The following is a 144,179-nucleotide window of genomic DNA, read 5'->3' on the forward strand; positions in this document are numbered from 1 at the left end:
TTGACAAATATTGCTTTGTTCTTTCGTATATATATATTTTTATTATTATTACCAAACAGTAAACATTAATAAGTTTCAATTAAACAGAATTAAATGACAACACGAAGTGACCATTGTGTGCTAAATAATATTATTATTTTAATGAGCATTGTTGTATACATTTACACATGTAAATATTTGTAAATTATACTACGTACTTGCACATGTTTATGACCTGACAATTGTTTTAAAATTAAAACTATATGTATATTCCTATGAAGGTCTTTTATTTGTAATAAATTACAAAATTTGCATTATTTATAATCGCAAACCTTAAAAGTAATTATTCTTCACAAATTAGCTCAAACAATTTTATGGCAAAACATTCTTACACAATTATATATTATTACAAATTAGTCTCAAACATATATTAACTGGTTAAATTTTAACACATATCCAGTCTATATTATGTATTCATCAACAGCTTTGCGTATTAGTGTATTACTCGTTTTAGATTCTGAGCGGAGCGATTAATGTAATGATTTTACAATGATGTGTATTTTTTTTGTGTGTCTATGTACACGATAAGTAGTTGAAATAATGTTTAAATTTTCAACTTCAGTATTTTTTCGAATGAAAAAGTGTATCTAGTTGATGCATTAGGGAGGTTAAAATTTAAAATTCCTAGCAGTTAGTTCCCAAAAAGCTTCGAAAAAAAAATTAAGATAAAACGGGAATGTTTACGCAAAATTTATTTTGGTTTTTGGTGTACCTCTAAAAAAAACATTGTAGATACATGAAATGTTCACTTAATGTTTATATTAGAAATTTCCATGCTCAATACAATTTTTGAGCTATTTATATGCCTTTGAACATTTCGAGTTGTATTAGTTTTTTTAAAATTATTATCGATAAAATATTTTATGCTTGGTCAAAAAACTTGAAAATGTATTACAACATTCCTCATAAGTTTTTGTTAGTGGAAATTATAAATGTATCATTGAATTCAAATTTAACACCATTTATTACAGCGATCCACTCGTAACCTACTGTACAGCAGAGCAACATCCAATTACCCGCTTTTTTTTAACGATGAATTCAATATTTTTAAGTTTATTTTATTTTTAGATAGGTATATTTAGTTATTATATTAATAACGATAGGTATTGTATTAATTATTATGTGTATACTAATATCTATGATTAGAATTGAATATAAATTATGTTATAAATGTTTTAAATTTAGAATAAAGTAAATGGTTATTCTTGAAAAAGTTACTTTTATTTTAGATGTATGTATATTGTATACAATTTTTGATAGTACAATAGGGTACTCGGAAGTCGAAATATCATATAGGTACCATACCAGTTGTGCAATATTTATGTTGAAATTAATATAGAACCTCTATGGCTTAATTTTTTTTTATTCATTGTTTACTGCTTTAAAATAAATACTTTAAATTCCTGACAAGAGTGCTTCTCAGACAATATAATACCTATATATTTCTTCTCTACCAAACGAATCATGATCTTTTTTTTATTAAGTGAAACTAACCACTTTTTTATGTTCTTATTTTTAACAAAACATTTTTGAGTATGTGTGCAGCAATATATAACATGTATTATATTATTGTGTTTGCTCGTGTGTGTATAAGTATTATTAACATTTCAAGTTGCACGAGAGCACGAAATACGAAAACTAGATTCTGGTCAACCCAAACTGTAAATATCGACGTCAAAAATGCTCACGATTTTTTATGTACCACTATAACACTATTATTTTTAATTAATCATTAGTAATGACTCATTATCTAACAAAAAGTAAAACTGATATTAATTTCAGAACCTGCGACGCTATTGAAAAAAATGTTTTTAACGGGTAAAATAAAGGTATAAGATCAAAAAAAAGTTTTAGTTTTAGTAAGTTTTCACTTTAATATAAAAAAACCTATTATAATATTTATACTATATTAATACGTGTTTCATAGTACATATATTATTATTACCTATCTATTTTTTGTACGCAAAGGTTTAATTTGAATCACATACTCTTGAAAAAATAAACGTCACCTTAATATAATATATGGTAGGTACCACCTAAGCATATTTGAAGCTATTACTTTTTATGACTTTATGTTTCAATGGTATATTATCACAAGTTTATTAAAATAAAGCAAACATTTTTCAAATTTGTTGATTTGTAGTTTGAAATTTTGGTTGAAATAAATAAATTGTTCTTCGAAGCATCAATCATTTTACCAAGATTTTAATTGCATAATATTTCAAACCTACATAGCACATTTTACACACTGCGTATATTGATATATTATATTAAAATAAACTAAATTGTAAATAACAATCGTAGGTAAAGGCGTGTGCATAACTCAATAACTGTCTATGTCATAGCATGGAACCTACGAGTAATATATAGGTGACCGATCTACGTACCTTGTCTTATCTTGCAGACATGTCGACGCCCTCGGCTCGTGATCATAAGAAAATAGACGACGCTGTTCTCCGGACCGGAAGTGTGTATTATGAGGCTCGTAATTCACAAATACTCGACGTAAGTGCACCACTTTTATCTCGACTTTTATTGTTACGCCGGAATTTTGTAGTACGCTGCACACCGCAATACACGCGCATACGCACTCGCCATTCGCGGACGGTTCGATTTAGAATTGTTGAGAATCGGACGGTGCAAACGGAACCAGAGAGTAAACAACCGGCGACAATAACGGTTTTCCTGAGACTGACCAACGGGAAATAACGCTTCTACCCACTCGCGATTTAATAACCGTATACCGCAGTCGTTTGCGTACACGGAGGTTCGTCGATTTAGAACTTCACTGGAATTGACCGACAGGCGTAATTGGATGGGTGCGTCCAGAAAGTTGCCGCCAAAACTAGTATCAGCGAATTCAGTGGTACGATTTAAGATTTAATAATATATATATATATATATTATATGTAATTATTATATTTGTAAGTCGCGTATTCTTCATAATTTCACAATAATGAGTTTTTTTTTTTTATTCAGTTTGTTTTGTCCATTAATATTTTTAGTAAAAGGACTGAACCTATCATAGTTTCTCTATATTAAATGCTAACAAATCATTTTTTTTATTCATCATTTTTGTTAATTATTATTACATTTTATTTTATTAGGAATTTTTATTTTTTTTTCTAATGACTTGAGTTCTTCTATATTTTTCTCTTTTTTGTACCTAACTACCTATCCCGTAATTATTTGTATGATAATTGTACATAAGCCCGCTAAAGGCAAGTTTCCTAGTCCTCCAATCCGATTTACTCGTTTTATAGCCCTACAAAATTGTGTAAAACATAATTAATGTAACAGCGATACCTATGTTTGAAAGCGGATTACACTGTATCATTGTGGTACCTTCCTCAATTATATCTTGCGTATATTCCCATAATATTATGATACTCTTACTCAAAGTCTATTAATTAAATGTTGAAGATTTTTTTTTGATTTGTATATAGCATGTTGAAAAGCAATATGTTAAATTGAACAACAGTACTAGCTACGAATCTAAAAAAAAAATAATTTTAATAATACAGTTTTTAGTTTTTAATTTAAACCAACTAAACAAAAAATATTTGATTATCATAACTATCAAAATAATTGAAAATAACTTGTCGATAATTACTAATTATTAGTTTTTACCCATTTAAATATTATATATCTTATGCTTGGGGAAACTCAGGATAAGTTGACGTGTTGGCCGTTGGGTAAGATGAAATAATACTAAAATAACTAGTATAATGCATTGAGTAATGGTAATTACTGAATGTAATTACTCAATGGTATAATGCCGATAATCAATAATTTTATAAAACTAACATAATGAAGCTTGTAACATTTAATTTAAACAAACATAAAGTTTCAAATTATTTTGATAAGACGTGATAACCACGGGGCACGGATCACGATTTAAGATAGTATGGTTGCCCAACGAGCCTGCTATGATAAGATGCCATGGGAAATGAAAATGAATCCAGATTCCTAGACTATTTTTTTTTACGTGTCATATGCTCATCAGTCATTTTATTAAAGTTTGTATGCTAATTATCAAATGTAAATAACTAAATAAACAATAATTATTAATTACTATTTAATTAAACAACATTTTAACAAATTTAACTTTGCCACCGGTAGCGCCAAAAAGTGACCAGATCACGTGACTTTTGACGAAATGTATTTACAAAAATCGAAATTGAGCTAATGTAATATTTATATTTTAAACTGTTGTCATAACGATTAACAGAAAGCAGTAGGTAAAATGATATATTTTAACAGTTGAATTGAATAACGCATATTCTTAGGTGTTAGGTGTCATTTGATATTTTATTTATTTGTTTTTTGGTACTTTTCTGTTATACGAGACTACGGCTATTATCGCGACTACCACCAAAGTTACCTCCGTTATCACGACTACCACGATTGTTTTGTGAAACATATCATATAAATTTCTAATTCCATAAGTATCCACTAAGACAGCGCTAGAAATGCTAAAAGGAAAATATCCCCCCGAACTTAGCCTGTTGTACTACATTTCGTGGTCAACCCCCCACACCCTCCAACCTTGTCATGTCCAGTCCTGTATATCTTAGTCCGTGATCACAATCCTGTTATCTAAGACAACCAACATTTTCACACTTTCCTATTATTACCGACTACTTTATTTTTATTAATCATATTTAATTCTTTGATATTTTTTTTAATATGTAGATATTGTGGCCTATGGGGATTGCCACATTTGAATTTATTATATAAAAAAAAATGAAATGATGAAAAGATTTAAATACCCAGTAATCATTCGTAATATATTTTACATAGGAAACGCCATACTCGGACGGCCACTGAAAACAATAAAATAATAATACCTACAAAGAATAATATTATCGTCGTTGTCGCCAAACATGAACAAAAATGGTAAATCCACAAATAAAATAATTAATAATTATGGAGATGGCCACATTCAAATTTTATAAAAAAAATGATATCGTTCACCTCTTAGATCATAAACTAGTTATTAATCAATACACAACTACACAAGACACGATCAGTATGGGTAAGTTGTCATCAGGTATGAATGATATACCTACTTCGACAATTTTTTTATAAACTATACCAGGTAGAATTTATTATTAAAAGTTATTTAAATGTATTAAAAGTTAATATAAAATTTGCCTTAATTATATGTATTTAAATTTATTATATCTAGGTGTATTGTTATTATGATTTACCCTAATATAAATGTCAACTTACCCAAGTGTTAGGCAAGTTGATGTATTTTAGATTTAATGTTTATTTAAATTTTAAACACTTTAAAACTTAAAATTAAACTTCAGTATTAATTGCATATTATAATTACATCTGTATCAAGATATTTCGAGCATAATTTTGGTTACAGTACTTACTCATAAATGTTATTTAAAAAAATATTGAACCGAAAGTGCGTCAACTTACCCTGAGACCTGAGTTCCCCTATATTATAATCTTACAAATAATAATGTGTGGGAATTTTAAAAAACATTATTTCCTTTTACCATTGTCACCTACCTAACTTAAAAAATACATGTATAGTATTACCTATAGTATACCTATATAGTTTATACAAACGATATTTTTAGCAATATATTAATGACTATACGCCATTTATAGAATAATAGTTCAATAACACGTTAATGCCAAATCCAGATAATAGATAAAATATACAATATATTATTACTCATATTTTTGCATATTGACCAATCAATAATTTAATTTTATTATTATTGAAGGTATTGGACCGTATTTAGTGAAATATTTTTCATATATTATAATAATTTTATAACTTTGATATCTGTGGAGAAATTTGTAATTACATTTGTAAATTATTGGTAGGCAGGAATCGCCACCCACAAAGTTGAAAATTAAAGAATTTTATTTACAAAAAAAGTGTATTCTGCAGACACAAAAATAAAAAACACCCATTGTTCTGCCAGAATCTATAACGTACAAAATTATACCTATAGTTCCATGCATTTTTCGTAGAATTTTGTCTTCTGTATTCGAAGAATTTCGTATTGACATTTTAAAGAATTGTTGTATTCCGTTGCATACTGTTAAGTTTACTATTGAATAATTTTAATAAACATAACAAGTTTTATTTGTTTTATATATCTTTGATCATTATATTATCAAGTTTATGTTTATTTTAAAAATCTATGACCACTTAGTAATTAGTATAATAATAATATTAGCATAGAGATGGATATGACAAATGATCTGATCACTTACTGTCAAGAAGCCATAACTGATAATTTCGAATTTATCATTACGTGTTGTACTGCAAATTGCCAATTAAAAAATGTTAATGGTATTTTTCAAGATTGATGAACGATAAAATAACTTTTTTCACTTGAAGTTTATTATCTAGAATTTGTATAATAATTTTTACCTCGCTTTATAGGTATGACTAATGCATTTTCACATTTAAACAAACATTTAAAATTGCATATTTTATATTAGTCGCATGTTATGTATGGGTTTTCACCTGTATGTCATCTTTTAGATTCTGAGCGGAGCGATGAATGTATTGATTTTACAATGATATGGGTTTTTTATTTTTGTGTTTGTCATCACCTTTTAGCACTGTAAAAATGCTTAGATTTTCTTCGACAGTATCTTTCCTGATAGGAAAGTGAATCTATAGTTGGTGCATTCGGGAGGTCTACATTTCCCAGTAGTTTTTAAAAGCGCCAAGAAAAACAAAAAAAAAAATGAAGGAAACTGTACATTTTTACGCAAAATCGGTTTCCGTCAAAATCGATTTTGGTTTTTCATGTAACTTTAAAACGAATTTTCACTGGTTGTTTATATTCACATTTTCTATAAACGACTGTCGTTAAAATTCTGCAGAAAACTTATTTAATAGATTTAACCTATAATTTTGCTGGTGCGGGTTAGGTAAGTCACCCACGCACGTTCACCGCTGCGCACCTTCCGTGAACTTTCCCGTATCCTCCCCTCCTTTGCGTCACCGTCACCCTGTTCGTCGTCTTCGGCCCAAGTGGGCTGTGCGCCTGTGCCAGTATTAGTTTCGGACGGTTTCACAAACGCAGCAGCACAACGAGCGAAAAATGCGCTTTACGCTTTTCCAAACCGTAGAAAATCTTTTTCTACGGGGAGAAACGCATTTTTCGATCACGTTAATTTTTTTAAGATCAGTATTATTATTGATATAGTAGGTATAGGTAGGTACCTAATATTCTGGTATTACGATTTGTTTGATAAATAAAAAAAATTTTGTGAACACAAAAAACTATTGTTGCTTTTTTTCGTATTGTTAAGTATATAAATCTTTTTTTACATATTTAACGAGTATATAATATTTTATTATTGACCTGAGTTGTAATATCCTAACCGGAACAAATCTTGTAACAGGTATCTATTACTGTATACTTGGAAATAACTTTTCGACGGTAGGTGTGTTTTGACAGTTGTACAATAATATAATTACCATAGGCATAACCGCACAATAAGTGGTAGGTACGACCTTTACCGAGTGGAAAGTGTAATACATTTGAGTAGCACGTATAGGTATATACCATAATAATATGAATAATGCGTCTACGTGATGTGTCAATAATAATTGTGTATAAGACGTATAATCATTAAATCATTCATTGAGTATTGATCGAGTACGGCGTTTTTTCTTAGAACGGCAGTATAGTAGTATGCTTGTATACTCATTGGTTGTTGGTATTATAATATAGTTTTTGAAAAAATTGCGGATATAATATGATTAAATAGACCGGCATTAGGTTTAGGTAGGTACTTGAAAATATATTATTTTCCGTATATTTTCGCATAAGGTCGCCCGCAGAAAAGTGCTCAGCTGCCGGAAAGTAAAAGACGTGCCTATAGTATTATAATATATTATGAATATATGATAATATATGCGCCAAATGTTCGGGAAATCGTTCGTCTTACACGTTTAGTAAATAGGTAGTACAAATTACTTAAAATCAATCGTATTAATATTATATTTTGTTCTACGTGTAGAAAATTTTTTTTTATATCTTTTTTTTTGTTTTCTGCAGCAGGTTGATTTCGTCTTAAAACCTTTTAATAATTTATTCAATACGAAAACTATAGTTTTCTTCAATAATATATGTGGTCAAAATTATTGGAACCACATAAAATGTTATCGATAAGATCACACGTGGCTTAATCCAGATTTCTTATTATTTTGCTCAATTTCGTAGAAAGTATAAATATTAAACATTATACGCAGAGCTTTGAAAAAAGACGTGTTTGACAAACTGACAAGAACCAAAGTGATGCACATATTGTCTTTACATTATACATTATAATGTAATATTAGTATTACATCATATACTGTAATATATAGGTAGGTAGTATTACCTATATAATATTAATATAACATCCGTCGATAGTCCGATACCGTCGATACCCTCGCGTCACAATATTATTCATATACACATATGCATTCCTCTATTATGAATGACAAAAAAAAAATAATCTAACATCACTTATTCGCACCGTTGTAAATTGTAATTTAAAAATATTACTCGTGGATATATGAAACTTTTAAAGTACTATTAAAACTATTTATAATGTGAAATGCAAATCTCTCCACAGGCTAAACTTTGTAACTACTAATCAGATCTTCTTGATTTTTTTTTTTTGAACGAAAGAGTATATTACGGATAAGGTTTTTATGAAAAAAAATTTTAGGAAAATCCACCGGAAAAGTAGAAAATTTGGCTGTCAAAAATACAATAGTGGCGACATTTGTCCAGAAAAAAATTAACTAAATAATAAAATAAAAATTTAGTTTTTTGTTGCAGATTAAAATAATAATAGTGTATTATATATTGATTGCTACTGGTTAATCGGGCATGTTTGTTGATTTTTATTATTTTTTTTTTTTGTCAATATATATAATATATATTATATAAATTAATGTTTGTGTGTAGATTAGACATCTGGGAAGAAGATAGGCTAAATTAAAAAGGGTTAAATTTGTTTTTTTTATTCGTCGGATTTTAGTACGGTTAGGTTAGGTTAGGATTTTGTATTAATTGATTAAATTAATCCACCGCAGGTGGAATTAAGTAAAAACTATAAACTTGGTATAACTTTGATACTTTAAAGTTAAATCATACACTTACGTACAAACAGCACGGAAGGACCGCGATCTACCGCAGGTAGATTGTTTATCTGATAATGTACTGCTGCGAATCAAAATTTTTATTCCGGGCAACGGAAAAGTTATGATCAATTTTGAACACCATACACCGAATATTAAATAACGAATTGAACAAAGTTTGAGTCATATAGAGTTGGTACATTTAACGGGCAACGAAGTGCACGGGATCATCTAGTATTATGATATTTTAAATACACAATGAAATTTTCAAATGTAAATATTGGAAATAATGAATTTAACCTACTGTAGTAAATAATAATGCCCAATACTAAAATTAATTACTTTACTTATAATAATACCATAAAATATGTCTACCTATAGTAATATTAAAGGTTGACATACAGTTTTCGCTCAGAATCGTTTTTCGTACACAATGAAATTATATAATTGAATGAAAATTTAATACCACCCATTACAGAGACCCACTTGTAACCTACTGTACAGTAGAGTGACATCCACTTGCCCACCTTTTTGGAGGTTGATGATCAATTTTAGGAAATTTATTAAATCTATTGAGATCGACTAAAACATATGTATAACACTACGGTGCATCCAAGACATCCGACGCGACGTCTTACAAGTGTACAAGACGTATCAATAAGAAGAATAGCCATGGAAATATGAAATACATATTGGTACCACCGGTAAGTATAGTATAGGTAATATAAGTATTGTAAGTACATATAACGCTAATTATTGCGTAATGAAGTGTATTTGTGAATTCATGGTCGCAACGCGCAGCCGTGCAAGTATTATATTAGTATAATACGTCGAAGTAACTAAAATAATAATAGGAAATCATCTATGGTCTGTGCAATTGTTCATTTTTAGGTACCTACACCTACTGTTTATTTTTTAATATACACATAGGTATATCACTAAATCGCTTATATTATTGTAATAATATATTCAGTTGTGTAACAAATCGAACAAATAAGGATAAAAATTTAGAAACGCAATAATATATTTTGGATATGTCAAAACGATAAAAAAAATGAAGAATATTATTAAAGGATTGGTATCTAATATTTTTCAGATTGTTGTTATATACTGTTAATATAAACAACGATCTCTAATATAAAACTTAATTACAAAATATCATTGTACATTTTTATATACTTTATTTTTGTTTTCTCTCTCCTTAAATTATATTATATTTTATTATGTACAGTACACACTACACACACAACTTGATTTATATATATATATGTATTTTTTTCTCTCTCTCTCTCTCTCTCTCTCTCTCTCTCCTTTCCCCTTAATACTGAAGTAACTATCTTATATTTAAAATGTAATTGGAATTTTTTTTCCGTAATAAACAATATTATTTTATTATTATTTTTATTATTTATAAATGTATTAAATATTTATATTAGCTAATAAGCTGTTGTAACTCCTTATTTTATGGGTAAATATCTGCTTAGCGTATTCAATGAATACTTAGATATACAAGATATATTTATTTGTTTATTCATAATATATCATCGAATAATTCCATACTTTAATTACAATGTAGTGTACTAGTGGCAATGTGCCATTATTGTATATCCCTTGAAAATCCTATACTTATATAGTTTTTCTCCGTATTTCGTATCCTAATACTTAATAGTATCCATAGCTCACTAGCTTAAAATGTAGTTTAGATTTATCCATTCGGGATATTCTATATTATTAAACTATTAGAATAAAAATTATTTATAAAAACCATGTCAATAAAATACGATTAATTAAAATTCGAAATTACCTCGTCGGCGAGTGATTAACATTTAAAGTTAACCTTCTAGATTTCAATAGTAAAATGACTAATAATATTTTACGTGTTGTGTTTATTATGTATAATGTATATATTGTACATAGAATATTACAGCGGCACAATATACGTAACAAAAGAAATTTTAAAAGTAAAACACAAATAATAATTTACAACTACCAGCTAAAACTTCATTAACGGCTGAAATAAAGTCGGGTGAATTTTTTCGACTACATTCGATTTACCAATCAATCATTTTATGATTATAATATTATATATAGGTATATATACAATCAACCACGTCTTGCACAGCCTCGTTGTTACGTAGGTGGTAGTAGTTTTATCGTTTACTGACTGCACGAACTGTATTTAGGTACAGTCAATTTTCAATATAATATCACATAATGTACAGAAATGTGGCATTTTCCTTTCACCCATAGTTTTTTGTTTTAATGGACATTAAACGGGCAAACTTTTAATTATAATATGTAATATATTATAATATTACATTTTATTGTTTATACTGTTTATAATCGATCGTTTATTATACGCGCCCAAATCTAGCAATAATATATTATTGTGGACCACCTCTGTTATTGGATTTTTAATAGAGCAGCGTGTTTTTATCTTTGAACATTTCTTTGCAATTAAAATATCGAATAGCTATCATAACGTATCTGCTATGTAACACGTAGCTGATTATTAAGACTGACCGCAAATCGTTTTATTAGATACACAATACACGACACAGAACCAAACAGAGTGAATTACCACCATTTTTTCTGAAGTAATGCATTTAATACAGTTCTTATTTTTGGAATTGTTATAAGTACATATACATAAGAATCATAATATTTTTAAAGACTTGGATGTCTTAAGAAATTTAAAGAGTAGAGGCTGCAGCAGTACAAACTTGTTTTTTTCAAATTTTAACAACCCTTTTTTGTTGTTAATTGTTAAGATGGTGATTTTTTTTTTTGAAAATGTTGATAAAGATCTATATAAATCGAAATTTAAACAAGTATTTTCTGAGTTATTTAACTTTATATTAGTATTAGACTAAATAGATATTGTGTCCGAATATTTATAGTTTATTTAAAACTATTATAAAGTAATATGTTAGACATACAGTTTTTTAGCTATTCATACGAACTGTGATTTAGATGTATCAACAGTTTCAATACAATCATTTAGTTAACAATTTACAGTAAGAACAATGGTTCCAATTTGAAAATAATAATTTTCTGATCAGCTAGGATACTCCTTAAATTGTATACCTACCTAAATGTCTGAAGTATTTAAAAGTATGTTAATTTAGCTTACTCAAAAATTAAAATTTGAATACCTAAATGAATTATAAAAGGATCAGAAGGGAGTGATAATCATGCCTGCTGAATCAACTTGTATATTATTATTTTGAGGTTTCGCGTGTGTTATGGTTATTTAAATTTTTACATAATTAAAAACCGGTGGATTACAAAAGAGTCGTGTATAACAGCGCTATAGCGGACAGTCACTGACGCAAAACTTTATGTACTTATACCTACTTGTGTAGAACTGTAGATTATTACTATATGCAATATATACGTATAATATACGTATGTATAGTGGGTGGTCTCGGTCGTAAAATCCAAGACATCAAATAACACATATCTGCACCTTTCCGCTGTACGGTTCGACATAATTTGAAAAATACACGGTGACCCTATCATATTATACATGCAGATATAATATTATACATCATAACGTATTTGTTTCTTTATATTTATTTATTTCCAAACGTTCTCTGAAAAGTTATTCGTGTTCGTAAGCGGTGCGGCATTCTGCAATCTATTATGTTATACACATATACCTGATACCATTTGCTAGGAATTAATAATGGATTCTGTCAGTTGTCCAGCTGATAATAATTTACATGTGCATAAATATGCAGAAATGTAATAGGTAGTAGGTACAGTGTACATATTATATTGATTTGTTTTACACGTATAGGTACTTTTGCGTAGGAAAAACATAATCCAGAGAAAGTTTCGTAACGTAAAACTCAACGGTTATCACGTTGGTTTCAATCACAAACATATACGATTATGTGAACAAAAGCTATCAAATATACCTATAAAATGTAATATTATATTACATTTTAATTATAAACCAAAGTTATTTCATTTAATATGTTTATGTATACGTTATATAACTGTATAGTACAAATACAATGCATAACACCGTACAGTAAAACTTATATACACCTACGAAATACAATAATATAATAATTTTATTCCACGTGGAATTATTAAAAACAAAAATTCTCACTTTGAAGATATAATAATAGTATTATGGAGTGAGCGTGTTTGATTTGATTTCGGGTGTTCGGTTTTTATTTTTTAACAAATGTCACCGTCAGGAAAATAAATTAGGCATAGTAGTATAGTACTATAACTAGGGCGCAGATATGTGTATGCATCTAAAATATTTTAGATAAGTATAAAGGCATAATTATAATTTTTGGAATATATTATGAATACCTACTATAACATTTTCTTTTACGTGATTTATGATAGGAAACTCACACATCACAAGTTGGATAATATTTTATCATATTTTATTCTTACCATAATATCGGCTGACATCAAATTATTGACCTACATCCTCAAGTCATCGATTATTTTTTTATGCATTTAGGTTAATTACCTATGTTCTATAATTGAAGCTCAAAAACAACCAAATAAGTCCATTATTTAAAGAGTTATCCAGAACTAAAAGATACTAAATCAATACAATTTACATATTTAAAAAACAAATAGAAACAAGAGAAAATATATTGCATTTAATACTAAAGTTATTTATTTTAAGAAATTTTTCGGTAAAAATGTGTGGACCATCTTGCACCAACCTATTATAATTCTATGCGTTTATATTAAAAAAAAAATATTTATTTAAATAAGATTTTTAATGTTAAGCACATATACTTGAATGGTTATTTGCATCCTGTATTTAATAGCGTATACTGTATAGTGTATAATGTATATTTATAAAACCTAATCCAACGACTCGACAGGGTTGTGCTAAGTATAAAAAGAAAATAGTGCCTTAAAATGCACACATAGGCAATACAACACTTGAAAACTAGCCGGGTGTAATAAATAACAAGAAGCAACCCGATTAAAAAAAAAAATTGGTAGTTAAATAATGAAATTCGAAAGTAAAATCATCTAATTCGAAATCGCGCATAGATATGTGCATGCTGTATTTTTCAAATAATTTTTAACAATATCGACAGAGATATAGCCAATTTAAATAGAAATTATTGTAGTGTATTTTCAACATTTTATTAGATAACATTCCCCACAGCTCGCCCCACCCCCTCCCATTGCGATGCACTTTTCGACACCAATGGCAACTAATATACAAAAATTAAAATTTCTACTATTTCTATTATAATCTGCATCAATGGCAACCATTTTACACTTATAAACATAATATAAACTTATTTTATAAAATAATTTAAAAAAAATCTTTGTAAAACTAATATGTTCCTATAGTAAACTATCAACAAAAAAATGAGTGATATCCTAACAAAAGCCCTACGCCAAACTCCGTGTAAAAAAACGACAAGTATAAAAACAAACTACTCTAAAAGTTGTGATCTAATTTTATAGCTAATTCTTTGAACTATAATCAATATGTTAAAATAGTCTGCTAAATAATTGAACTTAGCTTAGTGACTTAAATTAAAAATTTGAAAATGCTATAGCGTAATGAGTGCATAATAAATAATAATATAGTTTACTATATATCACTGAAATAGACATTATATTACTAATCAAGTCTTTTAAAGTCACAAAGCTAAGTTCAATTATTTAGCAGACTATTTTAACATAAATTAATAAATTATATATATTATAGTTCAGACTTAGCTATAAAATTATAACACAACTTTTAGAGCCGGTTTTTTACACGGAGAGTTTTTGTTGGGATATAATGATATATATTATATAACAACACGAGTTTTTTTCTATTTTAATTGTATAAATATGTTTAGTTTGTAATTAAAATGTGATATAGTTCTGTAGTTTTTAACTATCTGCCTTCACCACAAGCTCCAGCTTTAATAAAGCAGATCAATTATTAAAAAACTGTGCTAAGTTAAATGTGTTAATTTAATTAAATAAATATTTAACTTAATTATAAATGAAACCGAAACTTTCTGTTCCCAACTATAATGTTACATGTTTATAACCAACACGTTCTATCAACATGATAAAATTACAATTGGTGATAACCAAAAACTACTATTTGATATTATTTACTGTGTCAACCGTACAATAATCGTAAGAATGTACAGACAGATAGATTATATATATTATATAGTTCTGCTTGTGATACACATTCCCGAATAATTTTTAAAATGCATGCTGTTTACAAACAGCGGTGTTGATGAAAAACGAGTGGCTTATTAAGTGTTACTTAATAGTTTAGTACTCAACATTTTTTTCTAACATAAAAGTAATAAATATGGCTCAGCGTTATATATTTATATGCACTAATAAAACGTACGAAACATGCGTCTTTATAAACTTATTATCATTAAAATATGCAAAATATGCAGATCAAAAATATTCATGTTTATTAAATTTAAACAAATTTAAAAATGCACTCATAAAAAAATTGAACAGTGCAGAACTTGTGTAACTCATTGGTTCATTGGAGTATTGGACATTGTATTTTCAGTGTTCACTCATCTAAACAAAATGGCATAATAGAAAGCCAATTAAACAAATAAGTACTTATATTTTTATAATATTATAACCTGGAGAGTTACAGTTGACTACTAAAAATTAAAGACTAGGGATACATTTTCAAATAAAAATGCAAACATGTTCTTGAAACGAGAAAAAGTCCGTTCTACTTTTTTACACTTAATTTTCATATTTATTACACTATATTTTTAATAGTTATCGACGTTATCGCTGTGGTACTTCAGCAAGCCTTGTCTTGGTGTAGTAAGCTCTATCGATAAACAAGTATTGATTGAGTATTGGCAACAACTAACCAAAAAGTCAAGCCATCAAGGAGTGGATATATTGATAAAATAATTGAATTGTAAATATATCTTGAGTTTATGTTAACATAAACTTAATACTATTTTTTTTCAATATAATATGCATTATATTTTTAAATAATTCAAAAATACGCAATATGTATTTCAAAATATTCCAATATGCAAAATCAAAATTTTCCAACAAGTAATAGGCTAAGAATCAAGGTATGTATGACTTACCTATGGCTACTTTTTAAACTAATAAAGAAATATATGTGATTGCATATAATTCTGGGTTCTATTCTGGGTACTTATTAGTTATTAAATTATTAAATGTATTCTAGTATTTACTATTTAGCACCACTATATAGTTTAGTATAATATACCTACATGACTAAACTTGAAAAGTTTAAAAAGGTCTTATTTATATACCTATCATATATTATAATATGAGAGAGTTGTGTTATTTTATCCCTCAAATGTTTGCACTATCTAAGCTGGACCGGCTTTCTAAAACTGCCCTATAAATTTAGTTTTGTTCTTATTTAGTATTTAGTTATCTTAGTATTATATTATGTTACCCTATCCTTGTGAAATCGGCTGTACACATTACATAATATATATATAGTATATATTATATTTAATATTTATTGAACTGTTAACGAAATTGCATATTAACATACTATACATTAATACATAATACATGTCATTTCCTTCTTTTCCGTTGGCGTACAGAGTACGATCATAATATGCACGCGACAGTATGTAAATTTTATTTGTGTCGAAACACTCGAAACGTATATTCGAGTATTAATAGCCACCGCCTGTAGTTTACCAGTACGAGAAAATATTTCATAGTGAGTGGTTTTGATACTAAAAACATTTCAATTGTTATAATTTACCTATAGGTAAGGGTATATATTATGACATATCCATATTATATGTTAAATTCCTATACCTACATACCTAATATATACGTTACCTATTTAACATAATATAACTGGGCGATCCTTTTAACGGTACCTAACACTCGCCGTCTCGGAAGGTATTACTTAACGTTTTTTAAAATATATTTTTACGTAATTTGAAGTCATTACTAAACAACATTTTTGAAAAAGAACAAAATACCAAGGGATTTTTTTACTTTTTTGACTGACGCCGTATTTTTAGTTTATTTTAAATCGCAAACTAGAACATTTTTCTGAGAATTTCGAAACATCAACATTGAATTTATAGTTATAATATAAGTTATAATAGGTACACAAGTTATAATATGTATTTGAAATTTAAATGAACGGAATGGTGTGGCATAGAAATATCTCGTAAAAAGTTGATCCCCTATAACTACTCCACTCAGCAAAGCTTTATTTACAAAAAAATAACTTTAGGTAATGGTTAAAATTTTGATTTTTAATTTAAACTCTAAATATAAGATAGGTACAGGATACATTCAACTTTTTTGAAAAGACACTATATAGTATACACCTATATACTAAATACTTATTTTTACCTTTAAATATACGAGATACATAATACATATATTTTATCAACTTGCCACTTTTGGCCCATGTGACATAGGTCCTCCAACCCTACGATATAAGATACAAGATAGGTACAGTATCTGATAAAATGTAAGACATAATTTTTTTGAATAATTATCATTGCAACTAAAAACTAGGTATTCAAAATTATTTACTCCGGAGAAATAAAAGTGGGCCCCATAAATCTAGAACCAAACCCCCTTCCACCTTACTCCGGGCTTGACTATGCGGCTTACACAAACACCGCATTGTCTGCGTTCAATGATAATATATAAATATAATCAGCTATGGAAAAAAAATGAGGCTAAATTAAAAAACTTATTCGAACAAATTAAAAACTGTTGTTTGATCTCTAAAAAAAAAAATACTCTTTCGTTAGTGTCTATTTTTTCACGTAAAAAAAGAGACAGAAGACACGCTCTACGAAAAGAGTATTTAGATTCAAGATACTTGTTACAAATCAACAAACGTCAAAGTTATAGTATACGAGTAGGTTATAGGTACAAGTCATCAATTAATGTAATATACTAATATCTAGGACACTGCTCCTCCCTTTACACATATTTGTATATTATATAATACTAGTATTTATAATCAATGATAATACTTACATGGCCATATACTACACGACTATACAGTGTTCACCGTATCTATACCAATGAGGCCCATAGATGTTATTTCGTATCGCAACAACAGGGGCCACCGTGACCGCCGCGAAGGGGCATGGAGGAAATCGACGTGTAGACTGCTTTCATTAGACTTAAATACATAATTCTACGGCCAAGAAATAATACGGACTCGCGTGAGTATTGTGTTATTCGTTTGTTTCTGTACAGTCTATCATTAGATGCTACTCAATAAATAATAGGTTCGTATTTACAAAAACGCGGGTACAAGAACGACGTGTTTTTTTTTTTGGAAACTAATATGTTTTATATTGTTTATACCTATACAATATTTTATTTATGAAGAACTGTCGTGGCGCGCCGGTGTCTCCGAGGAAAGGAACCGAAAACTGCAGCCGAAGCCTATCAATTTCATGGTTACAACGAACGGACAAAAAAATACGCCAAAACTCGTTTACGGGATTCTGGGATCTGATTTCCAAACAACCATCCGCGGTGTGGCAGGTTTAACCTATTATTTTCGCATTTACGCACATCTTCGTATGATGTGCACTGATGATATTATACAAAAATTATATGAATTATAGCAGGTGTAATATAATATCATTATTGTCCAAAAATCTGCTCGGTGTTCGTTTTCGCTTTCAATCGGTGAAGCGGTAAGTAAACACAGAACCGCCGTACGGCCACTCCAGTAACTATTGTCAGTAAATAACAATAATAATACATTAATGCGTGTCCAAAAACTAAAATAATTGTTCAATAGTTATGCGATGCGCCTGCGTGTGAATAAACGTCACCGTATTGTCTTTTCTTATTTTATTTTTGACGTACCGTAAAAAACTCACCAAAATACGCCGCGTACTTACATAACATAATACACAAGATATTTCGCCAAGCAGGCACACCTACATTTTTTCTTTTAATAATGAATTTATTAAGATTCTGACTTTTGGAATTTTTTCAAGTAGAAACGACTTCTTTTTCATAAATTGTTATGCAGATGATTTTTTTGGAAATTCCAATGTATCTAAATCAAAAGTTGAAGCGAGTAGTATCTGATTTATTAAAATGTCTAATATACAATTATATATAAACGATAATTGTACCTTATAGTCCTAAAGATGGTTTTACAAATATATAAAATAGATTTCATATTAAAAAATTATATTAATAATTTTTATTATACTCAGACAATGTTCACCAACTATAAAGTATTTACAGATAAATAAGAATAACTATAATTTTCAAATCATCATACCCCCCAATATATCTTCCAAAACATATTATCGATTAGTAGCTACACAAAATGAAGCACGTAACTCAAAATCTACTATAGTTAGATTTTCGATTTATATAAACCAACATTATCGTTTTTATGCTCAACAATTTACAAGAAAACGATGATTCTCATTTGGAAAAAATAAGTTGGTATCGCCATACATAACACTCCTCAAATGGTAGGCATACCTACAAAAAGTACAAAAAATGGAATATACGTGTCCTTAAGTAGGTATAATTAAAAGTTCTGAAAATCATAATTGGAAAAAATGCATAGTTAAAATAAAAAATGGGGATGAGCTATGATAATGCTTGTGGTGAATCACTCTGTACATGCCATGGGAAAAAAAACACGTTTCAAACTGGTCAACCGGCTTGCTACTATATATTAATATTATTATATACATGTAACATTGTAACTGCAATACTGCATATTATAGGCATTATTATTATTATAAGCGTATAATAGATGTTGTGCGTGCATCGAAGATAACTTCACACGGTGTAAATTAATTATTATTAATAACTTTTGGTAAATTATGCGGTCTCAGATCCGTCATAATAACAAACCTCCGAACGTTTTGCGGGTAATTAAAACACGTTTTCGGCGGCGGTTTAATAGGTCAATCGGTCGATTGTATTTTTCCGATGATATTACACAGATATTATTGTATTATGTATACGACTGTGCTTCAGAACAAGAGAAAACGAAAACCACAACTAAAAAATGTGGTAATAAACACGGTTTTTTTTATTGATATTATCACTAGTATATTCAGAGTATTTCAGACATGACCTCTTGACGTCATTTCAATTAAGTTTATACTTTCGTTGACACTGCAGTCGTTACACTCGTATGTACAGTTAGTCTACACGAAAAGTCCGGAAACGCGTGTCTGCCTATATAATAACAACATCGAGTGGATTAAAAAACTCGTGCACAAACGAAATGCCCATACGCGAATATTGTATAATTATTCACCTCAGGACGATTATATTAGTTGTAATAACGTAGGTGTAATAAATAATTATACCTCGTTAATTGTGGTGGTACAATAGGGTCACGTGGCTGGACTGGGATGGGCTCGACGACAGTAAAACGAGGTTAGTAAAACACACATCGGCAGAGATGTAGGTACCTGGTACAACATAATTATTTTAAAAGTGTGTACAAACTCTTTTTATTCAAGAGAATCTCATTTGTAGGTACATTCGATAAACTTACAACGCTAAATTAAATACGTTTTTTTCATTGTGTATATTATAAATAAGCCTTAACATAAATTAAAGTAAGGATACGAATAGTAAAAAAAAAATAAATAAATAAATAAATAATAATAAATACAAAAAAAATAGAATTAAATTAATTAAAATGTACACGAAAAAAATCATACATAGTCCGGCGTTTATGAACAAAAAAACATTTTGGAAGACAAACTTTTTTTTTCATGAAAATCCAGGTTAAACGATATAAAAACAAAACATACAATTTTCAATGTCGCATTAAAATTAAGATACATATTTTTTGTACTCGTCGTTAAAAAAAGCTCAGTGCTTATCAATAATTTCACATAATGGTTAAACTAATAAATATATGAATACGAATGTCTTTTTTATTATTTCTTAAAATAATTATCATTTAAACTTACAATATTATGGAACACACAATCATCAATAATTAAATATAAATATTATTGTTTTTTATTTCATTTAGAATACAAAAATCGCAACATCTTAAAATATTTATTTGAAATTCAACGCGTTATTAAATTTTCTTATATTTTTATCCTAAAAAAAGTCTTCCAAAAATATATTATATACTTTATAATATTATATGTTTATATATTTATGATTTTTTTCCATTTGAAATACTGTCTTTTTACACAAATTTATACACTTGATTTATTCTAAAAAAAATAAATAAATTTTCAAAAATTTATGAGCGGTTTTCGTTTTGCATTATTACTTATGAATAATGATTAAAAAATATTCCTATAACTAAGTAGGTCACACACTACCCCTATGATAGCTACCTAACTAATCAGTCGAATTTGATATATTTTTTTTATATATTATTATTACTATTACAATTTAATTCTGATTTCGCAAGTGATCTGTACATGCTAAACACTAATAAGTGTGATGGACTTTCTACTTACGATCGTAGAGAGATCTATTTAATGAACACAAAATAAATTATTTAATAATCTTATTTTAAAGGGTAATTGGGGAAAGGGGTATACCTAAAATCGATCATTTTCAAACTCGTGGGTGAGAATAGTAGGTGAGTTCATCGACAGAGTTACTTTTAGAATGATAATTTAAAAAAAAAATTTATACTGAAGCCGTGTTAACTTTGTTTCATCTAAAATTGTTTATACAACGGCAGTATAAATATTTAATACACATATAAATAGGCGATTAGTTAAGAGTACAAAAATAAAACACTAAATATTTTGGAATCGTACAGGAAAAAAAGTTGTCTATTAAAAAATAATACACACATATTCCTTATTTTGGGGTATAAGAGATGTTTTTCACTATAATATGTACAGAAAAAAGTAAAACAAAAAGAAAACAAATTATAACAAAAATCGTGATTAAAAATTGATACTTATACCTAGATTTTTCTTATTGACGTAAAATGATTACTTAAGACCTATCCAAATAAAAAATAAAACGATAATCGTATATTATATAAATAGCTTCTTTGGCATTCGTGTGGAATTCGAGAAGTGTAAAAATGCATTGTACGGAGGAGAAAGAATGAGTTTTTGGTGGGTTGGGTTAGATAGGGTTGGGTAAAAGTCTAAATCACATGGCGTGAGGAGTGGCCGTATAAAAATTAACACAAAATTAAAGGAAGTAAAAAAAACTTAACCCTTTTGCTCCGGCGGCATACGTATACTAGCTGCTACTACTGACATTGGTTCTCCTGGTACGGTCCGGTTACCATACACGGGAACATCGGGAACAGCGTCGTCCACGTGGTGGTGGTCACAGTGGTCGATTTTCGTCCACCAGTGGCCGACAACAGCGCGTTGGCCGTGGTTGTCGTGGTCGTGGCCGCTGTGCCGGTGCCGCAATTATTACAGTTGGTAGATGCATTACCCATCTTTCGCACCCTCATTTTCTCCTCCCATTCCTCACAGCCGTGTTTGGGTCTGTTCAAATTCCGGTGCTGGTAGAACACTAAGCTGATGCGGGTTGGGTGCAGTCTGTCAGGTTTCTTGAGCGCCGTGGTTGCGTGTAGTTCCTGTTTGGCCACCTCAAACAGCACTGAACCGTGACTTAGCGCTATAGCCACGCCACCCATCTGCGAGTCCTGAAACATTGCACACAAAAACTGTTTTACAACGACTCAGGTGTACATGATTCAACTGATGATGAGAAACTAAGCTTGCGATTGATTTGTGACGCACATCGGCGATCACCATTCTGAGTTTTCAATTGATACGTGTTCAAATGAATAATAAATAATATTTGCTAGGTATGCGATTACTCATAAAGTCATAATATACCATAATGACGTGACGAATTTAATAAATCGGTAATTGAATAAAAAGTCAAATTCATTGTATAGATTTCAAAAATATTCGAGGAACTACATCTAATAATAGTGATACAAAGTAATATTATAGGGTAATAGTGTTAATAGTTAATTTTTTCATAATTAAAAAGAAACAACAAATAATTTAGAGATGGCGGTTTTCAACTGTAATATCTTGTTGAATACTGAAATTTAAGAACTTTTTCTCGGCCAACCACTGCTTTTATCAGACAAACAACAATGTTCTCATCACATTTAAATACATAACGCAGACGAGAACATACCTTGAAGCATTCTTCATTCTCTATGTAATCGGTCACTTCGCCGATCGGATGTACTTTGGGTGCCGCTGCAGGTTCGGGCACAACAACTGAGGGGAAGTACGGTGTTGGTCCGTATAAATCCCATCTTGGAAGCTGGTACTGGGTCATCCCCTGTGAGAAACAAAAACATTATTAGAACAAATACACGACACATATTTATAAGCAAAACAATCATTAGATGTGATTTACCTGATTGAACATAGTTGTCGGGTCCTGATGGTTAAATCGGGACGCGTGCGTTTGGAACGACTGCGGTGGTGGTGGCGGCGCATACAAATACGACTGCGGTGGTGGTGGGCACCAGCGGTTAACGGCGGCCTCGGGGTGCAGTGGAAAATACTTTGGTTGCTGGCTGTAAGAATGACTGTACTCTATTGTTGGGGGGGGTGACGACGTTTGTCGGATTGGACAGGGCTTGACTAGATTTATAATAATAATTATAGTTGTTGGCATTTGCTATCTCGGTCGGTCTCGGACCGGGTCTGTTCTGGGGGTAGCTGGTTGACTGACTGTAGTAATCAGCTGGTGGTTTTTGCAGCAACTGAGCCGAACTCCCGGCAATTGCAGGCTCAACCGGCTTGCCACCAGGTAATCCACCACCGACGGGTGGCCATAGGTTGCGTACGTGATGCCTAGGCGACGATTGATAATTCGTCACGTTTGCTTTCGAGTTCATATCCATCGCCATGCTTGGTGACATAAGGTTATCTATTTAGAAATGGTAAACGTATAATATTATAATTATTAATTTAGTGATTAAAAAAAATGACTTGACTATTATACTAAATTATTAAAATGTTAACTTACCAATATTATTCCATGGACTGTATTCTTGGACGTTATAGAAATTAGATGGGCTCTGTCCCAGTAAACCTTGATTGTTCCATCGTTCATACATGTTTATTGTTGGGCTATCTAATACTGTTGAAGATATCTAAACACGACAATGTATACAATTAGTTTTTACTTTCTTTACCAATTACAAAGATAATAATACAATATTATATGTTATTTCATACCTGTGAACTTTGGACTTGTGTGTCATTATTTTGTTCGGATTTTTGTGGTACTATAGTTGTAGGTGCTCTTCTAGGGGACTCGGGTTCTTCGGCTTGACGTTTTTTACGTCTACATGGAGTAAGGGGTACGGATCTAACTCTTACCTCACACGGAAATCTAAAACCATAAAAAATGATTTGTCATAAATACAATTGATAAACAATTTATAATTAGTAAATTATAAATCGTTTATAAATTAAAGTACATACTTAGAAAGCATTTCGACCGAACCATTCTTAAATTTATCTCTTTGAGCCTGCTTGTCTCCAAACTCATCCGACTCGTCTACTACATATAAAGGTAGTACGTGCAATTGTTCGTCATCAGGTTTTTGAAACCCTCGATGTTTGTTCAATGTTACCACCTAAACGTTATCAATTATTTATCAAAAATACTTTTAAAATAATAAATTATTATAGTTATTGAACTTACGACTGTACAGCCATTATGCATGTTGTGAAAGTCTCGGTGAGCGTGAGCACAAAAATCTATACAAGCAGTAACGCTCGCAAATGGACGACCAGGTTTTAAACCCAATCGACAATCCGACCCTTCACGTTCACATTGTATTTGATTGTTGTATGAACGTGGAGCCAATGACTTGTATAGAGGCGATAAATTAGTCGCTAGCATGTGCAATCGTTCTTCTAACTCTTGTTCCTAATTGGATTTTAATAAAAATCAGATATTATTAGCATACTATATTAGCTTAAAATGTATTAGTGTACTTATTACATAAACTAATTATAACAACGAAATTTACCTCTGTCCGCACGGAAAGTCTGAATTTTCGCACGTCTTTACTCCTTGCGTATTTACAGCCATTGTAGTACATCGACCAAGAACAACCGAACGAAAACGAAGCTCCGCACGTATCCGGGTCAAGCCCCTGACAGGCACATGTTCGCGGATCGTTTGTACCACATCGTCTGGTAGTCGGTACTCCGTAACTATATCGAATAATAAATGATTAATAACGTAAACAACGTGAGTTAATTTAAATGTTATATCAACACGCACTTGTTAAGCTTATGTGACAACATTGTGTACAGAAAATCAGCCTCGTCGGACAATATGCCTTCCCACGACACAATACAAATGACAATCCAGGAATGTTGACATTTGTGACCTCGTCGGTTTTTAACAACTACTAAAAGTTTTTCGTCGGTTGACGAACGCCGTATTACCCATTTGGCTAAAGGACAGCCTTGAGTGGTTTTGCCTTCTTTGCCAGTGTACAATACCTATATACATGAACATAAATGATAATATTAACAACCATCAATAATTATTGAAATTAAGTAAACTTCAATCATGACGTGTAATTGTGAAATTATCTTACCTTTTCCATCCGTATTCCATTTCCCCGTATACCTGACATATTTTCCATATTTTTTCTTAGTTCAATTAAACTGTACGCCGAACCTAAGTGAGTGTAAAACGGCCCGGGTTCTGGCGGCGCTTGATCAGTAGGGAAACAATTGCAATCGGGAACCGTAGCTTTGATATTAGTTTTTTGTCTGAAATAAAATATGCATTTATAAAAAACAATTCTGATAAATTATGAAAAATTACCACTTACTTATCATCTAGATTATCAGAGCATTGACTATTATTTAGACCGTTCTCTTGTTTCATTTCCACCGGATCAATCCCTTCATCCAACGTCTTTAATCCATGACAACACCCGTCAGACAAATGTTTCGTTGTTGGCGTATCTGTACCACCCATTCTACAGCACCATGGGCCTGCCACAACGTCAATAGGATTAGGGCCACCATTGCCACAGAAAACATAGCCATTATTTTGGGTTACTCTAGGATCGATTCCAAACGGTAATCGGTGTAATCTCACTTCATACGGTATTTCAATAAACTCTTCTTTAACACTTGTGTATTTTTGGATTTCTAGACTTTTTTTGTAATCATAAACAGGTTTTTGTTGCTGCTGCTGCTTTTTCTGTATCTGTTGTTGCTGTTTGTGTTGTTGTTGTGGTGGTGGAGGTAATTGTTGTTTTCCTTTTGATTTATTTTGTTCATTATGGTGGTGGTTGTGATGGTATTTCGGATGTCGTTCGACTTCCGATAAAAAGCCACCACCCTCAGTAGCTAAGCTCTGAGGATGGTGGCCTTGGACTAAAAAATTATTGCTAATCAAGTTTTGTTTGGAGTCCGCCAGATACTGTTGGTGATCAGATTGATTCAGTGGACTCTTGGCATCGCCACTATCGTCATTTCTTTGTTGACGCTGAAGCGCTTGATGCTGTTGCATTATTTGTTGTCGGTGCAAATGTTGTTGGTGTATCTGCAGTTGGCTATGCGTTTGCTGTATACTTTGATGATGCTGTTGTTGTTGATGCTGTGGCTGCTGCTGTTGTTGCTGCTGCTGCTGCTGTTGCTGCTGCTGCTGCTGCTGCTGTTGTTGTTGTTGCTGCTGCTGTTGTTGCTGCTGCTGCTGTTGTTGTTGTTGCTGCTGTTGTATTTGTTGCTGATGATGCATTTGTTGATGGTTGTTTTGCTCTTGTGGACTGTGCCTCTGTTCCGTTTGATATTGATCGTTAAGATACTGCTGATGCTGTGCCGCACTCTGTTGTGCTTGTTGTTGGGCTTGTTGTTTAGCTTGTTGTTGGGCTTGTTGTTGCGTTTGTTGGTGCGCTTGTTGCTGCTGAGATTGCTGTTGATGTTGAGCTTGTTGCTGAATTTGCACCTGTTGCTGCTGCTGCTGCTGTTGTTGTTGTTGTTGTTGTTGTTGTTGTTGTTGTTGTTGTTGTTGTTGCTGCTGCTGCTGCTGCTGTTGATGCATATGTTGGTGGTTATTTTGATCATTGGAATTATGTTCTTTTTGGTACTGATCACCGAGATATTGTTGATGTTGAGATTGTGGTTGATCTTGCGGTCTATCTTGTAAATATTGTTGTTGTTGTGGATGATATTGTTGTTTGTTAAGAATCATAGATTTTATTCTACTATTTAAGTTGATTTTTTCAGACACTGGTGTTGATGTATCATATTGATTATTTGACTGGCCCCATACGCCAGTTGCTGGAGAGTCCGAAACTCGGCTTCTCTCCTCCCCTACGGAATTTCCATCATTTTTACCTGGGTACCTGTTAACAAAAAAAAATAGTAACACATTATAGTATATATTTATCCTTGACACATTTTTACATTTTAATTTTGAACATTGTATTCTCATATAAAATCATAGTTTAGTTTTCAGAATTGTAGATTTAATTAATTATTATATAGAAATTTAGAATAATAGATTATTTTATGTCTACATCATTATTATAATATATTAAACAAGAATGAAAATATAAATATAATATAAAAACTAGAAACTAGTAATAGCGAGTTCTTTACCCATTAGAGTTGTGTAAACTCTGTTGCGATTGGGGAGGTGGTTGAGGTGGGTACCCAGGTATCGCGTTTCCCGCACCGGGTTGACTAAAACTGTTGTTAACTACTTTGATAGATGCGTCGTTTGACGAATCCAAGGTCTGAGATGATGGTGATTGTTCTTGTACCTATAAAAGTTAATATAATAATATTGATTATTAAAATAAAAAAAATACCTTTAACGTAATGTAAGACGCAATTATACGTACAGTCTGGGAAATATGATTGTAATTCGGTGTTCCATTGACAAAATCTGTTCTACCCGAAGTCTCTAAGTATTCGACGTTGCCGTTTATAGTGGGTGCAACATTTGGTACACCATTGATTAATGAGCTGGTGGTTACTTGTGTAGGTTGCTGAGCGAAACCGTTGCTGACTTGAATGAATCCGGCAGTCGGCGTTTGAGCTGCGCTAACCGTTTGATAACCCGGTTGGTTGTACACGTTTGGTGGAGCGTGAGTAGAATAATGCAGAGTGTTGGCGGGCGAATGGTATCGTATGTCTTCTAATTGAATTTGTTGGCTAACATACTGCGGTTGTGGTGATTGAGTGACTGCCGTCCAACCTGTATAAAAATATTACATTCATATTACGTTATTATAGTTATTTCCAATAATTTTTTTATTGATCGAAGTTTATTTTATAACGTTAAAATTATCATTTGCGTATATTATCGTACTAACCCAATGCGTTTCCGTCGGTCGAGTGCCACACAGTGGCTGGCGTTCCAAACCTGTTATCTCTAAATCCGATGCCATTAGGATCGGATTCCATAATACTGACCGCCTGGTTGCCGTAGAACCCAGCCCCGTTACCAGACGTCGTCAACACCGTACCAGAGAGCTAAAACCGAAATGATATATTATAATAACGTAAGCCACGTGGATACCGAGGTGTTCGCAAGTAACGTGATATGTTACCGAATTGTGATGAGATTCGGTCATGACCACGGGTGACCCGGGGGCTCCGTTCAGTGGAGTCGACGGTCCGGGAGACTGTTGTTGAGCGCCCGAATTTCCGGATATCGATCGGTTGCCCTTGTTTCTGTAAGCCTGTAACAAATATATTTCAACGTAAGACTCTAGTCAATAGTATTACCGTGGTGTATATAATAAACTGCGACAAAACGTAAACAGACTGTTGATAATGTAAAAAAAAAATAAAATGGCTGTTTGGGTTTAATAATAGAAATTACTGCACTGTGTGTGGGCGTGTGGGTATTTTTGATTCAGCGCCAAGCAACTTTACGAGTTTTATAAGAAATCAATGTGCGTCGGTGGTTTCTCCCTCGTCCGCCTTTCGACAACTATATATCTACTATATTCTACTACTACTACTACTACTACTATTACTACTATTACAGTAAACTACTATAAAACTACTACTACTGTGACCGGCACTGGTGATGATGATGCATCGCAGCTGGAGACCGCGGAAAATGCGCTCAAGGGATTTTACCCGACCTTCCGCAATCGTTTTTCGAGGTACGCACTTGTTACGCGCTGTTTTCGCAACCCGCACAACACATTTAGTACACGAGGGCTTCTATATATTTAATATATATATATATATATACTATATAGTGTATTGTATATTATACTATACAAATTACAAACCCCGAGGGATAATAAAAGAATGGGTGGGTGCTCGTTGGAGGGTGTATGGGGAGGGTAGGTGGGCCGACGACATTGAGCACATTGTTTCGGGAACTCAAAAGATCTATTATTTGAAGTGTGTTCCAACTTGTACCTACTTATATTATATATTATACACAGCGGAAATCTTATGGATTTATGAATGGAACTTAGTCTATCTTGTTGTTCGACTATTGACAATGGCATCGCTCTCTGCGCGTGACGATAACGTCAACTATACTATCAGCTAATCGTTGCATACCTATTATAATATTACAACTACCGTGATTTTATAGGATTATCTCTAAACGCTTATACAATAAAATTATAATAATATTCTTATATTGGACGTGTTCAAGCGACTACATTCCCCTAATTGTTTTTGTGGTAATCTAAAAAATGAATAACAATGACTGAAAAATTGTTTTTTAACTATATTTAACTATTACTTATACCTCGATTATGATTTAATACAATCATTGATTAAACAAGGTTTAATGTGTGTGTATAGGTATTGTTCGTGTTAATCGAAATAAATAAATTCTTCCATTAAACTACGAATATTCACCGGCAGACTAACGAATTATTATCATAATTTTGTACAGATAATCAAATTAATAGTATCTAATAGTAATTATATTTTAATACTTGTAATTAATGTTTAACATATTTGATACAAATTCAATTTATAACACTGTCTTGAACGTACTTCTTTGTTAATGTCCACATTGAAACAGATTTGTATAATAGACATAATATTATTATTAGGTATCATATTTTGCTTTTAAACAATAGGTCAACATAATACAAAAGGAACTAAATAAATAGACTCAACAAATATATTCTTATAGGTGGTATTATAAAGAATTGAGATCTAAATTATTACGAAAAACCGTGGGATTATATCCGTCAATTAAAACGAATAATTTACTAATAAATAAATAAATACCCCGTTTTCTTTTTTTTTTTCTAATATTAAATTTTAAGTACTAAACCGATTTTAATTTATTAGTTATGTTGCTGCTCTTGTGCCATCGTTTTTTTATCATTTTTTATCAAACCAATCCGGTCGTGGTGTGAATATAAAAATACATTGCACATTATTCAATATATATATTATTACTATAATATTATATACTATTATATTGCTTTTTATCGCCGAATAAGTTATATATTGATGGGTTGGGATAAAAAACAAAATAATTGGAAATTGTCTTATCCAGTACCCATATATTATAATATATTGTGATAACAGATAAATCACAATAATGTTCAGACCCGTTTGATAAGTTTGAGTATTGTGGGCACTAACAAACAAAACGTAAGACAGACTTTTGACCTCGGCCAGCATACTATTATATAATCGCCTGGATTATAATATATTTTCGAATATTTGAATACCTATAGTATAAATAATATGTAGGCACCATACATTAACGGAACGGCATGCGTTAGGCCGTTCTGTTAAGTATATTACTGTACGTACGATATAATATTGTAATATATATTGTGTTGTACACGCACGACGACGACGTAACATATATACCTACATAATATCATTATACGATCGTAGAATGTGTGCGAGCGAGGCCATTGCACGAAATTACCATGAAACATCAATAACGTGAACTGCGATTATTGCCGTACAATATAATACGTTTATATAGTACTTCCATAATTTAAAAACACCGTGCATAAGATTCTGAGAAAAACTAAAACTGTGACTACTGAATAATTGCAGTACAATGATTATAATATTGGTTATTTTATAAACCGAAATACTCCGAATAATATTCTGCTTCAAAATATGAAATTAAAAATGTCCATTGTCATTCGAACAAGTAAAAACTTAAAAAATGATAACGATAAAAAAACTGTAAAAATATTACTTTTTTTTTAAATGTTGTTTTAATGAAACAATTTTATTTTTCAAAAACGTTGACAATTTTTTTAATAATCAGTGTTTTATTATAGATGAATCGCCTAATAATTATTATAGGTACGTAAAACTGCGCCCGTTTTCCACGGTAATTATTATAATTACCATTTACCACCTGCAGTACATATATAATACTAGGTACGTAGGTAGGTAGATTGTATACAATATTGTACTGTTTTCTAGGGCTGTTTGCATTTCCCCTCCGAGACATGCTAGGATATAGATATGAAATCAGATTTTAGTGTTTAATACCATGAAAAGAATCTCAAGAGTGTACCTTCTGTCATATTATAAACGCAGAAATATAACTTGAATTGATCAAAAAAACTCAAATATTTGTAACAACAGTAGCACAGGTACCAATAATATATCATTATATTATAACTTATACTATATACATATTAATATATTATTAATTTATAGTCAATAACGCGTCGTCTCGCCGGTATTAATATATTACTTTAAATTTCATCGTCTATATACCATGGTATTATGTATACGGTATACCACTGCGGCGGTACCTGTCGTGGCCCCCGGTATAGTAGGATCGGTATATTTAAATGAATAATTATCGTACGGTTACAACAATGACATCGTGATAACCACCAAAATCATAACACACAATCGTCCCCCTCATATATACAATCACGAACGTCGTTTTCACTTTCGACCGTCCATCATCGACGTAGAAGCGTATAGTACCTACCTATCTATTGCTTGCGCGGACTTGCTTGATTGGTTAAACGCGTAGTTGTCGTCTCTACCGATTCCATCATATCCGCCATTCGTCGGCAATCGTAAGCGATTCGCGAGTTTATAACACGATTATATATTGTTGCTGTGTTAGATGCGTTTGAAAACAATTTCGGCGGCGGAGTGCGCGACGAGCGCAGTCGATATCAGCGGAGGTCTGACTGTGTGGTATTATCAGAATACCACTATCCACCGCCCGCCCCCGCCGCCACCACCGTTCCAGCCCTTCCAGTCGTCCGAAAGAGCGAGTGCATATTATTATTATTATTATTATTATATAGGTACTGCGCGCGCGCGCATGTTTGACGTCGAGGGCACCACAGTGTGGCCGCGGCCGCGCGCCGTAATTATTGGGTGCTATGTAGCGGACTCTGATATTGTATTTTTATTAGTATATAATATATATATTAATACTAATATTACTCGATGATGGTACGACTACTACAGTCTTCGTATACGCGTCGGCTTGATATATTTTCGGAAATGGTTTGGAACATTTTTCGAAAAAGCCTGTGGGAACGCGCGTCATTCTTACGTCCACGACCATTACTATAGCCGTCTTGTGTTCCACTCTTTTCGACGATTGGGTAGGTACATTAACTATTGTACCAAGCTACCTATTATATAGCTACTAACGTTTGTTATCTTTAAGTGCGGTAGTCACTTGCCCTCCCCGTCCCGCGTGCTCATCGCCCACACCAGCCACCACAACCGCCTCTGAATTACGCGTGCGTGTATACGCATTTGGGTCACGTCACTACACGTACTACTTATCAGAGGTACGGGTCGTCAACCGGTAGCCTGATAATTAAGTATTATAATATGGGTAATATTAATAATATACACGTTTCGGCCACCACCTCAAAATACCCACTGGCCAATCCGATACTCCATACTACCCCGTCAACATTGGTTATCTATAACACAGGACCTAGCTGTATAATATATAATGTTAGCAAACACGGCAACGGGTTGCTATTGCTAGGTTTTTGTGATTATGCGAACAGTATATACTACCTATATTATCAGATAGGCAATCTACCTCCGGTTAGATCACCCCCGCGTGGTGCGTACGTAAGTATAATATAAGTCAACTCTAAAATATCAAAAAATGCAACAAATTAGTCCACCGAATCGTTCAAATTCGATACATTCTATACTAAAATACACAAGCTTGCGGCGTTAATAATAATAATTATTATTATTAAAACTAAATAAAACCAATAGCAACCATTTAAAAAAATAATAATAAGAATCTCAAAATCCCTGTTTGAGAACTTCCCCAGGTGGGATCTCTTATTTACCTTTTACCGCAACAAATTGGCAATCGGATAGACGGTTTAGGAATGCATAAAGGACACTGTCAGTCAGTCGCAAAAATTGTTTATCTTTTATATAATATATAGATTATAGATAACCATGACGTATATAGTATAAGTATCTACGTATATATTATTAGTTATTACAAAATAATGCGTGTATGAAATTATTAATACGATTGGGTGCGTACATACTAAATTTAAAATTGTTCAGATATTATCATCGTCGCATTAGAATAAACAATATTATTTTCGGTCAGTTTTTTTTTTTTTTTAATCAATTGCGGCTTATTCTACATTGGTACCCACCCAGGTGTTTAACGCAGCATCATATTTTCACGAAAACATGTCGTAGCTTACATATTATTATACTATTGCAGCATTCTGCATTATACATAATATTCACAATTTATACCTAGAAAGTACAAGTATAACGTATTAATGTATTATGTTCGACCTGGAAATAGCTGGTATGTATCTATATAGACAATGGCAAACGTAAAAAAATATGTCTAGAAATATTACCACCAAAAATAATTAAACAAAAAAAATTTTCAAACTAAGTTCCATCGTATAATAGAACTTTTTTTAAAAAAAAAGCTTTTAACGTCAATTTCTCCATGATTAATGAATAATGACCTAGCCTCACGTGTCATATATTTTAGTGTTCTTAAACTTTTTGTTGATTGCGTGGAATATTACCCCTGCACTGTCTATAATACTGGTTTGATTAAAAATTCTTTTTCTAAAAAAGACCCATTAATACGTTAAGTTATGTCTACCTACATTATAATACAATATTATATTTAACTAATATTTTTCAACAAAATCTTCCGTCGCTGATAATACATAAGACAAACTAGTTTGAAACTGTTTTTGCTAAAACGTAGGTATGCCTACTATTTTATATGAAAGTAATTGTCCAAAAACAATATACATATAACAACATATTATTGTTATAATTGCTTTTAATTTATCACAGATTATACTATTGATTTCTTATTTTTGATAGGTAAATATTTCCAATACCGAAAAATATATTTACCTTGCACATGTCTACATTACGGTACCTATGCGAATTAATATTAACCACCTACCCAGATCCAAGAAAAGGTTTCCATATTGTTATATATATTTGCATTTATAATAACACTATAAAAAGGTGAAATAAAAAACGATTTCTATTAGCGGAATTAATGACCTCTGTTGCTGTGTTTTACCCTAAATCCATTTAAAATGTAAATTGTGATTAGAATTTTAGTTAATAAGTATATCGTAGATTACACAGCTGTGCCCCACTTTTATCTTATTTTATTTTCACTCTCACTTTGATGAGTTTACGACTGTCTCAGTCACACTTAAAAAATGTTATTCCTCGTCCACCCCTTACAGCGATTTTTCACTCCACCGGATCTGGCGTGATATATTATGCCTGATTACGTTCGGCGGTGAAACGAGTGTCCAACGATCGAATAATATTATTGACACATTTTGAAATGTCGAAAACTGAAACGATTTATTACAGCCGATCAACTAATACGCATTAGTGCATAACGCATGTTTGGTCGGACCATGTGCAATTTACACATCATATTAGTTCACCGCCTTATCTAAATATTTTATGACGGACGTCACGTACACTCGATAATAGTTCAAAACCAATCATGTAGATCAATAGCAAGTACAACATTTTTGATTTCATACAGAGTAGCATTATACTTTGAAATGAATCGAGTAAATAATTAATGTCACAATATTATGATGAATTTAAATTAAAAGCGTAAATAATAATTCAAAATAATATGAAGAACAAATCACTTCGATAAAGTTATTATTATGTAATATGTAAAAAATCTAGGTAAGTATGTATAATATAATGTATAAAGTGTCTCATTAGGTGTACTCTTTCACAGCTCCTACATAGCTACACGAATGTAATATCTATATTAACAATAGAAATACACAGTGAATAAAAATTTACCGATTGCATAATCACATTGGTACATATATATTAAATCAGATATTGTAGTGGGTAAGTAGATAAAGATTTAAAAAATATAATTACAATAATTATTAAATTACAACTGGCGTTAACCTCGTTTGTTTTTTACCCATGAAAACCGTTAGGTTTAGCATTAAAGTAATCGATTTTTGAAATAAATAGGTTGTTATAGTACCTAATGCCATCGTACTATAGTGACACTATAGAGAGGCATTTTACATTATAGACGATGATCTTAAGACGATCAACATATAGTCTAACTGACTATTGTTTATAAAACCAAAAAAAATGCTCGTAGGTACTTAATACATAATATATGTAGGTATTTCTAGCCAAATGTCTGTGGAGCTGCATGGATGATACATTATGCCATCTTCTCTACATGGATACCGTGAACAGTAATGACATCCCGTCGAAACAAGTATTGCCTAAAATATTATAACCTATAGAAGCCGTCGAACGTAGAGAGTGAAAAAAAATATATACCTATTACCTATATAATATTATAAACACGAAAAGTGCAATGTTCCGAAATGTATCAAATAACCGGATGTACCAGTTTTCCGATACCCGAAAGTGCCATTTAATATAAAACGTATGGAATTTGACTCCTACAGAATAGTTTGAAAAAAAAAATAAACAATAATATCATATTATGTGGTACCCGGCTAATCGACTCATTCGTCAATCTTCGTTGTATTCGATAATTATTTGAATTAATCAAACATGCGTCAATTGAATTTCGGATACCGACTACCGTCGATTTTAATTCGACGACCAATATGGTCAACTTATTATGATATGATGTTATGACATGACATTAATTGTTACAACTAGAACAAGTTTAACGTGAATGTGCGTAAAGGTTGCTAAATAAATTTAAAAACAAAGTGAAAAATAAAAACGACACTAATTTTTTACGAGTCAATAAAAATATTGCCAGTTTTTGTAGTTAATGACAATTAAAAAAGCATTCTATTTAATAAAAAAACATCATAGCATAATAATATCAGAACGTCTAATTCCTTTCAGCCATTCTATCGTCGTGTGTATATATTATTCACCACCACATAAATTAAAACGTCAAATTACGTCGAGAATATTACACTAAAAAGTAAGCCTTGCAAAAAATGTGTCAAGATTTGACATCGAATAACGGAATAAAACGAAATTTTCATTTAAATATTATCACAGCCTCGTCAAGGAAAATATTTTATCAATATAATATGTTAATAGAATATTTTCGGCCCGTCTCCTTCCGATACTTCCGACGCCGCGCGTAAACACAAGACAGCGTACCAGCGCGTATATTAGGTTGCTTACGGAGGAAAAACGCGGCGCTCGGATAAAACGTTCGGTCGAAAAATCGATCGATAAGCCCCGTATCGGCAGTGTTACCAATCGAATTTTTCAAAGCAATCAATGGACTTGCGATACAGTAATTATATTAATAAATTATCGCGTCTAGGGACGAGGGAAGGTCGCTAAAGCGTATTTTATCGCGGAAAAAAATAATACAAACCCTAACGTCACACCTATTTCACGTACGCCACCGGATTATTCAATTACGTTGTCGTGTACACAAAACGAGTGATTAGTTTTTTCGGGTGAGGGGTTCCCACCTACCCGCTAAGTCCATCCTCAGCGGACGTTCGTCTACGTAATGGAGTTTCGCGTGCGCTGGCGTAATTACCGCGAGGCAAAAACGTGTGTTCAGGGCAATTACTACAAATAAGAGGGTGAAACCAGTGGTCGGGATGAATATATACGGTTCTCACACCTCACCCTCCACCAACCACCCCCACTCCTAATAAACCTAGGGGTGGCCTGTAGGATATTATGAAATAATAAATAACGCATGCGAAAGCCGCACGCAGACGTCATCATCTGATGCAGACTATATACAATCGTCCACCGATCGATTCGCTGCGACACGATGAGTCTTCCTCGACCAACCACGACCAACCCTCCGATAGTTTCACGACGTCAAAGAATAAATTTAACATTGTCAGTGGAAGCTTGGTACCATGGTAACGACGCGAGCCGACATCCGTGTTTGCAGTGCTTTGTATCCACCGGTCACCCGTGTATAATACGCGCTATACTGACGGTATATAATAATGTACACACAATATCTATTATTAATGCATATAGGTATACATATAGAGATAGCTAGGGGAACTTGTGAAGATGCGACGGTGGTTGACAACCACGAAAGACATAATCTATCTGTACCGGGTTGGTGCGTTCATCGTCACCGCTATGCGGTGACGATGACGACACCTCAACCACCCCTTTTTCGAAAAAGTCATAAAGTGTCCTACCCCACTAAAACGACGACTCGTGAGGGGCGGGTTTTTCTGTCCCCATCGAAAACACCGGCGGCGGTAGCAGTGGATGCATAGTGGTAGTGCAGGAGTAGTCGCTGATGGTGCAGGCTGAAGCGGAGCGGAGGCGACAACCACGACGACAACAACAAAGTGCCCTTTTAACCCCCTCGCATGCAGCCAGCGACGGTGGAGAAGGATTTTGCCTAATAACCTCGTTTGTGTTATGTACGCAGACGAGTGGTGGCCCCCTCCGAAAATCCCGCAGGCCTTTGTACACACACCGGCCCGTCGGCAGAGAGACCTTAACCCTGAATGCCCGCTGACGTTGCATCCCCGACCTAGCTATAATATCTAAATCGCGAGTTCGTTTACCCGTTTACCGCCAAAATTACTTTGACGAAACGGCGCAGCTGCACGCACAAAACCATGCAAAAAGAATAGGTTTTTTAATTTATTTATTCGTTTATTTCACTCGATTTTTAAAAGTCGTAATTTCCCTACAAGCCCACAATACAAGCTATATTATCATATGTAAATATGTAATACATAATATATTAAAATAAAAAATACATTCTACATTTTTCAGATTTATAAATTAATACTTGATACAAAACAAAATGTATTTAATTGTATTTCTTAAAACACAGTACTAAATATCGAGACCCAGTGAAATTCCTATCGTTTGAATAATATGCAATATTTTTAAATTGTAATGTGTACATCCATTACCCCGCGTTTCCATTTTAGCCATTTTGAACACATTAATTCCGCACGGCTGTCAAAATCTACAGTCTTGTATCTGCTGAACGACGGAGTTTCAAGCAGAAAACCACTGCGCAGTGATATTGTACCCATACAGAGTGGGCCACTGTGATTTTCCGTCTATCCACGTCGGTTACAAGTTATTTTATGTGAAAAAATACGCACTATACGGTTAGGTCAATGGTAGTAGGTAAGTATAATACTATACGAAATAAACATAATGTATATTGTGCACATGTGCATACTACTCGAAAATCGATCGGAAAAGCTATATTATATACGTGTTGGCGATACGAGTTGTGTTGAACCTGACTCATGGCAACGGCACCACCATAATAATACTATATTATACTTTTATAACCCGACGATACTTTTGTAATTTCATTATTGTTTACGATTTTCCTGTACAACATTATATATTATTATCATCCCTGTCATCATGTAGTTACTACTCAATGCACTAGATGCCAGTATACGCCACTATACCACGACGTTTTTGTCTTAAATCAGCTCGAGCCGTATAGACGAACAATCGGTGTTTGTAGTATATAATATTATATAATCGGAAAGTGGAGATTAACCATTAAAAACCCCAAGCACCATAAATAATAAATATAAAATAAAAAACAAAACAAAATAAAATAAAAATAAACATACCGCTCGACTTCCTTTTCCACGCCCTCTTCGATTTTCCCCTCGAGGGTAGGATTCGTTGGTCAGGTATAGGAGGTGCTGAAACAATATAGTTCGTAAATTTAAATAAACGAAAACAAAAATGAGTTTTAAAAATATAAACAAAATAAAACATAAATTATAGTAATGCGCGGACTTTAGTTTGAGGCAGTCGTGCATTAAATCGGTAGGTATGATAGGCCCCTATACCTACTTGAAACAAAAAACAAAATAAATAGGTTCGCTCATAATCTATAAATAAAAATAACACACGGCCGACGTAAATCTATCGCTATAATACTATGCACAGCTGGGATGGGAATATTATTTTATTCGATCAATCTGTAATTGATGTAAATCAAAGACAATTTAATCTTTCGTTTGTCTAGCTGATCAGAAGAAATGTTTAAACGTTTGACGGCCAACGGGTCAATAATTATTAAATTGAGTACACGCTGCAGCCGCATGGCACCAGTCGTAACTGATATGGTATAGCCGGTAAAGGTATCAGAATATTATAGTACGTGTACATCTCGATAAAAGCTACCACAATATCACGAATTATTTGTCATATTAAATAGTGGAAGTTACTTACAACAAATAAGTCTTTGATCGTATTATAAAGCCGCTTTTACATCTTTGCATTTAACTATTTAAATTTAAGTATAGGTATATTGTATCTATGTCGTGTCACTTTAATTATGTATACATTTACAACAACAACAAGGCAAAATTAATTCAATGTCAAAATGATTTCAATAACCCGTTTATTCTATAATTTAATACAAAATAAAAGTTCATTTTGGATTTAATAAAAAACTCTTATTCGGTTATAATAATTATAATATACTTATTAATTAGTAATTAGTATACATAAATACATAATAGTATATCAGTGGGCTGTCGTTGCTATTGTAGATGGGTTCTCGAGGCGACCACGATGTAGAATATAATATTCTTCCACCGCCACCACCGTTATACAATATTATTAGTTATTACTAATAACTTATTACTTTATTAGTATTATTACAATAAATATCATATACGTGATAGCCGAAAATATGAAATATTCGCTAAATAGCATAGTATGTGTTATGTTTTGTATAATATAATATTTATATTTAATATAATATATAACGCATATAAAATAAACACATTACACATATTATGTATAAAATATATCATTGATCGTTAATTCAACATTTCGCGTACGGCCCGTAAGGTTGCCGGACGGCAGACGGAGACCCTAAACGCGTGCACATGATATATTTACTGCTTATACAATTAAGACGTGGACAATGTTGTATACTATACCTATCATATTATTATTGAATTAGGTAAATAATAAATATGTACATAGTCGATGGCTGTGCGTTTATTCCGGCCGCGTGTATTACCCAGTCGTCGGGGTGCGCGAAAGTGCGACTCTCGAGCACACGCACACAAGAGACCGTGTACAGTCTAATTTTGGACCGTTTTTCACGTGTCCTGTACAGGCAGCAGACGACGTCTACGTACCATGTATATTATATTGCGTTACGGTAAGGTCATCGCGCGTCTACCGCCGCCGCCGTCGCCGTCGCATATGTCAGTCTAGATCGCATTAAATATACGACTATACAATACATACCTATATATATATCATATATTATACGTGTTTTATATTATATATTTATTACGTACACATACACACGCATATAGGTATACGCACGAGTTTACACGTATCGTGTGTGTAATATATGTGTATGTTATAATATGTGCAGTGTATATATTGACATCTGGCACCCATCTGCCGCGCGATAATATAATTATTATACTATATACATTCACGACCAGCGCGCGTACATTAATATATGACTGAACGGTCCCGCCGACTCATCCCGGCTGGAGTAATAGTTTAGTAGTAAATACTAAATAGTAATATAGCATAGTAGTAGTAGTAGGTAGTAGTAGTAAAATTAATATCAGTAGTACTAGTAGTAGTAGTAGTAGTAGTAGTAGTAGTAGTAATAGTATAGTATTTAGATAAATAAAAGACGGCGGCTCGGCGGGAAAGCAAAGCAAAGGCAGTCCTCCCCCGAGTCCGACGATAAAATAATAAAAAATAAAAAAAAAATATTAGTAGTAGTAGTAGTAGTAGTCGTAGTATGAGTGATGAGGCACACGAGTATAGGAGAAAAATAATAGCTTATTATTCGCACACGGGATGCAGTCGATTTCTTTCGAATAAACCCCTTTCTATACGTACTCGAGGCGTGACATAAGAAATAAAACATATACATAACGTCGTCACACCGTCCGTATTCTATAATGTAAGTAACCTAAATGTATATACGTACAATGTACGTATATAGTTTGTCACAACCCCATTAAAAACTATACACTGTTTTTATTTTCATTCAAATCGAAAACCTTCAGCAGGTTATATTATAATATTATATACGTATACGCATTTAACCCCGCCAAATCGTGATTATCGGATTACTTCGGCGTCAAAGTTTTCCTGCAGGTATTTCGTATTTATCAAACAATTATTAGGTACTATATATTATTATATATTTACTATAAAATATTTACTCCACTTCATTCCTAGACTTCCTATATAGAGTATATTACGTTATATATTATAGTAGTGATGTAACTACAGTAAGAGTAAGAGTCGGCGAGAACAAATACATGTTGTGAAAAATATAATTGTGAACCCAATATAATATTATGGTTCAACTATTACAAGTTATACACTACACCCGCCATTACACCCAGTCCGATCTGCTAAATAATTATACAACGCGGGCGGCGGTGTACTTATACCTATATTCACTATTGCAGCATTGTTTCCCAAGTTCATGTAATATATATATATATATTTACGTGTATAGTAGTCGCCTCCGTGACTCATCCTACCCTAGCGCCCAGAGAACGCGGTAGACGAGCGCAATCGGTAATAACACCGCCGGAAGAACTCGCGGGGGCGTGCGCGCGCATATACGCACACACTATACGTATAAAATGTTTATATATATATATAATATATATACGTTGTACGTCAACCCCTAGCTGTGCGCTTGTGTACGCAAAAAAAAATATATATATATCGAATCTAGTGCCGCCGAAACGGTTTACGGCGAAAATGTTGTGCATGGAAGATCCACGCGCGCGGAAGTGGTGTATTCGCATGACCGGCGACTCGAGAAATTCGTTTTCGCGCGTCATCGAAAACACTATTGCGAGCGCGTATACGATAACATTATAATATTAGTATTGTACTATTATTACGAGTTTGAATAGAAAATCTTATTTAGCCCAATATTTACGACACTAACACATTATGATAAATGCTGGTATATTATATTAGTTTATTGTTCTGATGCGACCTCACAGCGATAGCACTATAATATTATAGTCTCACAGACGACAAAATAATATAATAATTTAGTCTAGAGAATCCGCTGGACTTAGTTCTTTCGATACAGATATTAATATGTTATTATTGTTGTCGTCGCGCGTACATATTATAATATGCCTACACTGAGATAAACATGGTATAATAATTAACAATAATATGGGACGAAAAAAAAACTTTTTAAACTAATTAAGCGGGCCCGTAAATTAGAGCTCAATTATTGCAAAGCACATGCTACTACAGTATATTATTATATTAGGTTTTGCTGCGCGCGCTGCATAATATTATTTTATTGAACGGTTGTATACGAGTAACGAAAACAACGACGTCAGACTCGCAAAATAAATATCAGAAAATAAACGAAAACAAAAAGCAGAGATAGAACATCAAAGAACCGCTTATAAATATAATACGTGATCGGACGCGCATCATATGCAACTCCGCTCGGCGATAAATACGGAAATGCGCGCGCTGCCGTGTTAGACGTTCTAAAATTCAAACTCCGGCGCAAGCTATATTTACTATAAAATATTATAATATTATCGTACAGGAAAAATGATTGTAAAATAAATCCTTGTGGTACAGTGGCATTTCGTGGACTTGAGCGCTTACTAATTGATTATTCAAAAATAGTGTAATACCGTCATGGTGATTGGAAAATTGGGCTTAAACAATTTTAAAAAAATTGGTTGACCTACAAATCGTTTGTGAACCTCGAAAAAAATTCAAAACGGACTTCATTGCGCAGCAGATCGCTCTGTATAATAATAATATAGCTCGCGTGATTTGTAAATATACACCACCACCGCTGGAGGGTCGTCTGTCCGTTTATATTATCGCTTAGAGCCGACGACGGCGAGAAAAATTGATCGCGCGGCGGCATCGTCGTCGTCGATGTTATGGCAAGAGAAGTAGAGAACGCATCGGCGGGGCGTCGCGAAGGGGACGAGAAACGGCGGCAGCGATGAATCACACGCACGCGGCTTTGATGGTTGGTGGGTGGTCGGTGGTCGGTGGACTGGCGAGCGGGGGGTCGGCCGACACGCATAAAATCAATACTTTATTCACACGCACACGCGGGGACTACGCGCGCCGCACCCACGTGGTGTCCGCCCAGCGACGACGGCGACCGCGGCGGCGGTACCACGTGCGATCTGCTCGGTCGCGCCGGCGTTCGAGCGCGGCTGTCCGAGTGAACTTGAAAACGCAACGGCGGCGGCGGCGGCCGTTGTGGACGAGCGGTCGGATGCGCCAGCGCGAGTGCGCCCGCGATACGCACGTCGCTGCCGGGTGGGGAAACGGGAAAAACTATATACAAACACCCGTCGCGGGGTTCTTACCCTTTAACCTTAGCGTGCGATTGTTTACTACGACGGTACGCGCGCGTAAACGTCGCTCTTTGACGATCGCGATCCGGTGTATGGTTGAAGTGCTTCGTACTTTTATGTTTCCCGCCCAAAGATAAAACTTTGATGCTTCACAATCTGATGCGCAAACCGCACGCTTTCGATATGATTGTGTTAGTGATTACGTGGGTAGACAAGTAATATAATAGACGTGTAGTAAATATGATTTAACAGATTCCCTCTCGTGCCATTGTGTCGACCGTTCAAAATTAATAAAAAGTATAGTTACTAGTTACCAATAGGTATTATGATATTTTTTTTTTTTTTTTTTTTTTTTTTTTTTTTTTTTTTTTTTATTGGGTAACCCGCGGCAACATAGGCCATTGGGTGTGGGGAGGGCACTGTAGGTTTTTTTTTTTTATATTGGGTAGGTTTGGTAAGTTTTATATTGGGTAGGTTGGTACACGTGTGTGTTGTGTTTGGCAGAATTTCTAATGGGGCACCCGTAGGTTTCTGCCGTGCCCCGGGGTGGGGGGATGGCGGCACTTGTTCTCCGGACACCGTGACTTGCACGGAGAAAAATGCCGCCCAGTGGTCGAGGATCGAACTCGGACCGGCTGTGCCGAATCCGTCGCGTTAGACCACTCGGCCACCTCGTCCCCCGTATTATGATATTATTCCAAAAGAAAAACGGTGTTTCGTAAAAACTAAAATATTGATTAACAATAAATAATAATCGACTATATGTTGCGGACTATACGGACACGTAAAGATGATACGGGTTGTGTAGCCCGATTGCCAGTGTAGGTGTTTATTTACTTTTTGCTTAGATATTTTCTCATGTTTTTAAAATGTGTGAAACTTAAAATCTGTAATAATATTTATATAATATTATTTATTTTTTTTTTTTTATAGTTATGTTTATTAAAATATTCCAGTGAATTTTTTTTCAATGTAAATCGTATACCCTCTTAATTCCAAAAATATCATTCATTTGAATTGCCTCCTATTTTAGGTACTGAGTACTGACCCTATTGTACTATAATCGCATCCAATAGCTATAATTAATCGATTTTTAACCTTACATAATGGAAATTAAATTAAATTAAATTAAAAAAATGTATTAAATTGAGTCCATGTCCATTGATTTAATGACGTGAAATTAAGGTTAATAAGTAATTATATAAGTAAATAGATTGTTTCAAAAATGTCATAATAAAAATTTAAAAGATCAATAAAAACAGCAATTATAATTAGTAATTATAAAAATAATAAATAGTAAATACATAAAATTTAAAAATTAATAAAAATTAAAATTAAAGTTCGTTATGTTGTATCTTAGGTAAGTTTCCGAGGTTTAAATTTCTTTGCCAATACTTATTGCAATTTTTAAACTTCATTAATTGTGTTCAATTTATTTTATTTTTTATGGTAATCTTAATTGCAGTTTAGGTTTCCACTTTGGAAGATCTAATTAATAATCTGTACTATATCTAATTGCATTAATTTTAATACATCCAAAAATGTGGGGCGAGTTGATGGAAAATTCAACTTTATCAAATCCAAACATAAATTCATCCCAAATTAAAACTGTTTTGCCTTTTTCATTAATAATGTTCATTTTTATAAAATTATGTACTCATAATATACGTATTATTTATAATAACGGTTGAGCAAATTAAACTGACTATGATCGACGAGATTATTGCATTCAACAAATTAATCTTTCAGGGAAATTACTCTATGTCTAAAAAATAATAATTATGAACATTACGGAAATCAATATAAATATATAATAATAGATAGTAGGTACACGTACAACTATCGATATATTAATTAATAATCTAGGTATGCTATGTTTGCCTCCGAAAACACCCGGAGGCAATTCGAGTGTCACCCTTGATTTAGGCCTTCATTATTATTTATAAACAATGAAAAACACAATAAACATTTTTATATTATTACAATTTCTTATAATCGTACTTAAAAGTTAAAAGCCTTTAAAACGGAAGGCTGCGTTTGTTAAATGTGTATAGTGTATACGATCAGTGAAATATTTAAAGTAAAATAAATAAATCATACACGTTTGTATTGGAGCCAATATAATATTAAAGTAAACAGCGAACGAAATAAATAATATAATATGATATAGAGTGATTGAATATTTTTCCATAAAAGTTTAATAATATGTTGAGATTACATTTTCACTTTATGACCAGAAATACACGCTGCAGTGTAGTATTTGTATGGAACATTTAACATTTACGTGTTTAGCCGCGAATGCTCATCGGAGGGGAAAAAATCAATTTAGGTACACCCTTAAACTTACATATTCTACTGTAAGTCATGTGCGTATATAGTATATACACTATACTCTATAGGTATATAATATTATATAAATACATAATATAAACTGTTAAAGTGTAAAGTGTGTATGGTGTTATACTGTTATTGAAGTTTTCATCATTGGTGTACGTATACATATTATTACGAGTGCAAGTGTAAGTGTGTAAGTGTGTTCTCCCTTATTCGCCGTGTCCCGCGGGGATGACGTCATTTTTTGTACGCCAATTTGTATGCAATACAGTTAATAATATTATAACGTTTTAAAACATCGCAATATAGAAAGGTAATTACTAATTATTGTATTATAATATAGTTATCGCTAATCGAAAAGTATAGGTATAAAGCGAACGCGAATATAATAATATACATGTTATTAGTAGGTAGGTTCATATTATAATAATATATTCTATAAATACGTATCACGGGTTAGAATCAGACACGACGACGAGACATCTGCTCTTTATTATAAATACATTTATTTGTAAAAATCGAACTTGCCAAATTTCGGTTAAAAATGGCGGGAATTATTTTCAACGGTAGTAAAATTCAATTATTTACGCTGGACCGATGCAAGCTGAGTGAAAAAGAAGCAAATAGATATTTTATGTGTACAAATGTATGTTAAAAGAGAGAGAGAGAGAAGGATGGAGATAAAATGTGAAAAAGAGAATACGATCGACAGAGATGGAATATAGTGTGTGAGTAAAAGACAGACAGAGAGAGAAAGAGAGGGTGATAGATGAGTGAAAGAGAGAGAGAACAAAAATGAATTATTGTCAGACGCATCAGCGGCGACACACACGAATATATGCAGCTGTTCATCATCGTTTTTACTGAGGGCCACCTGGCCACCGTTTCGATGTATCCGCTGCCGTTACAAGTATTATAGGCACCTCTAAGGTCTATATGGTTTTATTATTATTATATATATATATATATATATATTTTCCATCGTGTAATTTTATACACACCGTCCTCGCATAGTTAGCCCAACGGTTTTTTCCGCATTTGTTTTGTTTGCATGTACAGCATACATATATATTATATATGTGTGAATATAATAGGTATATACGGTGCTAACACACCTTTTCCTTCCGTACCTATACGCATTATAAAAAATACCGTTATCTCCGCGGATTTATCCTCTAAAGATCGTTTCTGGATGCAACGGCGCGACCGCGATGTCAGTTCGATTAGTTTATATACCTACTATACAAGATGTATACACCGAAAAGCCTTGTAAAACCTCGAAATAGTTAACCGAATTGCTTTTGGTCTTTTTACGATTATAATTTATCTAAGCTCGAGCAAGAGGTATGCAATTATGAATATCACACGTTTTTTTTAGGGTGCACTGTACTTACGCCTATACGTATCGAGGGGGTTGAACGATTATCAATTGTTTACCCCTTATCGGCGGGTCGAGCATAATATTATATACGAATTACTGACTTTTGATTTCAAGTGTCAACCCCAACGCGCGTTTTCGATTAGGAAATAATACGACGTATGAGGGGGGTGATTATTGCATACATATTATTATATACACGCATGTAGTGTCCAATTTAAATAGTTTAGACAATTTATTGCTTATATATAAATCTATTTTTTAAAACTCATTACACATTTAAATTAAATATTTTTATCACGTGTCCTCCAATTAGATATATACATTATACATACCAAAGTCTCAGAACTATGAATAATATATATAGCGCATTATGGTTTGATTTAGTTTATGATGTCATTTTATAATATATCATCATACTATATATACATTTTTAAGTCTACCGGTGATATTTCCCTAAAAATGTCATACTATCTATACGTGGAAGTATAAAAAATACCATTCGTTTGAGAATTTTACAAGCAAATGACACATCCGGTACGTAACATTACTACGTCCTTAGCCTCTGGCGCCATATTTACGCAACTGAATATTTGCCGCCTGCCATTACATTTGTGATTTAAAATGTAAATACTTTTTCATTTTTGATACAGCATTTCGTAATCAAACAATTTTCGGCTACATTTAACCATGAATCATTTTCCGAGTCATTGCACGGTTTACTATCCTATGGCTGTTGATTTTGAAACCCATACAATATAATATAATATTATAGAACTCGTTATTTCAACAAAAAAAATTATGGAGGCAAATAATTATTATTCATTACGAAAAAAGGGACAATGATTTTAGACCGTTAAGGTTCTCTACCTCTCTCAGTGCAATGTAATACTCACGACCCTTCTTTTTGTGAAGTCAAAATTAAAAATGCCGGTATATAGAACATTCATCTCGATATATTATGTGGGTAAGTGGGTTTCTTTGATCGAAAAAAAAAATAAATAAAGAAGAAGAGTACAAAAACCAGTGTGTGAGTGCGTCATTAGCATAAAGTGGCGAATTGGTGAGAAAACAACTACCCACGATTTAACTTCTCTCTCACTCTCTATCTTTTACCGAAGTACATTTCTAAAAGGGGTTGAATAATTTTTTACAAGCATATTATTCCATTCATCGTATTGTTATAATTTATTTCGGCCTCAAGGCGACATAATGATACGCGTCATGTGATAACTGGTTTTCCACATACTGTGTGTGTATTTATAATATTATATTTTTTCCTTTCGTTTACATAGGTAGTCATCGAACGACCCGAAATGTAGTCCAACTAGTTTATTTATATGTTTATGTTTATACAAACTATATACGAAGCGTCTTCTCATCTTACGTGGTGTGGAAAATTCACGATCTTTGGATATCAATTGAGATTTTTTTGGGCGTGAGCTTATATTTTAACGATAACATTTATCGCACATACATAATATAATATAAGTATTCACACAGATACTTTTAGACAATATGTACAGCGTGAGACATATGAGATGGAAACCTAATACGGGCGGGCGCCGCCTACGCGCAATGAGGTACATCCTTTTTCCTGTTTGTGTCTGTTTTTCGAAAGCCAGTGCTGCCTTTTTCTGAAGTTTGAAAACCCAAAAAACGTTGGTAATTTCAACTTAAGGGGGTCTTGTTATTTTTATAATCAAACGTTCCCACATAGTATATTACCTATAAAGGTACACGGTGCCAAAATATATAGACGCATTACATTATTTACAAAAATAAATAATAAGATTCTTAATAATTCCGACAAATAATATGAATACTGTCTTAAATAATAATTTGCAACGCCATAATTAATAATAAAATATAATGTTGCGCTATAGAGCTATTATATATAATAGCTGGTAGTACCTATAATTAAACACTTTAAGTACATAATTTACTATCAAGAGTGGTAACTAACTTTAACTAAAAATTTAAAAAATAATAAGTAATAACGGTTCGTAATTTATAAAATGAAAGAAAAGTGTCTATATATAGAATAGTTTCTGAACTAAAAAAAAATGAATAACGAAAAAACTAATTCAAAATTCAAAAGTTATTTATATATATATATATCAACCCCTAACCTTTAACCCACACAGCTATAAAATATTTCGAATAATTTTTAAAGTCCGGGTGAAAAGGTCTAACAACTATATGTTTGCTAAAACTAGTTTTTGTGAGAGAATGACGTCAACATAAAGAATGTATAATAATACGATAGATGTACATTATATATTAGTTATATAGGAACGAGTTTCTCAAAAGTTTCTATCGGTCGTCGTGGGGATGGGAATTTTAATATCTTGGAATGCGTTTCTCAACAAATACGATGTTGTGGTATATGTACTCGTAACATATAAAATAATATATAAAAAAAAATGTCTATAGATATAATATTACCTATAATACATTAAACAAACTGTACGTATATAGGCGTCGTCGTCGCTATTTACAATACCTACATTGTTCCGATAAGCGTTTATCTTTTTCTCCGTGTGTTTGACTTGTGACTACCACGACTATCGCGTTAACTATAACTACACTTCACTCGCGTTTGGGAAACATCATTACGATGTCATTATGCTTACGCACAGTACAGAGGTGTTGCCTATGTAATTTATTGTACAAAAACAACAAAATATTACAGATGCCACCATTTAAGTCTCCGTCGGTGTGCACCCGGAATATTATACAAACGAATATTTAAACCTGTAGGATGTTTCTCGCCAAATCTAATCAAGAACAACCTGAAATAGATAATATTGTCCAATGAACGTGGTAGGTTAGATTCGAGTTCAAAAGACGAAAATCATAATATTCGTAACACTCTTGTATATCCATCATAGCTATATGATACTATATGTGCAGAGAACGTATTGGGCAGTTATTGATTTTCACAATGGCGGGAAAATAAATCATACGAATAAAAAAATTAGTCGCTTGGGAACACGGTGTGTATTATATATTATATATAGGTTTTTTATAAACGAATTATATCGTCTATATATAATGCGTTATAGAACAATATACAATATAATAATATATTTCCATCGTAACGCGCTTGCGTGCGTGCGTGTGTGTGTGTACATGACAAATAGGCTTCGGATGAATCATGTTAATGCGTATTATTTTATATATATATATATATATATATAGGTACGTTTATCATAATATTATATATATGTATATGGACGGGCGCGTGTGTACGTGTGATTGGAAAAGGGACGCAGGAGGGATGCGCGCGATATATATACGTATAGAGCTATATAATAAACGGCCGCAGTTTATATCGATCCAGTTTCCCCACCCCCCCCCCCCCCACATCCCCCCAGCAGGCCCCGGAACCCTCCCAGATACATATATTATATAAAGTCGTTCCGCGTGCACACATACTCACCCTGTATATCCATATATTATATTATACTATGCTTTAAATATATGTATATGTATTTTTTATAATATATACATACGGCTCTATATAGTATAATAATAATAATACGTGTGCGGAATATAGTTTTTTTCCTACCAACGGCCGCGCATTCCGTGATGACGGTTTCGCGCCCGAGCCTCTAACGAACTCTAATTGAACCGCCTGCACTGCACCGTTCCCAGGTTCCCGCGAATGGATTTGATTTGTTTTTTATTTTTATTATTATTATTTTGTCGCTTTTAATACGGAGCCTACGATGTTCTTGACCTCAATTGCGTCCATAAATAAATCAGACTGTATAATAATCATCCGCGACTAAAAAACTAGCGTCCGATTAAATTATTAGCGTAGGAAAGTTGTTTAACAGTCCGACGAAACAATATTAAAATATATTAATATATTATGCGCTATAGTTATAATACACATAGTCGGGAAAAATAAAAACCAATTAAGATTTGCGGTCTAACACAAAAAAAAAACGACATTTAAAAGCCATCAGCTGATATAGGTAATATGTTATTATAAATTATATTGTATATTTTTCGAGGATTTAGTGTTACCGAAATACTATGTTATATGTGAGTTCCTCATAAGGGTGTTCTACAAAAAAAAAATATTTAATAACGATTGGTGAGGTTTAAACGCGTTTAACTCTTTAGTGAATTTAAAAAACATATACTAAGGGTCTACCGTCTACGTCAGTCAAACTGTTACATATTGTATAATATAATATATATTATATAGGTATAGGCGTTAATTGGTAAATTTTTGAAAACAGCCCTTTTACATTCAATGTGCATGTTCGGTATCAAAAAAACGATTTTCATTTAGAATTGTTGTAAAATCGTCTCAATAAACACAATACTATTAATGTAAAATATTGAATATCGCTATACGAATCGCAATGAAATCCCGATGACGGTAATCGATCAAATAACGTTGTATAGGTTGCCAATATGTATCTTGCAAGAATACAAGAATTCTTTCTTGCAGCATATAATATATTTGTACGACTGTAGTACTGTACGAGTAATGAATGATATTATTATTATAATAATATTATCTACCTATATGAAAACGTTAATATAAATATATAATCCTGCAGTGAAGTTTTTACATGCACGTGTGGTGATCTTGTTTTATTTTTTTTTGTCATTTTCGTCGTGACATATAATATTCGAATAATATATAACGTCGCACACGGCGAATTTTCCAGCCGAAAGCCCTTCAAATTCAGACGCACCGCAAACCCACCGCGACGTTGGTTTCGTATATACCTACCTACCATAAATATGCATAAATATATATACATGTATATAATATACGCGATGAAGTTTCCAAACCGAAAACCGGTACGCGCACGGCCGTTTATTCAGGATCTTATTGTCGTACATACACACAGCGTACGTCGGAAATCCGGCAACCAGGCGGCGGTGGTGTTAAGTTACGGCATATATAATAATATTATAAACTCTGCGTGCGTGTGCGTGTTTACGTGAGTGTGTGTACGTGTGCGTCCGCGTGTGTGTGTGTATGATATACGAAAAGTTGTGTGCGTGCGTGTGCCGCGTGTTGGTTAAAGAGACATTTTGAAAAGGATCGACAACATGGCTGCCGCCGCGCCGCTGTATACACCGACAGCTGTTCTTACGCACACCGCCCTTTTGTGCGCGCGTGCGTGTGTGCGTGTGTGTATACTCGCGGGGCTCGCGTATAATTGTACGTGTGTGAGTGAGTGTGTGAGCGACCGAGTTGTGTGTGCCGTGTAAGCCGCGTGTGCATTATGTTGTTGTGTTGTACCCTGCGGGCCAGGGCTGCTCAGAGCGGCGGCACGGCGTGCCGGCGGTGCATGCAGTCGCCTCGCGAAACGGCCGGCGCCTAGCCCAACCGTTTGCGGCTCGCGGAGAGACCGGCCGAAACGTGCGCTCGACGTCCCGGTAAACGGTTCTTGACGGCCGATTGCCGCGAGCGCGCGCATTTTAGACACCCTTGGACAGCCGCGGATCCCTGGCGACCAGCTGCCGTCGCCGCCGTTTTGTACCGGTGGTGGCGGTGTGCCCCGCCAGCCACCCTCCACCGCGTGGTATTTCACCGGTGCGCGCGTATTATACACGGCGACGACGTCGATGCGTGAGTGCGTGCGTGAGTGCGTGCGTGCTCGCGTACGTACGACGTGCCGTTTCGGTAAGACCATTCGATTATAACATATTAATATATTATACACAAATAATAATAATAATATATTATAATAAACTTGTGACGAAAACAAAATAATATTACGCGCGCATGAAATACGTTTCGTGTTCGGTAAACGTTTAGTGGCAATTTAGTGGCCCCGCGATAACGGCGGATACGTTTATGTAATATTATTATAGATAGCCAGAGACTGCCGTCGTCGCCATGGTTGTCATCGTCCTTGGGACAAGGACGCCGATCAACGGCGATTGCGTCAAGGACGCCTGACGTTTTAATTAGGGTTCTCGCGTGTGGCGCGCTGTGATAAAGCGTGATATTTATGTGCATAGTACATAATCAACGAGCACGTTTGTAACAGTAGCAGTCGGTACTACTAGTAAGTAGTAGTAGTAGAAGTAGTAGTAATAGTAATAGTAATAGTAGTAGTATAGTAGTAGTATAGTAGTAGTATCCAGTAAGCGGTCCCCTTCGGTCGCCCGAGGGTTAAACGAGGGGCGGAGACATCGCCGACCACGCGACGACGTAGACGCGTGGTCAGGGACCTTTGAACGGATCGCCGCCGCCGCCGTCGCGCGAGACGTCCCTCGGCCGTGGTTTGTATACAAGCATTATTGTGTTGTCCTAGCCCGTCTACATTCGCGGCCACTGACCCTCGTCCACCTCGCCAATTTGACGAGACATCCGACCGACGACGACACGGGGGTCGTCTCTTCTTTTTTGTTATTATTTGTTTTTTTATCCCATAAAATCATCCCCGGCGACGCGTGGCTGTACCGAAATTCTGTATCATACGGAATTCTGTACAATATATTATAATACCACCGTTTTCGTCTATTATACTTGATTTAGGTAGAAACCTATACAGAAATTCGTTTTTAAGGCATACATTATTGTTATTTCAATAATATGGGTAAACCGCAAGGCGGCGGCGGCGGCGGTTTATATTTTTTTTAAACGCTGTTGTAATATATTATGTTTTTAATCAATCGACTTTTTTTTTATACATGCCTATGTTTTCACTGCCAACAGCAGCTGTTCGCACTATTACCGCATACATCACTACAGTTTGGTAATTGGCCGACAGAAAGTGTACTACGTAGGTATAATAAATGAAAAAATATTCACGGAGAAACGTTTATAACGCGCGCTGTATGTACCAACATACAAGACTCGATCGAGTGTCGGAATTCTTTTTTTAACGTACTAATTACTATAATGTTCATAATATATTATAAGCGGGATAATGGAATACCATTATTATAGGTAAAAAGCAAATCGTGCTACCTCTATTTTCGACTGCTAGTACTGTACCGTCCTATCTCTATAGTACTTTTAAGTATATATTTTCGATTTCGGCCGACTCAGTCCAACGACTTTATTGTAGAACAAACTTTACTGAAACCACCTGGATTCTAATCCATCGTAACTAATAAAAAAAATTAAACCCACCTGGATTTTGAACTATGTTATTATTAAAAATGCTCATAATGTGCGTGTGACAACAATAGAATTACGTCCACCTGGAGTGTAATATATGCATTTAATACACATACAACAAATAAAATCATAAAACTCGCTTAGGTATATAACATCTATTGTATAAGTACGTTTCTCCTAGACATATTTAAATCAAACTTTATTAAAAAAAAAATAGAACTATAAGCTCTTTATATTTTAATTTGCTTTCATACTTTATTAATGCTGAGTATATAATTCTATAATATTAAATATAAATGTATCTAAATTCTATAGGTACCTAGTTACCTACTACCTAGTCGAAATGTAATCGATTTAAAAATACCTACTATACCTATGTTGACTTTGATTTTGACTTTTGGTAACTTCAAGTTTGAATGTGGTGAAAAAGTATATCATTAAAGATAACTATTTTTGAAAGTTTAAGTTGTCACAGCATCAATTTCAATACTTTTCTGTTTTCTATTGTACTATTTATACGTATATACATATTAAATTTGTATAATAGCCAATAGTAGTAGGCATAGTCATCTTTTATTTACTATTCTTCGATTCTCGGTTGAAAATGTAAAAAGTTATCAATTATTCAATTATTCAAACAAATAGACAGTTAAATTTTTGGTTCTATAGGATGTTAATATTATAAATTAAATCATAATATCATGAAAATAAATTTCATCTGTTTTATATATTTAACATTAAAAATGCTACTGTTTTCATGTTATAACATTTATAAAAATAATTATGGTTGATTGTAAAACGAACCGTTATTCATTTTGTTTAAATAATGCGTCACGTATTACCTACCAACATCATTTAAAATAAATACGAGTTTTGAAATTACGAGTATCGCTTAAAAACCACCATAGCACTACAGTTTTAATAACGATTTATTATATCGGAAAATTTATTAGCATTACATAATAATATAAACGAAATGGTTGGTCGGTGCATATTATATTGTTACAGTTTATGTATACGTATATGCTATATAGGTACATATACACGCTACACAAGCGGTAAAATTATCGTTATATATTATATTTATACGTTTGCAAAATATTTAAATCGACCATAATATCATTCGATATAATATAATATATAAATTGTGTGTGCGTATGAGTGAATACAACAATAGAGAGAAAGAGAAAAAAATATCATACAGCAGTTTCGCGAATATTTAATAAGCATAAACACGCACAAACGCACACGAGAACTCAGGGGTAGTCGGAGCCAACATCACACATACACACTTACATTCAAATATATATATATATAAATGTATATACGGGATTTAATCTTTGTCACCCTATCGGTAGGCGAGGTGGGTTGAAGGGGGTTTTAGGTGCAATGGCGGCAGCGGCGGTGGCAGCGTATATAGCTCTCGTTTCACCCTATAACATTGACCTTCAACGATGCAACGTTGCCAGAGTGCCCGCGGACGTAATCTCAGCGCGTAGTACACGTCGTAAATTTTTAAAAGTAGTATACCTAACTTAACAATATAATATTGTATAGGTAATAATAACGGCGAAACCGTCACACGAAAATAATATTATCGTCAGGCCCTACTCGACAGTCGAAGAACTATATACGCCGAGAAACAATTTTAGACGTGGAGATACTATAATATTATAGATACCATAATAATAAAAAAATGTTATCTCGTCGCGCGTGGACCCGACCGTTATTAATCGATGCAACGACGACGTCCCAACGTTTTGATATTTATAAGGTTTAGTGTCAATATTCAATGTAGGACATATGGGTAGGTACTATTATATAGGTACGTGAAAAAAGGCTTCGCGGCCGGAAACGATGTCTCGTGTTCGTTTGCGGTGTGTGTGCGTGCAGTACATGTATATATATATATATATAGGTACTGTGTGTGCGTGTGCTCCAGACACATGAGCGGTGTGCGGCCCGTGCGGAAGTGCGGTCTCCTTGGTCGCCAGTATCATTGTCGGTTTTTAATGGCACACACGGTGTATGAGTGTATGACGTCATGTAAGTCGTAAAGGGATTTCCCCCATCCGCCCTGTCGTGTGCACGCTTTCTCGGAATTGCAGTTTATCGGTGATTTTGGATTTACTACTTTTTCGCCAAATGATGCGCGGGACGCGTTAGGAAAATTGTCAAAAACGGTATTCAATCGGAAACTTTCATACGTGTATCATAATATACGTAAACTATACCGTACATGCCTATAAATGGCTAACATAATATTATAACGTTATATAAACATAATGACGTATCGTATATTCACGGTGAAAACATCATAGCACACATTTGCCGTGATGATTACAAGTACGATGGGGGAGGGGCAATTGAAAAAACCGCCATCGTGTTGTAAATTTGTTATTTCACAATTATTATTATAAGCATGTGAGCGTAGAGTTGGATAGGAGGAGATGGGAGGGGGGCAATCTATTTAGGAAAATAGCGAGCACCGAGAAAAATGGCCGACGTTTATTGTTTGAATCGATCATAAAATGCGTTCTGCGGTGTATATCACCAGTCGCCACAGATAATCCCCTCGAATGATTTTTACGTCCCGTATTATCGATCTGAATGTACAATATACTACAATACGTAATATGTATTATGTGGAGTATATCACATTTTAAATATAAAGTATTACGACGGTTGCAGCTGCGATATTATTTTAGAAGCTTTGGTTGGTAGCTTCCCTATATGTAAACGGTTATTTTTTATGTTTTTACTTAATGATGCAAATTTCTGACTAAAAGAATTTTTGGGTATTATATACTGCGTGCGTTGGTTCAAGGGTGGCTTAAGACAGCCGATAATAATCTGCTGCTATGTGAACTCCACATGTATAATATATATATATATAGGTATATTATTATATTCACATACGAGACGTAGACTAAACGACGATATTGCGGCTCTTCTCTTTCTTGTCCAATCTCGATTTTCATGCACACCTTCACACAGCGTGGGGCCTGCCACCAATGGTTTCGGTTTTTGACCAGTTTTGATGGGAACAAAATTCACAAATGTTCTGTATACATAATATACGCACCGTTCCATTATACGAAAACAATAATTTTGTGTATACGGCTGGCAGGAGGACAATAAGGAGAATACAAAAATATTTGACGATACAAAAAGACATCTTACTGTGCTCTTCGATGTCCAAAACAATTTATAAAGGATGATAGGTAGTAAGATTAAATTTTGAGAGGTATTTGATTCAATGTTAAATATGAGTATATATTATTATTATTTTTAGTTTATAATAAATAACTGTACCTAGGTATAACTTTTTCTTGCACTGTGATAACGAAATAACATTTTATTGACGACATATCAGCACGTATAATCAAAAAATATTGCAGTTCAAAATAAGATTTAAAATCTTGTACTATACAGTTTCAATACGACCTACATCTGATATATAATACAAGTTCAAATATATATAAATATAGTTTGGTACACAAATGTCATTATATAAATGAATTTATAATACAAGCCACTACTCGATAATAATTTTATCAAAATATTAAATCCACATAAACGATATTTTTGTTAAATATCTTTACATACAATAAAAGTATATACAAAAGATACAATTTTTGTCCGAATACTTTGACTGATATAAATAAGAAAAACATACGTGATTTACGAGGGTTTAAAAAGACGTCTTATAAAAATTGTTAGCTCAAGCGCAAGTTAGAATTTTACTTAAAACCTGTAACATATGCGGACATGCGAGATGCGTTTGTTCAGTAGACACTATATAGATAGTTAAAATACCAGATAACATTTATGGTAAATTGTATTTTTAATAAATAGACCATTGAAACAGATCACCTTAAAAATAGTATTCTTTTGCTTCTATGTACAATATATTTTGAAAAATATATTAATTGTATTTCCTTCATAGTTATACCCTTGATATAAAAAACGAGGTATGACCGTAACTTTTTGACGGCTAGATCTTCGGTAAGCACGTGACGTAGAGTAGTGTATAGTATTAATAATTTAATGACAATATGATATTACGGGTAAGCAAGTGACGTATTACGCGGACTTGGACCAAATCTGGACTTTTGCGATCATACCATGTTGTTTAAATCATGGTTTTACCTATTAGTTTTCCATTGCATTACGAGTAGTCTCATTAGCATCTTCGAACGATTGGACTATGATTGGACTATGTTTCATTACCCATAATAATTGATTTTGTAAAATTTAGGTCATAAAAAGTAAAAACTCGATATTTTATTGTATGTATTGTATTATATATTCCATTTGGTCCGCTGTTAACAGTTTCGGCACTAATTTTGAGGAACCATTCTCATACCCAATAAATCTATTGAAACCAAATGACAAGAACCAATTGATATGACAACTTTATAGGCAGATTCTTTGACAGTCAATCGCCGATGGTTTATGAAGTTGAAGGTCACCCAGAACCTTGGTCATCTTCAATGGAGATCCAATCGTTTTTAAACGTTGGAACCAGTCAATAGTTACACGAATTACCCTCAAAACCTATAACCTTTATCAAGTCAAATGTCTCCATGGCATTTTTACTGATCTTAAACAAAATGTAATACACTCCCTAAGAAATCAAGGTTTTATTCAATATATCTAACTATTTGAACGCACACTATCGATGACTGGTTTGATATACCTAACGACTTTTAATATATACTTAAATACTGAAAATTATCTCTTTATTTCTATAGTTTATTTTAGTATAATATAATATTACCGATGACATAAAACGTTTTACTATAAAAATATTTTAGTCTGGATATCAATGAACACAACTCGTATACTATATAGTATGTATTATGATGGTGCGACTGTTTCGTGGGTAACCTCTTAGAACTGTCCAGATACATATGAGCGCGTTTTCAGGTAATGTATTAAAATATGCAGCCTTTCATAGGTACGCACATGTGACCCATCGTGCCTATTTTATATACTATTGGTATTACAACCTATATACAACAAAACGTTACACTGAAGGGTTGTTGTTATACCTAAGTGCAGTGTAGCATCTACACCAGTGGGTGCGGCACTAGGGGGGGGGGGGAGAATAAATGTAGCCGCCGGAGGCGATTCTCGGCGTCCCGAACCTTTGACAACCACCGCAAACACGCCGCGACTCGCCGGCGCACCGCGTCAAAACCGCCGCGGCCACGACGACAACGACGGCGGCGGTGGCGCGGCGTGCACACATCGGAAAGAGGGATGCGATGAGCGCAATGAGTCATCGTTGCCGCTGCTGCCGATTCCGCTGCCGCCGCTACTTCTGCTGATGGCGCGCGTATATTATGTACACGCGTATTATGTAGCGGCCGACGCCATTACGGGGCCTCTGTAGTATCGATCCGATCACCGCCGACACCGCCGCCTCTAAGCTCGCGCCCTCCGCTCACCCACACCCCTCCACCACCACCCCACCCAGTCGTCCAATGGCCAACGCGATTTTTTTTCTCTTCTTCTCACTCGCTCTAACCATTTTTGCTTCCCCCACCACCCACCTAAACACCCCCAGACCGTTTTCCCGACCCTTCAAAACTTTTACCACCGTCGTATATATATATATATATATATATATTTATATATTATAACGAAACGACGACGACGACGTTTATACACGCACAAAAAGTAATACACAAACGATAATTTACGGACGCGCACGCGCGTTCAAACACACTGTAAGTATTATAAGTTGTAATGTAAATCTTCTTGTACTTTTAAATTCTACTTGGAAGATATAATTTTGTTATATAAAATGACGTATATTGTGTATACTGTGTTATTGCAGCGACTTAAGACCTTCTATGGTTGTGGGTAGGGGTAAAATCAGTTTAATCTAAATTATACTTAGGTATAATATATATTTTTTGTATACTGCGCGTTACTTGACTATAGTATTATAGCTATATTTTACAAACGTTTTGCTTGTGTTTAAAACCTTATAAATACAATACTTGCACACAATAATGTCAATAACTATATGGGTGACAAATACCTACGATAAATATAAATTAATGGTAGAGAATGTGAAACTGACGAAATGGCGTATGTCCTTACATATTTATTTGTATAGGATGAACATGGGGTACTCGTCGAATATGATATCCAAGTGGAAATACGTATCTACACCAAAATAAACTTTCTCTGACGATTAACACCCACTGCCCTTTTCAGCAATACATTAAACAAAATATAGTAGTCTGCAGGTATTCACAATTTTTTTTTTTCAATTTGATGCTCTTATTTACAATACCTGCAGAAAAACCAATTTTTGTACAACATATCTGTAAACGTAATAAATATAATAACTGAACATAACTATTTTTGTCGATCACAATACTGTGGGGCCTAAACTCTTGAAACTTTTGATGACATGTAAAAGTTAAGTATGTAGTGACTTATGGGCAACTAACTTTAACGCTACGCACAATCGTAATTCATATACCTATCCACTCTTTGAAAAACAATAAATTGACGCGTTCGGTCGGTCCAGCATAGTTATTAGTTTTGACGGAATTTCGTCGTCCAACACCACCCGCATGGACGTTTTAGATCCTTAACCATCGTAAATCGAACAGACCGACGGAAGTGAAGAAAACAGCCAGTATTTTTCATAAAGAACCTATATACCTGAATACCGCGGTGAAATGAGACAAGAATTACACTATAGACCACAACGGTATAATGTAATTTAGCGGGACAAAATATAAAGGCACGATCTGTTGGCCAAATATGGTATAGGCGTATCTACCTATATGCAATGATGCACCAGGGTTTTGTCTATGACGCGATCGCTATAACCGCGGAATCTGCGCAAACACTATGTTGTTGGCTCTCTACAGTTGACCTATGGCTGTATCACGCGGCTTTATAATAGCATCGGACCTACAGTAGATAAATAAAACAAGTTGTGTTAAATTTGATGCTACCCATTTATCCCCTCACCCCGATAAGTATACTAGTGTAAGAACCTAAATATAATATAGATGCCACAATACCAGTCTAGTGGTGTATTAACCTATTAAGGCTTTGTTGTGGTTGGAGAAGGGGGTGTTAAATCCAAAGCATTATTTATAGCTACCTAATTTGTGTTTTTTATTCGTGGAAATTCCATTAATTCCAGGTTATACTTTGTACATACGCAAATATTAATATTATTATAACATTATAATATGAATATCGGTTGACAAATGACTGAATGAGAATATAAATGATCGATGCATAAGATATTGGCAAAAAATTCTAAAAAATACGATTTTAATTTTTAAATCATATGCATAAACGTGTACCTTAGTTGTACGTGTACCTTATAGGTATGTTATGTTTATTTTTGGATAAGAATGCCGAACAAGTTTTATGTATACATATTGCATATATATTGTCTGATTGTTTTCATATAATTTTCGTGATTATTATATATTTAATAATATTATAATTATATTATATAATATAGTATTATAATAATTAAATAATATATTATATAGGTATTATAAAAATAGTTATGGAATTTTAAATTATTATTATACTTAAAACATTGATAGGTACCTAAATATATACAAGTGTAAATAATTTTTTAGATACTGTGTATTTTTTTTTTTAATTCACTAACATGTGGGATGGATGTCTTAAAATATTTTATACATCGACCGATGTGGCTATATTCGAAACACGCGAATATTTACTATACATAAGTGTATTAGTAAGTACTACATAATAGGTTTATTATGACTCAGTCGCGTGGATTTGTCTTTTAATTTTTATATCAACTTAAAGTACAAACAAACGGTAACGAACGACGCTCCAAGTGAAAACGTTTCCATATTCGTAGGTATAACATTTGTAATTCTAATTTGATTTTAAATTAAATACGTATACATTAATACATTATATTATATCTTACGAAATACGGTATATTATTATTTATTCATTGGCTAAAAGTACTATTATACTACAGTAACGATAAGTATCCGGAAGTTAATTAATACATTCTGTTTATGTTCGCTTTTATAATTGTTGATATGTTTTGTTTTTTAAATCGTTAAGTGAATGCAAATTTCAAATTTTATCTTGCACCTTTCGGATTCTAATACGATAATATTGTATGTGAAAATGAGAAATTAGTTTTCTTGTAAAAATTACAAAGTATATGAATAAATAGAAATATAATGTTTAATTTACAATGATTTTGTTTAATACTTTTAATCAAATAAAATGTATATAATTAAAATATAAAAATGTTTAAGTAGGTACGCGAATATGCTGAAACATAAATTATGATATCTACAGCCAGTATATTTTTTAAAGTGTGCTTATTGTATGGTTATTTATAAGGCACAAATACATTATGCACAAAGCACATTTCAACAGTATAAATTCTATGGGATTTCCGGGCTCTGTACATTACGACCGAAACATTAAAGTCGGTTATAATTTCATAAATAGTTCACAATTGATTGAGTATCGTATAAGATTCGTATAGGTAGGTACGTATTTAATACACATTTTTTGACATTTGTTAGGTGATGGGTGGAGTTAATAGTAACGTCTGATCACGCAAACGTGTGCGGTATGATGGGTATCTGTTTTTTGTCAATCGTTTCACGCGTAACTATCTAACGGGTGCACCCTCGGGAAAAAATAATTTTAAATATAAACAATTCCGAAAACCGGACAGCGTCTGTCCACCTTTTGACCCAGTGCCCTTGCACTCGTCGTCACTAATCACCGTCCATTTGTCTTTGGACCCGATCCCCGTACGAGTATATATTATTATATGAAATATACAGTGTTCGTCTGTATGCGCGCGTGCGCGCATGTGTGTGGGGGGCGGCAGAGGTGGCGAAGGGTTACGCAGGTGCCGCCGCTGCCGTAATGTGTGTCAAGGGGAAGGTCCCGTTGACGAATCATCAAAACAACAACACACTGCAGCAGTGTATATTATACTATGTACATATATACACACAAAAGCATACACACCGCGTTCACCCACTCGATGAGCACACGAAGGGGTTGTATCGTTTTAAACTTTCGTGACACGATTCGTATAATATAGTAAAGTACCTATATTATATTTAGCAAACGACGTGTCCTAACATTTTGGGTGCAATATAGTATAGGTAGGTACGCATAGTGGACAACATATTACGGCAAAAATAATATTATGTGCGCTTTTTATCGGCCAGACTAGTATTGTTATAATTTATATTGTTATATGTACAGGTCTTACGTGTCTTGTAAAACGAAATAAACAAAGGAAAGGAGATAAAATTAAAAAAAATAAAAAATAAAAATTGAATTTGAATAATTATCACGTTGTTCCCATTGTCACACCGCAATTTCGTGTTCCTAATATACAGTTCATATAACCTATATAATGTATACATATATGTTTATCGTGCGGGGCTTATCGTTTTATAAATAGTTATCTAATAATGTACATATTAAGCTTTTTTCAAAATTAATTTGTCGTCGTGCTCGACGGTTCCCACGATCGTAGCTTACCTTTTTGTCGGTGAGCTTCTCACATCTCCTCATCTTGCATATTTGATGGCTCTTATCGTTTCTGCATGGTGCGCAATCGCCACAGTTGTCCTTCCGCTGACACCCTATGCACTCGCCACACCGTTTTCGCTTCTTTTTTGTCTGCTTGTCCATGCCGTTGGCGCCGTTCTCGCAGTGGTCCGAATCCATCATGGACCCACCCACATTGCTGACATTGCCACCACCCGTCATGCCAATCACGTTGTGCTGGACTAGAGGTGACTTGAACCCGGCGGTGCTGCTCACGGCAGCCACCTGTCCCGAACTCTCCACACTGGAACTGCCCACGCCGTCACTTTCCACCGAGCTGTCCATGCTGGACGCCCGCACTTTTCGTCTTTCTTTTTTCCGGGACTCTTGTAGCCCACACGGCGACAGCGTATCCTCCATCTTGATTGAGTCGATGTACGTACCTCCTGCGTTCTGGTACACGTGGTTGGGTATCTGGGCAGACACGATGGCCACTGGTTCGGTTTTCACCACCGTCAGCAGCGTTGCCTGGTTCTGGTGATGTGGGGCGCCCATGAAGTTGCCCTGAATGATGGTGTTCTGGTGGGGGTGGTGGTGGTGGTGGTGGTTTTGCTGCGCGAACGCTTGAGGCGGGGGTGGGGGTGGTGGGTATTGCGGACTCTGGAACAAGTGTATGGTGCCGGCTCGGTCGTCCAAAAACTGCTGCTGGATGCCTGGCACCAGGGTGGGATAGCCTCGGGGTCCAGTAGCTGCCGCCACGTTAACCGTGGACAGCGTATGAAAGCTGGGCAAACCAGGTGACTGTGTCGGCGACACAGCCGCTGGCGTCAGCGTGGTCAACGATACCGTTTCCGGTTGCTGTTGGTCGTTTTGGAAGTTGAACTGCGACTGGAATGATGGCAACTTGCTGCCAGCCGGCGACGGTGGATAATCGTAAGACCCCTTAGACATGGAGTCTTGCGAGTTGCTACCGTCCAGCTTACTCTCCCACGGCCGGTATGACTGCGGTTGTGGTAGGATCATAGTGGTCGGGTACAGGTCCGGCCTGTGTAGCCCGTCCTGGTTGTAATCCCAGTGCATGTCCATTATCCGACCGGTGGTCGGGTCGTAACCATCGCCTGGACCGAGCCGGGCGCCCAGCCCTTCGGCCAGCTCGACCGCCGAGAACGAGCTGAACGGTGGTAGACCTGGCGCAGGGCCTGGTGTCTTCGATTCGGGTACGGTTGATGACGGGGTGGCAGGCTGTGGTGGCGGGAAACCCGCCGTACCATATGAGGCCATGGCCTCCCCGCCACCCTCGCTCATACTAGCCGACGTTGCAGCCAGCGTCACGTTCCCATCGCGTCACTTCTGACGTACACTACAAACAAATAAAACAGAAAAAATTCGAGCGTTACGTTTATAATATTATGGTAACACAGGGAAATTTCTTCAAAAATAACCCGTCGATAATATCACAGTCCGGAGGGATGCGGTTTCTCTCACTAAAGTCTAAACCAACAACATTCACAGGATTATTATTGGTACCTACATGGCTACGTGCCTATACAATATACTATACCTACACGTATATAATACGTACCTATATATAATAACAAAGGGTTCGATTTCTATTGCTGTACGACTCGTACCTACCTGGTGTTATACAGTTATAATAATATTGGGAAAACGAGAGGGAAGTGTAGGGCTATAGACAGATCACTGCAGATCGTTTGTGCGTGAACCGTAATAAAGCTGGTACATATATATAGTTAATGATTCGATTACAAAACTTATGAATCACAGAATATCAGTAACAGTTGTTGCTTTATACACTAGATGTCAATGTCAACGGTGAAACTTCTTAAAAAAAATATAAAAACATACCCCGCGACCTACACCACGAAGTAATTTCACACGAGGGTTGACGCGGAAAACGTAATGGAGACAAGTATATCCCACTAAAATGCTCACCCCTACCAGAATAGTTTCCCTCGTTTTCACGATAATGCGAAATATTTTCCGCTCAAGCACGTTCGGTCTTTATATTGAATTAGTAAAACGGTCGATGGGTTCCGTCTCGAAAATGGTTTTATGGAATGTCTACAATGGTCGGTGGCAAAAATAGTATATATACCAATAGCAATCATATAATTCCATCGTTGGCACGAATAGAGATACCTATGTCATATTTATCAAATTAATCGAAAATTAACACAAAACCTATCGGTAACCGCTTACTGGTGCCTATGTTAGTTACAATTTTTTCCCTCCGAAAACCGCGTCGTGTGAAACTCTAAATGGCAGACTGCGTTAAAAACACACACTGGTCCACATTATAATAAAATAATAATATTAATAATAATCTGCGACGGCGGTCGTGCACGTCGGTTAATCAGGAAGGATGTTTTTATTGTTGAATAAAAACACTTTATTTAATAAAACGACATACACAAATTCGTGTATATATATGTATATATAATAATATAAATACACATATATACACACGTTGTAAATATAAAACGCTGTTGATCAAAACTGCTACTGCACTCATGCGCGTATATGACAACAGCCAATTATAACGATATAATTTATTTTCCGACTAGACAGCCGATGAGTGAAAATTATCGAAACGAGCAAGTCAACAATTAAAACGAAAACCTAAAATAAGTTAGTCACAATATTAATAAATCCCTCGACAACCACGTGAGTGCAGACGCGAATAAAAATAACGGGTAGTTTGGGGGAAATTAACGATAAAATGAAAACTCACGTGGGAAACTCAACAAAAATAAGGAATTTCAAAGTCATGTATAAATGGGTCAGAGACCGGAGTGTTTCCGGTATTGCGCTTTCGTTTTCAGTAGAGCGACGGCTGGGGGTTTGTTTGGGAACGTATCGAGAGGGAAATTTTCGCGGGCAACGACGCCGCAGTCATAAACCCAACACTCGACGTGCATGCTTCAAAATTCATATATGTATTATGATGATGATAAAAAAAAAACAACAATATAATCGAACAGTGAAAGCTCATTCGTTTACCGGTATTATTGATTTGGGATTTAAAATCATCCGTTATGTAAAATAGTTCATAGATAATATAAATATTTAAAATTATGTTAAACATATTGAATTAAATAATAAAGCTGGGTATGTTACTATAATGATAACGAAAAGTCCGATATAAACTGGTACCTACTACAAATAAAAGTTATGACATAATATCACCACAGTCAACTACACATTTAACATTTTGATGTATTTCATAGATAGGTACTATGTACATCTACATGAATATTAATGTAGTAAAAAATTAATAATAACCGTCATTTTTGAGGAGGTGCTCAGTACTCACTTAAGATATATGGTCCGGGTGTATGCGTCGTACTGCACTTTGGTCGAGCGGATACAAAGGGGACGACAAAAATAAATTTATTTTTTTTTTTTTATACGACGAGAAATTTTTTGCGTACACTAGGGCACAAGCATACATGCATTCAACAATAATAATAATTATTACACTCACAAACATAAACGGACAACAAAACGGACACGACAGACACACACGCGCGCGCCACTCACTGGGGCTCGCATACGCACACGCACCGCGACACGACTGTTGCCTGGGTGTAAACGACGGACGGACGGACGCGGCACCACGCACTCACACACACATACACACACACACACACGCTAACTCACACACACACTGACTCACACGCACACGCATCACGCACGACGCACATTGCACACAGGGTACATAATAATAATAATATAACGTTCGGCGCGCGCATACGCACGCCGCAGACGGCGCTCATGACGGCGACGGCCCATCGCGCGCTTACGAAGCGGTACGGAGATGTAGTTGTCGGCCGGTCCGCTAGAGGGGTAGGTTTTCCATATAATATTATAATATTATAATATTATATTGTTATTATAATATATATATATTATACATATATTTATTATTTTTTCGCGCCGTCGATGTACCACCACCACCACGCGCAATATCGGTTCGTCGTCGCGTCCCGTTGGGGCCGCGCACCGCTTCTATTGGTGGGGGGAACCGTGGCAGCGGCGACATCCCCCTACCAGGTGCCCCCGCCAACGCGCTGACGGGGTGGCAGCTGTACACCACCGCGTGCAGCCGTCGTCGACATCGCACCACCGCGCACGCACGCGGTCACTGTGAGTGTTCGCCGCCGCATCCTCTGCCTATATGCCGTCTTCATTGCCGCCGACGTGATGCAATACGGTATTTATGCGCGTATAACGCACCAGAACCTTACCCCCGCCCGCCCACCATCGTCGTCCCTTTTGTGTACCCCCGCGCGAACTATTTACCCCCCCCCCCCCCAGCCGTGGTATATATACATATCATATATTATAATACGCGTATATGTCGGGCCGTCCATTTATTTATTGTTATATATTTTTTTTCTGTTTTAATTATTAATATTGCTTTTAATCGGAATACAAAACCAGTTTGTGCGGCGAACAAAAGGCCCGACGACGGACGGACTTATAAAGTTTCGTGCAGCGTAATACACGTTGGCGAGTAGTGGTGAGGAGGAGGAGGGTCAAAAAACAATTAAATATTATTATACAATCGTCTGTTGCAGCTAGTGTGCTCGTCACCAGAATTTACCATGGCGTAGTGGCGTACTGCATATTATAATATTATTAGGTATGGGCTCGACGTACGATTTCGCGTAGGTAAATGGAATATTATAATATCAGTGTACCAGACGATCGACATAATATCTCAAACTATTCACTCCGCGAAATCGTCGCGTATAGAATAGAAAACAAGTAAACTGCACATGTAATGATGTAAATAAATGTCGAGAACAATATATCGGACCTTTTGTACATACAAGACTGCCAAAACTCAATAACTATAACTTTTATGGTTTTTCGAGTTAAAGCATCGACCTGTAGTCTTAACTCGACTAACCTACCATAATAATAATTTGTTTATCTAAAAAATTACTCCTAAATCCTAATAATACCAAAATAATCGCCAACATAATACAAATTTTGTAGTGTATGTCAAGTTCCTTATAAAAAGAAATTCGTTCGGTTCCTCGTTCTTTTTTTAAAAACGGAATTTATTCTGTTCCTTGTTCCTTAAAAACAAAGAGTAGATTCAATTTTAAAATTGAATTTTTTCGTAAATTTGTATTTTGAGTTGTGGCAGTCCTGTATAAGGGTGCGATATTGTACATAGTACCTACTACATACACTATATCAAAACTGAGTTATAAAAACACAACTGTTCGCCGTCGACTCCTTTGGGAGTCACTAAAAACGTCCATCGAGTTTTCAGTTGTTTGCCTGCATCCCCATACACCAGTGTATACATAGAACCATAAATATTCGTTATTAATTTATTCTTTTTCCAGTGTACCTATTATTTAATAACTGTTTTTTAAACACCTAAAAATCATTACTCATAAAATACAGTCTCTTAAATTAAATTTCACCGTGCCATATATTATATATATATACACGTTTTAACGAAACTTTTTAATAAATATTTCACTTTTTTACCACGAATTTTCACGTTCAATATTTAATAACGTAAGTTATGAATATATAGGTTGTAGGTACGCAATGGATTCGATATTACAAATGCAATGACTATTTTTTTCAACTCTAATAAACGTTTTCCAAGCATATTTTAGTGTGATAAAAATTAATTTAAAACTTATTTGACCAAAAATACAAAAATCTACGAAATATTTATAACTCATACCTTATAGTACTAATTTAAATAAATTTAATAGAATTAATTACATTATATGTTGAATACAACTAATAATATAGACAATATTTAATTTTAGAACTGGGATTAAGATTTGCAAAGTCTTTCTTTTTTAGTGTTTATCATATCCCTATATGCGGAAATTGTGTTTCTAGCGATACTGATTATTTTAATAAGTAACGTTTTTATTTCTTATTTATTGACAAATTTGACAATAATGTAATTTTTAGGATATTCTTTACAAATTTTAATTTTCTTCAGTATTATAAATAACTTTTTATTAAATATTGGTTGTTTATTATTTGTCTGAGACCACAATTTATAACTTTTGCAAACTCGTTTATAATTTAACTGTACGAAATATCTTATTGTTGATATAAACATCACCATATTACAGTGGACTAGGTTACCTATCATATAATAAATGATAATATACTTGACGCAACACTCGTTAACCACCGTTATTATTATATCTTGATATCTACAAATCATTAGGTAAAGAGGCAATAACGGTATTTTAATTTTAGTTTTTCTGCAGTAGGTACCTACCTTGCCAACATCACTGCTAGTGGGTAATTTTGTTTTTGATGTGTTTTTAAATTATTATTTTAGAGAATGCCGAAACCTCTGTGTAGCTTCCGACTTACAAATTCCGGTACAATATTTGATGTTGTTGATAACTTTAATATTAGAGTGAAACACCCATCATCAAATTTAAAGATAAGGATATATTATCTAGGCCCTATGGCATCTTCTTGGCTTCAATAAAATTAACATTTACATTTAAAGGAGGAGAATGTGTGCTAATGATCTATCGCCATCCCATGCCAGTGCACCATGCCGCGTTTGCTGTGTATTAACATCAAATTAATTAAATGTATAAAATTTTCTGTAATATATCTTAAGTCTTTTCAGCTATTAATAGTCGAAATCATACTAAGCGTGGAGTTTGTTTATCAAGATGATCAAGGTGCTGTTGTAAGACGAAGACGCATCACACGCGGGTTCGGGATCCTCTTAAGAGGACGTAACACTGGTATTTGTAGTCTCCGTCTTACCAGTGCGTAACATAGCAAATGTACGCTCAGCAGAACACTCGTAGCTTCGTTAGTTTAAACGTTAGAATTAATTGACATATTATGAAACTTGATGGTTAGAACATTATCCGTGTTTGTACAGTGGTTTTTACGATAATTCAGTTTTTAAGTGAGTTATGAGCATTTTTAATTTACGGTATATTATATACGCATAACTTGCTAAAAAATAACTATCGTAAAAAACCATCATACAAACACAGGTAATATTCTTACCAACAAGTTTTATAATAAATCAATCCACTCTAATTTTTAAACTAACTAAGCTACAGGTGTTCTGCTGAGCGTAATACAAATGTTAAGTCTTCTTAAGAAATTAGATAACCTAATATACCTATATCTTAAATATTATTTAAATTGCACCAAAAATATACATTTAAAATATAGTTTTAGATTTTGTAAATGAATGTTGCGATGAATGTATTAGTTTTGCAATGATATAGTTATGCAAAAGTAGAAAATTCCTAATACACCTTTTTAAAGTATCTGGGATAAACTAAAAAAAAATTACAATATAACGGAGAATTTTACGCAAAACCAACTTACGACAAAATCGATTTTGTTGTAATTCAAAAATGAATAATGTCTGAAACGAAGATCAAATTTTTCAAGCCGGCATATTACGGTGTCCGTGTGAAAATCGCAGATTTATGGTATAAAGTCCACCGGTCACCAACCGTAATGTTTATATAAACTTGAACATTGCACTAATTAATATTCATATTAGAATTTCCTAGATATAATTTAATTTTCAAAATATTTTGGATCTCTTTGAGCTATTTATAAACATTTGAAATTTTTTTTCTATAAATAATAAATATTGATACATTTTTTTAATGTTTAGTTCTGAAATGTAATACAAGATTTTTCATAAGTTATTTTTACAGGAATCGAAGTATATAGAAAAATCATATACACTATTTCTATTTATAGATATTTTGTGTTCTAATTTTTACAAAATTTGACTTTGTAAGTATCCGATTAAAAATATATAAATCGCAGGGACTTATAATATTTAGATTAATTTTGAACTACTACAAGCTTACGAACCTATTTTACACCGTTCTACTGCTATGTAGGTACTTACACCTATATTGACAAATTAATATCATTAATATATTATACCTATAGGTATAAGCGATACATTGAGCTGAAATTAGTTAAAAAAACTACAATACTAGGTACTAACAGAAAAATGAATTACTTAATTAATATAATATTACTAGCTATAAATTATATAATTAACTAAGTCAATTACGATAGATAGTTTATGATTACAGTGATTGATTTTTGAGCTAAGTATAAAAATATTAAATACTAAAAAAAAATCAATTTCGACAAAAACTGGTTTTGCGAAAAGATTTCTGTTATTTCTATTTTCTAATTTTTCAAAACATTATGACATCCACAAAAAAGAAATCGGATCCTTTTAAAACCAAATATCTAGAATCATAAAACCAAAATATAGACATTGTTTCCGGAGACAAATAATAACGGAAAAACAACCATAATATAGTATACTTAGATTTTTTTCAAGATATATTATACAATATACAGAAACCATTTAGTAATCTAATATTTGTTTTTGTCTAAAGTCTAAATAGCAACTATATTATAAAGGTACGACAAAAAAAAGCTACATATAGTGGTAAATATTCGTCGAAACGTGTTTCCCATGAAAAATTTGTTATACATGATTTACAACATAATATGTATATAATATATATGTGAAGGTAAAGGGATGATATTTGCTGTCATGTTTAGTATGTAACATATTATACAAACTAAAATTATTAATGGCCTTCTGTCCGTATTCATTTGTTCTTTAATTGTGTAAGCCACTAATTTAATTTCACTATATCGACTCTGTAGTCTGTATATAGTCACTGTTATTGTGAATCGAGCAAAATTTATAATTCATTGAATGAATTTATCATAACAATTATTTTTTTCCGTTAATTCAATATTTCGACGGTTGCCAAAATGTTATTAAGAATCCGCCAACGCCTGTCCGAAATAAAACTCCATCGGCAGTAATTAAAAATGTTATAACAAGTAACGACTAATGATGATATATAATATTATATTGTACCTATACTTACAATATGCTATTCATACCAATTATTCAATAATTGTACACATTAATACATTATATAGTATGTTTAAGACTATTACTTTTTTTTTAATACATCGTGGTAATACAATATTTATTATTTAGTTATCTATCAATATATAAAAAAATAAAATACTTAATTATTTTGATGTACATTTTAATTTACTCAATATCCAAAATTTAAACAGTATATTACAATATCAAGTTTCAAAAGAATAACGTATTTTATAACCAGCTAATTATAAACTCAACGACTTTCTTTCATTTTTTAGATTATTTAACAAATTAAAAGTTTTTAAATTATAATTATTATTATTATTACTTGCTAATAATGTTGTCAATAATCAATATTAGTAATCAGTTTCTTATGAAATTATAGCAGTATGCAGTTACATTTGGGATTTTTTTTTTTTGCTGAGTAGACAGTGAATGACAATTTACCTTGTACAATGTCATGAGGTTTAACTCATGTTCACTTTAGAAATAATCTCTCATTCACCCGAAAAAAATACCATGTCTGAAATATTGATAAACCAAAGTTACAACAAGATATGTTAAAAACAAAGAGTTCATAAAATATATTATAATGTATAGTAATATATTTTTACAAGAACGATCAGTAAAAAAAAATAATAATAAATAATAATCATACCTATATTTGAATGAGAATTTATTTTCTTCATGTTACTTAATAGTAATTACATAAATTGAAATAATGAATTTATATCAATATCAGTGATGTATCAATATTAAAGAGTACAAATATTAAGTATTATATTTATAGCTAACTAATTCATACCTTACAAATAAATAATTCTTTAATAAGATAACTAAAAATATATTTATTTAAATAAAGATTTTATCTAAAATAACTAGATGTACAGTTTATATTTTATAATGTACCTATATTTTTTTATGCTCCGAAAAATGTGAACATTATATTAAACATTATTTAACTTATTGTAAATATAATTACCCCTATTTCAACTATAATCATTATTTATTATATAATATTATTTATTTTGTGTTTCTATAAAACATAATTTTTACAACCTCGTCAATATTAAAACTACTAAAACAATTCATCCATTAGAAAAAAAAAATGTTTACGATAGTAAAGTAGTATTATAAGCTATTATAAATTATAAATGAAACATTAAAAATATCTGTTTACAAAAAAAAAATTCAAGTCGTAAATAATACATAACATGTTTAATTACGGTTGAAATAACTACAAGTAAATATTAATCATTTGAATATTCCATGACTCCCATTAAATAGCATTCATAATATAACATATAGTACCTACCTATCATAATAAAATATTGGCTTTCGAAACAAAAAATGAAAAAACTATTTTATACTTATATATATTATATTATATTCTACATGTTATTAAGTATACCTACTTAATGCAGTAAAGGAAATTACATTTTTGTTGAGGTGTTTTCCTAGAAGAAAAACGCCAGTTGCAAAACATAAATTATAGGTATATTTTTTTTTATTACTATTGTTCAACCCTGGCTATGTTACAAGAGCAGCAATGTGGAAACCAAAAAACGTCCACGTACAAATTATCTCCGGTCCCTTGCAATGCTACCAACCGTTTTTGGACGAATTTCTGTTTACACGACGTACTAAAACCAAGAGGTGTGTCACAAATTCCGTTGCACGGCTGATCCGGCTCTCTAGAAATAATAATATTTATTTTATTGTACCGAGTATCGTAATGATATTATAGTAAATATATAAAATAATAATATCCACACGCAGCATGAAAAGGATAATCGTTTACCCACACAAATTGGTTCATGTCAGTACTATTAAAAAAACAAACTTTATAATTCATTTTTATAAAATCGTTTTCGTCGTATCTATGCGACCTTGACATGGTGAGTTTTATGTAATTGAAAAAATAATCATTGATAAATACTAAATTGTGCTATTGATTCCCAACAATATTTTGTAGACAAATAATATTAATTGTTATAATAATTATTCTTTCAAAAAAAATGTTATCCGAGAAAATGTATTTTTCACGGATTTAATATTTTAGACGGAATTTTCTAGTGGAAAAAAATTGAATAACTATTTATAACTACATTTGGACATTTTTATTGTCAATCATATATTTAAATGTTGTTGAACACTTAACTTTATTATTTTACCCAAGTTTGTATCATTGTATGTTATGTTTTTGTTTGATATTTATATTTAAACCAATAACTAATATTTATAAATTATAATGAAAATGTTTCATTTATTTTAATTATTGTTCGCAGTTGTTTTTACATTTTAATTGACATTTATTTTATTAGTAATATTAATTGCATGCAAAATGCTCATACATATATACAATGCAGTGGTATTTTTTTTATAGAGAAGGAGTTGTCATTTTGTTAAAACAAAAAACATTTACGACTTCATATAAAACTTCATATTTTATTTATAATATCGGTTAAAAGATTTAAAGTAATCAAATAATATTAAAATTTATTAACATTTCGTTTTAGAATTTGTAATAAAATATTATGACTGTTATGAGCATTGTATTTTTATGAAAAATCAATTTTATGTATTGTGTCATATTAAATTATGCTTTATTTAATTTGAATTTATATAAACTGAAAAATATTCCATTACTTGCAATTAGCCAATTAGGTATAAGTATGCTTTATATATTAATTAATATTATTGTTGTATAACTGTGTAAGGGCTATTATAAATCTACCGTACCTACCCGCGATTTGATTCATAAAACATATTTAGTGTTGCTTAAGAAATTTAAAATTTAAAAATCATTTAACTTGAATGTGTAACAATACATTTTAATGTAAGATTAAAAACTAAATAATATACGGTAATAAATTAAGTCATTGAATTATTCACAACGTTAAAATAATCAAACGGCGCTAATTATAGGCAAACATGCGTACGCCAATGTGTAGATATGATACCAGTTTACAAAATCTTCACATTGATAATTATAAGAATTTACTAAAAAAAAAAAATATTAAACTTACGCGCAGATTTCCGACCTTATGGATTGTGTATACATATCGGACGGGGTGCGTACCATATTAACTACATATTTCCATTCACCTTGAATGTTTAATGCTGCTTTAGGAAATATGTTGTTTTTTTTAACTTGGCATAATTGAACATCGTCTTGTCTTTTTCTTCTATTATATACACCTCCGTGATTGGTACTTAAAAATCACAACAAACCAGTCATTTTTTTTTTAGTTATTAATATAGTGTACTATTTTTGACCTCTTAGACACAATATTAGGGATATTTATGCCTTATCAATGTGACTAATATTTTGAAAATCAAACAAAATTATTATATCTGAATCTAAAAAAATATATTAAAATAAAAAGTTTTTGGACTCTTCTTTTTTGTGATTTTAAATAATTTATAGTATTTTTACCTTGGAATCTAATTCATATGATTAATTTCTTACTTGATATTTAAATGTCGATTTTGGTCAATGATCGGAGACTCTGTTAAGGACACCTGAGGTAAATCATACGTTCTATCTGGATAGCCAACAAATTCGTCTTTAGTATCGTTTTGATAATCGTGGTAATCGCCATAACCGTTATTATAGTTATTATTATTCTGACTGAAATCAAAAATCAAACTTTTGTATAATTTTGAACATTTGAAAAACTTATTTATAGTAGTTACTTTTGATAATAAGGTCTGTCGAAAAGTTTTTCTTCGTTAAAAAAAGATTTAAAGTTCTTGTCCGATTTTGTAACCAGGTAACTTATCAACTGTCTGTAACATATTAATATTTAGTATTTAATATTTTAATATTACAAGCATAAAAACCGACACCTTATTTATGTACAAATATTATAATTTATAACTCAGCTAAACAATCGCAGTTCATTATATAATGGCACACCGAGTTTGGCTGAGTTACGTTCAAAGTTCACGTTGATAATTTGATTTAACTACCAGATGGTAGTTGCAGCCAAACGGATAACTGATTGCTGATTGGAATAATACAAAAAAAACAGACGAAGATATCATGTTAAGTTTTTTTTGTTACGTTATTTGCGTATTGAACATGTATATGAAATATTGAATAGAAAAGGTATATTTATAGTACTTTTGAAATTTTGAAATTGTATTTATTGTTTCTATTACCTGATTGCAATGGCCAATTTTTACTATATTGGGCTTAAGAGTTTAAATAATTTTCTTTTCACATACCTGTACAAGTCTGCGTATAAATTTTAATTGTCTAATATTAATAAGTACGTACTTAAATTAAAATTATGAATATTTATCACTTATTTACTATGAAAATGCATTACAAACAAGTATTTTGACTGACTGCAACTGGCTTTATAATTCTGATTTTCTGGCATTGATAGACGATAGAATGATTATTAATTATTAACAATTATTTATAATGGATTTTATATATTAATGGCTATGGTTCATTAGATTCAAATATCTGGCACCTATGGTGACTATAGGTCTAATAGAGCAGTGGGTACAAATATGAAATTGTTACAGTTTGGAATATCCGGTGCGTCACTAAAAATAGTATGACTGCGGAATCTGCGGGAATATTCTGCATCAAAATCATAGGCACAATTTCGGAGGTACTTGAGGGTGCTTAGAAACCCCAACATTCATATTAGCTCCCCTAAATGTTTGATAACATCATCGAATTTTTAATGACTATAATATTATGCCATAGGTATTTAGATACATTTATTTATAAGACCTTATCATTTTCATAATAATAATAATAATAATAATACATAGGTACCTATCAGAATAATAATATAGATAATAATGTATTATAATATGTAAGTTATAGGTAATTGTTTATAGTAAGATTAATGTGAAGGTGAATAAAATTAAGGTGTATGAATGGAGGGGGGAGGGGGCAAAGCCCCCACTTATCATTTTAGTCGACGTAAATCTAGCACCCCCATACATTTAACCAAAATTGCGCCTATGATCAATATACCATACTTTAACATAAATAATAGCTACAGTGGAAACTTATTCTTTATCTAAGACTGCATCCTACCTATTCGTGATAGAAATTAATATAAGCTGTTTGGGCAAGCTGTGTATCATTTATATGTTTTTTTCCATGTTGCCCGTTACAGACCATTCCCCGCCAGCCTAAAAATTTATAAGCTTTCTATCGCGAATAGAAAATTAGGAAAACCAGATATATCATAATATTATATAAATTCATTTGTAACATAGACTTAGAGTTTTAAGTTTTAAAAATACATATTATATTAACAAGTGTAAATTATTTTACTGTACAAACCGAAAAGACTACTGGGATATGACACATAAGGACCAAAGCATTTATCTTATAACCTTATAAATAAAAATCCCGTGTCACGTCTTTGTCCGGAATAAACTCCGAAACTACTGGACCGATCTTGATGAAATTTTTACAATGTGTGTAATTTGGCCGAACTTAAAATATAGGATAATTTTAAAAGGGAGAGTATCAACCCCGGGAGGTGCTAAAACAAAATTTTGAGATTTCAGATGGAAATTTTTGTTTATAAATGGTTGCCATGGGTTTTTAATAATAAAAATAATAAAAAAAAAAACTATTTGCTTTGCTTTTTAAATATAAATTATAATATAATAACAAACTATAAAAACGTGAAATGAAAATCTCTGTACAGGCTGAACTCTGGAACTAGTTATCAGATCTTCTTGGATTTTTTTTTTAAATGAAAGAGTATTTCACGGAGAAGGTTTATATGAAAGAAAATGTTAGATTGCTATTGATTATTCGGGCATGTTTGTTGATTTGTATTATTATTTTTTGTCAATATAGGTACATATATATAATATAATATACAAGAAGATCTGATAAGTAGTTCTAGAGTTTAGTCTGTAAATACTTATGGTCTCTGTATGGTGTATTTATATAGTTAGAAATTGATTATATTAATCCATCGTAGGTGGAATTAAGTAAAAACGACAAACTTGGTATAACTTTGATACTTTAGAGTTAAATCATACACTTACGTACAAACAGCACGGCAAGGACCGCGATCTACCGCAGGTAGATTGCCTACTTGATAATGTACTGCTGCGAATCAGAATTTTTATTCCGGGCAACGGAAAAGTTAAGATAAATTTTGAACACCATACACCGAATATTAAATAACGAATTGAACAAAGTTTGAGTCATATAGAGTTGATACATTTAACGGGCAACGAAGTGCACGGGATCAGCTAGTATAGTATAAAAAATGCGAAACTTGTATAACACCCACATAAAAGTTCTGACATTCGATATTTCGATGTGAGTTTGAAACTAACTACAGTTGATTTTGTTTAATACTATAGTACAGACTGTATAGTTCAATGTAATAAGTAATGACATTGTTCGACCATTGTAATATAATGAAACATTATTATAGTTAGATATTAGGTTTTTATTCTTCAATATTCGTATATATGGTATATGGTATTTTATATTAACAATTAAATAAAAAAATAAGTAGGTAGCTAAAAGTATTTAAAAACAGAATTCTGCCTACAAGTTTTTTTCTTACAAAAAAGATTTAAAGTTCTTGTCCGATTTTGCAATCAGGTAAATTATCAGTTCTCTGTAACATATTTATATTAGCTAGGTATTCAATGTAACAAACATAAATACAGACACCATAATATTTATGTATGTGCAATGTGCATATAGTATATCTGAATTCCGGATTATGTGTTATACTGTTATATATGCTATTATACTACCTGTATAATATTTATTTAACTATATATATATAATAATGATCATCGATTAGTAGGTAAGTATAATACTAACGTAAATGTTTAAGTTTTATTATTGTTCGTATTGTTCCAATAATATAAACAAAATGTATTATAATTATTTATACTATTACTTATATTTTTGTTTAAAATCCCCCACACCAATTTAATATTATACACAGTTATATTATAGGTATACGGACGTACAATATTATAATAAACTATTATATTATGTGCGAGTTCTGCTGCAATCAGCTTCGTTCAGGGTTTGTACTACGTGTTTTCGAAACGACTTACTCTGGATATCTGTCGATAGTTTCACAAAATGTGACGTCACCGTGATAATTCCGAACGCACCTGGGGACTTGGCCGACAGGCGCGGGAACGAAGGGCTCGTTGTATCTACACCCGCCGTATGAGTGTTGACAAGGCGCGTGTCCGTAGGCTACAGACAACATCAACACCATCAGCGTCCACCACTCGCTAACCATCTGCAAACAATCGACAGTTATAGGTACATTGAGTATAGTTTCCGTTCATGGTATTCATAATATGTAATATTATAATCGATAAGACACATTTAAAAAGATGAAAATGTGAAAATAAAACGATTAACAACATATTATTATCATTATAATATACTATATAGATAGCAATTATTGATGGAATTGTTTTTTGGAAAGCACAAATAATAAATTTTAAAAGCCCTCAGAATTAATTACAAATACATATATATTATGATACCTAGTTGTGTATATTTAAATGTAATTTAAAGTCATCTTCTTTTTACGGTCTAATTTTTACAATAATGCTATAATACCAGGTCCTAACTAAAATAAATCAAAAGGTGATCGATAATGGAAATTTCCAAGTTATTGATATAAATCCAACATTTATGAATGTTACCTTAGTTACTCAACTAAAATGATGAGTTTTTAAAGTTAGTATTCAATTATAAATAACTAAAGTAAGTGGAGAATATTAGATACATATTAACCTAGGCGTAAAAACTTATCTAATATGTCAATTAACGTCATTTGCATGTCAATGAATTCTGTAAATTGTTTAATATATGACATAGAAACAAGACGAATGAAATGTACAAAACAATATTATATCATTCTATCATTTTTTTTTTCAAGAATGCACACAAAAATAGCAGTTATAGCCTTATAGGTTGATAATATTTTATCAACTATTTAAAAATATTTACAAATTCATACATGTCACAAACACATTACCGTTGAATTAAACACAACAAAACTCATGTCTTTGATTTAATACAAACCTAATATTATTATTCAATTGATATACCTATTTAAACTTTCTCCAAATTATTATTTTAACTGATCTAAGTATACCAAGGCTATACGCTTATAATCTTTTTTTTTACTTTCTATTTTTATACAAATAATTATTAGCAAAATGTTTACCAATACTAAACAATGCACTGTTATAGTACGATATTAGTGCTTAATGTAATAATTTTAATTTGGAGGTGTCCCTTCAAACCAATCCTATTTCTTTTAATATTTGATCCAATGTAACAATCGTCTGTGGGTGAGCATAATATTATTATGAACAGTTTTTATAAGTGGGTTCGGCACTCAGGTTAATGAATTATGAAATAATGCATTATTCAATAATATAGTCCGAGAATCGTAATAAATATTAATTAGTTGAACACTATACAATTTTAAAAACTGATACAATCAAAAATATTTAATTGACAAAAAAGCTTATGAAAATTGTATAATTTACTAATTATTAATTTTAAAAGCTTTATAGATTACATATGGAAGTAATTAAACAATTTACTGAACAAATCTATTCAGAAATTAAAATGATTCTCTGTATGGTTGAAATGTTTAATTCCTGCCAAAAACCTTTTTTTTTTTTAAATCGTTTATTAAAATAAATGTTTACAATCTGTACTTGGGTGCACAATAAGTAAAATGTTTAGCTATATAATGAGAAAGGACGTGAGAGACTTTAAGGCGCCTGCGAGCTTGAGTGATTTACTTAAAAGGTATGCGTCAGTGATACACCTACATACATTAATGAGTATTTTATGATACAAACTATTTGTATGCTATACACAAATAATATGTCACGATTTTATTCTCACGAAAACATGAACATTGTCGAATCTCTATCTTGTATAATTTGTTTACTTTCCTTGTGTAAAAATTATGTTATTTTCTGTGGGAATTCTATACATAATATTATATAATTATTCTATATAAAATATCTGTACTAATATGAATGCAATCAAAATATTATTCAAACGCAATAGCATCCGCACCGCTTACTCCTTTAGTACAATATTTTACCTTTAGACATTGTCACGACATACGGACATTTATAACTTTTATAAGTATATTTTATCACTTCAATGGATACCTATGCATAGAATGTAGGTACCCATGTCTGATTGTCCTTTATGGATTCCTACACTATTCATCCGATGGCCATAAAACTTTGGGAAGTTTTATTGAGTATACTCCGGCTAAGGATTCTGGTATATTACATACTGGCGCTGGACACTGCCTTCATGCATTATAGACAGTGCGGCTGTCATCGATCACAGATTATTGTTTTCTACAAAAGTAAATGAAACTACCCACGAAAAAAAAACCTACTGCAAAGTGTACTCCACTATTATTACTGAATGGCCGAGATAAATATAAAAGCGTTTCCACAATAGCCGAATTATTTATATTACTATCAAAATTATACCTTAAAACAATTAATAAGATAATTAATTTATAAAATGATTCTTTTATATGCTTATTGTTGCCTATAGACTCAAAAACCACTCTACCGATTTAGATGACAATTTCAGAGATTGTTCTTAGAGTTACCAAAAAAGTTTAGAGAGTAGTTTAAAGAACGATACACCAATATAAAGCCGTATTTTGAATTAATTGATAATTTTTTCCCTGGTTATATCAAAAACCACCGGACAAACGATGACACATTGCATCCATCCAATCCACCGTAGGGACTAAGTAAAAACTCAAAAATTGGTATAACTTTGAATCTAAACTCTTAAGAGTTAGAAATTATGCACTTATGTACGCACATCGCGGGGTTCGCAATTCGGAGGTTATATATAATGTGTAATTGTGTAATTGTGTATTATAATCACAAGCTAGTCTCACGGGAAACGCCAAGCGAGATGGCTATAATATTAATATAATCGAACTTGTCCTGATGACTGACTCACTGACTGATCAACGTAGAGCCTAAACAATTATAGCTTGAGGCTTGACATTTTCACGGTACCTTCGTACCCCCATGGCACCATGTAAGTGTACATTAGCAATATTCGCATTTTAAAGTGGCGCTGGCACTAGTATTTTGAGATTCAAGGTAATAGTTGGAAATCGAAATTTATTTTGTTTATAAATAATTGTTATCATTAGTTACAGATTATAATAGAAATATAAGAACGTTTTTAAGTTTTTATCACCGTCACACCGAATATTAAATAACAAATTGAACAAAGTTTGAATCATATAGAGTTTGCATTTTTAACGGGCATTTTTTTATATTTTAGGACTGGGATGTAATGGAAATATAGTATATAGGAAATGTAATGGTTTATAGTCGTCATGACATCATTACACCTATTGGTGGGCTAGTTTTTTATTTCATTATAACGCTGCAATACTTAAATCATAAAATAGTTAATAGTTCCTGTTTATCAAATAACATGACTTTATTATTATAATCCGTAAAATACATTCGTACGTCTCGTACCTACTCAATAATTCCATGATATGAAACTATCTGGTGTCTACAAATCTAAGTTACTATTTATTTATCCAAGCTTCCAAGGTAAATGTAATAACAAAATTTGGTTTTTCCCCATCACCTAGTTTATGTTTAACTATGACTATTGTTCTACAGTGATTTTATTGGTTTTCTGTTTATGAAGACATTCACCAAAATATCGTCATCAGATTGCATTTCCTTAACTATATACAATTTTGCAGTCTTGAATCTTGATAGATATGTCTCAGCGTTCAAATAATATTGAAATACCTAGCAGAAAATTACTTTTGAAACCTTGTAACCTTTTGTTTTTAATTTTGAAATACTACAGATGCGTGTACTTTTGATAGTATCAAAAAGAGGTCATATAATTTGAATGTGTATTGCTATATATTATTAACAAAACAGTTAATTCATTGAATAATATGATCTTTTCACCAAAATGTTTTAAGTTGTGCTATAGTTAAAAATAAAAATAATGTTCACGTCTATAGTTTATAGCGCACAATAAAAAATACAATGAACACCCTACGCAATATATCTATATAGGCATGTATTATTTGAATGGAGTTATTGGCCTGCAACGGTTTGTTGCGACTCCCCAGGTGCATTTAATGGTTTTTGCTAGTTAGCTGGACTTCAACCACACCTGGCTAGTTATTTATCAAAGAAATTTGGTTTTTATTTCAAATATTTTTTAATACAATTTAATTCGTTAAATCTATAGAATAAATATCCACCCCACATTTAATAATAATAATAAATCGTAAATATAATATTATTTGCTTCACAAATTTACTTTTTATTCATGTCAGATATAATGTGGTTAAAACAACTAATTTATCTATTAACAAAGTTAAATAACTGTAAAGAAACATATACATAAAAACTTTAGCTAAACATACATAAAACTTTTTTATTATTGTTTGTATTAGCATCTCATAAGTCTCTAGTACAATTTCTTATGACATTTTTGGCGGTCAAACTATGAATTTTATTTATCTAGTGGTATTATGTAGTTATACTTACTAGTTACTAATGACTAAACCAAAATAAACTTAAAAAGTAAATATTGTAATACTCGAGACAAACTGGGCTCTATGACCTTAACTCAAATCTTGAGAACTGAAAATCATTATTTAGATACTTTAAGCTATAGGACACTGTCTTGTACAAGGCTAACGTGTTAAACTATATTTTATCTACAGATTTATCACACATAAGTGCATCTTTATACCCCCAACAAAACAAATGTATGGATAGATGATTTCAATATTTTGTATTACTATTAATAGTATAGGTTAGGTATATACTATATTATGTTAAACATTGAGAATTCAACATTTTTGTTTACGGCAATTATATATTTAAAGAATAAATATGCACGTCCCCAAAAAAATTATCATGTTCAATTTTTCCCTAAACAAATACAAATTATTCAATATATTGGATGCTTATAAAATATTAAATTATATACTTTATGTAAAACATATATACGTATACATAATCTATATACGTTTATAACGAAGCAATTTATTATATTCTGCCTGCAGAAGAGAGTCATAGTATTAATGTATTATGAATAATAATTAAATATATTAAATTTGTATCTTTTATGAAAATATTCGTGTGTCTAAACTCTACAGACACATTATTTTTAGTTTAAAAATACAATTTGATTCTCTGCATGGTTTACTCAAAATAAGGCCAAGATTTTGTTTCAAAATGGATGACCAACATTTATAATATTACTTCATACGTGCACATATATTTTAAGTAAAAAATTCATATAATAATATAGGACTTTATAATATAATGCATAGGTCTCTCGATCTGCTCAAAATCTAAAAGCTAATTAACTGTAAAAAAAATTAAACAACAGACCGTTACAGTACGCATTAATCCGTTCGGGAATGGGTGGCAGGACATAGCATATGTTCAGTATAAGGTCGCGCTATATAATACACTGGATGATCCAATCGTAAATACATATTATAATATAATAAGTAATAAGTAATAACATGCAATATTTACTGGACGTGCGTTGGTGCGTATATTAATTATTATCGTTCGTATACACTCAGGGAACGCATACAATGCGATGTTTGTTTTTTATTACTATTCTAATATATAATTAATAAAAAAACTTTCGCCTTTAGTCCGTCTCGTCAATCACGAAAAGATTTTACTGAGTCAAGGCCGTAGTCGTCTAAACTCATGCCTTCAGTCATTGCCACCGCCGTTGTCGTCGTCTTCACGCGAATGCGACCGCGTAATAATATTATAATACACATAATAATAATAGTGAAAATATAATAGTAATTATAACTATGAATTATTACACGATTTTTTTCTCACGCCAAAAACAATGTATACGAGTGTACGTGTGTGTGTGTGTGTAAAAATCTCCTCTTGATTCGTATATAATAATATAATATTATCGTGAATTATTAGGTCACACATTGTAATTTAATTCGTTTGATAGATTGGCTTACTCAGTAGACTTGAGATACATAATGTTAAAGACTTTTGTGCATGTTATTCGTGTTGGCAAACGTCTTCACGTAATAATGATATAAGAATATGCCACCACCGTGAAGATCGTGTCGACCGTTACATTTGATTTGGACACAAAAGATAATCACGAAAAAATAAAAATCACAATATTATTATTTCAATCCTACCGGTTTTGTATACGTTTCCTGCACAGTGCGTATTACTCATCGAAATCCTGTTCTGATACGTTCCATCATCACACTATCACATATCATTGATAGTTTGTAGATTTCTTTATACGAATATAATATAATATATTGGTATATATACGCATTAATATTATGGCTGTAGCAGACGGCCGCCGATTCAAATCAGCTTTTTTTCGTTAATCTCCTGTAATTTTGTTTTTACACGAGGTACCTCGACGGCGAGTCCTGTTGAATGATTTCCCCGATTTCTATATAGCTCCAATTCCCGGTTGTCGATCCCGAGTAATCCCGTATAATATTATAATACAAGAAACGCGTTACGCAAGGAATCATGTATAGTGTCGCCGTGTCGGAGTACGCGCATACCGGAATTGCAGACGTCTTCTTCAGCGCGACATGCATATCCGTGTCGGTCTGTTGTGTGTGTGTGTGTGTGTGTGTGTGTGTGTGTGTGTGTGTGTGTGTGTGTGTGTGTGTGTGTTGTGACTCTCAAATGCGTGGAGAACAATTTTTTTTACAAATCCGGTTTTAGAGGATTTCACCTGGCAAACTACGGCAAAGAAGACCGTTCCAGCTGAATTATGTCACCACCTCGTGCATAATAACAATATTATAACAATTGTATACGTGCGACACGTCACCGATTTCCAAACGCTTTTCGGGAACTGTATCGCACACGATGACGGCGTGTTATACTGTTATAGGTGAATCATTGGACAGAGTGCTCTGGTTTTACACTCTTACCCACACGATTACTGGTTGCCGACCGACATGGTAATGATTGGGAATTGTGAAATTAATTTTTCGAAAAAAATCTAACACAATATTAAATTGTGCAATGTGCTCACCGTTTAACACATATACGTCGTTTAGAGGTCTTCGAATGAGAATAAACGTCAGATGAATTATGAATCATTTTCCATTGATGTCACGCCACACGCATTATATTTTGTGAACAAGAACTTTGAACTGCAGTGCGTACTGTGCGCAATGCGCTTTAGAGAACGCGAATGAAGGTCAGTGTGACCGTATAGGTACTGCAGTCTGCAGACGACACTGACGAGTGACGACGGAGACGCTACAGCGCTGTAATTACCAGGTATCTATCGGTATCCAAAAAGCAATAAACGATTATCAGACGCACGAGTTATTAGCGAGATCGTGCATTGAAACCATAAACCCCGATATCACTTATGTGTGTGTGACCCCACTGCTAACCAATATGATACGATGCAAGTCAGTCAATAAGATGTAGTGAGTGAGGATTTTACGTGGGTCCAAGACCATGAACGCGTTCGGAAGCGACTAGGAATCATGAAATCATATATTATAGTCATAATATTACTATACACGCAGTATACGCACTGATGGTAGCTGGGCGCTTGGGGCGATTGCGCAAAATTACAGTTAAAATTGAATACCGAAATAACTCAAATACGCAGTCCGCTTCCCCTACCATCCCAAATACGAAGGCGTCCAATCCATATACCATATACACAAATATTATGATGAATAAATTAATATATATATATATGATATAATATAGTAGGTAACCTAGCTACTACCCACTTAACCGCAATTAAGTCACTATTTAGAATCATATTTTATAATTTCATATTTATACAGTATGTCAGTTGTCAGTATACAACATTGTATTCTCTAGTTGTATTTAAATTAGGTATACGTTTAATGTCTAAATTGTGTATACGTATTTTATAGAATGTTCAATAGATTGAGAATTTGATACAGTGTTTCTCATAAGTTTTCTTACTTTTTATACAAATTAAAAATGTTTAAAATATATAGATAAGTTAGCATAATATTATTTTAAATTTAATTAAAAAATAACAAATTGTCATCAATTTATTTTAATTATTTTCTTGTAATTCAAAAAAATAAATAAACAAAACAACAAAACACAGCGACCTGAAACTTTTTATCATTTCGTATAATAGAATTGTCGAAATATTTAGACCAATTTTATGCTATTTAGGTATACCAGGAACCCATTTACACCATTCTACGCGTCAGTTTCAACTTCTAAGTTACATGCAATATTTTTAGCAAAAAAAAGAAAATAACAACAATAAAAATTAATCCCGATACTTACATTGGGCGTCGGTCATAACCGCACACTTTCAAAAAAAGGTCGTCGTTCAAAACCGCACTTTTTTATACCTTAACCCCGCATTTATCCCAAATCAAACCTTTCAATGCCACGCATATTGATATATATCAATAACGTATACATTTATCTAAAATTACATTATCGTTTAGTACCGCACACCAGTTAATCATATTTAATCAAGATCGCAAAATCATAAAAATAAAAATTTTCGGGATTATACGCAGATTGCTATAACTACACGTTTATCATTTCATCAGATAAGATACGATTATAATTTTAAGTAACAACATTAAGTGTGATCGCGTCTCCTTTCGACTTCACGTACCTACATTTATAGTCTTACAACAATAATTTAACATCGAATTCGTATAATGGATGACGTAATACAAGCTAGTGTAAACAAATATTAAAAGCGCGCAATCAATAATTTACCGAAAAAATACATATCGACTTTTTCGTACAAATAAAAATTCCGGGGACTTAGTTTGGCGTTGCAATAATAAGTTATGTAGTGTTATGCCGTTATGGTGACAACAAATTCAACTGTAAATGTATTCATTAAACAGAATAAATGTGAACATGACCACGAAAAACTTTAAATTAATTCAGAATTAAAAGAAATTATTTTAAATTAATACTAAATTATTTTTTTAATAACAATAAAATATATTTATTTTTTACTGTCAATCAAATGTGTTGCTTTGAACAATCAACCTTTCGAATTTCCCTTTTTAACAATATAATAAATGTGTGCGGTATTGAGCGGTAAGCATGACCGCCGCTTACATTTGTTTTCTTCGCTCAGAATCGATTTATCATTGAATTCAAATATAACCTAACCATTACTCAATAATGAGGTAGTTAGGTACATTCGAAATAAGTAATAACTATATACTTATGGTGGAGTGAGTTCCTCAGATATTATTACTAAAAAATTGTCAAAGTACACTCAACACTTAATTTACAGCAGAGTGATTACGCAATTAACCCTTTTATTGCTTTGTATTAATTCAAATGCTATAACTTATAACGGTTTTAATTATTCATAAAATATTTATTAGGTTTTGTTTAAGAATTCACGTTTTCTTAATATTTTATTTTTGTTTTTCCCTGTAATTTTGAAAAGTAGATGAAAATATTCCAGAAACCACCCTTTAAGTTTAAAATCGAAGTATTTTTACTGCTCCAAAACGTGATGACAAAACAGAAAATGAACACACACCATAGTAAAATCAATACTCTGATCGCCCAGTTCAGAATATAAAATAATTCTCATTTAACAATTATGGGATTACCGTTATATTATAATTTATAATCTCAAATATTATTTTACCGAGCAATTATTGTGGTAAATTCTAAAATAATTTAGTAAAAATTTTGTTTTTTTAAAAATTATTTTATCGTCCCATGTATAATCTTATAAAAAAAGATTGAATGTTAAAATATAATAAATATACAGTGTGTCTGCGAAAACAGGATACACTCCTATATTATTAAATTACCCATAATACTCAGTACCCTATGTATATTTTTGAAATATATATTTGCGAGAAATGAAACTAGGAAAATATTGGATCATTTATCTTCCACTGCAGATATAATTCTAAAATATGTACATACGATATAGTATATAGAGTACCTACTGAGTAATGTAACTGAGTTATGGAGTTACCCAGTTTTCTAGGACACACGGTAGTTATATCCGTATATTTTATAAATTTTAAATATTAAATCAACTTTTATAAACATTATTATATTTACGTTTTCTATTATATTTTATACACGTATCTTATATTTAATAAATTATCAGTTGACTGTCTATGACAATAAATTACAAACCATGAAAATATAAACTGTGATAACAATATTAGGTATAATTCGTGATATTTGAAATTAAAATATTTACAATTACAGCACATAAACACGAAAATAGAATAATAATTGTATTTTGAATATTTAAATTATCCGAGGCACTGAGCTACTGGTTATTCAACATTTTCCATTATAATATGTTAATCATATAATATTAAATTAAGCAACGCATAATATTTTATGAATAATGTCATAGGTAGTATTAGCTAATGATAGTTGGCATAAAATCTGTCCTATTCCGTTTCGATAAGTTCCAACATGAGTACTTGTATTTAATAGCTATTATTTAGCTACCAATATATTATACATGTGCACACTGTAAATAATGATGTATATTGTATATAATATATTATATGCAAATATAAATTAGTTAACACATTATTATTCCTAGTACCGTATCATTCAAATATTATTTTGTTGCGACCTAACAGAATTTACGACCGCCTCATTTATTGTATTTTATTGATCCAAAATTTAAAACAAAACATATTTCAGCCTGTTTTATTATTCATCGTTGCAAAATTGCAAAATATTAAAAAAAAAAAAACGTTTTACCCAGATAATTTATGATCTTCAAAACGTTTCATGAGTATTTATTTTTACAATATAAACATACAAAACTAGAAATAAAATTCATAAATAAAAAAAAAAAAACAATAGTAAATTAAACCAAGCTAGATAGCTTTTTTAAAAAAATATACAAATGTAGGTATTTATAATATATGCGTATAATATACTCACGTCTGGTTTTCATTGTTAGTTGAACATGCTAGCAAAATGGAACGCATAAAAATAATATCTGAATTTTCTATAAGACAGCGGAGTGGGCGCAACGCGAAAACACCTCTAAAGACATCGTATGCATACTAACTCGAAGGCTCCTATAATACACCTTTACAGCAATACCACAGAGACAGACCATTATATATTAGGTAATACGTCGGCAAGAGTAGCACGTCCAGCGTATTTGAACTTTCACCTCGTCTCTGCGCCAAAATCTACAAAAATAAATACACATTAGCGTTTTGGTGTCCATATATATATACCTAAGTATGAATTTAGTATTTAGTACTCATATTAAAATTATAAAGATTATTAAGGAATTATCTATACTTTCTACACAATAAAATGTTTAATTCTAAATAATATTATACTTGATACCAGCTATTTGTTGTATTAACACAATATTATGTGGTTGGGCACATCCATGTCAGCAATTTTCAATCATTCATCCAAATAAAATCTGTTTTTAAAACCGCAACTCTAAAATTGATTTAATACTAAAATTTTATATTAATTACATTTTTAATGCAAAATCATATTATTATATACAACTGCGTGCATTTTTTTATTTAACTCAGGAAAAAAACTTCCTTTTACACAGTTTAGATATTTGGGACTGGATTCTTTATTTAATATCTCCTCCCCCCCTCCACAGACAACCGGAACACTAGGGGGGAAAAGTTTTATATTTTACCGATTAACCTATATTTTCAGGGTCATTAGCTTGGTGCCATTATAATATCAAACCTTTTGAGATTTTCCTATATGCTACCGAATTTTATTAAAATGCATTATGAAGTGTTGGTTTAACGGTGTACAAAGTTAAATAATAGGTATTGGTACATATTACGATAAACATCCTTGGTATGTACAATACAAATATATTTAGTGACAAAATTAAAAGAAAGTACCATTAATAAATAATAATTCATTTAAAATAGTTTATATATTAAACTAATTTGTCCAATCCTCATTTCTGGAGACAAGATAAAGTGTTGAATATTTCAACTTCCAGCACTTGTGAATCATGTAAAGCCCTTCATATATAATATTATGATATTACAGTATTTTAGTGACCTTCTGAATATTTTATGGCTTTATGCAACATGCTAAATACTCTCTATCCTCGAAAAAATATATGATTGTGAACTGTGGAGACGTAAAACCAAAAATTACTATCTTATTTACATAGGCTTAAATACATAAAATATAATATACCTATAGGATTTTATATAATACATAATTTTAATTTTATATTTTAATTTGTATAAGGTGTATTGTGTATATGCAAGAAAACTACTATTGTTGGGCCATATTGCATAATATTATATCTGTATTATTAATAAAATATGTACCTATACAACATAAGACATGAATAAACAAATATACGTGTGAATAATCAAAATATTATAATATTCAGCTTTAGTTATAATACTTTAATTAAAGTCTAAAGAACACTACATTATTATTATTTATGATAGTTGGAATATGTTCTATGTCCATAGTTCACACATATAATTTTCTGATTCAAATATTAATAAAAAATTAAAAAATTATTTCTAATCAATAGGTAATTTTGTTTGCTTTTTTCATTGTTAAAATAGAAATTCATTTCGTAAATAATATGCAAACATTGTGTAATGGTACTGTTGAGTATCAGTAGGTTCTATATTTATCTTTTGAAACCTAATTTAATAAGATATTATATTTGTTTAGTTTAGAGTTATTAAAACACTTGAACCATGGTCGAATGTATAAATTAAGTTTGCTTTGTAAATTTGTTTACACTTTTTTACACTTTTTTGAAAGAAAAAAATCTATGTTCATTAACCTAAGGACATTGGCTTACTAGTTCTATATTATAGTAATAATATGTATAACAAATATTATTATTGTTACAATAAGTAGATAATAGTATAATACCATAGTCGATAATCATGATCAGTGTAACGGTGTAAATAGCCAAGAGGTCTGTGGTTACAGATTAAATACAAATTAACAAAAAAATAACTTAGATCAATAGATTATGGTATTTTTCGTCGACATTTAAACTTGAAATAATAATAAAAAAAATTATGCTTATGTATTTTTAAGACTTAGGTTTCTGGAAGAACAATTTATAAAGAAGCTTGATCTATCACATTTTCAAACCTTAAGTAATTTGAAGTTATAGCTAAGGACTTAGCTATGACAATTGAAAAATGAATACATTTTTCACAACTTACAAAATAATTCTCAAAATTCATTATTTTTATTAAAATGTTAACTTAAAACGCTAATAAAAATTAATATAGCTTTACGCTAAACATTACATTTGATTCCAACAATTCATAAGCACTTATGAGTTCTTCACAAGTTATGAGGTCAGAGGTATAATTCAGGCCTTAGATGTTAAAATTAAAAATTATTTACATTTTGTATTACAAACTTATTTTTAAATTTTCCTAAATTTTATCAATTTTATCAATTACATTATAATTTCAAACAATTAAAAAATTGTATCATATTTTATAACTTTTTGTCCAAGGTCATAAAAAAAAATTGGGTAAACGGGTGTCGCTCTGTTCACTGATGTATAGTAGATTACAAATGGGTAACTGTAATGGATGATATTAAATTTGAGTTTAATGATATACCTAAATTCTTTGTATACGAAAAACGATTCTGAGCGGAAACGGTTTGTCAGCCTATAGGATATTTTATATTATACTTCTATTGTTTTTATTAATACGGTAGATAGTAAGTTGAATATTATCATATTTGTATATAAATATTTATATTATATTTGTTTCAACTTTCAATTACCCACGAATAAGATTTTTAAATTACAAGAAATAAACTAAAATCGTTATTTTTGGTTATTTAATATGTAATTTTGTCTAAATTTAAACTTAAAATAACTAAAAAAAACTGTGTTTATATATTTTTTTGATTTTTTGGTAACAGAATCAACTACTTACATGGAACCTTGTTTTAAATTTTTAATCCTTAGCTATAAAATTTGAAAATTTTATAATTGTTGTTAAAATTTTAACTTTAAATGCTTATAAAAAAATCATGCCCTTGTATGTATAATATATTTCAACTGCTATTGTAACAATATATCAGGAACCTTGTATTAAATTTTCCAGCTTTTTGACCCCAAAATATAGTAAAATATTGTATAGTCATTTATTGAAATAAACTAAAAATATTGGAAACTGAAAATTCGGTAAACAGCTCAAAACAAGTCAAAATATTTTGAAAATGTTATGGTGTATAAAAAATGCTAATATTCAGTACATTCAGTACAAATTTCAAGTATCTACGGTAATTTTTTTTAGAGTTACACCAAAAACTAAAATCGATTTGTCAAAACCCGATTTTGCATAGAAATTCCCGTTTTTTCTTATTTTTTTTTCATTTTACCCGGTTCTTTTTAAATACTGGGAATTTTAATTTTAATCTCTCGAATGCATCAACTAGATTCACTTTCCCATCAAACAAGATACTGTCATACTGAAGTTGAAAATCGAAGCATTATTTCGACTACTAAATACTTATCAATTATCATGTACACAGATACAAATAATAAAAAAATAAACACATTATTGTAAAATCAATAGATTTATCAGTCCGCTCAGAATCTAAAATATTATCTACAATAATTATCAAATACCTAAATATCTCAAAAACAGCCAAAAATGATTATTCCCCTCCCTTCATATCTACTAAATACAAACTACATACTGTTTTCTATTACATACAACCCTCAATAATTTAGATTAAAGATTTTTTTTAAGATAAAAAATTTCTTTAGATATAAAAAAAAATCATTATAAAACCAAAACGTTCAGTGTTTCCTCAGAATTTAAAATGTATTATTCTTGTTGTGGTTCCTACTGGTGTCAATATCACTGACGTTTCTGTATATGTATTTGCCTACTTTCACGGGGTAAAGATTTGTAGAGTAGAATTTGGATCATTTGGAACTAAAAAATTTAAAAAAAATTATGCCAGTAGCTTGATTATTATAATACTATATAACAAATGGTTATACTGTAATTTCTAAATCTAGTAAATGGGTACTGAATTACTTCATACGTTTCTGTATTTATATTTGCCTACTTTCACGGGGTAAAGATTTGTAGAATAGAATTTGGATCATTTGGAACTAAAAAATTTAAAAAAAACTATGCCAGTAGCTTGATTATTATAATACTATATAACAAATGGTTATACTGTAATTTCTAAATCTAGTAAATGGATACTGAATTACTTCATAATACTGTATTCTGTATCACTGTGATCATAACAATAACTTAAGTTTATAACTTATAACTTATTATAACATGAATAGATATAGAGTATATAAATAAATATAATAGCACTAGATATAATTAACTGTGAAAAATAGATGAAATATAGATATGGATACAACCCATAGAGTAATTATTACTCTATAATAAATAGAGTATCTATATTACTCTATAATAAAGATCTTTATTATCTATGGATACAATAAATTTCAATCACGGACTAAGATATATCTTGTCCGTGATTTCAACAATTCTTTGGAATAAACGTATTATTATTTATTTATCATGACAAATTCTAATTTGTCATGTTATCTATATTGTCAATTTGTATTTTGTATTCACTGTATTCACTGTATTATTCATCGACCAAATTGATAAGATAAAAATAATAAAGTATTATCATTATTTTTATTTTATACCACGGCTAAAGATAGTGTTGTATACTATGGTCCACAATTAATTAAGATATATCACTCACTGTGCCACTGTGGTGCTATGGTCTATGAATCATGATAATAACTTGTTTAAAAATGCCGGTTTTAGCTAATGCCTAAATAATAGTCTATGGACTATGAATGATTTGTGCTTTTAAGTATTTGGTTTTAGGTTTTTGAATTATTTCTATTATGTTATTTTGATTTTTCACTCGTTTTTTTTATTAAATAGTAGATACGCTTTTTAATGGTTGATATAAGTAAAGAAGAAAATGAGAAAACTAAATTACCGAATGTCGCAAAAACATCAAGTGATACCATAGGTATTATTATTATTTAATTACATTAATTATAATTATTTAATTACCTTATTTAAACTATTTTGATTACCATGAACATAATATTATGTCAATTTTAGCATCAGCTGCGTTTTTAACATGTATTGCGGCTGGTGCGGGTATATTCGCATTTGCGTCAACTCTGGCATCAGCTAGAAAAACAGATCCCACCATGTTTTCCAAAGGACAAGCTCCTTCGTTACCCACTACTGAATCCGGTGTACAGTTGGCCATTAGAGCACTAAAATGGGGAACATTTTACGCTGTTGGCGGCTGTGGACTGTTTTTTTATGGTGTTTGGAAAATGAGCGGTGCTAACGATGCAAGTATCTTTTTTAATACAACTATTATAGTTAAGCAAATGTTTCATTATATATATTATATAGAAATTAAAATGAAACATATACTGTATCACTTTATATAGGATAACAATACAATTAAGATAACTAAGTTTATTCTTAATGTATGTTCTGCACCATCAATGCTTTACTCTTTTCATTCAATTTTCAATATCCGCAGAAACTCAACCGTTTTTCCACGGAGCTTATATTAATATTTTTAAAACAAAAGTATACAATTTTTCCTAAATTTTATGTGGCTAAAAGTTCAGACATGAGCTTTTCCTATTCAATTTTTAATAATTTCATATTTCTTCAGTGCTGCACAAAAAAGAGAGCCATCAATCTGAACACTAATGATTGATTCAGATTGAAAAATTATCAATAGGTACACACTTAAAAACACTGCTAATATTTGTAAATATCTGATAAAAAAAAATATAATTATCTATCATTAACATAGACGTGCGTAGACTCTTGGTTCTGGGGTTGATCATTAAAAGGTAGGGCCCACATAAATTTTGAAAGCCATTAGATACAGTCATTTTTTCATAACAATCCTTACTGTGAAAATTGATCAAAAACTCTCTAAATAAAAAGAAGTATATGTATAAATACATTTATTAAGTTACCTATGTAAAAAACAATATAAAAATGAACTATACAACTTATTTATTGGTAACAGTGTTTTGAGAAATAATTCAAATTTTTAGTTAACAATTCAAATAGTCAGTTCTTTTTTGATAGATACATAAAGTTTTTGTTATTTTGGAACATTGGCAATTTTCATAAACGCTAACTCATCATTAGCTTTGCGTTTTTGATGTTTGGTTTTTATATTTTTAGAACCCATTTTAAGTAAAGCTTCAAAAATTTGTAAAAAATTACTTTAGGTAATACAATGGAACCTTGGTATTTCAAATTCTCAAGGAACAAAACTCATTCATATTGTATATTTTCAAAGATTAAATGTAAATTCAAAACTTTTCTAACTAACTTTTTTAAACTAACTAATCCTTCAAGGCATTGTCTGTGACAAATTAAATGCCTGTGGATTTATCCCTTTACTTTTTAAATGAAACTGCACAGATTTTTAACAGTAACTTGGGTTATTTTGACCAAATTTAAAATACAGGTCTAAAATTATATCCATCCATAATATCTATTTAATTTTCTGCAACCTATGGGCTATGGCAACCATATACAAACTAAAAATTATTTGTTTTTTTTCATAAGCCTCTGTAGCTTCTTTAAAATTCAAAATTTTTTAATTTTGGCTTAGTATTGCTTGCATACATACATTGCAGTATATTAATACATTTATATACTTCTCAGTTAGTATACAATTTTTTATTTTATTCATGTGAATCACATTATTAGACTGGGAACACACTGTCCGGTTGCTCACAGAATTATAACTTCAGTGGTTGTCTGGTTGATCAAAATACATCGTTATGTAATAGATTGTCCATACTATTCTAAAATAACCACTGCGGCTGTCATAAACCACAGCATTTTGCGGTCAAACCGGACGGTTAATTACCGCTGCGGCCGTAATCAGACAGTGTGTTCACGCACTTAGTATATTATGTATTTATGTATAATATTATCATTATGAAAATGAGTATACCATTTTCATAATGATAATATGACCTTTGAATTTAGTGTTGTGTATTAGTAATATTATATTATAAAAAATGATAAATTTAATTATTGAATAATTAATTACCTTTTTAATATATCTATCTATTAGTATATATGGTTTTTAGATCCATGGGTACTTTTAAATTTACTTATAAAAAAAGACTAACTCAAACTATCAGTAAGAAAGAATGTATCCGTGAATTTCAAACAGTTTAAACACCATTATACAAACATAATAATATATGCTATAATATGATTGTATTTTAATTTTACAGATGCACGAATTTAGATTAAAAATAGGATCAATTCTTCCAAGGCTTACTCCAACTGTTCACAATTCACGTACAGAATTTGAAGGATTGACAGATTTAATGACGTATTTGGCTACAGACTATTCAGGACAAACTTCAAAAACTGAAATCACTAATGACTTAAATAATGAGTCAAAAAATGAAATACCCAAAAATTGATAGAAACATTGTAATGTATATTACATTTATTAAATAGTTGTTTAAATAAAATAAACAAACAATGATTTTTTTTTTTCAAATAATTTACAAACAAAAATACATAACAGAAAAAAAAAGACAGTTGAACATATAAATGTGTACATACAATTTAGCATAATTAATTATTTTCCAGCGGCTATGTACAGTACTATTGATTTGTTTATAAATTAGAATATACTTAACCGTGTAAGTGTGATCAAGATAACAATATTAAACATAAGAAACTTTTATTTGTTACATCAAGTTATCATATATTTTTGTATGAACGATAAATTAATCATCATAAGAAATTATAATAGTACATACATCATTGAACTATTCTAAAATTAATTATATTTAACTAACATTTCAGAGATCAAAATATAATCTGGAAGATTATTTTATACTAATGGTTTGTATAAAACAAAACTTCTTGAACTTGGCGATATTATCTGTTTGGTATAAGAATACAATTTGACTTATTACTTATTATCAAATACACGGTATAATAGAAAATTTAACAAAATATAATTAAATAATAAATTTTATATAAAACAGATTTACCTATCATCAACTGATAATCATTTAAACTATTATAATTAAATGATTTTTTGTGGACACAAACCAGATAAATAATGATTATTGAATAAGTCATTTAACAGTTTGAGTTAGTCAACATCAAACTATAAACATATTACGATAGAGTCACAATCGCCTAAGATAGTTTAAAATTGAAGTTTATTGTTAAATATACTGAACTTTAGGTTTTATTAATAATGTAATAGTCTATTATTAAACCTACTGGCTACTGCCCACCTACCTTGACTGTCCTCCACCTACCACCACATCTGCAATTTCTTGCCCATCTATTTTCCCACACTCTAATTGCTGCTGTTCTCGAATTTCCTACCAACTGCATTTTACCTTCACATCTATTACACTGCTTCACAGTTAGTGGACATTTACCAATGTATACATTCCTAATGACATCATAATCTTTCATGTAGTCTGAATGTTGTTTCCCATTTGTTATTGTATCTATGGAAGATGTATTATATCTCAAACAATCTGGTTCTTGTCCAAACACCAACTTCAATGGTAAATGTTGGTAGTAAAGAGCAGGAGATGCAACTTCATGAATTCCTGCTGCGACTGATGAAAGTGGAGTTATATTGACCTGGCTTTGAAGTGTGTAGCATTCATCAAACAACATTTCATCATGTTCACCACCTAGTTGAACAAATCGGGAAAGTAAACGGAATGTAACTGACAAAACGTCTAAATTGTCGATATTTTTAATAAAGACAGGTAAACAGTTAGGCCTTAACAGACCCCATATACGAATCATTAGTAATAGCTCTCTTATTGAATTTATAGCATACAAATCATTTAACAAGTTATATCCAACATTGTCCCGTGGCTCTGGTATTCTGGAAACTACATTTAAAGCAAGCTGTGCTACCCATTGAATGAGTTGATGGAGTGATTGAAGAGTGCTAGGTTCTACAGTAAAATCCTTACCACCCAAACTTGGTAAAATTTTGTCTATGTCCACAATAGGTTCTTTAAGTGCATTTGATATATTCTCGGCTGGATCCCGATCAACCATGATGTCACTGACACGTAAAACATTTTTGAATGCATTACATATGGAATGAAGCGTCATTAAATGCATAAGGTCAGAACGCTTTCCTTGTGCTCCTGGCATCATTTTGTAAAGAAAAGAACGAATACTCAAATAGGTAGTATATTCTTTTTGTTGAAGTACCTGAGATTGTTTTTGGAAGTTTTCACTAAAGCGATTGCACACGGCCTCTAACATGTTAGGTCTTAACGATATGGCCAAATCCCACCAATCCAGGCCAGTCACCAAGCAATATTCAAGTTGTAATGTGGCATAGGCGACAGTTAGTGGCCCATTCAGTTCTGCCACAGAAAGTAGTTGAAATAAATATAAATTACCCATGTTATCGCAAACAACAAACACATTTCCTAAGTAAGAAATATCCAAGTCTGAAAATTGAATATTGCTACTATGCTGTAAGCCTATTTTTCCAATGTTATCTTCGCAATAGCTGCTCAATTCAAATAAACATTGTTGAGTTAGTTCTCTGGATAAACAGCATACTTGATGATTGCTAAATGCAGCCACTACATATTGACTGCAAGAAGATTGATTGTAGGATATAGACATTTTGGGTGTAGCCAATGCTGTTAATTGAGCTCCAACAGTAAATGAGCTTTTTTTAATCCAACACACTGTTGGATGGTCTTCAGTAATGACTTTTTTAAATACTTTATTAATTGGATTAGTTTTTTTAACTAATTCCCATGTTTCTATAATACATCCATTACTGCTATTACTTCCAATTACAAGGGATTCTGAGCCTTCTCGCAGTAAAAATTTCACATGCGAAATAACTCTATCGACTGTTTCATTAAATGTTAAGAAAAAGCTAGGCAGCCACTGTGATACTATAGTACAACTTTTTTCATTAACAAGCTTAATTGAGACTTCATAACAATGTATTGGTGATCGTGGCCGTCCATCAGATGTGACAATCAAAAAATTTCCATTTTGTCGATAACTGATGTCAACAACAGATATACGATACCTAGCAACAGCCAAACTGTTTGTAGCTGAAATCATGGGCTCCCCACTGTCATTGGTTAACAGAGCAGCAATCATACCTGTGGCAGACACAACTAAACATCCTGGCAATCCTGTGCCACCCCATGTTCTTAAAGATGGTGTAAACCTGACATAGTTAAATTTTTCAAAATAGTTAATATTATCTGCTTTTTCATTAACAAGCATTAATTTTTTCCCCAAATGGAAAAACGTGCCGGCTATAATAGGTTCGCCTCGAAAATCTTTGGAACCAACCTGTACCCAGTTGGTAAGGTTGTGATCAGTACTGCAAGTCCATATTGATACAGCTCCATTTTTATCCCCAATTAACAGTGAATATCCATACATATCCCATTCTAGAGTCGTGACAGTACAATTATTTGACGTGATTTTATGGTACTTCCACGGCACGTTGAGATCGGCTATGTAAACGTGTGAACCCCAGTTTATGTTAACATGGTCGTCTAGATCGAATGTGGTTACCCAGGCAACGATATTATTGGCAGAGATCTTGGCCAGACATTTGAAACACATATCTTCCTCCATCTGTTCATTTTGGAATTGGGTTTTCCAAGCTTGTTTTCGAAATATTGAGTATACCAAGTCCATTATACCGGGCCGGCGAATTACGTAGACTAAAACATAAGTATTTCGGTCACTTTCGTACAGACAAGACACGGCGGGTCCGCCACATTCATTGAAGCTTGTGAACCGTCACAGAGTGAATTACGGTGTACTGGTATCGCAACATAACTCGAACCGTCGAAAAACAAAAATAAATATATACGTTGGTAAACGGAAAAACGAAAGAGTAAAAATTAAAAAAAAGTTAAACGTAAACAAAATGCTTCTTTTTTTTTATCATCAAAGAACGCTATCAACACAACAAAATTGTAATTGCGCCGTTGCCGGATTGTTTCTTAAAACATGGCCTGTTATCATAGTTTTTCACAGTCTGCCACTAGGAGTGACAACTTACTGACAAGCTGCGCCAAAGAAACTTGTGTTATTGTAATTGGTGTTGTATGTATATTGTATGTATGTGTACTCTCTAAGTACTTACTACTTGGTACCAATTTATCGATTTATGTTCTTACTTTTTCAGTTTTTGAAACGCACTAACGCAGTACGTTTAAAACTGACCTATTTCGATGTCTTTGTCGGTCTTGTACGAATCGTTGTAATGTCTACGATAAACGTTTGACAAGCTACAACGAGTGAGCATCATACATACTGCACCTGAAACACGGTGAAAAACTCATATGTACAGATATTTAATATGCATCTCTTTTGTTTTTTTAGTGGAAAACCAGTCGATTGATAAAGCGGCTCTCGTAAGTCCGCCGAGACAAGTTCTGCCTGGTTATGTGGCACAACAACCTCCGCCACACAATAACCAAATACACTTGCAGACGGATTTCACGTCTCCACCACCAACACATCCCCATGGGTTCTGGCCACAAGCTTTTCCCAATTCATGGCAAACACAGTTCCGTATGCCCAGTCCTGCGCCACAGGCCAAAACTACCGTTACAAACACTACGACATGTAATAACAATCCTCCCACGTTCAGTTCATCTAGTAACAGTACTATAAGATCACCTTTGCCACGCTGGAGGTCGTTCAACAACAGTGCACGTCAACGAACACCTTATCAGTATGGGAATACTCCAAGAAACAATTATCCAAGACAGTTCTCTCAAAATGCTGTATGTTACTGGGAATTTTATTATTATATCTATTTTATATTTTATTACTGTTACCTACTTATTATCTTTTACAGAATGGGAATTTCTTTGCTAATTCTCCACAAAATCCACAAACACCATCATCATCATCAACACAAAATTGGCCTCAATTTAATCAAAGACCTCGGTTTATACCAAGACAACATATGCGTATGAACAGACCTCGTAGTTCCGTTCAAAATCAATCAAATGGAACTAATCAGGTTTGAGATCATTATTTATATTTACATTGTGTTTTAAATAGCTTTTACCTTCAACATTGTTATCTATTTGAAAAATTGTTCTATAAATCAATTACCTATGTTAATAGAATATTTATAATTATTAAAATTTTTCTAAGTTATTACTTAATTCATTGTAAAATTTAGGAAACAAATGCTGTGACTGAATGTAAAACACGTAAGCGCAAATTAAAATCACAACAATCTGGAGAACCACAGCGTGCTCAAAAACCATGGAATCGCGAAGATGCTGTAAAAGCAATCGCTGCCGAGATGGAACTTCGCACACCTAAAAACAATCAACAAATCATGATCAGATTTCCAGATCATGAAATTACACGGCAAATTGTTCAGAACTTTCATACTGACATCAAATCTGTACATTTCCATACACCATGTAATCCGAGGTAAATAACTTGAACAGCAATCATCAATTAAATTAAATTTATCCATTTTAATTTTAAAAGTAATACATTTATTTGCTAAAAACTTAAAATAATAACTATTTTTTTTAAATTTTATTTTAGGTATTGTTATGTGCAAGTACAACCAAGTGCAAATATTGAAAATGTTGCAAATGCGCTAAATGAAACTTTTTTCCAACATGAAAAATTGAGGGTAGAAATCAAAGAAAGTCAGTTTGAAGAAAAGGCATTCCCGGAGTGCATTGATCCATATACGTAAGTGTCTTTAGTTCTAGATTTATATCAAAACTATATAATTTCTATTAAATTTGAAATTATTTGAAAATGTATTTAGTTTAAGTAAAGTACAGATTTGTCGTATGGGTAGTTGATTAATATTACAACAATACATTTGTAAAATAATCATGTATTTATACTTTAAAATAAAATATAAAAATATACATTGTAAGTATGTTATATAGTACTTTACTATAACTGTTAGTGTATGTTTGTATATTTAAATCGTTTATTTTTATATAAACTTTTTATACGACTTCTAAAAGTCATGTATACAAATTAATATTGATATTAAATATTATTATATATTATTATATTATTACTATGGATCATAAAATTATTAATTACTTTAGATTATATCTTGGAAATTTGCCAACAAATATCACATCTAATGCTGTTAAAGATGAATTTCCAAAGGCGACTCGAGTTGACATTGGGTTTGCTAAAAAAATGAAGTACACAAGGTAATTTCTAAACTATTAATACTATTCAAGTAAAATATATTTTGTATATATAAGCTACTGGCATATTATACTTTTCCTTATACTTATACTTTTTTTGTTATTTTTTTTTGGGTACAAAATTATATGAAATAGTTTCTTAAACCTCTATCAAATATTAAAAAAAAATTAATGATATGTTCCCGTATGTACCAAAGACATTGAAAACCTTTCATAAATAACAGACTTATACATTTTACTGTTACATTTTCATGAAATACTTAATCTACATTTTAATACCAAATACTTTTCTTCAAAAATAAAATTTGCCATTAATGTTTTAGTTATTATTTTTTTCTCATTTAAGTTCAAAAAATATATTAAATTTTCTAGTTGAAAGGGGTAATACCTCCATACCTCCATACATATTCCATATGTACACCCCTAGTCTAAGTAATAAATTATTCAAAAATTCAATTTTTTATTAGATATGCATTTATTAAATTTTCTAATGCGGAAGATGCAATACAAGCGTATAAAGAAAAATATAATTTGGTTATTGATAGCCGATCAGTTGTGTTAAGATTTAGACGTGGCAAAGGAAATGTAAATCCACCTGGACAGGTTGATAAATTAGTAAGTTTTTATTTTTTGGATGAAAAATGTCGTAATATTAAAATTGCATTAACTAATTTTTTAGCCAAATGAGATGAATGAATTTGATATACAAAGTTTACGAAAAAAAATCAAGAGAGAACCTGTAGAAGTAAATATTACTTAATTTCATAAATGTTGGGTTAGTTATTATTATTTAATTTTTAAAATAATTTATACAATTTTTTTAGGAAAATATTGATGAATATGATCCTCCTCCAATTAATGTATCGAGAGTAGTTAAGCCTGAAATGATGGAAGAGGATGAATATGAACATGATTCTGTGTATGAATCTATACCATATGCAAATGATATTAGTATAAAATCTGAGTGTCCAGATTATGAAGATGAATATGATGAACAATATTATGAAGAGGAAGATACAAATGTATCTTATACTTTCCGAAGAAATGAAACTGTCAGTATGGATGTAGTGCTTGCTGATAACAATAGTGTTCAGTGCATTCAAACCGATCACAGTGACGATATCACAATACCTACTGTAATTATAATTTATTCACATTAATAAGGTTTTCAATAACTTTTCATCTTGCAAAACAAAACATAAATATTTCAATCTTGGTTTAATATTTATTTTTTTATTTAATCAAATTACCAACATTTTATTTAGATCTTATTATTGTTTTTTAGGAAGTTGAGGATGAAGATAGACAATGGAATGAAAAACCTGACGACGAAGATGAGTTTGATGTGCCATATTCATTTGTATCAAAAAATCAAGTACTATTAGAAAATAACAAAGACATTACTTTACCTAAAACCGTAAGTTTATTCAAAATTAATTTGACTACTCTATGTAGTATATTTTACTTAAGGTCCCCACAAACTACAGCGGTGGCAGTAAATTTTTTTTGTTTTGGCGGTGTTGGTAAATTGTGTCCAGGCTCATTTTAATGCCACCGCTGCAGTGTGTGGTAAATAAATTGAATTTATTAAAATATCATAAAAACAAATTATTTCAGTATAGTAGATTTAATTATGCCATTTATTAAATATCAATTAATCAATGAATGTATAATTAGAAGGCAGTCATAGGTTAAATTAATTTTAATTATTAGGTATATAAATTAAAAATATATTAACAATTTAGTATTGGGCTTTAGGCAGCTATTTGGCTTAATTTCTACATCATCAATAAGAAGTCTTTCTTTTTTAAACTATATATATTTATTGAAAATAAGTTTGAAAGTTGTGATAGTGGTCTAATTTTATAAGTAAGCCAATTTAATTAAATTCTTGTACCTATATGGTATTCTACATCATAAGTAGAGAATAAAGTCAAAGAATAAAAGTCCAGTAACTTGAACCTATACTATATAGTATAAAATCACCTATACATAGTAATTGTATATATATATTGTACTTGGATATTCATGGACTTTTCGTTGTATATATTACGAGCAAAGTATACGATTTGGGCTGTATAGATAATGGATGATATACGTGCAATATGATATAATGAATAGTGACATATATTTAGAAAATATAATAATTTTTTTCAATTTTATTATCGCTTATTGTCGCATGTACTGCTTCCGTGGCATTTTGATATGCATAGTCACTCTGCTGCTTTGCACTTGCACTTTTACGTTGTACATTTTTGTACACTCATACATCAGTCATAACCCTGACCACCCCTATCGGAAAATTTCCGTGCTGTCTCTCGGAGTTAAATTTACAAATTGGTTTCTACTGTATAAAGTTGAAAGTCGGCCTCGTCCTTAGTCCCGATTTTGTACGTTTTATTGTTAACTGTAAAGACAGAATAAATATATTTTTATAATTTTATCTGGAATATTTATTAATGTTAGTAAAATATTTGTAAATACCCGAAAAAATATATTCAATAATCTTTCTAAAATCACTATGGGCTCTATCGACGTCTGGAATTTTAACCGTTATTGACTGACAAACTTCGCTTGGACGAAAACGATTCTCAGAAGCTCACTTCATTTTTATGGCTTGAAATTTTTAAGTGATCGATTCTATTTACACAATTAGCTTTTATTCTTAAGAGGACGCTGTACCCGCATACGTTTTCTCTGTCTTACAAATATCCAACATAGCAAAAAACTGTTTTGCGCGAGATAGAACCACTCCCTCAGTATTTATAGTAGAATTGCTAAAATTCCACAACGCATAGGGAACAACTCTTTATCTGTGTCGTAGCGGTTTTATTTTTTTGATAGGATTTACCAATAATTTTAATAATTAAATGAAAAAAAACAAAACAAATCCTAATTTTCTCAAACTGATAACTTTAATTTTATTTATGTTATCCCCGATGTTATCCAAATAATAAAAACGCTACGAAACAGATAAATTTGTTCCCTATGCGCTGTGGAATTTTGGTAATTCTAATGGTGCGGGGGGGGGGGGGTTGATAGGGTGTATTATATCAAAAAAAATAACTACGGGAATAATTCTCAAGCTTTGTAGAATTGTTGGATTTTGAAGACTATTTTTTTATCTAAAAGAAGAAGACTTCCTACAGCCCACACCGATTTCTGATTTTGTATTTTATTTCAAGTATTAAAAAATTTGTAAAAAAAAATGCTTTTTATCTTATATTTTATTAGACATATTATAAAGTTTGAGAATAAAATATTGAAAAACAGAGATCAATGTAGACTGTAGAATATTTCCTTCTAGCAATTAAAAAGAAAATTATGAAATTTGGTTGATTCTACAAGGCGGTATCGTTATTCCCGCAGAGTGTATTTTTGAGGACAAAATGGCATCGGCATCGGGCGCCTTAAAATTAAGTAATAGCTATACTATGTTTGCTATTAAATAATAAATCATGTATTCATATGCTGGGGGTTGAATACAAATTATATTAATACATGGAAGTATTTTATTATATTTGATTTATTTCTTCAAGGATGAAATTAATGATGGCGGAAGCGACAAAGAAGATCAAAGATGGAACAATTCATCAGATGATGATAATGATGACGATGGTGGTGCTGAATACAATTGGGAAGGATTAAATGAACAAAAGAAATCTGAGAAACAAACGAAAGGTAAATTTAAAAAGAACATTAAGTTAGTATTGATTTTCTAGTGAATAAAAAGTTGATTAATAAGTAAAATCACAATTAGATAATGAAAAACGAGAATATAACTTTAAAAAATCAGATGACATTAGAGCCGTTAAATGATTCAAATTCAAACTCGAAATACACACGAGGTATGTTTTAATAATTTTAGTTCACACAGCCACATTTTTATGTGTATATTTAAGAAACTATTGTACTGGAAAAGTGAAACATTAGTAAAATACGAATAGAACTCATGAATAAGATAAGTTTAGCCGATGAGTCATTCGTGATAATATGTAGAGTGTTTAGAAGGTATATAAATTGCTAACTACTCATAAATATAATAAATATACAAAATGCAAATGCCAAATACAACCAAAATATTTATTATCAGGTTTGGGTTATTTGGCATTTTTTTCAAATTTATTTAAACGGCACCTCGTTATTATTGGCCGAGATTTCTTTTCTATTTTATTTTGTTTTATTTTATTAAAATTGATTTTGAATTCCATCTATGAAATCCCCGTGGTTGTTTTTTTTTAATTTACAGTCTTGTTCACTCAATGTGGCCAAAGGGGTGTTTAGGTTTGTATCGGCCCGGTATTGGGGCATGTCAAGACGCAAAACTGATGCACGTGTACTGAAGCGACAGAAGGTGAGATAAAATAAAAAACAAAATGGAATGCACTAGAAAAGTTAAAAGAAAACCTAACAATTCTAAGTAAAAATGTTAGTCTCATATTAGTTTAACACAGTAAAAATTATTTTACTATTTAGGTATATAAAGTAAAATTTAAAAAGCCATTTAAAAACTTTCAAATAGTCATTAAACTAGTAGTTTGTTATTTTTAGTGCTGTAAGATTGATTTTTTTCTAATAATTCCTGAATAAATACGTAATCTCTTCATAAGTAATTTGAATAGAATGGAATATAAAAGATCAACTAACTTAAATAAGCTTTAGTATAATGCACATTGGTGTAAACATTTGCAGAAAATCAATGGGGTTTTTTAAATACTGATATGAATGAAAACCCACTTAAGTATTTTAGTCATTTTGATTGAGTATTTTATTATAATCGGTTACATCTTAATTTTGTTAGTTCAAATAATTTATACATGACAAAAAATTGTAAAATTGAATTTTTTCTAACTTTTTAAGTATGTAGGTATAGTAAATGATTAACACTATCAAAAATAACTAATTAAAGACTTCCAAAATATACTGTAAATTAAAATTATTCAATTACGAGTTATTTAATGAAGAACTATATCAAAAAATAAAAAAAAAAATAGAATTTAATATTAAAATATGATGTGTTTGAGTAAGTCAGTTTTTTTGTTCGCGCTATTGAGGATTGTATTTTGGTTTAATTACTCTAAAAATAAATTGTATTGTTAAATTTATTTTAAAAGAAGTATTTGATATTAAAATTCATCAAAGGATTATAGAAACTCGAATATAAACTAAAATGTATCAATATGTACTTCTTACCATTAGAAATATAGTAGCTATTGAATTTAAAATGCATTAATCAGATGTCAATTTCATAATACTATTTAGTCGTAATTTAGACATGTAATCATACTTTAATAAGTAGTGCATTTTATGATTAATGTATTACTGTTTATAAAATAACATTGGAAATATAAAGATGTAAAATAAATTAAATAATAACAAACCTAACAAAAAATCTATTGTGCCTAAAATGTTTTTTATTATAACATGTAGTTGCAAAGACAAGTTTGAAAGAGGATAAAAGACAGTATATAAATCCTGTTGTATTTAATTAATAGATTTCAATTTATGATCTTCTGTAAGTCATTTTTACTATACCTGGAACTATAAAAATTATACCAAGTATTTAAATTTTAGAATGGTTGAAAAAAAGTTCAAAGTTGACTATTATTCTTAACGCTATATTACATAATATTACGTAATACCTAATATATTAAAACCTTTTTGTTTTCTAACACAACACCATAATATATATTATATAAGTTATTTGAAATAGAAATTATCTGTATGACATTGCTTGATGGTACTTCGGGTCTGGAATTGTTATTTGGTTTTATAATATTGTGATAAAAAATTGATTCTTTCTTACCTATATTTATTTTAGTCATCTTTGTCTCGTGTATACATTCATCAGCATCACCTATATGTATTGTATATTTATATTTCTAGAGAACATTTAAACTAGAGAATGTGATATAATTTTTTTAAGACTTAAATCATATAAAAAATGTATTTGTTCATCATAGGTTGGTAATTATAAACAAAAATCACAAATAGTATTCGAATAACAAAACTTATGTATTTTGTTTGACATAAATTAGATTAAATTTGCACAACTTAAATTAAACTGCAAAGTATATTGTATATACATTTATTCTTTCTCGGAACACATTCACTTTACTCTCATAAAATTTTTTAAGAATTGTTTTTCAATGCTGATTTTGAAACTGTTTGAATTTTTTTATTTTAACCATTATTAAAGAAGTTATGACAAAAAAACTTCAAAAACATTGGATCTAAAGTGAAGTACATTTTCCAAAAATAAGTAGACTGGGTGTTTTGCACTCGCTCGTTTGGTGCCGTAGGTACACTCTGCAAACCAAAATATATAATCCTCAATTTTTTATGATAAACCATTTCGAGTGAATCTCAAAAAACAATTTTAAACAATGTTACATTTAAGTATGATATTGGGAATTGAAACTCAAACCCTCATTTTACAATTGCAACAATCAACATAAGTATTTTTATCATAATTTTTTTTATAATGATTTTTGTAAAAAAAATACAAACAGTTTCAAAATCAGCATTAAAAACACGTTTTTAAAAAAAAGAAAATTGAAATTTTGTGAAAGCTTGTAGTAAATACCACAAAATGTATTATTGTTAAAATGACCAGTAAAATATTTAATATATTCAAAATATTTAAAAGCTCAATCCTAGAATTAGTATTATCATTTTTTTTATTTTTGGAATCTGTTGGATCTAACCTATGTTAGGTAATGAGTTTCCGTCTCTACAAGTTTATCAAGAGGATACCATTCCAAAAAAAATACATATTTATTAAACAAAATAATAAGTACGATGCAATCAATATTGTATTATTAGAAACATATTATATAAATCCATGAGGCCTTTTTATTAAGTGTATAAAATATAATTGATATTTTTGAAAAGTAATTCATTTATTTGTGTAAGATATTTCAATATTTATAATATAAATAGTACTACGTACTCACAGACTAAGATATCTTAGTCTGTGTACATACCTAAGTTTATCATAGATGAGAGATGAGTTATCTATGATTTAATAACTTAAAATGTACACAGAAGACATATTTCGGGTTAATTATAGAAGTAATCTAATGCTGGTTTTTTATCTAGGTAAAAATTTAATTTTAACAACTATTTTATAATACATTATCAATTTCAAAAAATATCAGTGGTTAATATTATGTCTAAAATGTCATATTTATTCCCTTGTGTTTTCTAATTAGATGTTTTTACTGTATGACTGGTGGTGCCACTATTTAAAAATTTGACACTACCACTTTACTGTATATTTTTTAACTTTTACACATTGAACCTTAAATTTAAATTCTTAACATTATAACCTTTTGTAAGAAAGGGCATTGGAAATAAATTAAAAATTTTAATTTTAATTTTCAGCAAAATGTATATATGTTATATAGAAACATCATAGTATCAATACTAGTATGTTTTACTGCGGTAAGAATTAAAACAATGACTCATTGATAGCTTAATTATACAAGTTTTATTTAAACAAACACACCTATGAAGTGTTGGTCATTTAAATTGCCTTCTAAACACAGCTATTATTTTTTGTTTTACTTGATTTAATATGTTTTTATATTGTTACATATCATATATGTTGAAATATTTAATACTAAAAATATTATTTATTTACTTGTTATTTCTAGAGGTTTAGTAACTTGTGTCTTTATGGTAAATGTATGTTATACTGTTATCGTAATATATTACATATTTATTTTATAGTTATCATTGTATGAATTTATGATATAAATAATAAAAATTGAAGTAAGATGTTTCTGTACCTACACATAAACGGCATTGTTCTTGCTGGTTATTTTTTTGGAATTTTAATCAGAAATAAATTAATATACAATTCCAATGCCCTCGAGTTATGCTCAGAAACCTGGTTGAACATAAAACAAAACTCACCCGAGTTATTGTTTACTTACAGTAGTATAACAGACGTACCACAAGTATGTAATTGTTGTTTTTATTTTGTAGGAACGTCAATCGCAAGCAGCAAGTCAGACTTCAAATGAACTGAACTCACAATACGCCATCTATTCTATTTTCCAAACTGTATCATTGAAAATCGATCTACATTATAGATCCCTTCAGACATTCCTCTGCATTGTGTATGTTTTAATCCTATATATTATCATAGTTAATCAATATTAATACTTGTTAAAGCTGTGTGCGTGAATCGATGAATATAGTCTTAGTAGCAAATTGTCTTTCTGTACAAGGTGTTCCTCTAAATATCATCAGACTTTTTTGATTGTCCGCTAGTTCGGAATCTCTGTGATTAGATGAATGAAATTCTCATCCCAGCTCCCGCCTCTCGGCCAATCGAGAAAAATGCTTAAAACTATCATGGTACTCCGTTTAAACTATTTATGTATAAGTTATAGAATAGTTAAATTTCCTCTTATAATGTTAGTATATTATATTGTGTTTATTTTTTTTTTTATAGTACTTTATGTTGTACAATAATAACACTTATATAGTTGATATTATATAATTACACACATCACATATTATAACATAATATAAATTATACATTGTCTATTATGCGTACATAATACGCAATCATATAATGTTATAATAATATTATACCATAAACTAGTTCCTCTATATTCAGTGTACAAACACACTTACATTTTAACATAGGTTATACACATATATTGTTGTATATTTTTCTCTTTATAGTGATGTACTTCCAACATAATTTATAAATTAAATTATTTAATTAGAAGAAAAATAATTGTATTTGTATGTTGGATGTACATAATTAATGTCTGTTAATTGTCCATAATGTGTTGTGAAGTTATGTTTTTAAATATAATATTATAAGTGTATGATATGCATAAACAAAGCTATCCATGTTATAAGATTTTTATGGGAAAGTCTTCGAAATTGGAGGTTTCGCTTAATCTTAAACTTATGTATTGACCGTGACAGCATAATATTGTATAAAAAAAATTTAATAGAATATTGTATTTTTTTTTTTTTTTGTGTGTACCAATAAGTCTGTGCTCATTATTTTCGTATTATATATTTTACTCTAATTTTTTTCATCTACTAAATTTAGATATTTAAATACTTAGGTAAGCCTACAGTTGTTTTGGCTCTGCATAATTGACAAATTGTAAAAATTTTGATAACAATTATTATGCATCATGCTATCAAACATATCGGGTAATTTATGTATATTTATATTGTATAGCTTGCTTTAAAATTAAGATTTATATAATGTTTAAATAATTTACATTAACATTATATTATGATTAAAATCAAAAGGGATTTTAATTTATATAATACAATACTATAGATATTTATATTATATAATATATTAAAATAAACTACAAACTCCAAACTTTGGAGTTTGTAGGTTATATGAATAAGACTTTTAGACAAAACTCATATTATTATTACTAAAATATATTAAATTTAAGTAATTTAAGTTCATGTAACATCATTACAGTTTTTAATTCCACAATGTCTGACGATTTATTGGATAATCTCTTTGCTGTCTTTTCTTATCAGGAATTGTGAATTAGAATAGCTACTATTATTCATTATATGTTTAAATGTTTTAGTATTAATTAAATATAAATTTTGGTTGGATAACTGATATCTAGTTCTAGATAGATAAATGTTGTACTAAACTTCATGCCGTATTGTTGCAAATGTCTTTACATTTTATAATTTTCATTATTATTATTTTTATTATAACTATTTTGATCATTTATATTTTATTGTAATCTAAAATATTTTTAAATGTATTCCTTTGATTATATTTTATTTGTATGAATATAATCTAATATACAATAGGTTAATTTTTAAGTATTTTTGCCCTTTTTAAATGCTTCAAATTCTGATGTTTCTAGTTATTAAATTAAAGACCATTTTAAAATATAACCAATTAAAAATCATTTCAAATGCTTAAATTTTTGTTTGTCATTTAAGGACTGTTTTGTTCTGGTGTTGATTGAAAAGAGTAGTTACTGAATTAATAACTTTATGTACTAATTTGGTTAGTTTATTTGAATGTTGTATTATAAATATGTATAACTTTAGCAGGGGCGGAATGGTTCTAAAATTCTTACCAAGAAAACCAATATTTTCAGGCTACTAAATCTTATAAGGATCTTATTATACTGATCATCACATATGTCTTCCTATATTATTATTTCCTGTTTCATTGTACACTATAAAAAAAATTGAATAATTTTTTTATGCCATTATATTACTTAAGGCTGTAATGATTTTTCTAGTAGAATATGTTCTTGACACCTAGTTTTTGGAACTTCTTATCTAAAAGTTATTAATTTTTTTTGAATATAGCTTTGAAAAATCTACTAATTTAACAGTGTCAAATGTTTCAAATAGTGTGCCATTCTGCCCCTAAACTTTAAAACCTAATGGTTAAACATAAACAGCATTTGAAAACCAATTCAGAATTTTGAATAAATAGTTGAAGCATTAAAATTGGACAAGCATGCTAAATAAATCACTCTACAAGGTGATTCTTTTATCATGAAACACTCATTGTTTCAAAAAGTATTTTTAACCGTTTTTTAACAACATGAAATTATGTAAAAAAATATTTTCAAAAACATTAGTACTTTTTAAAATAATGAGTGTCGTGTTAAAATAATCACACTGTATACATGAAATAAATTTGAAATTATACAAATTATTGTATTCTTTATAAAAAATTTATATATGTAAGTCTTGTATTTTGTGTTTCTTTTTGATGTTCCGATGTATCTAATACATTTGTATAAATTTTTTATTATTTTTTATCTACTTCGGAGGGACGTTATTTATACTCTTTTTTTTATTATTATTGAATTGTTATACTCATATAACTTGTTCAGGAGACATTGACATCAGTTTCCATTATTTAGTACTAATGAATTTGTACTTTGTTCGATAATAATTTATGTTTAAAACTAAGTGTTCGTAAGAATAAACTACATTTGTAGATTAGTAAATAAGTTTTTTTTTATCAATATATACCTACATTTGAATTGATTATAATTTGTTGTGTATGAATTGTGTTAAATTCTTTATCCTACCTCCATTAACTAGCTCATGTGTGTGCATATTATTCTCAAACAGCTCCATTAGTTTCTCTATGAAAGATCTCGTTAATTATTATCTATCTTTTGGTATGTATGAAAATTGAAATATGATTCAAATGAATATGATGTAAATTAAAAACAATAGACGTATAACATTAAACAAAAAATGTTAATAAACGATACATTTATAATTTATTATTTAATCTTTTATAAACTTATAAATTTATAATAATTAATATTTGCGTTTGCTACCACAAACGACTACAATTCGCCAAACAAAACTAGGAAATTCAGCATCAGTAAACTTGATGGAATCATTACTTATTTGCTCATTAAACAATATTAATAACTTAGGCTGTTATATTCTTGTACTTTTGGTGTTTTTGAATTAGAAATTTATATAATTTTTGTATAAATTTAACAATTTTATAAAGTAGGTTCTTGTATATTATTGGACAATAGTAATGAAATCCTAGATTACGAGTATCAGTTTGATGGTGGTCTAATCTGTTGGAACAATAAAATTAACTTTAGATAATACTGTTCAGCATGTGTATTACTGTTGTTATACGTGTGCATTTATTTTCCATTATTTTAGTCAATTGTGTTTATTTAACATGATTAAAAATGCCAAAAGTAAATTGTTTGATGGCGAATCGAAATAATTGTTTTTCTTAATTAAAGAAAATCCAAAATATTTTAACAATCAGTTCTGCCTTTTGCCTATAAAACATTTTACAATCCTTCAACATTTATGCCAAAATAATTAAAAATAAATTTAATTAATTATTTAGAATTTTCATTGCAATTGTATTTTTTGGGTTTGTTTAGGGCATTAAAATTCTAGCCTTTTAAAAACATTTGAACTTATTAAAACTCAGAAAATAATTTTTATTTATAAGTTCAATAAAACAGACATTAATATTGCCCATAGAGCAATTATTGCATTACCATGATAAAAGATTTTTAAAAAAATTTTTCTATTTAACAAACCAAGCATCTATTGCTTGTCTTAAGAAATCTGTATAATTTAAAACATATTACTACTGGTTACAATTCATCCAATATATAGGCATAAATACTATTATTATATAATATACAGTACTTATATAGACATAATGTAGATCATAGAGTATTAATTTTGCCTACTCAGCTACCTGTCGGTGGCCTGGTCATTTTCATAGATACCATGGTCAAGCTCAATCAATGTATGGTACCAAAATGCCATACATGAGCTAGATTGGCAATTTATAATATTATATAAGTGTCTGTATACTTATGATTTATGTGTATATAATTTGTTTCTAATAACATTATGTTTATTTATCAATGCCTACTGAATTAAACATAAGTTTGACATCAACATGATTATGGCAGACACAAGAACAAGTAATAAGTATAATTTACATGTAATTTAAATTATTAGTGATACATTAAAAACAAAATGTATAGGTATATTACAATTTGTATATTTACAATTAATAATTTTACTTTACCTTACTCGGTTTATATCTCTTACTCTATGGTTTACATAAAAGCATCTTGACATGTTATTAAGATCGAGTAATAGTTAAAATATGTGTACAGTAATCCCTGTACAATATAATAATATTTTTTTTTAATACTCAATAGTATTTTACAATTGAAACAATTTATACCAGTATTATAAAATATTCAATAATAATATTAATAAAATGTCTTATCCTTTCTAAGTAATATAGTTTAAAACCCATAGTATTACAATTATAATTTATACAATTTCATGTGTTCACATAATTAGTATTTATTTTTTTATTTTCATTATTCCTTTAGTCCTAAGGTATCGTACAATTAATGGTACGGATATAAGTGTTATTGAAATGCGTACTGGAGCAAAAGATTTATGAATGGCATATGCAATGATAAACTGACTCGCTCCAGCCACGATTTTAGTGTTTTCGTTTGCGTTTGACAGACCCATCCAACCAATCCACTGTTGGACGTCAACACCATTACAAATGAAAAAATACACCGAACCTAATGATATCAATGAGATTCCAACGTGGAACACAATTAACACAGAACCGTATTCTTTAGCAGCAATTTTCAGTTTTTCACGTGGAGTCAACTCCGATGGTTTTACATGACAAAAACGAGTAAAGGAAAACCATGACGGATACGGTACTGATGGCTTAGTCCAACGGTTCAACTGTTGTGTTTGACTATGTTGTGGAATCGATACAAATCTGCAAGAGTGAAAATTACATTGAAAACCTCTAATGGCGGGACCGCTTATTTTCGGAAATGATGTTAAAACTTTCAACATAATTCAACCGTTTCACTAGATTGTAACATTAAACTTGAAAGGGCAACTGAAAATTAAATGGTTTTTAATATTATGAACACAGAACAATCGAGAAACTTTTCCGACGTCGTGTCAATTCTGAATTATTGTCCTATTCATGATATAGTTATATCATGGTCCTACTTCGAAACAGTGGCCAGTGCTGATAACGCAGTGATAACACGATTATAAAGAACTAAAAGAAGTTCTTTATAATCGTGGTGATAATAACTTATCAGTACAGTTGTGGTTGTAACTACAAGTCTTGTAGTCATGGCTTAAATATTCAAGGTTATTGGACATCAAGGTTAATATAAATCTATTTATAAGAGGACGTCACACGTTTACATTTTAATAGTCATTATGTATGAAAAAAACAGTTTTTATTATGTTATTTTTTATTTATATTTATAAATAATATTATTATTTAAAAAAACTAATCAAGTGATATTCTGATGAAACGTTTGTGTATGTATAGAGTAGAGGGGTAATACGTAAGACGTGTAATAAAAACATAAAATCATAGTGAACATTTTAAATTTAGATTATTTGTAAATACCGTAGCGGTGTCGATAACAGTATAACACCCGTTCGTACAGCAATTCGGCGAAAACGCATCGCTGGACACATTTTCAGTGTGCCAAAATATATAACTTAGAATACTCTATGTTTCTATTTCTATGGACAAACCCCAATCCACTATTGCCACAGTTATAATTTGATCATTGATAATGATATTAAATAATTCTATTTATACTAGTGACCAATGTTTTCGAATTGCTATTTGCTTGTATTTATCGTCTACACAAGTGCATAAGTCTACATATTATGATAATATGACAAAAAAAAAATAGAGGGGCTTCAGCACCCCCAGTTTTTCATTGAAATTCGCCCCTGGTCGCGCAGTTAAGTTGATTTTCTTTTCGTGTCATGGCGTCATGCGTAATCAACTAGACAATACTGATTCGTTGACACTTTTTCGTTTTTGATAACTTACGGACGGACACAGACACACAGTGGTGATAATAAGGTGTTCTAAACTTAAAAAATTCTTAACTTCTAAATGTATGTTTAGAAACCTAAAAAAGTAGGTACAAATAAATGTAGCATGAGATAGTTATATTGTTTATTGTTTTAAATTACCACAGAGTACAATAACGGAATCGATATTTCCCACCATTCACTAAAGTACGATTACCAATTAAAAAACAACCATATGATTATTGCATAATAACATATTATTTAATATTTAGCTATAATATTAGCAATGTACCGTTTCACTTTTATTCAAGAAATAAATTATTTTGGTACTCGTAACTTATACTAATTACAATTTATTTAACTAAAACTTACCGAATTATTAAGTCTCAATATATTTATGTTCAACAATTCTGTTTAATGCTAAAACACTATACTTCTACCATTTATTAAATACAATTATATTGTGGTCAGTAAAAACTAAAATTTTTTTTTTTTTATTGATCGTGAAACCCGGCAACTATGGCCATTAGCTATTTGTTTTTGTTTGTAGGGGAGGGAACTGTAGGTGTAACACGTGTGTGTAGTTTTGGCAGATTTTTAGTGGGCACCCGTGGGTATCTGCCATGCCCGGGTGGGGTATGGCGGCACTTATCTCCGGACACCGTGACTTGCCCGAAGAAAAATGCCGCCCATGAACCGAGGTTTGACCAGCGTCGGTGTGCGTCACAACCGACGCCTTAGTCCGCTCGGCCACTCCGTCCCCCAAAAACTAAAAATTGAGCGCATAAAGAATGTACCTATATTGCATATCCTAGACGCCGTATTACATCTAATGTGTAAATATTGAGTTGTGATGTATAAAGTACAAAAGTTATTAAACTGTTAATTATTTAGGTCCGTAAAGTTGGCCACTTAAACTAAAAAATGTTAACCCAAGTTCTCTCAATAAGCAGTAAGTCGTTTTTAAGTATTTCCTATTAAAAATTGTTAATTTGTAAGTTTAGTCGTATTCACTGATCCACAAAAGCACTTAAATCTCAGTTAACTTTTTCTAAACCTGGCTTTTTTGTCATGCTTGAGTTTTTAACTATGACAAAACTTTATTGTAAGTTACACTACATAATTACCACTATAAAATAATTTAGCTGCGTTTCAAAAAACTTTTTGAGCTTTAAACATGGTAGCATGTTTTGCGTAACTTGCAAGTATTTGTAAGAACATTCAAATGTATAAATAGTTAAATTATTTACATTTTGTTCTCTATCAAAAACACACATTGTATAGTTATCCATTAGGCATTAACACAGTCCAAAGAGCTCTTTCAGCGGGAATTTCAGCACCACCAGTATTTTAAGTTTTCTAAAATCTAAATGGTTACAACTTAAGTCTTATGGATTATATTATTATGTCACAAATAATTAGTTCATAAAAATAATGTTTTTTAAAATTCAAAAATATATAACCATATGGCTGTGGTTCTCAACCTTTTTATATCAGCGTATCACCTAGATAGTTTGAATATTTTCATGTATCACTTGACCAAATAACATTTTTTTGCTTATCGAAAATATTTACGTTATTTTACATGAATGAAATTTTATTTTATTAATAATAACAAAATTATGATAATATTATAAGCATTAAAAAAAATATTATATTATATTATATACTACCTACTATTATCTATATTATTATTTTTATTAATATAAAATAAACCAAATAATATTTAATGTGATTATGTGAATAATTTATTTATTGAAAGTACGGGCGATAGCCCAATGGACTCATAGGTGCAAATAGGAGGAGGGGGGTGCTTTAGGGGCTAAGCCCCCAAACATTTCCTAAATTTTGTTCTAAGCTTATTCAATATTATTCAAAGTAAGGCTTTAGCCACCCCAAATCCCAAACGCTATTTGCGCTTATGCCTATGGTTACATAACAAGAAACATTTATGTACATGAAATATTTAAATATTATCATACAAAAAGATAAAATAATTAATAACAGCAAAAATTAATAATGAACAACGAACAGAAAATGTGTATACTGTATAGTAATATACAGTAAACTAAACTTACGTGTGGTACAAGTAGGAATTTTGAGCAACAGTGTCTCGTTTGAACCAGCTGGGAACCTATAGAAGTGCTGAAATGGACTATAGAAAACGTCGTTTGTTACAAAAAAATTCGTCAGGCGCATGTTTTGTTGCGCATAGTCCGCGCATAGAAGTTTATAGTGTCCGAACGCACATAAGTCAAAATAAAAACTTTAAAGGATTTTTGCCGCAGGAGCGGTGCATAAACTAAAAATACTGCAATATCATTAACGGCTTAAGTACTACGAGTATAGGTTACCCTTATTGATTGTTATTAACAATTGGAAATTGCATTTTTACATCATCCGAGATACGGATAGAGCGTGATAATAACTTATTTACTTTTCTTGTAACGAGCATTACATATAAGCTCGACTTTTTTTTGTAATTTTTTTTCCACTTTTCAGAATTGATTACAAAGTCGTAACAAATGAAGCTCACGAAAGAATATAAACACCCTTGATCCTTTATTCCTTTACGTGTTTTATAAATGTTTTCTCGTTGACGAAAGCATAATAATATAATATACATAGGTAATAGGTATTACTATTACAACTGTGTGTCTGAGTCTACTAAAGATCTAATCGTTCCATATAATATTTTATATTTTTATGTCGGGCGTCACACGAAAAGTTAACACTATATATTCATATGCCATAAAATATATATTATTACAAACGCGACCCAATATCAACTTAGATATTATATCATCAACGAGGAAATACGATACGGCGTTAAACGGAAATTTATCATACAATTTACTATCTGCTGCAGCAAATACGTTTTATCCAAAAACTTGTTTGAAACTTCAACGTAAGATTATTGTGCATGTTACGCTGCTGAAACTTGCAGTATTGTCATAACTTATTTTTGTTATTTCAGAGGTGTCGGGCGACGATGAACGAGAAGCGGCCAACGAGTAATTATAAAATCGTTTCCTTCAATATTGACACGGTACGTAACGGCGACCAGTACAACGGTGCATGTAATACCACCGTTGCGATCCAATCTACACTTTGTCAACGACACCGTCGACTCTTCCCCCTTGCCACAAAGGCACAGGGCGGGACGGGAAGACAAGTCGCACCGACGAGTACCGGCCGCCGGCACTCGTCTCACTCTCGTTCACGCACCGTCACAACTCGACGACTCCGCAGTCCGCACGGAAAAAAGTCACAACCGTCGCCGTACCAAATCACAGTGACGCCTGTTAGTCTTTTTCGTCGCATATTTGTAAGATAGCGTACTCATATTTGTCCATCAAAAAAGTGATTATCTTTTAAACTCCAAAAAACCTAACGTGTTGTGTACATTTTTGTGTGTCACCTGCCACCACCACACCACACGTACGACCGAACTACCGCGGAGAACAGCACCGCCGTAGTATCCGCGTCACGATTTTGTCATTGTAATAAAATCGTTATCTATATGTATATAGGTCAATTTAAAACCATCACAGCAATTTATGATCAGGTTGAGTTTTTTAGTTAGTACCCAAAATTTAAGAAGGCCAAATTTTGCTCCAAAAAAAAAGCTCTTCAAAAATGTCAATAGCCCCCCCCCCCCCCAAACATAAAATTAATTATTTTTAAGCTTATTCAAATTATTACTGTAGTAGGGCTTAAGCCCCTCCCCAAATCTCAAACGTTATTTGCGCCTATGGTCATTGGTTATGCATATCATTAAATACATTTACAAATAATAAATATACATTACCTCCAACATATCATATTATACGCATTATGGATTTTGTTTCATCGCATTATTATTATTAATACGAAATGTTGTTGTATAATTCGTTGCTGGCGTACCTAGCGATAATATTATACAGTTGAAAATACTAAATGGCCGAGTGGCTGACTAATTTGTTACAATGATTTTTTCCATTATGATAGATGTTTGAAACCAACAATTAAACAATTAAAAAGATGTTTCATATGCCCACGTGGACATTGCCCATGCGCCTCATAAACTATTCGAGTTTAGTATATTATAGAAGCTGTTACTTAATAAATATGAGCTTATATTATTGTGACAAATAATATCAAAACTTTCAAAAAATATTTAAAAGAACAATCAAAATAATTAATGTATACGCAGTATAATATTCACTAGGTACAAAACAAATAAGCATGTATTAAAATAATTTTAAAATATCTTAAAAAATACTTTACGTTGAATAAATATTTTAAACTATTGTATATTATTTATTTAATACACTCAAAAAAGTATTTGAATACTTTAACTCAATTACTTTACAACACCGATATAGGCTATAATATAATACATTTTTTACACTGCAGATAATATAGGCATGCGCTCGTCATCGTACGAACGGTTTGATTTTTCGCCCTCCTGCACTATGGTCGCAGCAAACACAAGTCGACCCACGCCGGCATAGACACTTTACGGATCCGTCGACGGCCGTTTCGGTGGCGTTCCCGTCACCGCCCACCGTCGATGCCGCAGTCTGTCGGCTGCAGTCCGTGGCCGTCCGTACCTTTTGCACCTTGGATATAACTTTGATATTCTCCTTCCGAGCCGGCAACGTTTTCTTCAGCGAGAGCTGCCTCGAACGGTCTGTCTGCTGTTCCCGCAGACTGCCTGCACCGCCGCCGCCGACGCTATTCGCGCTGCACCGGCTGCCAGGCGGTGCAGTGTCTGCGGCATGAGGAAAACGCCACAAGAATATGCCGCCGTCCGCGCTCGTGCTCACCACGAATCTACCATCCGGGCTCACCTTTACGTTGGTCACTACTCCCGCGTGACCCACCCCGACATGCGTGGGCACCCCTTCGTTATACAGCCACACCTTCACCATCTGGTCTGAACTGCCGGTGACGATGTACTTCCCTGTGAAAACGGGATTATCGATTATCTATTATATACAACGGCACACAATACTATTTATACATGGGTGACACATCAACATATTATCCCAAGATCAACATATAACAATTAGGACCGATATTTCAATATCTATGTAACACGTAAGGTTAAGGCTATCACTAAGAGCCATAGGCGGAGATTTGATCGAATTTTAGGGGAGGGGGCTTAAATGTTTCTTTGCAAAATAAGGCGTGGAGGCTTCGCCCCCACACCAACACTCTAATATCACTCTTCAGTTCGCATCAACTACTAAATTACAAAACTACTAAATACGAATTACTAACTATATAATACTATGCACTTTAAAAACCAACAATTTATAATACAATAAATATTTTATTATTTTAGTACAATAAACCTATTTTTATTAGCGAATATATCAATACCGTTCTCAATACTGATATTAATATCTTTTTCAATGTATAATATTGAAGAGTTATTAAATTTTTCTTGCAGCATACACGCAAAAAATAATTTGTAAAATTCCAAGATTTTGTCAACCGTTGTAAAATTACCTATTTTAATATTTTATACTATGAAAAATGTTTAATAATTTTTTTTTTTGGGGGGGGGGGGCTTTCGATCTTTTCTTTTTTTGGGGGAAGGGGCGGCCTAAAATGTAAACATATATAGTTCAATTAATTTAAATTATCTACTTGGCTATATAAGCTTCAAAAAAAACTATATATTGTACATTGTATAGCCGACATGTTATCATTGTCATCGTTAACTAAAGTGATAATTTTGAATTTTTGAATTTCAATTTAATTTGTATACTTGAACAGCTTTGTTTCGTGATATAATAATGTAACACTATGGTGATTGTAATTTGTGAAAAAAAAACTTTTAATGAAGAAAACTGCTTACATAAATAACGCTTAAAAAACGATTCCCCCCCTTTTTTTCTATGTTGAAAATAAAATTTTTTAAAAAATGTAACTTACCAGTCTCTTTATTTTTCTAGCTTAATCTTGAAATTAGCTCGGAAATTCTTCTAGCGCAAAACTCAAAAACAAGTAAAATAGTAATGGAAATGGCCAGCAACAGGTCTCGACTGAGTTAAAGTAAGTAAGTAAAAAAATTAACGTTTTCTAATTTTTTTTTGTCAATACCTAAATCACTATTTACATGAAAGGTCAAGCCCAGTTTGGAAGGTCGCAAGACGCTACTTCTTCTTTAAAATCCAGATCACATCATTTGCTCTTAAAAACAATTTTCCTCACTTTTCCTAGTTAATATCTATCTTAGTTTTGAAATATACTCGAAAATCGTTATATCGTAAAATTTACAAACTAGTGAAATATATAGGTAGATATAATATATAAATTACCAAAAAGAGTTCTCGCGCCAGCACTGTAAATAAAAAAAATTAACATTTCTAGAAAAAACTCGTTAACTATACTCAGAGCGTTACTTAAGATACCGAAGCTATATGTAGAACTAACTAAGATATACTTACACCTCGATTGAAATCCAGAAAATTATAGTAAAACTTCGCTTAGGTAGCCTTAAGTAGATATTGAAATACCGGCACTAGGAAAGGGGGAAACCCGTTTTTCAAGCGCCAATTATGTGATCTGGATTTTAAAGGAGAAGGAGCGTCTTGCGATCTTCCGAACTGGACTGATCATTCATGTTGTTCATGTTGTCATTCATGTTAATGGCGATCTATGAATCGACCAAAAATTCGAAAATATTAAAGTCTTAACTAGGAAAGGGATGAAAAGCCGTGTTTCAACTTTATTCAAGCACCATTTAAGTAAGCGGTTTTTTCATTAAATGTTAATTTTTCATTAATTACAAACATAGTATGGGGTAAATGTGTAATATTATTATATTACGAAACATACAAAGAAGTTCTAATATACAAATTAAATCCAAATTTGAAAATTAAAAATTATCACTTTAGTTAATAGGTACTTACTATTATGATAACAATGATAACATTCCTGCTAGACACGGAACAAAATATAATAATATATAGTTTTTTTAAGCTTAGCCAAGTGGGTGATTGAAATTAATTTAACTACATGTTTACTTTTAAAGTTTACCTTCATCATAGTTTTTGGCTTAATTTGAACCTAGGATAAACTATCGTCTATTATCAGGGCCGCCCTAAGGATTTACGAGGCCCAGGGCAAAAACCAATTTTTAAACAAATTTTACCACTTTTTTCAAACGCGAGGTCTCCAAATGTAAGCAAAAAGCGCGAGGCCCAGGGCCTGGGTCCTACTTGCCCCCCTAAGGACACCCCTGTCTATTATTAACATACCCGCCCTAATTGTCCAAAAATATATTTTTTTTTTTTTTTATTAATACAAATATTACAAAGTGTGAAAATATAAAACACGGAATAAGTCTTGGAATTGTTTTTTTACTATATTTTTTAACTATTCAAATTAAAGTTGCTTATTTATAAATATGCCGTATACTTTACACGCTACAGTTTATATATGCTACGTAGCTGGACGCAGGGTACAGCCCACATTTTCTTTAATAATGAATTTATTCAAATTCTGATTTTGACATTTTTATGTACACATACACGGATACACGTCATACGTGTACTATTATTCTTAAAAGGAATATATTTTCAATTATTTATACTTTTTAATAACAGGTTGTTAACAGGACGTCTAGCCTCCCTAACACTTTTAATTATAATTAACGAATCATATGTAATACAAGGCCGTGGTTATCGGTATGTAGGTATGAGGACTTTCAGTATTTTTTTAGAATACCGGTCTACCATGATTTGGTAAATACCATAATTACTGAAAGTACCGTATGCATATTTGATACTTGTACCACAGAATAGATTAAATCGAACTTGATCTATTCTGTGCTTACACATTACAATAATAATAATACCGTAATAATTACAAACATAATTTTTAAAACAGAAAACCATTTGTAATACCGCCAGCCCTAAAGTGTATTATATATAGTATATATATGATAATATATAGGTAGGTACCTACCGTTAGGCGTAACGTCTAGCGAGTTGAGAGCAGACGCCGACGATCCTTCGATCTCACGTATCAACGATCCGTCGAGTGCCTCCCAGAATCCAATATACCTGTTGGTGCCACATGTGAGCAGTTGGGCGCCGTTAGGATGGTACTTGGCGCTGGTGAATATCGTCGACGAGAACATAATGGACAGTCGCGTAAACCGGACAATGTCCCAGACGACGCACGTGCCGTCCGCGCTGGCCGTGATCGCTTCATGGCCCAGCTGGTGAACGTCGATCGAGCTCACCGGGCCCTTGTGCTCCTTGAGCACGGCTTGCAGCGCCCCGTTGAGGTTGTCCACCTGCCAAACCCTGACCTGGCCCTCACCGCCACCGCTCAACAGCTTCCGGCCGTCCTTGGACATGGCGATGGCTGACACGCCCTTGTTGTGACAGTTGTTGATGGCGTACAGCAGACGCCCGGTTTCCGGTGAAAATATCCGGATGTTTCCGTCGTTCCACGACGTGACGATCTGCGCGCCATCGTACGAGAACAGCACGCCTGAGCACGTGAAGTTGCGCACGGTGATCCGGAGCAGCTCCTGCAGCGTGTCCACCGACCAGACGCGCACGTCATGTTTGCTGGCAGTGGCGAACACCTTGCTGTAGCCATGCGGAAACGCAAGGTCATACACTACGGACGTGTGACACGTGAACAGGCAGGTGACGTCGAAGTCGTGCGCCCGAATCGCAAACAGCTCGCAGTTAACGGTGCCCACCAAAACGATGCCGTCGGCCATCAGCTGTATGCTGGTCACGGACGAATCGACGTTGGCCGACTTCACGGCTACCAGCAGTGGACGGGTGGGCGTCGCCAGTCGGGTGCTGTCCGGCTTGCTACACGTGCCGCGGGCCTTCTGCTTTACCAGCTCGACGACACCGTCCCCGGATCCCACCAACATGGTGCCGTCCGCGACCAGATACAACGCCGTGATGCCTTTGCTATACAGTTCCACGGCAGCGGCGGCGGAGGTGCCACGCTTGTTCTTGCCAGCCGGCGGGTACTTGGCAAAGCACCCGACTAGTGTCGGTGCGTTGGTGGGAGCCACCACGGCCGTGTCGGACGAGAAGTTCAATTTGATTTTCATCACGTCACCCGTGCTGGTGCCGCAGTACGCGTACTCGTCCAGCCGATCGACAATGGTGCACAAGATCTTGCGCTTGATCTTGGCGAACGAACCGTCTAGTCCCTGGATATTCCGCTGTTCTCTGTTGAGCGTCCACAGCCGGAGTATGTTGTCGCCGGCCACGACGAAACACTCGCCACGCGTGTGCACTGGCTGGAGCACCGTCGCCGAGCCGGCGGTCGACTTGACGGACGAAGACCCGCATAACACCTCCCGCTTACCAATGTCATAAACGATCACCGAACCGTCGTCGACGCCGCCCAGCGATATCAGAAAGTTCTCGCAGCTCGAAAACGCGACGGACTCGACGCGCACCTTGTGTGACTCGTATTTCGCGACCAGCTGACCGGTGTCGAATTGCCACACGATTATCGGTGACCGGAACCCCATGTAGTTCACCTGACCGGAACCCACGTACTGGCCAGAAGATGACACTGTCACGGCCGATATCACGTTCGTATGTCCCTCGAAGAACCGCTGAGCCTTCGTGTGCCAATTGTACGCCGCGATATTGGTGCCGAGCGGGTACACTAAATGAACGCCATCCGGATGCAGTATAAGGCCGTTCAGTGGATTACCGTCGAATCCGATCAATGACCGTAGTTCGAGGTCCTGTACGATGATTTCGCTATCCATGACTCCAGCAGCTGTGTAGATTGTATAGGTGGTACTGTCTACCTTTACGCGTCGTGTGTCGCCATACGATGCTACAGAAGTGATTTACGCAAAAAGCGATGATGTTCAACTGGACATGTTTATTAACATTTATCTGTATATATATATAGATACCTACTCTGTACAACAAACGATGCAACTGCAAGGTGGAAGTAATATTATCGTGGTTCCCACTTCAGTTATGATATCACATGAAAAAAGTAGGTACCGCGAACGGTGCGATACGAAGAGGTAAGCCTCGATCGTTTAACTGATAACTTAAAAGCGTGTTTGCGTTTCAACTCCATAGCAACTAAAACGAAACAAGTGCCAGATACGTTAGGGGTGTTATGCCACTGGGGGTGGTTTCGTCAAACGTGTAAGCCACGTGTATATAATAAATATCGACGTATTCGATTAGGTTATATTCGAAAAACGATCTGATCTGAGGCTCTGGACAAAGACATTTAGTTGAAAACCGTTGATATATATGCATGGCTTACATATTTATTTTACTGATGTTTCCGCGATGTTTTATTTATTACTTACAAAGAGTAAACCAAAAGAAAAAGCATCATTGCAAAAGCTTTTACACACCGTTCGGAATCTGAAATAAACATTGGATAATATTGTAAAATACTAAAGCAAATAATTATTTAGGAATAAATAAATGTCTTTATTATTTAAAGAACAATAAATTAGATGCACACATTGTAATATACTAAATCGATCAATATTCAATACTAATAGTTTTGTTATATAACAGATGACTGAGAAAAATATAATATAGGTAGGTATGTTATACAGAAAATGATAATAGGTAATTGATTATAATATTATGGATTAAAAACGTAGTCAAACTCTAGTTTCAACCAATGTGTAGTTTTCAAAACGTACATGTAATTAACACAATTAAACCGTCACACACCTCCCTATTTATAGCATAAATTATATATTATAATGCATTTATTACATCATCACAAAACAATTAACAAAATTCAATAAACACCAATAAAAATGTAAAATAACTATCAATCTATACAGTTTTATGAAGAATTACACATTCTACCATTATCTCTGTTTCAATAGCTCTATTGAAATAATTTCTATATAGTTATTGACGGAGTAGATCACATCATAAAAAGGAATGTGAAAGTGTTATTTCTGAACTTATGGAGAATGTGATATTCAGTGTTATACAACAATCAATAAATCCAATTAAAAATCAAAACATTGAAAAAAACTAAACAAACTTTAACTAAACAAATTAAATAACATACTGATTTTTATACAAAAGTATCTGCAATTCACGCAGAGAAGTCTGTTTGATAAAATATATCAAATAGGCCAAAGAATGTTTTAATAAGTACACATCAAGAACATAAGGCAAATTAAACATAACTTTCCAAAAACAATTGTTTTTAAGTTAATATTGATTTTGAAAGAAGGAATGTGAAGGTTGCTGGTTGACTATGATTTTTTTTTATATTTATTGCACATTGAGAATTCCCCGGTTTTCCAATGATCCTTTGAGAACGTAAAATAATTGTAACTGTTCTTCGGGTCGTAAATTAATTACCTAAACATTTATTGAATAATTTAATAATTATTATAATATGCTCAAGAGGATGCCATACCCATGTATTGTATCAAACTTACAAGCGTATAACAGTAAATTTTACTTTCAGAAAAATCCATTTTATAATTAATTTTGTTATTTTTATTATTAGAGAGACCACTTTAAAACTATAATATCAAAAATTCAAACATGGTGCCCTAGATAATATTTTATAGTTGATCAATTCACTTTAGAATTAACAATAACAATATTAAATGGATTAATGTGAATATTAAATTTGTTATGTTGTTTTTGTAAGGTGGGGACAGGTACGACGTCCTCTTAATAAACATTTATTTTATGAGTACCTGTTGAACAGTCTTCTGTAAGGTAGGAGTGCTCACAAAACTGTAAATGTAAACATTAACAAATGTGGCCATAAGATATTGACAGTCAAAACGATCCATAATACCGCCATGTCCTGGAATCACATCTCCAAAATCCTAAAAATAAAAAAAATTAATAACATTTAGTAATTAAACATTTTATAAGTGAACTACTTTAATTTTAAATGCTCGTTTGAATCCACTAGCAAAGAATCCACCAAACGGTCCAATAATGGAGCTGAACAATGACATCCAAAATGCATGAATAACAAAGGGATAGATAGTGATTTTATTGGTACCTCCAAACTAAATAATTCAAAGTTTAAATAAGTGATTATACATATATATTTTTAAGTAAATAATATTATACAACTTAATTGATTTAACATAGTTGTTGTATATTTAACATAATTTATTTGTATACATACTACACTCATAGCTCGTGCAATAAATTCTGGCAGAACATATTCATGTAGGGTATACAAAGGCGATGGTTCACAATCAATAATCATTTTACCAAACTTTTCACTGTACTCAACTGGGCATACAAAGTATGGATATTGACATAGAAAATATGATATCTAAAATAAAAATAAAAAATAAATTGGAGTTATAATTTCTTATGATTTTACAGTAGAAGCCACTTATTAGAACACTATTGGACCTATGTGAGTAATGTAAATTAACAGATTGTTTCTAATAGGCAATTGGTTAATATGTATTAGGGGATGGCCCGTCCTTAGACATTAATATAATAAATGTTTCAATAACGTGATTCCATACAGTTTTAGACATAGTTTTAGCAAGTGGTACCCATTTGTATTATGTAATTATTGTAAAAATATCACAATTTAGTTTTAAATGATGTAGATAACATATTTACTTCTAGGTATTGTACTTAATTTAACTAACTCTTCTCAAAATACAGAGTTTTTCTATTAACATCTTGTCGAAATTAAACTGATACACTATTTCCACTAACATTGTCAATTAACATTACTCATTAGGTAAGAAAGTAGAGATATACTCATATAATTATTTTTAACGTGAAAACATTGGTTTTATAATATACAGATAATTTATAAATCATCCTGTTGTTAATATTGAAAGCGGTCGAATGCAATTATCCGCTTCCAAGTTCCAATATTAACAATGGTGGCTCTGTATATAATAAAATCAATGGTAAAAGTAACAGTTACTTTATTTTTATTGAAAAGTAAGGATTTCATTAAAGTTGTATTTGAGTAACAAGAAAAGTTACTTTATTACTTTTACTTCAAAGTAATGAGTAAAATTATGATTATTTTTTTTAAGTATGTTAACCAATATTGATAATAACTTCAAAGGTTAATTTATTGAATTTTTTTTTTTTTAATCATAAAAAATTAAAATAAGGTCAACTTACTATTATACCACAAATCACAGTAGCTACACCACCACCAATAAATCCTTCCCATGTCTTTTTTGGTGATACTTGTATAAGCGGTGTTCGTCCAAAGAAAAAGCCAAAGACGTAGGCCCAAATATCATTAAGTATGATCATTGATACTGGTACAATGAACCTGAAATTTAAAAAAAAATCTTAAACATTCAATTAGGTAACAAATGAATTTTAATCTTTATATATATATATTAACTTGATAAAAAAAATTTTAAATACTTATTAATATTTAATAATTTATATACCATATAAGCCCTTCAAATATATTTCGAATAATAAAATAACTTTGAGATACAACAATCAAGAGGCACACATGTGTCCAAGCAAATAATGAGAACTGTTTCATGTAGTATTTGCGCACCAATGATAACACAAACCATACTAGACCAGCAATGTATAGACTGAATGAAACGAACCGGTGATAAGTTATTAGCATTTTCAAATATTCCTAAATTAAAATTATCAATAATAAAATAAGTATGAATGGTGAAAAGTATAATATTATTTAAAACTTACTGTTCTATTAACTACCACAGCAAATATGTCTACAAGGCTTTCACCATAAAAGAAATAATTAGATGCCATCAAAAAATACCATGATAAAGAACGAAACCAAGGTAAACCATGGATACGATAAACCGAATAACCAATGTTAATTATCTCTTCAAAACATTTGACCTGAACAACTAAAACCTGTAATTAATTAAAATACAATAAAATGAGCTGTTATAGGTTTGGGTAAGGATCATTTAATTTAAATTTATAAATAATTAATCATTTTTTATCCACTTTTATAAACTATTAAATACATAATACATACTACATATTATTATCAGATATTGGAAATTTTAGTAAACTCATTGAAAATGAATATTATTTAGTATTTTATAATGTAAGATTTTAAGTCAAAATGAATGACTGTTTCAAAATATATGGTTAAACTATCCTTTTAAAAATATAAATTTTTGGTAATTATTATTTAAATATTTCAAATAGGTACATTATAATTTTTATAATTGTAACTAAAGATTAATTACCAAATGAAACTCATAATTTGAACAAACGACAAATTATTACAAAGTAAACACGAATACTTAAAAATGGTTACTAAATTATTATTATATTAATACTAATTTTAGTAAACTATTTTCTGAAGTATATTAATTAATATGCAAATGCAGTTTTATTTACATAAAACGATAAAACGCCAAAAGTTGAGATCAATATTAAAGTATATTTTTATTGTATAAATCATAATCGTGGTATGTTTTTTTTAAAATTTAGTTCTTTAGTGTTTAGTAAATAATAATAATAATAATATATATAATATAATAACAATGTGAGGTGCTGATTTTAATGAACACGCATTTCTTGACTTATTTTTACTTAGTTATTGTTTTTATTGAAAGTATGCCAAGACATGTGTTAATGCCTCTAATATACAAAGAAACAATAAAGCTATCTAAAAATGTCTTTGATTACATGAATATGCTTGTAGTTCATAAACTACCTATATAAATACAAATAATTTGTTTTTATTAATAACATTAATTTATGTACAATATATAATTATTTATACTAAATAGTAGGTACCAATTGCAAAAAAACATTTATTATCACTTTTAATTTAATTGGATCGACTTTTAACATGTTTTGTTATTTATTATTATGATTATTGTTATTATTGCATGTACATATTTAATAATTTAAAAAAATCTTTCAACCTTGACCACTCTTCAAATATAAAATTAAATTAATGAATAGGCCAATCATGAAGCCGTATAAATAGAATATTGATTTATATTGTTTTTCTGATTATATAACTTAAATATAAATTCTTTGAAATACATACAGCTATCATTAAGGCAAGAGGTCCTCCATAACATAAGAGACAAAAAAGGCCAATCATAAGCCAGCCAAATATACCTCGAATTATCCAATTTCTCCACCTAATAAGAAATGTAATTATTAATATTATATAGTTAAGCTTAATGCAATTAATCAAAAGTTACTTGCCTTTCTGATATTCCACTTAATAATGTTTCTAATATTTGTGGCATTTTATTGGTACCAGATGGTATTTTTGCGGAAATATCTATATTTTTATCATCTTCAGAGTCAAAATCTTCTTTCTATTAACAAAAAAAAAAATGTATTTATAAATAAATTATATTTATACAAATTGGCCCATGGTGATTTTTAGTGTTAACTATTTGAATAAGCAGGAAAAGTTCACCGTTTACACTATGTATATGAATGAATAAATAACAATAAAACAAATGTAGATACCTATATAAATTAATTAAAAGAAGCATATTATAAATTAATTATCTAAATATAATTAAATATAAAAGTTAATAATTACAAACATAGATTACATAAGTAAAATTTTTAAACATATTTACTATTATTTAAAATAATTAAAATTAAAAACACAAACAAATGTATACATAATAAATTAATAACACCACAATAATTAAACTAAAATACACATAAATATTTATTTCCTACTTCCTTTGTATAGTTCTTTAATATTTTCTAAAATAGGTACTATTAAATTATAAATTAATAATATAATAAGTTAATGTCAATAAAAACCTCGATAAAAACCAATATAAGGAAGTGAACTCTCAATAACACAGTCTTCAATAATACATTTTAATTAAAATTTTTTTTCAGCTTTTGAGAACTTTGATTTATTACAATTTATTTTTGTGAGTTAGCAGTATATTATTCTCAAATATGTTAATAAATATAATCATTATAATAAATTATTTTAAAATACTATGCAATGTAAAGTTTATAATAGCATTATTTTTGAATGTAAATCATAAATTATTATTTAATATAAGCTAGACTTAATAATTTGTTAGAAAAGACATACCTAAGTCATAAATGAAAAATTGATTGTTAAAAATATATCAATAACTAAAAAAAATGGTACCTAATAAATTATTTTAAATAACTGTTACATATTATTATTGTGTTAAAATGTGATCAAACAAATATAAACTTAAATTAGTTTAATACATTTCCTTTGGTTATGTATATAAATATTAATATTAATTTGATTGAAGCGTATGTGATCTAACTAGCTTTAAATGTTAAAATAATTTATTGAAGCGTTTTCATGCAAATTTAATAGTGAAAATTAATAAGTTATTAACTCTTAAGCCAATATAAAATTGTTATTGTTTATGAATAACCATTATTGCATCAAGTTTTTTAAACCAACAAATATTATTGGTTAGCATATAATTTTTGTTAAAATTAATTATTTCTGGTGCTTAGATTTATAGATACAATATTTTAGTGTACAGAGAAAAATTATGATTTCAATTTTAGGCCTAAATTAATCAATAAACAGAAACATAAACTTAATAAACATAAGCCATTTAAATATGAAGAACTGGAGTCTTATAAATCTATAATAAGCATGTAATATACTTGTACCATCACCATGTACATGTATCCAGGATCATGCCACATCCAATGTTTACCCAAAAATATTTGAGCAGAAAACTTACTTTAGACCTACGATAATTATTTGTTCGGAAATTGAATGAGGCTTGGTTACTGAAATAATTTGAGCCCGCGTACCAATGTTTAGGACCTTTTAATTTCCGTAAATTTTGATAAGCATTATATATCTTATGAACTGGCCTGTAACGCCTAACCAAATGCGGCATAGTATTTGTCACAACACATGACTGAATACAATCATCAATCTGAAAAATTGTTTACTGAATTATAGCCTAAATGTGTCTATAAAAACTTATCATTTTAACTGAAATAGTTAGCTGACATATAAATAAGTATTATTTAAAATTAAATGGGTAAATATAAAGATGAAAACATTGAATAGATTTCACCGAAAGTTAGAAGATTCATCTATATAATTAACACATAATAAAATGATATTGTTATAAAACACATCCAAATATAAAAGTTACCTATAAAATTGTTTATTCGACAATTTACCTACATTCTTCATAGAGTTTACCTGTATTATATTTAAAACAATTTTAAATACCTATATAGTAAAACTTGGGTACATAATCATAATTTAATGGTAATGAAGATAAAACAAACAGGGTATTAGACTATATGTATGTATTATTTTTTAAGAAGGTAATTACATTTACCTTTTAAACACTGAAATTAAGTAATGTAGTTTCCATAATGGTAAATGAATAAAATATATTTGGTATACCTAATAATATTATAATAAATAATTTTTAAAAACCTAAACATTTGATTCAGGAATAATCATAAAAAAATTTCCCAGATGATAATTACATTTAACTAATATTATATATTGTATACCTTATACTATATGAGGTATATAAATATTGTAATGAGTAAATAATGACTGATGACTTAAGTGCACATACCATTAAAGAAACTAAAATATAACATATTACTAGATACAAGACCAATTCTACAATTCTACTACCTACATAACATAAACTGTACAATGTCTATTTTGCAATAGACTAATAACAGTAATAACTAAATAATTAAGTTTATCAAAATATTAGACAATTGTGAATACCGACATAAATAGACAAATATGAATCTTACTTGTTCTGGTTTGTTTTCAATATGAACTTGATCCTGTTCAGCAGATTTTTTTTCTTCTTTATCCTCTTGGAGATTAACTTCTCCATCGTCTTCTTTTTTTCTTTGTCGTAATTCACATTCAGCCATTTTTACCTATTTTGTAAACCAGTGTTTTCGTATTTTTACTTACAATATATTCATTGTGAGAGTGTGATCACCACTATATTATATTTGACTATTTATCAATGGACAAGTAATAATAAAATATATTTAATAAAATCGATACTCAAAAATGGATTAGGCACGTCAATAGTAGGTTCAGAAGTCAATAATACAATCGTCTGTCGAGTAACTATTGATGATGTTGTTGGGAATACATTCAAAACTCAAGTACCAACACGTCTACTACCGAGAAACGAGAAAACAAGAGTACAAGAGAACGAAATAATAATAAGCAATAACTAATGAAGTAATGAACCAAAGCTAATTACCAACAATGATAAGACTATGCAAGTATTGATAAGGCGCATGCGCTTTTTAATAATGCAGTTGGAAACATATGTTTTATATATTTTGCAGTATTATCATAGAACAATAATAAAATAATGATATTATATTATTAAATAATAATGGTATTATCTTGACAGATATTATTATGAAATGTTTTTACATGATAAACACAGATATATATATTAAACGTAATATGTATATATATAATATCTGTGATGATAAATTAAATTAATTTAATTTGTCATTCCCATTGTGTTTTTGCTTAGATCATATACAATGGATAGAGCCATACGAACTATTTGTGAAGCCAACATCACTGTAGGACCTCGATGATATGCGCATGCGCGTAGTCTCTTATCATTAATGCTTGGCGCAGAGTGTCGGCATTATCAAGGTGGATATATAGATCCACCTTGGGCATTATAATAATATGAACAGATTGAAATATTATGATAAGCAGTTGCGCATGCGCAGATGTCACAGGTCCTATAGTAATGTTGGCATCAACTCTTTTTATGCCCGTAGTATGCTATGACTCCATCCATTGTATATGATCTAAGGTGTTTTTGTCATTCATATTTACTATCACAGTAATCCAGCATAACACATTTACTATTTACAATTTTACACTTTGTGTCTTTATGTGCAATGTGCTTATACTAAAAGCATACTTTTAGTAAAAGTTTATAGCACTTTATGCTAGAACAATAAAATCTAATATTTATTTGTATTGGTATTTTGAACTTTCCAGTAGTTTTCTGAAAATTCAAAAACCTGTTACTCTGTTTTAGAGTAACCCTAACATTGTCCTTATTCAAATTTTGTGTTCTTTCCTAATACAATGTCATTAATTCATTATCCATGAATATTTTTTATTTAGAAAATTCAAACAAAAATATTTTTATGTATGACAATAATTTAAAGTAAAATGCAATATGTTACGTAAGTATTAATAATGTAGACTTGATAATGAAACATTTTAAATAGTTGTTTGGATACCTATTATGTTATAAGTTTTAAAAATTTGTACACAAATGCAAAATGGTAAATACCAATTTACCTACTTATTAGACTTTTAATACCTACATAGGTACTTACTAATAACTAATAAGTGGCATAGCTATTTATTTACTAATAAGTAATAACTAATAAGAATATAAGATATGTCTATACTCTATGATAGAGACGAGAGTTATGTTTATTATTTAGAGATCACTGTTTGTCTGTTTTGGAATATGAAATTTAAGAAACTATATTAAGTTATAACTATTATTTTTATAGGAAAGTCACTGTTCTATGTTTATTATTGTCAACAATAGGTGTTGTCGTGTCGTGTGTACCTATAATAACATACTTCTTGAATGAGTAGACCCCCGCAGGATAAAATCCTAGTAATCCTACCCAGGGCAAGATAAGAATTACTAATAATCTAATATTATAGTTATTTAGTGATATTAATATTCAAGTACATGCAGTTAAAAATTCCCAGGGGTGGCAATGGCCCCTTTGCCAATACCCCCTTCTCCTTGAGAGCGCCCTTGCTGTAAATTGTAGTGGATGTGTTCGATTTGAATTCAATGATAAATCACTACACTGCATAGGTATGAAAAACTATATTCTGATTTCTGAACGAAGACAGTCAAACAGTCAAGCATGACAGCATAATATAGGCACCTACATCTAAGAATAGGTATTTTATAATCAATTTAAATTGCTATTAATAATTATATATAAATTATTGTTCTATTCGTATTAATATAAGTCTGGATTAAGGATGGGCCCGGCGGATAACGGATATCAAAGTATCAAACAATAGTGCGCCCCTGGTGGGTAGTACGTTTCCCATACTATATGGATATTGGATAGGTAATGGCCAGGTATGTTATTATTATTATGATATCGTATTATTGTCTATTTTTAGCAGGATGATCATGTGGTTAGGAAAGATGATTTATTGCAATACCGTCGATTATGAATTTACGATTGTTGAAATTGTATTACCCAGCTGTCTAGACGGACTAGCTATTATAGATATAGGTAGTATAGATATTACAGCTATAAAACTGTTTTTGATGATAAAAACATATAAAGATTATTAGTTTATTAAACATTAGGCAAACAAATTGTATTTACGCTTTTGTTGTACGAAAACAACACAGGTCTTGACAGTAGGTACTACAGTGGTCAGTTGAAGTCATATACTTACAATACTCATATTTGTGGCGTAGCCATGATTTATTGAAGGGGGGAACGATAATGTGTTTACTAGACATGATACCTAATACATATATAGAGATATACCATTGATTATAAATACTAGTATTTATAATCAATGGATATACCTATATATATGGCTATTGGATATATTAATTCGTTGTATAATTAGCTTAATATTAATCAATCATTTGAAGACTTCTTTAAGTAGGTCTGTAGGTATTATAATAGGCGTAAAGTAAATAATAATATGCGTAAGTACTAAGCATAGTATCGTAATTCGTAATGGTGAACGTACAGAATATGCTATAGAATATGCTTTATTGTAAAAAAAAAAAATATTATAAAAAAATATTTTTGTTATTCAATAGGTGAAATCTTATATTAAAAAACGATATGTAAATATAAAGTAATACATTATTGTATTATAATAAATATAAATATCATAAAAATAAAAAAAAAAAATAGGTATAAATATAAAATAGATATAATAAAATTATAATTTATAATAATAATTTTCTTTTTGATTTTGCCATTATATTCAACAGGTTTTTTGGTGAAACTGATATTTCCCAATGAACGGATAAAAGAATCAGCCCTGTTAAACGGTCATTTCCAATTTGGTTTCGAAGTAATGTTTTTACTCTTTTTAAAGTTGAAAATGATCGTTCAACTTCAGTTGTAGATACTGGGAGGGTTGCCAAATGGTTTATATTTGGGTAAAAAGTCGAATCACACGACTACAGTACACGAATACGAGTTCAAAATAGCCATAATATCCATAGGGGTTTCTTCATTATTATTCCACTTTTCGCAACAAAGTAAATACTCACTCGCTATATTTTTTCAGTCATTGTATCTTCAAAATAAATGGCAATTTTTTTTAGTTTTTTTCTTAAGCGAATTTTGGTAACAATATTTTTATTTACGATAAAATATCATTATTCTGTTCAAACCTATTTTCAAGATTTAAAATAAAACCATCTAAACACGGTAAAAATACAGATTTTTTATAATTCTCTTCTGGTGAATTACAAAGTATCGATGACATTTCGGGGGGGGGGGAGTCCGGACCCCATGGACCCCCCTTGGCTACGTCCTTGATATATATACTCTAATAGGTACCGAGATTTTTAGAATTCTAACAAAATAACCTAAATTATTATTTTTTGTTTAAATATTTCAACGAAATTTCAGCCTAAATTCATTAAAAAAAATTGTGCATAATTATTTATTTAATTTTCTGATGTTGTAAGTGCAAAATATTTTAACATATCCTATATATAGTGACCTACAATAGGAAAAATAGTAGTTATTGAGATTTAATAATGTATAATATACTATATATTATTCTGTTTTTAATGTATAGGGGTAAATATCTATTAGCCAATAAATAATAAATAAAATAATAAAATAGTTAATAGTTAATACAAATAATTTATTCATAGCAAAAAAAATGTTGTCAGGTTATTATGTTTAATAGAAATAAAATAATAAAATAGTTAATACCTATAAATAATTTATACATAGCAAAAAAAAAAAAAAAAAATTGATTATAATATTATATTTTTTTTATAATTATTGGATATTTCAGCAACAAGTGAATACCTGTTTAAAGAAATGTATGTTATTTGTGCGTATCTTAATTAGGATAATTAATCGATAGCTGATATAGATAGCCGATACCAGAATGTAATCATCAACCGATAAGCGCAAAATGTGGTCCAAACTTTACTCTATAATAATCTTTATAAAACAGAACGTAATACTACAACAAAAATATTTGCTAAATATTATAGGAAAATAGATATAACTTTAGTCGAAAATAATTTGGAGGAAAATGGAACCACCCGGGGTTTTAGGGGTTAAGCCTCTCCCCTATCAAAAAATGTCCGTAATAGCCCCCCAAAATGTCATACTTTTTGTTCTAAGCTTATTCAATAATATTAAAGTAGGGTTTTAGCCTCTCAAATCTCAAACGCTATTTTTGCCTATGGCTAATATCCCCATTCTACCATTTACAAATCTTGAGTACGTTATGACTATGACGTGACTTCACATTAGGTAAAAAAATAAAAATATTTTCAATAACGTAGATACTTTTCCAGATAATGAGTTTTTACTGTTAAAAGCTTAGAAAAGTTTTTAATGTTAAAGAATCACCCTGTATACATTAAACATATTTTACATTTATACAATGTATGTAACTTAGTAGCTGCCAGCTGGGTAACTTTTCACGCAGTTAATATATCTACTTATATTCAAAAATAAATTACTATCTATAGGTACCTATATACGTATACATAGCACCTATAGCTAAGTACGAGGTAACTATAATACCTATGCGGCTATAATAGCTATGCTCCAACGTATATTGTCATGTTTAACAACCATTTAAAAAAGTATGTGTACCTATACTTGTATATACCTATCTATAATAATAATCTATACCGGATTAGTATAGTTACTAAAAACAATAAACTCTAAAAAAAAACATCGATTTTACGGTTAAAGTCGCTTATATATGGTAAACGTAAACAGATAATTCCACATTCAATTTTTTATTAGGTAATTATACTATTTTAGTACGAGGACAAATTTAGACGATGATATGCTCAATACTCATGATTTTCTTGAGCATTCTTAACTTTACGTCGAACGTCGTATTTTATATTCACAGCAGTACAGCGCTGATTTGTGTTGACAAATTTCCAGATTGTATAACGACATTTCACTGCGGTTATCTGATCTAGATACCCAAGAAGATCTTATTGATTGCCCTCGAAAGAGAAGAGTAGAAGACTTTCCCTTAAGGAGGCAGAAGAGACTTTCAGGATCTTCTATAAAATGGCTGAGGACAGTGCAGTAAAGTTGCAGCCAGAAAAATTTTTGGGGGGCACTTCATTTTTTTCTCTAGTCTTTGAAATGCTATAATATCTAATTATGACCCTTTGTTCATAAAGTGTATCTACTATTTTTATGACTATATATTTATGTTAACAACTATGGTCTATGGTACCTACATGTAATATAACAATGTATATTAATATTATTGTAAACCATAGGTTAATGTATTAATTAATATATAATCATTATATCAAAATGTGTTGTAAACAAAACATTCCATTTTTTGTTCGAATATTATTAAAATTTACTAACGAAAATACAAGACTATATTAGGGCTGTTGAAAGATGGTCGTTTTTTGTGGATTTAGACCTATAAGCGGGAAAAAAATATAATTCTAGAAATCCAATTTGAATTTCGAAAAAATATAAGAATTTCTCCCTTCAATGCCTGTGTTTTGTAGGAAGCGAATTTTTTTTTTAGTAATACTAAAGTAAAATTGAATTTTGAAAAAAAAAAGAAAATTAATTTGGTGCTATACTAATTAGTAATTAAACAATACTACAAGGTACAAATCAAAAATCCATTTCCAACATAACCTAGAAAAGAGATAAAAGAATTCAAATATGTTTTTAAATTAAAATAGATCTTTTGGTACTAGGTGAATTTTTCTTCCGCTTTGTGGGAGGTTTCGTAGCACATGGAAGTTGAACATTCTTTTATCACAAAATATAGTGACGTGACTGCGCGTATGTACGTTACTGAGGTCCAAGGATCTTAGCCGTCGTTTATCATTAATTACATAAAGCGTTCGGGGAACTCACACACACTAATAATTAGTCACTGCATACTAAAGACCTGCAAGGGCCGGGCCGGCTCGACCCGGTCCTTTAAAAACCCGGCTGTAGTGACATAAAACCGATGTTGGTACAGGTAGATATATAGAGTATACTCTATGGATAGATACTAGATAGTAGATACAATCACAATGAATATAATAATATATTGATCGTTGGGTATAATAAAGCTATTTATATACCATAATAATATTATATTTTTTTTCACAATATTTTTTGAACCGGGCAGGACTTGAGGATAAAATTGATGGACCGGACCGGGCCAAAAATGTACGGCCCTTGCAGGTCTATACTGCATACACAGAGTCACACAGCACTATAACTATGGATGTACAATATTTCCTAAATCCGACCACTTCAAAATGGTTCGTTTTGACAGCCTTAACTTTTAATTTTTATCAAACACTATCTGATCCCGTGTACTTCGTTGAATGTACCAACTCTATATGACTCAAACTTTGTTCAGTTGGTTATTTAATATTCGATGTACGGTGTTCAAAATTTATTTTAACTTTTCTGTTGCCTGGAATAAAAATTCTGATTCGCAGCAGTACATTATCAGGTAGGCAATCTACCTGCGGTAGATCGCCGACCCCGTGCTGTTTTTACGTAAATGTATGATTTAACTCTAAAGTATCAAACTTATACCAAGTTTGTCTTTTTACTTAATTCCACCTACGGTGGAATATAATCAATTAATACAAAATCCTATCTTAACCTAACCGTACTAAATTTCGATGAATAAAAAAAAACCAAATTTAACCCGTTTTTAAATTACCCTATCATCTTCCCTGAGGTCTAATCTACCCAAAAACATTTATTTATATATAGATCTAACTATATAAATACACAGACTATAACTATACAGACTAAACTCTGGAACTACTTATCAGATCTTCTTATATATATATGTATTATATATATGTATATTGACAAAAGATAATAATACAAATTACAAATCAACAAACATGCCCGATTGATCTGATAAGTAGTTCTAGAGTTTAGTCTGTA

General features: G+C 31.4%; 8 protein-coding genes across 15 annotated transcripts; 2 read left to right on the top strand and 6 right to left on the bottom strand.

Moving 5' to 3' along the window:
* Positions 1 to 20,599: 20,599 nt before the first annotated feature.
* On the bottom strand, positions 20,600 to 68,114 carry LOC132939832 (methylcytosine dioxygenase TET). Its single transcript, XM_061007226.1, is given in 19 exon segments — positions 20,600 to 22,787; positions 23,297 to 23,446; positions 23,525 to 23,719; positions 23,721 to 24,043; positions 24,143 to 24,269; positions 24,355 to 24,511; positions 24,604 to 24,758; positions 24,827 to 25,054; positions 25,158 to 25,344; positions 25,415 to 25,638; positions 25,737 to 25,914; positions 25,977 to 27,500; positions 27,757 to 27,920; positions 28,002 to 28,357; positions 28,476 to 28,635; positions 28,713 to 28,844; positions 39,189 to 39,263; positions 64,319 to 65,687; positions 67,662 to 68,114. Coding segments are annotated over 18 exon segments (6,057 nt in total). The 5' UTR covers positions 65,633 to 65,687; positions 67,662 to 68,114; the 3' UTR covers positions 20,600 to 22,379.
* A 6,520-nt stretch (positions 68,115 to 74,634) lies between these two features.
* LOC132938648 (uncharacterized) lies at positions 74,635 to 91,908 on the bottom strand. Of its 2 annotated transcripts, XM_061005598.1 has the most exons (8): positions 91,707 to 91,908; positions 91,287 to 91,543; positions 80,358 to 80,551; positions 76,974 to 77,066; positions 76,747 to 76,908; positions 76,304 to 76,489; positions 74,789 to 74,968; positions 74,635 to 74,731 (listed from the first exon to the last, which is right to left on the bottom strand). In XM_061005598.1, coding segments are annotated over exons 3-8 (816 nt in total). In that variant the 5' UTR covers positions 91,287 to 91,543; positions 91,707 to 91,908; the 3' UTR covers positions 74,635 to 74,730. The 2 variants fall into 2 exon arrangements, with proteins under 2 accessions (XP_060861581.1, XP_060861580.1); XM_061005597.1 differs by having other exon boundaries at positions 74,635 to 74,968; positions 91,707 to 91,907.
* Positions 91,909 to 96,059: 4,151 nt separating this feature from the next.
* On the top strand, positions 96,060 to 98,916 carry LOC132939937 (transmembrane protein 242). Its single transcript, XM_061007377.1, has 3 exons — positions 96,060 to 96,383; positions 96,479 to 96,720; positions 98,656 to 98,916. Exons 1-3 carry the CDS (start codon positions 96,308 to 96,310, stop codon positions 98,848 to 98,850), a joined length of 513 nt encoding a protein of 170 aa, XP_060863360.1. The 5' UTR covers positions 96,060 to 96,307; the 3' UTR covers positions 98,851 to 98,916.
* Positions 98,917 to 98,946: 30 nt separating this feature from the next.
* Positions 98,947 to 102,343, bottom strand: LOC132939935 (mediator of RNA polymerase II transcription subunit 16). Its single transcript, XM_061007372.1, has one exon. The coding sequence runs from the start codon at positions 102,107 to 102,109 to the stop codon at positions 99,674 to 99,676; it is 2,436 nt and encodes an 811-aa protein (XP_060863355.1). The 5' UTR covers positions 102,110 to 102,343; the 3' UTR covers positions 98,947 to 99,673.
* An 81-nt stretch (positions 102,344 to 102,424) lies between these two features.
* Positions 102,425 to 115,667, top strand: LOC132939936 (uncharacterized). Of its 4 annotated transcripts, none has more exons than XM_061007374.1 (14): positions 102,425 to 102,534; positions 102,606 to 102,717; positions 102,803 to 103,209; positions 103,284 to 103,451; positions 103,617 to 103,876; positions 103,997 to 104,149; positions 104,524 to 104,634; positions 105,099 to 105,246; positions 105,311 to 105,376; positions 105,456 to 105,767; positions 105,917 to 106,048; positions 108,171 to 108,312; positions 108,392 to 108,479; positions 112,624 to 115,667. In XM_061007374.1, coding segments are annotated over exons 2-13 (1,959 nt in total). In that variant the 5' UTR covers positions 102,425 to 102,534; positions 102,606 to 102,716; the 3' UTR covers positions 108,451 to 108,479; positions 112,624 to 115,667. The 4 variants fall into 4 exon arrangements, 3 of the variants coding, with proteins under 3 accessions (XP_060863357.1, XP_060863358.1, XP_060863359.1); XM_061007375.1 differs by having other exon boundaries at positions 102,514 to 102,538; XR_009664031.1 differs by lacking the exon at positions 102,425 to 102,534 and adding an exon at positions 108,881 to 108,985 and having other exon boundaries at positions 102,545 to 102,717.
* Positions 115,668 to 117,063: 1,396 nt separating this feature from the next.
* LOC132938649 (protein FAM210B, mitochondrial-like) lies at positions 117,064 to 118,168 on the bottom strand. The gene has a single exon (XM_061005599.1). The coding sequence runs from the start codon at positions 118,015 to 118,017 to the stop codon at positions 117,496 to 117,498; it is 522 nt and encodes a 173-aa protein (XP_060861582.1). The 5' UTR covers positions 118,018 to 118,168; the 3' UTR covers positions 117,064 to 117,495.
* Positions 118,169 to 123,196: 5,028 nt separating this feature from the next.
* On the bottom strand, positions 123,197 to 129,074 carry LOC132938304 (cilia- and flagella-associated protein 52-like). Of its 2 annotated transcripts, none has more exons than XM_061005066.1 (3): positions 128,934 to 129,074; positions 126,982 to 128,847; positions 123,197 to 123,964 (listed from the first exon to the last, which is right to left on the bottom strand). In XM_061005066.1, the coding sequence occupies exons 2-3, from the start codon at positions 128,774 to 128,776 to the stop codon at positions 123,435 to 123,437; spliced, it is 2,325 nt and encodes a 774-aa protein (XP_060861049.1). In that variant the 5' UTR covers positions 128,777 to 128,847; positions 128,934 to 129,074; the 3' UTR covers positions 123,197 to 123,434. The 2 variants fall into 2 exon arrangements, with proteins under 2 accessions (XP_060861049.1, XP_060861050.1); XM_061005067.1 differs by having other exon boundaries at positions 128,930 to 129,059.
* LOC132938305 (phosphatidate cytidylyltransferase, photoreceptor-specific) lies at positions 129,032 to 137,246 on the bottom strand. 3 transcript variants are annotated; one of them, XM_061005069.1, is made up of 11 exons: positions 136,764 to 137,246; positions 135,707 to 135,907; positions 134,196 to 134,311; positions 134,032 to 134,128; positions 132,696 to 132,872; positions 132,425 to 132,627; positions 132,144 to 132,300; positions 131,167 to 131,319; positions 130,913 to 131,044; positions 130,721 to 130,855; positions 129,032 to 129,401 (listed from the first exon to the last, which is right to left on the bottom strand). In XM_061005069.1, the coding sequence occupies exons 1-11, from the start codon at positions 136,887 to 136,889 to the stop codon at positions 129,384 to 129,386; spliced, it is 1,515 nt and encodes a 504-aa protein (XP_060861052.1). In that variant the 5' UTR covers positions 136,890 to 137,246; the 3' UTR covers positions 129,032 to 129,383. The 3 variants fall into 3 exon arrangements, with proteins under 3 accessions (XP_060861052.1, XP_060861051.1, XP_060861053.1); XM_061005068.1 differs by lacking the exon at positions 129,032 to 129,401 and adding an exon at positions 129,446 to 130,373 and having other exon boundaries at positions 136,764 to 137,245; XM_061005070.1 differs by lacking the exons at positions 129,032 to 129,401; positions 135,707 to 135,907 and adding an exon at positions 129,446 to 130,373 and having other exon boundaries at positions 136,764 to 137,245.
* Positions 137,247 to 144,179: the final 6,933 nt, after the last annotated feature.

The sequence above is a fragment of the Metopolophium dirhodum genome, chromosome 2 (genome assembly GCF_019925205.1).
Source record: "Metopolophium dirhodum isolate CAU chromosome 2, ASM1992520v1, whole genome shotgun sequence".
NCBI classification, from domain to species: Eukaryota; Metazoa; Arthropoda; class Insecta; order Hemiptera; family Aphididae; genus Metopolophium; species Metopolophium dirhodum.

What these genes read in the sequence shown, in the direction of transcription:
- LOC132939937 (XM_061007377.1), top strand. Translation starts at nt 96,308, where the DNA reads ATGGTTGATATAAGTAAAGAAGAAAATGAGAAAACTAAATTACCGAAT. An exon ending in AACATCAAGTGATACCATAG is followed by an intron (nt 96,384 to 96,478) that starts GTATTATTATTA and finishes TGTCAATTTTAG; the next exon opens with CATCAGCTGCGTTTTTAACA. An exon ending in AAATGAGCGGTGCTAACGAT is followed by an intron (nt 96,721 to 98,655) that starts GCAAGTATCTTT and finishes TTAATTTTACAG; the next exon opens with ATGCACGAATTTAGATTAAA.
- LOC132939935 (XM_061007372.1), bottom strand. Translation starts at nt 102,109, where the DNA reads ATGGACTTGGTATACTCAATATTTCGAAAACAAGCTTGGAAAACCCAA.
- LOC132938649 (XM_061005599.1), bottom strand. Translation starts at nt 118,017, where the DNA reads ATGTTGAAAGTTTTAACATCATTTCCGAAAATAAGCGGTCCCGCCATT.
- LOC132938304 (XM_061005066.1), bottom strand. Translation starts at nt 128,776, where the DNA reads ATGGATAGCGAAATCATCGTACAGGACCTCGAACTACGGTCATTGATC. An exon ending in GCTAGACGTTACGCCTAACG is followed by an intron (nt 123,965 to 126,981) that starts GTAGGTACCTAC and finishes CCGTTTTCACAG; the next exon opens with GGAAGTACATCGTCACCGGC.
- LOC132939936 (XM_061007374.1), top strand. An exon ending in CTGGACAGGTTGATAAATTA is followed by an intron (nt 105,247 to 105,310) that starts GTAAGTTTTTAT and finishes CTAATTTTTTAG; the next exon opens with CCAAATGAGATGAATGAATT. An exon ending in ATCTGAGAAACAAACGAAAG is followed by an intron (nt 108,313 to 108,391) that starts GTAAATTTAAAA and finishes AATCACAATTAG; the next exon opens with ATAATGAAAAACGAGAATAT.
- LOC132938305 (XM_061005068.1), bottom strand. Translation starts at nt 136,889, where the DNA reads ATGGCTGAATGTGAATTACGACAAAGAAAAAAAGAAGACGATGGAGAA. An exon ending in ATAATTATCGTAGGTCTAAA is followed by an intron (nt 134,312 to 135,706) that starts GTAAGTTTTCTG and finishes TTTTGTTAATAG; the next exon opens with AAAGAAGATTTTGACTCTGA. An exon ending in ATATTTGAAGGGCTTATATG is followed by an intron (nt 132,301 to 132,424) that starts GTATATAAATTA and finishes TTTAAATTTCAG; the next exon opens with GTTCATTGTACCAGTATCAA.
- LOC132938648 (XM_061005598.1), bottom strand. Translation starts at nt 80,551, where the DNA reads ATGGTTAGCGAGTGGTGGACGCTGATGGTGTTGATGTTGTCTGTAGCC. An exon ending in GACAGACCTTATTATCAAAA is followed by an intron (nt 76,909 to 76,973) that starts GTAACTACTATA and finishes TTTTGATTTCAG; the next exon opens with TCAGAATAATAATAACTATA. An exon ending in ATAAGGTCGGAAATCTGCGC is followed by an intron (nt 74,969 to 76,303) that starts GTAAGTTTAATA and finishes TATTATTTCTAG; the next exon opens with AGAGCCGGATCAGCCGTGCA.